Source organism: Falco cherrug, chromosome 5, assembly GCF_023634085.1.
Source record: "Falco cherrug isolate bFalChe1 chromosome 5, bFalChe1.pri, whole genome shotgun sequence".
Taxonomy (NCBI): Eukaryota; Metazoa; Chordata; class Aves; order Falconiformes; family Falconidae; genus Falco; species Falco cherrug.
In genome coordinates, this window is record NC_073701.1 from 31,653,896 (window position 1) to 31,798,074 (window position 144,179).

General features: G+C 43.2%; 2 protein-coding genes across 2 annotated transcripts in view; both read right to left on the reverse strand.

Annotated features, from left to right (window-relative positions):
* Nucleotides 1–69,776: 69,776 nt before the first annotated feature.
* On the reverse strand, nt 69,777–118,710 carry NUAK1 (NUAK family kinase 1). The gene is made up of 7 exons (XM_027815998.2): nt 118,305–118,710; nt 94,363–94,483; nt 83,220–83,371; nt 81,850–81,915; nt 74,877–74,996; nt 74,445–74,577; nt 69,777–73,341 (listed from the first exon to the last, which is right to left on the reverse strand). The coding sequence occupies exons 1-7, from the start codon at nt 118,599–118,601 to the stop codon at nt 72,188–72,190; spliced, it is 2,043 nt and encodes a 680-aa protein (XP_027671799.2). The 5' UTR covers nt 118,602–118,710; the 3' UTR covers nt 69,777–72,187.
* Nucleotides 118,711–142,969: 24,259 nt separating this feature from the next.
* The window catches only part of CKAP4 (cytoskeleton associated protein 4), an 8,289-nt gene continuing 7,079 nt past the window's right edge, over nt 142,970–144,179 (reverse strand). The window contains exon 2 of the mRNA XM_055712154.1: nt 142,970–144,179. This exon is cut by the window's right edge and continues 1,919 nt beyond it. The gene's annotated coding sequence lies outside the window, so the exon portion shown is untranslated.

Sequence of the window (144,179 nt, forward strand, 5' to 3'; positions counted from 1 at the left end):
GCACAGAATTCTTAAGAAAAACATAATCGGCTTGATTTTCCAGGTGGATTTAAGCATTCAGTACATGAGCCATGAACTCTGAAGAGCACTCCCTTAAGGTCAGCAGCACTGGGTCAGGCTCTGCAGAGCACACTGTGGGATGTGGGATGCACCTCAGGTTAAAGACTTGCAATTGCATGCAGCCTTTCCTAAAGCTGCGCATGTAGTTAATGCGTATCAGAACTCAGCGAGACTATTCAAATTACCTCAATTTCCCAATTATTTATGATGTATGTTTCTGACATCGTTGGTTATTTATCTGTCCTCCTAGTGTTCCTAGCCAAAGCAAAGTGGGGAGAAACAGATGCAGTAATACTACGTTTGAGCAAAGGGTCAGATGTTTTCAGAGACAGTACAAGTTGGATAGAAGGGTACTAAAGGAACCTGAAAGTCAGAAAACTAGCAGAGACATCAGTCCAGTCCAGAGACAAAGAAATTGAAAGAGCCTTTCCTCATTCTTTTTCTACAGTGAATCATTTCCTGACTCTGGAAGATGGATTCTGTTCATTTAAGTAGTTTTCCAGGGGGTATTTTATATTGAGGACTGGAAGTTTTTTACGATATGCCACTTATGACTTTTCATAACCCTAAAAAGTTAGGTTTCTTTAGTAGGAGAAAACCCACTTCAGACACAGAACTTACAATAAATGGGCCAAATTCTGTTCTCAGTTACAGCTATGCAACCCTCATCCTTATTGCATGTAATAACTGAGCTTAGTAGAGGTAGTGGATTAAAGACCTGGGGTTCCAAAATCCACCCTCAGATGCATGTGTGTGGCTAGGACTGAAATCAATGGGAGTTCCATGTGTACATCCAGGGTAGACTATGGCTTGTGATTTTTATTGTTTGCAGTATTGGATAAAATTGATTCCAGTGTTACATTTCTCAGTCAGAGTTATTTCTACATCATCATGCATCAAAATGTTGGCTTCGCTCTCTTCTTCTTGATGGTAGCTTTGAGGAGTATTTGTTTTCTGGTTAGTTTGGGCCCAACATTAATCATTCTCAGACTTCCTCTAACCTTTTTTTTATTATTTTCCTGATGGCAGATTTAACTGTTGGCTCACCTTTATTTCCAAAACACATGAATTTTATTAGTCTCTAATATTAACCAGATCTAACTAGTTGATGGAGTTAAACCAATGTGGGCCAGACACTCAGCTGGTGAACTGCAGACCCATTGATTTGGATACCCTGTCTGGGAGGGTCTGATGGGTGCCCAAGGAGGAGGAGAGCCCCAGCTCACAGGTGTAACCATGGAGAATTGAAGGTCAGCTTCCTGGCCCCCTTCAGGTGCTCTGAATTAGAACAAAAAGCCCTATTAAATCTGCTGCTTTGTAACCAGAAAGGAGGTGATCATTCAGGGGGTATGTTTTTCTTTTAATAGTTGGAGTTCAAGGTTTTGGGAGAAATGTATTTCATAGAATCATTTGGGTTGGAAGGGACCTTTAAAAGTTATCTATTCCACCACCACTCCCTGCAATGACCAGGAATGTCTTTTATGACAAATACATCAGGTTGACCAAAGCCCTGTATTTCCTTATGTTGGTAGTAGAATGATTCTAAATAACACAGTAAATGCTCTGGTGAGGAGCTGGAGGTGGTTCTTGAATCAGTAGCTTGCATCTCATGATGTTTTCTAGCTTTGAAACTTGGGTCAGTCTCTAAAAAGTAGGCATCACATTCAGAAACACAGGCAATCTCATGAAGATGGGGTGTTTCTTCTTTCTTGTTTTATTTTTTCCCCTCTTCTGCTTTTCTTTCTCTTAGGGAGTGAGGCTCACAGCTTGCCCATGGTTCTAGGTTTGCAGGAAGCCCTGGTGCTGTGTAGGCAGTGCAATCTGCAAGGCTTACATAAAGGCTTAGGAATGAAAGGGGAAAGTGGTTAGGAGAGGAATGTTACGCTGCCACCAAGAAGGCGTGTGGACCTTCTGTGGAAGGGGCTGAAAGATCTGAAGGTTTAGGGTCATCTTCCCTAGCAGCTTCAAATGCAGCAAAAGAAATAGTGCTACCTCTTTCATTGCCTCTTTTTTTCAGTAGCTGTTAGTGGTGCAGCCTGCTTCTGAGCATTCACTTGTGCACTTTGAAGCAGGACAGACAGACCTGGATGCTTTTAAAGTAGACATAAGGCTTAAAATAATTAAGCTGGATTTAAGAACTCTCAGTTCTCAAGTAATTCTTAATTACAGAATCACAGAAGGGTTCAAGCTGGAGGGGACTTCAGAAGGTCCCTAAGCAGGAACCTCCTGCTCAAAGTAGGGACAGCTATTTGGATAGTCAGAAAAAATGAAGATACTTGGAAATTTTACCTATTACATTTTAGTTTTAAACATAAGAACGACTTCCCTTCGAGCTATATAGCCTTTAAAAGAAAATCTAGTCTTCAATTTCATGGTTTTATTTGTATTTTCATTGCTAGCAGTTGCTTTTAGAACAATTTTCAGTGTAATTGTATGTCCTTTACCAGGTGGGAATTAGACATCAGGCATTCAGTGCAGTTCAACAGCTGAGAGCTCTTCGTGCAGACAGGACAGGCAACAGTCTCCAAATTGAACAGCAAACTGGCAACTGGCATTGGTTCTCATACCTTTTGTTGCTTGTTACCTCCACACCAGCAGCCCAAAGAAAGGCAGAAGGAGTCATTGGTCCTGGAGTGCAGGTTCTGCAAGCTGTTGAGGCAGTGACAGATTCTGCAGCCATGCACAGCAGTTGTTTTGCTGTCCATAGCTGTTTTTTTCCATTTTCCTTGATGTTTACTGGTAGTGAAAATATTTGTGATTTGGAGATTAATTACTGCAGCATAAATCACAAGCACATCTGCAAGGAATGGTTTCTCTCAGAGAGGCCTTGGCTGCAGTGCACATGACAATTACCATATTTCTTGAGAAAGACAATACACTCTTTTCAATTCCCCAGTTTATTATGGGTTCTTTGCTCCATGCCTTGATCTGTTTGTGTGAATTCTTATGGACCTTTGTCCACAGCTTGGGAACTGACCTATGAGGTCACATCATGGACTTCTGGGGAGAACAAAAGCACTTTACATGGAAGAGCTGTACGTTGGGTTGTTTCTGCCTTCTGAACATGGTAGCAATGCGCTTCACAACTGAGCTTGGTACCGGTGTGCCAAAATGCTGTCACCCACAGAAAGATCTACTATAATATGGTTGGGACTGTTGACATACGTATACAAACTTGGTCACAGAATTACCAAAAAGCATAGCCTTAGCTCACAACTTTATTCTCTCAACATATTTTATGAAGTTCTGTTTCAAATGGTCCTGCTGGCCTGCCACATCACTTACTGTTAGTGAAGGATTGTGGCAGGAACTGGAACTGGTCTGTGACCCATCAGGTGCAGCAGCTACCACCGTATCTACACTGTGCTGGCCAGAGGCTTAGCGTGACACCACATTCCCTTCAGACTGCAAACAAGAGCTTTAGGTCTCCTGTTAGGCGTACTCGTTTAGTTTGGATACCTGCTCACTGCATACAGAATACTTACAGTATTTCTAAGGGTTTTATAATCCAAAGCCCAGAGAGTGTTGGGTTTTTTCTAATTTTATCAGGGAAAGGCTATGAGACTGACCTACTTCTAACCTCAGATGTTTTCTCCAGCCCAGTATTCCAGGCACTGTAGCTGCCACTGTACTTGAGTGGCCAGCTTGGATATTTTAAGGTATCTTGCATTTCTTTGTTCAGAGCAATCGATGGAGAAGTTTTACACATCCTTATACCTTCATTTATCTCAAAAGTTTTTCATCTAAGAACATTTAAAACTGAGCAATATGTTAATGTTCATTTGCTTTAAAATCTACCTAAACATCTTAAAAAAAAAAAAAGAAAGAAAAAAGCAAGCAATAGACATGCAAGAAACATGCATAAAGTTATCCTCTAAAAACATGCATTAGCTGAGCAAAGATGGCACTGTCATTCAACTAAGGCTTAATGTGATGCTAGCATTACTCAAGCAACCAGAGATCATACGGCCCTTGATTGTATCTTAGAGAATTAGGTTGCGTAAAGCCCTCTCCTTGTCCTCCATCAATAGGGAATGAGAGCTCAGGGCTGTATAAATAATGCTGAAGGATGTGCTGCATTGGACAGTGTAACAAAATTCTTTTTAACCTTGGAAATACATTGTTCGTATAAGGATAATCAGGCCTTTTTGAAATCCTGTGGATGAGCATTGCTGTGCTCTCTCTGCATATACTGGACTGTCACTGGTAGGCACGTATAGAGCAGAATGAGTAACCAGTAGCACATACCATGCGTATGAGCAGATTTCCCTGCTGTGGTGTAATTCTGTCACTGTCGGGCTCCTTTCAGTTCTTTCAGAAGAATTCCAGGAAATCAGATGGATTTTAAGCCAGTAGAATGATTACACAGCCGCCAAGTCATAAGGGTAAAGCGCTCCATAACTATCCTCAAGAATCCATTAAAGCCCTGCTGAAACATGATCTGCCACTGATTAAAGGGGATTAAAAGGGGGAGGAAGAGCTTTTTGAGTTGTAATGCACTGAATGAGAGAGATCAATAAATGAAGCTGGGAGTTCTGAGAATCAGCTTGTCCTTGCAAATGTTTTATTTCAGCTTCACTGGGAGAAACTGCACCTGGGCTCTTCCCATCAGCTCCATGGGAATTGGGTCAATTTTATGGGTTTGCAGGGAGGATGGGGAGGTTAGCACCGTTAATGGAAAAATACTAACAACTGTATCAAATGCTGCTGTTAATTCAAAACACTAGCAATGTCTTTCAAAGTAATGTTTCACCTTAATTACCTTAGGGAATAATTTAGCTGTAATTGGAGAGTAGCTTAAAGTTATGTGCATTTCTGAAACTCAAGAAGGAAAAGGAACGTGACAAGGAAGCAATGCCCATCTATTGAGTCTATAGGGAAACCATTAACTTGGCAAAAACGTAGGTGAAAGTTCAGTGACTGAGCAAGCTGGCAGCACAGACTCGGAGAGTAGGGGAGTGGAGAAGAGGGCAGTGAACCAGCCTGATCTTCAGAGACAGGTTTTCCGCTGAAATCAATGTTGTACACAAAGGAGGCTGGTGAAGTACAGCAGAAGCATTTGTTAGGGAAGACAAAAAAAAGAGATGAATGGGAGCAACAAAGAGGCCCCTAGGAAAGTTCAGTGAATTGTGAGCGCTCACAAAAGACATGCAGGGTTGAACGAGGATACTGAAGGAAAGCAATCCTAAGTCATATGTGCTGTCCTTGTAAGGTACAATCAGCCCACCAGGAGATCGGCTTTTGCTGCCCGGGAGCTAGTTCCCTTGCTGAAGTTTTCATTTTGTTTTGTGTCTAAGCTGGGAATCCTGCAGGGAGCCTGTTTCCCAGGGAGCTCGGTGCTTCCTAACAGCGGACAGTATCTGTGAAGTTTCTGACTTGGAGTACCCTAAACCTTCTGAAAAATGGCTGTCTTTCTCATAAGGGCTGAGATGGAAAAAAAGGATCGTTCTAAACAACATTGCACAACTGCTTAAATTCATCACTTGTGCTTGACCTGTTTGATAGCAGTGGTGGTACCAAATTCAAGGAGGGGTAGCTAGTGCAAGGGTGCATTTGTTTATTTAGAAAATGTGAAGGGAGGTGGGAATGTCAGAATTTAATTTCTGATGGTACATTCAGCTATATGGGTGCTTCTTCTACTATTTTTTTTCTTAGCTACTGATGCTGATCACCCTGAATAACTGAGACGTTAATAAACTACAACAGCACTGAAAAAAAAGCACCGGGCTTTGCAAACACACATGCAATCTTTAACCTAAAAATGTTAGTGTTAAAGGAATAAAGTTTACCTTGAAATGCCAGATGTATTTTATTATTTACACAATGTCTTTTAAAAGTGGTGTTTGCCACAAGCTTAGAAAGAGAATCAACAGCAATTGTACATGGAATAGCTAGAGTAATAATTACTTCAAAGTTATTCTAGAGATTATTCCAGATACGAAAGCGGTGAGATGGCATAGGTTTCTTAATCTCCTGGAAAGAGAGATTAGTATACAACACTAATGTGTCCTGCTGGGATTATTCTTCATTCAGCCTTCCACAAGAAATAAAGATTGCTTATGGGAACTTCTCATGAAAGAAATGCCATGTCATTTCTACTCTTCTGGTTTTTTAGGGATAAGTGCAAGTGTTGTGAAAACAACTACTCTTAAATGGACAATACTTTAAATAATTATATTTTTTAACAAATCTAAAATGAGTGAAAACATTGCAGGAGGACTCGACTCTCTATTTTAGACCTTTTAGTTCCAAAAGCCATTGCCACAGAGGATGTGGTGATGCACTTCGTTGGTTACACCACTGAGGGACGACCAGCTGAGATGGAGATGGAGAAGTCAGTACATCTTTCTAATTCAAAGATCAAATTGAGTGAATTAACCATCACATTAACTAAGACATTTTTTCCTCTCCATTCTCAAATAGCAGCTAGAGAATTAGGGTGAACTTGTACTGAAAGCACTTGAATTTAAATAAGATTAAAAATACACACACACAAAAAGATGAAATGATGGGTGGGACTCCCACTCTCTGTTACCCTGCTAGCTTCCACACACTATCTCCTTTTTTCTTCCAGCTCAAATCCCACAATAAGTTAAGTAAGACTGAATTAAACAAGCTTGTTTTGAAGATACAGCACAAGCTGGGAAAGAATGCAGTAAAATAAGCTTAATTTCAAGTTTAGATTTAAATTTCTAAATCTCATGACAACATTGCACAGTCTGAAGTAATTACCCAGCTGGAAAAAGATGTCCTTAGTCAGATCCTAGCCAGGAACCCTGCAGATCTGGCAGCTGCACAAGGGCCAGTAGAGAGTGTGTCAGAAAGTCATCCGAGGTATTGAAATTGTTAAATTCTTCGAGCGGTCCCATGGACTGGTTTGACTGAAGTGCTGACTTGTTTCACATATAGTGGTTGTCAAGGAGGTGAGAACTTGGTAGTTTTGTCCCATCATGTGCTACTTTTTTGCCTCCTTTGGCAGTCTAGGAGAAACTCCATAGCAATGAGAGATTAAGATGGCATCTTTAGTCTAAATAGCTTCGAAATTCTTATTAATAGGGCCAACCCAAGAACTGCTCACCAATTTGATTGCAAAAATGAAGCACAGAGATTTTTTTCCTTTCTCAACCTTTTCAACAGATCTCTAACTTATTAAAAAAGGATAAAACTTCAACTTTGGACTACTACTTATTATGAACTATTCCCGAGCCACTCAGGAATGGGAAGTGATTTATGATCACCATGCCAGGATTCCCTGTTTATGTGCTCTTCCAGTGGCACAGGCCTTGTGTAATCTGAATGTCTTCCAAGGAGCAGGAACAGGTGAACTGATCACCCAGAGCTGTGGACTGTAATTGGTTTTGGTTTCATCTTCAAGGTTTTTTTTAAAGAAAAAAAATATCCTGACTTGGATTGGGAGCTCCTGACAGTGCTCAGAGCTGCTATCATAATTTTACATTTTCAGTGCACAGACTGATATGCTCCATGACAGCACATTTGTTAATCTGAAATACTGGTAGATGACACAAATCCAAATCACATCAGGATGCATTTTTGGTCAGCAGCACAAGAAAAACTCAGACATGGTACATACCATTATATTACAACCAGTAAATAATTGCACAAAAATGTAAACAAGCCTTAGACAGATGAGTACCACGATGACAAAAGTTGAAAGTAGAGCAGCTAAGAGCCTATGGGGCTCGAGGGTACTTTACAGAGCAAGCACCGTCCCATGGTGTGGCATCCTCCATGGCACAAAGAGGTTCACCCAACCCCATTTACTGCAAAGGAGTTATGCTGCCTTGCACCAGCTGAGGACTGACCGGGCAATGCAGACTGTAGAGGAATGCAGTGGGTTGATTAGCATTGATACTATGCAGCTGTGGCCTTGCCTGGAAGGCAGTGGGTTGATTGACATGGATGATGTGCAGCTGTAGCTATTTCCAGCTAAGTAGTTAAATAGCCCTGAGGATGGTGGGAGAGGTGGCTGGATGGAGGAGGAGCAGTGTGGTCTGGCCTCTGGAGGAAGGAGAAACAGCATGGGCAGTTGAATCTGACTGAGGGTAAAGGCCTTGTTGCAGTAACAGGTTGCCCAGCAGTTGCTAGAAGCAAAAAGAGATTTGGCTTCATTTCCAGAAGCTGACATGAAAAATCTCTTGTTGAAAACACAAAGACACGTGTGACTTAATTCAGACAAGAACAGTGTCCTTTTCTGAGAGAGAATTGCTAATAATGATGATTTCTGACTAGGAGGAATCACCTAGAAGAGAGCTTCCCAAACCCTCACTGACTGGGAAACCAGCAGTGGCAGCTATAGCAAGTTTCAGGACTCTGGTCCTTGCTGTTTGCAAGCACTAGAGGACACATCCGTCTTTTTGCTGGCCATTTACATCCTACTTAGAGGTAGCTTGCAAACCTTTAGGTACAGTGCTAGTGACTTCCCAGAGATTACTGCAAGGTGAGCTATTCAAATACAGGTCCCATGGAGAAAAAATTGTAGCTGCACAGAGGAGACCATATTTATTTAGTGGCTTTTAGTTGCAGAGGGGTGCTTGTGGGGTTTCTTATTTTCACTGTCAGTCAGTTTGATACCAAAATGGATCACTTTTTTTGAGTAAAACCAATAGATCTCTTCCACAGAGGAGAGAAACAGACTGAGGAACCATGTCAGAGGAAGGTATGCAAGTAGAACCTCCAACTGGGTAACTGCTCTCCTCCCTGTGTTGATTTGAAGTTGTAATGAATAATTATGATTGAAATGTATGCTGAATAATGTTATGAAACAGCATCTGTAGGATTCTCAGGACAATTTGGCATTGTGTGGACACTGTTTCAATGAACTGAGAGGCCGATGAACCAGTGTCAGAGGGCACTATATATATCATATGGGAAGTGCAAAATCTGCATGTTGAAATGGGTAAGCATGATTGAGAAATAGCAGTCTGCAGTCAGCACAGATTAGAAAGGAAATTGTGACTGCTTGGTATTCCAGCCATTTAAATAAATGATAATAACATTTCTAAGCAATAGCGAGATAGAAGAATGAGAAGCATGAGGAAATGGCATGCTGTGATTTAAAAATAGCCCAGCGCAAGCCAAGGCAGCCATGCTGAGCGTGCAGGGAGCTGTGCAGCTGTATGATCACTACTGCCTTACATGACCTGGAGCATGTGCTGAAGCTCTTGATTTCTTCCTCTGTCCCAAGTCTGTGCCTGGCTAAGGATTCCTGGGAACTTTAATGTAGCATTGCAGATGAGGATTGAGGGCCAAGCTGTGCAGTTACAGAAGAGTCAAGACACATGTAACTTCAGGCTCTCTGGGCTGGAAGGGGAAGAGGGTGCAATTTCAAAGGAATCACTAGTGTGGAAAGAATATGTGGAAATTCCTAGTTCACAACTGGAGCTATGTAAAACTTGGCCCTTGTGCTTTTCAGAGATTTGCTGTTTTCTCTTTTATGTCAGTTCATGCAGGCTTGCACCCTCTGGCTTTTCTTTTGTGTTCCGGGAATTGAATAAACCCTGGAAGTAGTGAGAATCATCTGGTCTCACAACCTAACCATGCAAAATCCCCTGGCTGGCGTGGTTTTGATGTGAAATCATAAATCAGTCCAGGTTCACACAAAGGGTTTCTGGGCTGCAGCAAACTTTAGACAAATGTGAACTTGGCTTTCAATTATTTTTATTTAAATTTTCCTCTTAATTTTATCCTTTCTATGTTTTTTTCATTAACAAACATCTGGAAATTCCATAAGCCGTATTAATATGGATGATTATCTTCTCTCTCCCCCTCCCTTGGTGTATCATTAACTTCCCTTTTTGCTCCCTCCTTTGCTGTTCCACACACACATGTGCTTGAAAAAAGCCTCCACAAAAAGTGTGTTAGAAGGACTACAGTAGCTTTAGACTCAGAAAAGGATGTATTCATAAGTCACACCAAGTAAGGAGCTTGACTACCCCTCTCTGTGAGGTCTAATTTTGGTATGTTTGAACTATAGACTGATCTTATCATGAAAAAATAAATGCTTATATTACAGTTTAGTATGAAGGTCATAAGGAATAAATATATTCCTTTAGGTAGACCATTGTCCGGTCATTAATTTTACTTGTGTTTTTCTTAATGCCATAATTCCATCTAACTCAAAGCTCAAATGCTTATATTGCACAGCCAGAGAGCCAACAGGAATAAAGTGGTAGATTTAATCTAGCCATACTTTTAAAAAGCTTTTAACACAGACTTTCACAGAACACTAGAGATGCTGAGAGAGTTTGAGGTCTGTGAGCAAACACAGCATCAGCAATCCCATTCTAATGGATTTAGAAGTGACATGGTAATGAAGTGTGTGGGGAGACAGTGCAGGGGGGTGAAAATGGGTGGGCGAAAAGGCATCCACTGAGTTGCCAGCAGTTCAGTGCTGGACTCAATTTTTCAGTTGACTTTCCAAATGCTGAGTCATACAGGCAAAGTGTTTTTGTTGATGCTTGTGTATTTTTAAGCACCTGTTATGTATTTTATAAACATAAGTAACATACAAAAAATGTACAGCTGTAAAAACGTGTTTTTAATGCAAAATTTCAGTAAACCAAGACCTTTTCAGACAATTCACTGTTTTATAACCTTTAAGAAAATGCATTTTCTATTAGTCTGATATATAAGGCTGGTGCTGAGGTCTAAAGGGGAAGAAGAGTATAACAACCCAAATCCAGAAGCCAGAAGGGTAGTGAGGAGACATAGAGCCAGCAGGAAGACCTAAAAATATTTTGTCTCCATTGCACCTTGTACAATACATGAGGTGTTTATATATCAGAGAGATACCCACATGAACACACTGAAGACGAAGGAACTGAAGAAGATATAGTAGGGATATGAAAAGTCTCAGTCAACCCACAGGTATCCAACAAACCCAAGGCTCCCTAAAACAGCAAGGCAGCTTTCATTCTGCCTTCAGGCCTTGAAGATCTGGCCATTGTGAGAAGGAGAGGGGGCTGTCTGGGGAGTGTCTTCACATGGGGAAGGTATCTTCCTGTGCCCCCATGCAGCTGTCATCTACTGAGCAGCTTGAACGCAGTGAAGAAGAGGTAAGTGGGGTAGAGGGCAGAGAGGGCTGCTAGCGAGAGCAGTAGTTGAAAGGGCAGCTCAGCTTTTCCAAGGCAACCAGCAGCTCCAGCTTCTGCCTGGCTGCTTATGCTGGGATCAGTGAAATGGCCTCAGCACTTGACCTCTCCATGGCCCAAAAGTATGGGAGCTGAGGGGCTTGAGGGAATGGCAGTGGGGAGCTGCCTTTCCCAGGAAAGATAGGCTCCAGTTCTCACCCCTGTGCTTGCAGCCAAGGGAGTGTTGGTAGTGTTGGCCTCCAAACTAGTTGTTTTATTCTTTCCTGTCTTAACACAATAAAGCAATGTTTAATTAGTTGTTGGTGGGATTTTTTTGGGGTTTTTTTTCCCCGTTTCTTGAAAGCAGAATGCAGGTTCCCAGATAGGACATTTAAAGTAGGGCTTATGTGGGCACTCTCAGCTGTTGAACTCAGCCCTTTGGCTGACATTCAAGTCCTGGCAGAAGGGTATTCACACCTGATATCCAGCAGGAAGACAAGCTGTTACAGGAGAGAAAGACAAATGAACAGTTTTGTCAGAAGCAGCAAGGATCGGCCAGTGATGCTTTTGTGACCACCTGAGGGACTTCCAAGCAGCTCAGTGCACAATCATCATGCCTCAGCTAACTTCCCTGTTGATCTTTGCTGGGATTACTCACCTTGTCATCACTAACTGGCAGTTCAGCTTTGTTGTCACCCAGTGTAAGCATGAAGTTCTGACCGCAGGCCCTGTGCCGGTTTGCACTGTGTGCAAGTGTTATAAGGATTTGGTTTGCAAGTATTACTGGCCCCCTCCTGCAAGGCAATTAAGCACCTAGAATTAGTGGCCTGGTGGCATACCTAAGCCAGCTCACACCTCCAGACCAGTCAAGATTTAACCTATCACCAGAGTAGATACAGAGGTTCCAGGAAGCCAACTGCAAAGGTTGAAACCTTTTCTATGAATGTTGCTGTCTGTGTATGTAGGTAGCAAGCCGATGGGCTCAAGGGGCAATGGCAATCAAGGGGCAGTGGCAAACTGCCCTCTTCGCTCCTCTAGGGCAGAGTGGGGAACAACGGTCCCTCGTTCACACACCCCCATGTATTTTTCTTTTTTTAATTTTTGCTATGAAATGATTCTACTTTGTGTGCTAGAAGATGACATCTTTCAGAGGTGATAATTTTCAGGCCACTGACAGTTGTGAGTCATTTGGAAGAAGCACTACAAACTTCCCCTCTGAGTATCCCTTTCCACGTTTTTATCTGTAATTGGTATATATTCTGTAATTTTGTAATGAGTTTATTTCATCATGTTTGAGCAGTTTTCTCCCTCTCTTTTTCTATTTGGATGGACAGTAGTAGGAATGTGTCTGGCAGAGAAGGATGATACTTTTAATAGAAGAACCAAATGATACTTTGAAGCTTTGTGGCTTAGCACAGATTTTTCAGTTTATAAGAAGATGCTATTTTTATATTACTGGTCAGGCTTATATTCCTGGTTGTTGGGCAGAGCAGTTCAAATTCCCTTTGATTCTGTATTTCTTGATCTTTAACTACTGGTTTTGAAAGATTATTGGTTCCTGTCATTTTTCTCTGTCTTTTTTGCATTCACTATTACTTCTTAGCCATCTTGCATTAAACTATGAGGCACAGTCTTCCTCAGTGTGTCCTCCTCCATATTTCAACAAAGCAAGGATAATATGCTGGTAACGTCTTTCTCCTTGCAGTAGACTATGTCAAATCCCAGGTGTTTCTCTAACCTTTTCAAGTCTGGCTTGGCGAAAGAGCGAAGAAGGGAACTGTCTGGGATCAGACAAACCATGCAATGAACCTAAGCTCTGCATGCAACAATGGGACCAAATCAGGAAGACATGGCTTGGAAATGCCAGTACAGAGAAGCCATTCCCTGCATAATTCATCCTGCTTCCCCAGCAGCTTTCAGCTCACAGGTGTTATGGTTTGTCCAAACTCCTCCATGCTTTCTTCTTGCCTGCTTAAAAGGTAATCCGCTGCTGGCCAGAACTCTGCTACACTGAGAAGTATAACTACAGCAGAAGCATTTGGGATCCTGTTGCCTGCTGTTGTTTTGGGTATTTTTAGGGTGTGGGAGGAAAGATTGCTCAAGGTCTGGGAGTTAAACTGGGCTCTTTGTGTTTCTAGAGTATTTTGAACCCTTTGGTTTTCTTATTTGCTGGAGAAAGACCCAAGACTACACCTACAACAAAGGCATTTATAATACATGTCAGGCTGCCCAGGGAGAGTCCTTCATTTTCCTCTTTGTAATTCAAAACAGCATTTGCATCCTTGCTGGAAGTGGAGCTCTCCTTAAGCTTCCCTCACTCTAGGGAAAGGAAGTGCTGAAGGATGGAGCAGTTAAGCATACATAAACCCAAGCATCTCCTGCCATTGGGAATTTCACAGGAGAAAGACATCTGTTGTGCTGAAATAGCTGCCCTCCAGAGCTGGTATTTAAAGCTGCAGGCTGTCACCTGTTTGCAGCAGAGATCTTGGTTTTGCTCTGGAGGAGCTAACACCATCCTATATTCCAGACAAATAGGAAAGATCTGTGTGGGGTTTACCATATATTAAATGCCATGCAAAACTGTTCATAAAATTCTTCAAATGCACGTTAATCGTATTACATGAACAAAATCCTTTTACAGCAGACTAGATTTGTTCCTGTTGTTTGCTTGTGTGTTGGTCCTCCCTAATGCCTTAATACATCATAGGAAAAATAAATTTATCTTTACTTTTATTTATTTTGGACTCAAACCTGGATGAGGCCTCAAGAATAGTAACATTGCTTCACTAGCTGAAATCTAGCTGGGTCAGGGGCACATGACATCAAGGGAAAACATCACCTGCAATTTGGTATGAAAGTGATGGGCTTTCTGAACGTGTCCTACCTGGGCTTACATGTTAACAGCCCAGTCCACCACCAACAGTGTGTTGTCCAAGAATTTCCCACTGACCAAGCCAATACAAGGTAGTGACTCTCACTTACTCAAGAGCCATCAAATCACCTACATTTCCCCTACCACTACTGATGAAATTTAGGGTAAGATTAGTGCAGCTTATCATAAACTATGAAAATATATTCCCTCCGCCCAACCAAACTGGCAGAGAGGGTATGAAGGGTTGCCACACCTTCCCAGTGCTGAGAATTATCAATTTATATCCTATATTCTGCATCATCAAATTTGACTGTGCCTAGTCATCATCTCAGCAGAAAAAGTTATTACAGTTATTACAGAAATTATGCCTTTCTTCTCTAAATTCAGATGCAACATTTGATTCAATGACTGGTTCAATTTGCCACTCAATTTCTCAGAATGGCTTAATAAACTGCGTGAAGAAGCAATCCATTTTTGTTCAGGCTCATTTGTACTGATCTAATTATGTCAAATGTTCCTCTTTCCAGTCTCAGGAGAAACTCATGCAAAGGAATTCATGGTTCTCATTTTCAACCTTTTATAATTTAGAATGTGCTGATCAACCTTTCTTTTTCTTTCTGGAGCAAATCACTTACATTTTGCAACCTACTATGATGGCTTGAACCTTGCACTTTCGTCTTCAAGGCCATTTCACAGTCATGTCTAGCTTCTTTTATGTTGTGGGGGTTTTTTTGTTGGGGTGATTTTTTTCAGTTTATATAACCAAGATCCAATTCACCTATCTTTTGAAACTGCAAATTATGCAAACAAAAAATAACATTGTCAGTGAAAACAATAAGGTCCCATGGAAAGGCAGTTGGATGAGAATCAAGAAATCTAGACTTCATTTATCATCTTCTGTTGATTGCTCAGGTAGCTTTGAGCAAGCCACCATATCATGCTTGTTTCTTAATCCACTCTGCAGAGAAACTGAAGCACAGTTGTAATTTCTTTCATTTTTTCTACACTGTTAAGTGCCAGGGAACCCCAATCTTACTTGTGGCTTTGTAATGCAAGTGGGAAAAATTTCATGCCCCAGTGTCAAAGTAGTCACTTTGCTCTATTGGGGAAAACACTGGAGAACTGATTATGTTGTACATACCCCTGTACATATGTGATTAACAGGACCAGTGCAAGCATTCCTGGAAAAACATTTTCCACATCAGTAATTCACAAGCCTTTCAAATTTTAGATCAGACAGACAGTCACAAACTTCCTTGGAATAAATTACATCTGGTCTTGCTTGGCCTGAGTTTCACTGTGAATCTCAGAAAAGCGATAGCATGAGCAATGAGCCTGATAAACAGCCAGAAGGTTCAGGCGAGCCCAGAGGAGCTTGGACCCCAGGGATGCTGGTCTGGCAGCTTGCAGAATAAGGGTGCTCCTCATCATCAGCACTGCAGGGAAGCGCCCCCGGGGGCAGCGCTACCAGTCACTGATAAGTGTGGGGGGTTGGGTCACTTCCCCATCCTTCCTTCCCGGACTGAACATCACCTTTCTGCTGCACCTCAGTTCATTGCACTGAACTGAAGGGAGCTTTTTTACTGTAGTATAACCAGCTAATGGCAGCCACAAAAAGTCCTTGAAAACCACTGTTCGTCACCTGTCATGGCAGGCCCTTCTCACCGGGGCACAATGGTTTGGAGGGAGTTACGTGGGACCTCCTGAGCTTCACACAGGCTTGTGCCCTGCAGCTGTCTCCTCAAAATGCAATACTCTGCCAAAGCCAGGGTGAAGCTGAGGGCCTCCCATCCCCACAACCACTTCTGCGCCCGCTGGTGGGGGCCTGACCTGTAGGTCACTGCTCCTTCAAGTTTCAGGAGGCCTCATTACACTGAGCAACCCCCTTTTGCCCAAATCCCAACTGGTGACCTGTGAGGGAGAGGTGCTACAGGAGGGAGGTGGGGGGCCATCTGCTGTCATTGTGGAAAGGGGATCTTCTCCAACCAGATTAATTTCCACAATCTGGGAAAACATGGTTTCAGTTTTCTCTTTTGTAACAGCAATCCATGTTGTCAGTTTAGATTATAGAGCCAAACGGTGAGATTATGCTGTCAAATGTTTATTTCTGTGAGACCGTGTTGAATGAGTCAGGTGGTGTGCTTCCTCTTGTTCTTTCCATAGCTCTCCTGATTGATTTTTTGCATCCTACTAAGAGTGAAGATGTCTTGAGCCAGACTTGAGCAGAGCAGAGGAGGACTAACATGTCTCCTGGAGTGAAGGATCGCTGCTGAGTGGAGCTGAGGTTTTCACAGCAAAAGCAAAGTTACACAGATATGTCTCTGAACCACATGCTGGGCTTGAGACCAAGCAACAGAAATAGCACTGCTGAGCTTTTTCTCCATTTGGCCATTGAATTTAGGTACCTTGAATTTCAGGGAAATTTGCATTTGGATTTTAAGCGCCTTGGGATCTGAAACACCCTGGACTATCGAGAGACATTGTGGTGAGATGCATGCAGTCACAACAGGATGCAGAACCTGGACCTGCAATTTCCAATGGGCCCACCTCCAACCTTTTATATTAAAGTCTAATGAATTCAGCTGCAGACAACACCTGCTCTGTCCTGTGCAATTTCATAGAGCATTGCACTGCTCCGAGGCTCATTTGAGCCCACGGTAAATTAATATTTTACCTGTTGGAATGTTTTTTTGCTCCAGCTAGTTTAAAGGCAAGTTGTGGCAATGAGTGGGTGGGGTGTATTTTATTTAGCTGTGGTGAAAATATTGCCATTCTTGATCTGAGCAGCTGAAGCAATAGAAACCATGAAGAGAGAAAACCACCAAAGGGGAGGGGGGAAGGAGATGAGGGAGAAGAAGGAGTGCTTTCTTGATGGAGATGTAAGGAATCTACAATTCTGAGAGTAAAGCACTTGTGAAAAGACAATACACAGATGAAAGGGCATGAACCCCTAAGCAGGATGACCCTATATAGCTGCCACATGGCTTGGCAAATAATTGTGCCAGACTGCTAGTTACCAGAAAGGTTACCTAGAGGACTGGGCAATAGTTGGTGCCCAGTGTTTCCTTTCCTGGGTCCCAGAGCTGCTTATAACGAGGCTTGATGAGTCAAAAAGTTCTGGGACCCTCTGGTCAAAAGTGGGCTCTGCCAGGGAACACAACCAGAAGTTTTCAGATCCCCAGGTGGCCCATTTTTACATTTTCCAAAAAAAGTTGCCAGGCTGCCATGCTCAAAGGTTTTTTTATAGGCTGTGGTGTTTAGCAGGGAGTATGTCAGATTCACTGTGAATAAGCTGTTTCAGAGGTCTACTGTCCACTATGTAATTTTAAACCTTTTACCTTTCATCTCACAGCTGGAAAATGTTTCCAGTGAATGCCAAGAGCCAAGGACTTAGTGGAAGGAGGGCACAGCTGGTTCCACTGCAAAACATGTGAAGCAGAGTGATGCACTGGAAAAGGAAAAAGCAAAGCCGGGGGTTTAAACATTAACCAGTTCCTGCTTGTAAAATAGTTTTCGTTTCTAAGGATGCTCTAATGCTTTGGTGATGAATATCAGTATGAAATGCCTTGATAGAAAGAGACGGGAAGGAGACATGTTGGCATCTGAGACAGCTCTCTCATCAAATGCTAATCATGACAAGTCCCACTTCCAGCTAGCAGTGTGTAATCAGCCACTTGTAAGTGCCGTGGCCTCATGCAACAGTAAGGATGGGGTATGCAGGCAAGACACGCAGTTGCACATCTGCTTTACAAGGAGGTTTGTGTGCCTTGGACTTTGGAAGCTTGGCACTGCTGCATCGCTTGTGTAACAGATGCTCCACTCTGAGCAAGCAGTGATTCCTCCCACTCCCCCATATGTTTGGTTGCTAATTGCGAACATGAAGGACTGACATTTTGATGCCTGCTCTTTCAACTTCCTCAAGTTCTTACTTTCAAGCAATTTGTTTCCAAGCTGAACTGCCTTCTTTTCATGGATATTTTGATGCGAGTCATTTAGACTATCCCACTAGTGGCTTTGCTAACCGTAGATGCTATGGACATCCACGGTGTGCTTTTTTTGTCATTTTATTAGAGTAATTGATGTCTGCACTCATTTTGGAGGAAGCAAGAAGCAAAGAATCTACAATGTGTTAGACACTTGGCTGCCTTTGCCTGGGAGCATGCTGTTAGACCTCGTATCTACTGAAGGCTAAGAGCACACGTATTTGCAATGGATGAATTAAAGTGCTATAAAGTCACACAGCAGATTTTTTTCAAGGTAACTTGGTCATGTGCCATGCCCTACTCATCCAGCAAACAGCATTGTTACTCAGCCCAAGGAGGACATTAGTTCTGTTTGCTGCTCTCTGTATGAGACCTCTTTAGCTTTCAAAGAACGCAGTTGTTTGTCCACCTTTTTTTCCCCTCCCAATTATTACCAATAAACACAGAATAAGCCAGCTATGGCAAAATGTTGCCTCTGCAGTCAACAGCCTAGCAAGAAAAATGTGTTTCTTTTTGTGACAGCTGGAGGAGAGAGTCCCAGACAAGTTTTTATTCCAGATTCTTCCAGCCCCCCTGCCTTGCTAAAGCCAGGTCACATGTAGTCTCTGACCTGTTTGTAACTCCCTCCATCCCACCAAGCTGTTGTGAACATCTCCTGTCCTAGTCAGTTAGGGTTCTCTAATCAGTGACACAATAGTTGGGCAATTAATGAACCAAACCTGCATCATAATGAAGGATAAACATTGTTAGTGAGTCACTCTGAAGCAGGGATCCAGCACTGCTGGAGTGATTTTTCTTCAGCAAGCTGCAGCTGGTTGTAACAAGGGTGTATCTTTTATATGTTCTGCCTCGGGGGCAAATTACTTCAAACAGGACTTTGCTGTGTGGCTGGAGAAAACAACTGTTTGTTTGCAGTTTTCCTTTCAAAGGGATGAGTCTAAATCATGCTTTCTTGATTGAAGCTAACTAGTACCTTCAAGGCCAATCCTTTTCTTGTGGTGGCTATTTTTGAAGGAAAATCTCTGCTAGGTTTGTCTGTGCAGGGCACTCACTGAAGGGGCTGTGTCCATACCCCTGCCTGCAGACAGCGATGTGCCCACAGACCAAGCAGGGAGCAATGACAGCAGCTCCTGTGTCACCCACCACATTCTATTTTGCCATTACTAGCGGAAGGGACAGTGTGTATTAATACCTCTCTGATTGATGGATTAAGCTTTTCTAGGGTGAAGCTCAAACGAGTAACACTGTACTCAATTGACTTGGGTTAGTGGTTTACCTCAAAAAATGGAGGAAATCACTTAGCTCTTTAAGCAGAAGACTACCACAGCCATAGTGGTTTTGCAGCAGCATGGGTTGGTGGATATTACTTAGAAGCAGAGAAAAGGGAAAGTGCTGTGGCAAAGCTCGGGGATTTTCCAGCATGGCCTTGAGCAGGCAATTGTTGCTGGATCCCAACATCCCAGGGCGTCCCAGCAACTCCAGGAGAGGCCAGCATCTTACCCACCTACATGCTTTTTCAGCAGATGTATTTATAGCCTGAAGCAGTCTGACATCCAGACTGGAAACCACCTCCTTCTTACTGTCCGAGATGCACTTTAAATTAAATCAGTCAGATTAGATGCTCTTTGATTGTAGTAGAAACCCCAGCAGAGGGTGGAGGGGCTGCATCTCATCAAGACCTAGCAGGTAGAAAGTGAAACACTGAACTGTTTCCCACTGAGGGAGCATCACTTCAGCAATAAGCAGATGTCTACCACTCCTGGCAGACCGATGCCAAGCTGTGGATTTTGAGGGTGTGAGAGGCTGCAGGTCAGGGGAAAATGGGATTCACAACAGATATCTTCTTCTTAGTGAATCTAATCACCCTAGCCTTCTCCTCTAATCAGCAGAGAAACAGCTTTCTCTATGGAAAGATGCAAAGCACCTAAGTTAGGTGCTTACCCTGAACCATCCTGTAAAGGATACCTTACTTCTTCATTGAACCTGAGGAAATGAATCTCACAGGGGTTTCTGGCTTCCATTTACATCCCCAGTATCACCTGAGTTGCAGGTTGTACATGCTTAATGTATTCTCTTGCATGTCTTCCAGGAGCAGGCTGGAAAATCTTGGGATTTGAAAGGTTGTCCCGTGGTTTCACTTAGTTGTAGAAGTTGCATGTGGCCTAATTCAAAGAGCCTGCAGACATGAAGGAAACAAGCTCCCAGATAAAGCTGTGAGGATACATGGAGTGTGCCCCACATTAACACAGAAATCCACCATTTACAGAGTCTGCAAGTATGGAAATGGACTGTTGCGCTTTTTATGCCTGATTATAGCACACTGGAGAGGCTGTGACAGAATAGCCTGTCCCTTTAGGAGTCCACACAGTTGTCATATCCATGGCTGGCCCCGTAAATGGGATCTCTACACAGAGGGTGGATGGAAGAGCCTCATGCAAGTGGGAAAACAGAGTAACAGACACTAATCAGGCTATAGACTCTTCAGGTGCCCCTCCATCTTCACGCCATACATTTAAGCCTGGTTACACACTGCAAGAAATAGCTGAATCATCCCTAGAGACATGCAAGAGCAAACGTCTAAGGAGGAAGCAACGTATTGCAGTAGTACTGACACAGGCAAGAGAAAGGAAGGTATCTCCAGAGGTTTCATCTTTGGCTGGATGTAGAAGCAAGGTCTACTTTGTATGTTAGAAAATAGCACTGCTGAAAGAGACTCTTGGGGCTGGCAGAGCAAGGAAAGGCGACAGATGCCATACGGGAAGAAGAGCAACAGCTCACTGGGGCTTCAGAGGTTCTCAGTGATTGAGGCAGGAGGAAACTGTAAGCCCACCTAGTATGACCTTCTGCAACTACTGGCTGCAGATTCCCTGGTATCTCTGCAGTAAGCCACCAAACTGGTGTCTGACTGCAGCTTATCTTCAAGAACAGTTCCTGTTTGGTTTTAAGGAGTGAAAGAGATGGAACATTTTCCTGTTTAGGCCACATCCACGGGTTTCTGCCAAAGCCCATGCTCTGCTTGACACCATAGTGGCTGGGATACACTGTGCTGAAGCCACAGCAGCTCTCACAGGGAATGCCAGAAGTGGGACCTTTTGCCTCATGACCTGTGCCACAGCTCCCGTCTGCAGATCTCTGCAGCATGCTCAACCTCTGATGGGAAATGTTTACAGTCCAGTTCAGCTGAGATGATCCCATGACTGTACATGGCTTAAAGATTGCTGAGATTTTTCCTCTAGCTGTTACTGAAAATCTTCACAGAAGGAAGAACTGAGACATTCAGTCAAAAAAAAATTGGGCAGCATTTCCAGCTGTCTGAAAGGTAACCGGGACACATAAGGTACATTCCTCACAGCCCCAGTTCCTGTCAGAGTCTGGTTTTCATTCAAACTAAAAGTGCTCTAGTATTTTACAGAAGGAAAAAAAGGAATTTCCAGGGAAGTGAGAAGATCCTTTAAGAGTCCCTCTGGAACAAGCACTAGCTGGCCCAGCCACATGCAGTGAAAAGGATCCCACCTTGTCCACCTCCACTATATCATCTACCCTGCACTAAAAATAGCCTCCCACTGCTGAAAGCACTTCACTTCTGTTCTCCGTCCATGTGTTTTTCCTGTCTTGACTTTGTGCAGCGCTGTTGCCTGTTATAGATGTGCAGACAGAGTGAAATGGCCATCTGTGCTGACCGGCAGAGGGAATAAACTCTTAAACAAAAAATGCTGCCTTGCAGTGGGCAAGACATCTTGCACTTCTCAGATTTCCATTTTAGTCTTCAGCTAAGCCGGGTAACTTTTCTGCTTATCCAACTTAATTGGAGCTTTGCAGGTACAAAAATATTTGCTCTGTCAGGGCGGAGAGCAGCCATTGTTTGCCATGGCCTCAATTCCTTGCAAATGTTTTCTTCTGTCTTCTTATTCTCATCTCCTTTGGCTAAACCACAGCACAATAATCCTTTGTAACGCAAACACCTTGGTATGACATGTTAGGATCTGTTCCACTGAGCCGATTTAGAAGGAAAGCATACTTGTAACTGTGTAATTGAACTGCGCTGATATGCATGTGCCAGGGAACATTAACTTCTCCTAAACTCTCAATAGTTTCACATTCATGGTATTTTTCCAGATGGATTGTAGCTGAAACTGTATCTTTAATGTCCTTAAGATACAGCACAGCAACCCATAAACTTCTTGAGCTCCACAGAGCATTGGGTGGAAAAGCATTTGCTGTGCCAGATTTCTCCACTAAGTATTTCTCCTGACAGTGGCACTTTGAAAAACCATGTAACTGTGAGATCTGATGGTTACAGTGCTTTCAGAAAGGAAAAATAGTGTTGCAAGCAAAGGTTAACCTACAGTGATTGATTTACTTAAGCTTTAAGCATTCATGCTGAATCTTTGGATAAATGTTTATTTAACATTGAAAATGTGTTGTTCATTTTTTCTGACACAACAAACAGTGTCTGTGCTTGCTGGGACGTGGCAAGGTTAGCTAAGTTTTCTGCCTTCAGAAAAAAGAGCCCTAATATTAGGAAAGAAGATGAAAAAAAAACCTTTGCCAATGAATGGGATAATATTTCAGGTTAGTCTCCCATTTATGGCTTTGTTTGAGAGGCTGAGAAAGGGATTGTCCCAAACAAGATGAGAGATACTAAAAAGTATTCATCAGTAAATCCCAGTACTCTGTAAAGACCTGGCTTAATATGCATTACTCCGTATCTTTGTTGAATGTCAATGTGATTAATCGAAGTGTTGATTCTGGAAGCGGGAGGTTTGAGCCTTATCCATCTCCCTCCAGCCGCCTTCTGGTCAGGCGGGTACTACCTACCTCCAGGGTGGGTAACTGAGGTGTCCCCCTCCATGCCATCAATAGGGGAGGGTGCATAGCATCTTCGTACACCAAGACTGCAGCAGTACCAGATGGTCAGCAGGATCAGAGGGCGTCCTGCACTTTGAGGGCACCAGGGAACATTCAGCAGCACCTCAACGTTGACTTGCTGTGGAATGGGAAGGTCTGTGGGACTGAACAGGGGTAGTGAACGTAATACTGTATGAAAGACATGCAGTTGCCATTGAGTGCTTCTGATATGTCAGTGGCTTTTTAGTGTTTTCCATAAGACAAATAAAAGTCATGTTAAGGTAGAATGACATACTGCTGTCAGCGGACAGACAGAGATCAGTGGTGATGGTACCTGTCAGGATGAACATTATAGTATCTACCAGCCCAGAGGGATTTTAGGAAGCTGACATAGGGAACTAAAAGGTCATTTTCCAGGATCAGCGGGGCCAGAGTCCCTCATGAAGACAAGCCCTCTAGACATGATCTAGTGTGGACACATGCCATGGTTCAGAGTAAAAAGTACTCTTTTGGCTTTACACTTTCACCACCTCCTTCAGGATGGCTGGAAATTGTCTCTGAAAAAAGCCGTCATGCCTGGGGAGATTAGAAATCTTACCCTCCACTGGCTGCTGGCAAATGGTAAGATTATTCATAGCACTGAGGGGGAAAGCAGGACAGATCCCTTTCCCAGCAGCGTGGGGTTCTCCATCTGCTGTCCACGTTGTTCAGTTTGAGAGCAATTAGGCAAGAAGGACAGGTGTCAGGGCTGGATCCTGATTCCTATCCAGCAGGACAGTTCCTACATCATTTTTGAGCAAGAAGGTTGCACGGCAGGTGTTAAAGGTCCCAGAGCTGGCCAGTCATTGCACTGGATCCAAATGTTGCCCCCTCAGTTGTTTATTTCTTTGCTTATGGGGACCAACCCAAGTAGCAGCAGTTGTTGCCTCTTTGGAAAAAGCCAGCCTCTTAGATTAGATTTTAAATCAAGGATCTGTGGGTGGGCTACTTTCAAAAGGTGTGTGAAAAATAACAAAGGAAACTTTCAACTGGCAGGCTGCCTAAACTCCTCAGAAGGAGGTCTGCACTTCCCTTGGAAGTTTTCTAGGGATCTCCTCACCAAAAAAGGTTGACAACCACAGTCCTTGAGAGATTTTCTCTCATTTTCATTTTCACATCCAGATTACAGATACTCTTATTCCTGTTCTTCTATAGTGAGCACTCTTCTGAAGAAAAAAACGCCAAAACAAAACATGTAAAATTATACTTAAGGTGTCTGCAATAAATCCAGTAAATCCTTTTCCACTTTATGTAAGACCCATCTTTCTATTTACACCATTTTACGTTCATTAGAAGCTGCATGGGATTTGCTTAAGGAGTAAGTAGAGAAGAGCACAGCTAATCCCTCAGGGCCTTATTCTGAAGTTCTTATTCAGGCAAAACTCCAGTGACGTCAATGACTCATTTCACCATGTAAGGATTTCAGTAGTGAGCTCTATCAGATTAAATACAAGTCTGCCCAAGATTTTACTCTATGAAATTATAGTAATCTCCGGCCCTGGATCTTTTGATTACAACTAGCATGCAGAACACTGCCAGTTTAATAGCATAATCATACTAAGTCTCATTGGACCTGCATGCTACATGCTTGTCTTATTGTGGTACCAAACTGGCTGCCAAAATGCTTGTGCTTTTGACCACATGTCATCTTTAGTAAGAATATGACAATTATGGTAAGATTTGGACTAGCTCTCCATTAATTATGGATAACTCGTACACCACTTATATAACAACTGCTATGGGTCTTTTCTTTTTCTAATTTAGTCATTTCTCAACTCTATAGGTAATCTGGAGGGTTCTGGACTAATTTTTTCTTCCTAAATGTGCAACTCATAGGCTTGTTTTTTTGAGAGGAAAGGGCGAAGATAAATTACTCTAATGTGACCTTTTTTATTTCAGAAAACTGCATGCTTCAAACTGCAACATGATTTTACAGAAAGCCTGCCCAAACTGGGGCAGGGACATTGAATCCTGGGAGAAGGGAGAGGAACTGGGTAGAGATGAGCCTGCTTTTTATAAGTTTGCAATCTGCTTAGTGGAGGGAACATCGTCAGCAATTCATAAACTATTCATCAGGTCAAAAGCAATAAGGAAGAAGAATGATACGGTTCAGTGGTCAGTCAGGCAGATCATCAGTCTTTCCATAATCCAATCTGTGCAGAGGAATCTGGCAGAAAGGCCAGATCTAGAGAGTCTCTATTTTTGTCTGCATTCTGATTTTTAATAGATATTCATTTGCACACACTTATTTAATCTTGCTACCACATCCCCACCCTTGTTCTAAAGTTCCATGGGGAAAAAATAAAGCTTTTTTCAATGTGCAAAAACTCAAATTAAGATGGAAGAGAAAAAAAACCTGCAAAGCCCAGAAGCCTTAAAAGTGAATATTTAAAGCAAGCTTCGCTGGGCATAAACCTTGGTGATTGGGCAGATGCTGCAGAAACTATATTTTTCAGCAGTCTGGTCTCATTGGCATATAGCTCCAAAATTGTGTCATCTGAGATACTTTCTAGATGAAAAATTGAATGTGTTTGATTTTTTTTCTATAGGGTTTAAACTATTTAATGAAATCCTATCACCTCAAATTCTGGAAATTTGTAGTGAGGCAGGGAAACACAGACCTTGCAAATCAAATAAGAAAAGTCATTCCTCCCAAATCCCAGCTAAGCTTCAGTGTTTACTGGGCTAAAGTACTGGAAACATTCCTTTAGAGAAGATAAATCTCTGGGGTTTGGAGCTTGTCCTGATCTATGTTGTAACATGATGAGAGCATTGTAAGGTAATAAGAACAGGTATGCTGATACAGTAGTTAAATAACACCTAAAATTCCCAAGAAGACTTGCGCAGCAGTCTTTCTTCCATTGAAAGTACAGGTTGGGCTGATGGACAGGAGTATTGCTGTGTCTCCCATAGCCCTATTCATTACCAAGTCATAGAGAAACAGAGAATATTTCATGCCTGAGCAGCCTTCAGAAGGTCGCCTGATCCAGCCCCCTCGGTCAGAGAGGCTAGTCTTGAGGTAAGATGGCAGTTAGGTCATCACCATCAAAGATGTGAGTTTCAAAGTAGGTGAGGGAAGCCTTGATCCGAAACCAGATCCGGCTAGCAAAAAGGTCTACTGAAAAGCATTTTAATCAGTGCAGAGGCTCACATTGACTTCCGTGGGAGCTAGGTCAGACATCGGTTCAATGAGACTGGCTGCCACAGTCAAGTCATGGGATAATACAACCGGGCTTTTGTTGGCAGCATTCAAGGCGCCAGATTGTGTTCTCTCCTGTATTGGTGTCTATCCAAAATCACTCTATTCACGTCACTAGAGCAATTCTCTACTTGTTCCTGTGTAATTAAGAGAAGAATCTTTCCCACTGGGTTGGTGAAATCACTCAGCATTCGGGCTATGGATAATCTGTACCTATTCATCACTGTCAGCATGAAATATTTAGGATGATCTGCGGGACCGAACATTTTTCTGTGGGCTTCCAGGTTCTGGTCATAAAATCATAAAGGTTGCTAATAAGGACTTTTCAAAAATGAACCTCACCTGGGTGTCAGGAGTCATGGCTAGCTCTGTGTTTCTGCCCCGGTTTGGGGATTCCAAAGTTTTCACAGTCCATCTACAAAATTATGAGACATACTGACTATACGGATCCTGACACTCTCCCAGGAGCTGCACTGTAACAAAGACATGAGCCTGTGTCTGTCTCTGACTGATGCAGTAACTACTGGAGACAGAGCAGAAGAGGTCTGTGCTTCCTATGTCTCCCATTAAGGGTTTTATTCAGGTGACGTCATGTAGTAGATGTTGTGAGGCATGAGGAAAATTTCAAAAACCTTTAAAATCAGAAACTTCTGAGCAAATACAGAATTGCAAGCAGAGCTAACAGCATCCTAGCTAATGAAATCACTCAAGAGGTACTGTCGCCTGAGGAAAAATCTCATATGAATAAGGAAGAGAAGAGAGCTGAAAATCTCAGAGGAGAATTTGGAGAAGGATCAAAAAGGCAAAAATCCTTTAGAACTTCATATCAGATTTCTTAAATATTACTACACATGCTATGAGCACAGTCTAGCATCAGTGTTGCTATGAATGACAAAGATGCTGAGCATGTTCAGCAGCACAGAATTTGAATGTAATGCTTCATAAAAAAGAAATCCGTCACTCAAGAGAAATTGCATGGATATAAGTCTTCATTTGCAATACCCTGGAGAACACAAGAGAAACTTCTGCTCTAATCTAGAGACTAGATATTTTTTCCAGCTAATTTGTGTCAGAAAGGAAAGGTTAGAATAAGCAAGGGTGAACGGTCTGATCCAAAAGGGAAGCACAACTGTGGTTGCAGCAGTGGGAGAGATGCTCAAGAACGGGGCACCCACATGTCCTCCCTGACAGTGACCCACCTCAGGGTCTCATCTGAGCAGTTGCAGGTAAGCAGAATGAGAGTCTCTGGGATGTGAGATGAACGATGTTAACCTATGAGACCGAATGCCACAAAACAGGAAGCAGAGGCCCATTCAGATGATAAATCCTTTGGACAGCTCTCAGAAGCATCACCTTACATCCTGAAAGAGGTACCCTTGGCTGTTAGCAAAGAGTTAAGCTGCATTGCCCAAGGAGGTGGTGAAATCACCATGCCTGGAAGTGTTAAAAAAACACATAGATGTGGTGCTTAGGGACATGGTTTAGTGATGGACTTGGCAGTCCTGGGTTAGTGGTTGGGCTAGATAATCTTAAAGTCCTTTTCCAACTTAAATGTTTCTATGATTCTATGATCTTTTACCTGCAATGGAAAACTTAAACAGTGCAGACTTTGATTGCAAGGTTAGTTGCACAGCAGCATGGAGTTTAGTCCTGCATTACCCAGGAACCATACTCGGTGCTTGCTCCTCGTCACCTCTATCACCTACTTGTAAAGACCATGCACTTATTTATAGATTTGCTTCCAGGATACTAGCCTCCCTGCTGTGTTCATGCTGCTGGAAAATACTTCTGTACCTAAGAGAACAAGTGGCTACATCCACAGTGATTCCTGTTTCTCCATCTGGTGTAAAAGGCTTAACAAGGTTGCTCCTGTATCTGATGTTTAACTTCATGAACACCCCTTTCTTCCTAATTAATATGAACATCCCAGTATAGACAGGCTCCTAAACTTCAACATGCAGAGGATCCTGTGAACAAGCTGCACAGGAAAGTCATGTTCCTTAATACTTCATGAGCAGTGGGTGAGAATCAGATATAAACAAATGCTAGAAGCAGACCCTTTGTAAAACTCATTTCAGGACATATGTACCAGGTGATTACATTTCAACTGAAGCACAAGACAGTAAATACCCTAGTTAACAAAAGTCACTGTCAATGTCTCAAGTTTTGAGATGATGTTTTATCTTGGTATTTGTTTTGCATTAGGGCCAAGTTCTGGTCTAAATCTCATTGCACTTAAAATGTTCCTAGGACATCATCATATGTTGGTATAATCCTATAATTGTTTGGAGTACTACATCAAAATGGCTAATGCTCCACAATTTAAACTAAAATTCTTTATGTGTGAGAAAAAAGAATGGGCACCAGCAGAAGAATAAACCTGTCATTCATTGTGTGAATTACTTTCCATCCCAAGGTTTAAAGCATATCGTTGGTTAAACCTTGAAGTTGGTCTATGATGTGCAATAAGCACCTTCTAATTTTGCAGGATGAAGCTACTTTTGTCCTGATGTTTAAATCAGCTGAAACATCTTGCATTTTCAGCTGGAGTTTCAGGGACTTGCAAAAAGTCAGGCTTAGGGTTTTCACAGTCAGGTGCAAAATAATGATCACTTATTCAAACGCTGGTATACTTGATATACAGTGGCAGAACTTGGAGCTGAACCCAGATGAGCAGATTTCACAGTTTATGTGCCACCTTATGATGCAGTATCTCTCTATCCTACTACATCTTCTTTCTTAGTGAGGGTTTAGGGTTGCATTGTAGCCTTGCTGACCAATTGGTCAGCAATACTTTTGTTTAAAAACATGTGCTGTCATTGTCCACTCTTTAGTCAGTGAATCAGACTGATGAAACTTCATCTTCCCTCTTCCAACTACTATAATCAAGTAAAGAATCAGTCACAGAGTTTCCACTTCTCCTTGACTACTTCTGTGTACTCTGCCTTGAACACAGAGCTCTTCTGGAAGATCACCAGGCTTCAGGCAAATGTCTGAAGTTGTCCTCACTTTGTTGGTTTTGGTGTTATCATGACACTTTAACCTGACATTTATTTCCCATTTCAGTAGTAGAAGGATGGTTTGAAAAATCATGGAGGCGAGATACTCTTTATTTAACTCTCTACAGATGTCATATTAGTCATAATAGGTAAAGAATGTATCTCCTGGCTTTACCCTCAGCTGTAGCAAATGGTTTTGACCCACATCCTCATAAAGTAGGATGTAAGCAGAAACTTACCCAACTAAGCCTTACAAAGGTAATCAAAATCAGACCCCTTCCATGTAACAACTTTATCCTATGTGATATTTTTTGTGCTTTTCAATTATAACCATGGACATAATGATCAAATTACACTGAAATTTTCAGTGTGGGTTGGGTTTATGCAGTTATTCATAAACAAGAGAATTTGCTTTTTACACTTTGGTACAACTTTACTCATGTCTGAATTGCGTGCTCTGCTAACACAACAGAAATGGACAAACAATTTCCCTTAGAAATTGTCATGTGCTACCACATGACTGTTTTATTCCATGACTGAGGGCTTGACTCCACACCCTCTTTAACCTGAAGTTAAAAAACAAGTTATTATCATATTACCAGCTCAGAAAATGTTCATAGTTCACGTCTTGGAGGCTTCTTGGTTTCCTACATCAAAGAACAGGTATAAAGGACATGATTCTCTAGCAACAGGTCTTCTTTCTAGTTTCTGGGTTTCCCCTAAGTGGCTAGAGCACCTTCAGATGTCTTAGTCACAAAGCTGGTGATGAGAGCAGATCGTCTGCCTATAGATGGTGAACAAGTTAATTAAGCATAGGAGATTGTGCCTACCTGGTTAAAGCAGGGAAGAAGTACTAGCTCAACTGCCGAAGAAGCATGAGCAGCATGGATTTTGGAACTAGGCCATTTTGATTTTGCCTCCCTGACAATGCTCATTAATATATATATGCATGAGGTCATTTGTCTAATAAATGTACAGTGCAGTGTGGCTGCACTCATAGGGATTTTCCTAGCACTGGGGAAATATTCCATAATTTCTACTGACCCTAGTTTTGCCCCCTGGACTAGTGAGCAGAAAGCTGTGGGAGCTCCTCAGCCTTGCCAGGTACTGGGTGTGTGGCCTCATGCCCAACAGGCATGTTACACTGCTTGCTCTGCAGCATGGTATCTACCCGCCTCAGAGCACTGCCAAATTCGGTAACGACACACAAAACCCATCTGGCTTTAACTCAGTTTCTAATCAAAAGACATAGCTAAGGCTCTTCAAAAACAAAGTTTGGCCAACAGAACCAGATTTTAAGACAACAGATTTTTTTGAGTTGAAGGAGGAACCCACTTGTCACTTCTACTTCACAGCAATCTGGGCTTTATGGTAGGCAGAATTTCAATTAAAACGTTAGGTTTTCCCCACCCCAGACACAAAGGACCTGTGGTGTGAACGCCACAAGGGGGCTAGTTTACAAGACCACAGAGCACAGCTTGGCATCCCCCCATTCTTGAAGGGCTTTGACATGGTAGCACTTTTTCATTTCCTACTTATTTGTGGGGAGAGAAGACTGACTGTACAACAGTGCTTTGACTAGATGGTAAACATCTTGCAAGCCTGGCTTACAAATACTGCTCTGAAACCCTACATGTGCATAAATTAACTCACAGTCTTTACAAGGACCTGTACATTGCCTAAGGAGTAAGCAGCGTTGGAATAAGTATGATCCAGAACCATCTGCGTTGCAGTGAGGACAAAGATAAAGCTTAAGCAGCAGAGCTTTCTCTCGCATTTCTTTAGTGCCATAACACAACTTGCCAGGCATCTGCTCTCTGCTCATTTCCTACCTGCCCCAATATATCGGAAACAACCTGCAGGTTTCCCTGTGGCTAGGCAATATGTGATCCTTGGTTCCACACAGGCTGCTCCGTTTCAGTAGCAGTCACTTCAGCCCAGCCAAGCTTATCAGTCTGCATGTCTGCAAGGAAGAAAGTGGTTCCAAGAGAGTGGCAGGGCTTGACTCCCAGCTTCTATATACCCCATGTTTTGTGTTCTGAGGTTTTAGCAGAGGGGGATCAGCTCTGCTTTCAGTAAGCCTTTCCCTACCTACTCAGCAGAGTACGGTGGTAAGCCAGACATCGTAGTGCAAGAACTTAGGAAGGACAGGCAAGCTGTTCTTCCCAATGTTTCCTTATTAACTAAACAGTACTTAAAAACTATCATTTTGCTCTATTTGCTGTACAGCTCTGAGTATTTCCTAACAGGGTGTGACTAAATCCAGTCAATACCTAATCTGTAAAGTGACAGGACTTGTGTGCTGTGCTGTCAAAGGATCAGTTTACCAAATCAATTCTCATGTCAGTTTGGGAGAGAATTGCTAATGTTTTTAAAGATTAGTTTCCCTTCCTGATTGATGCCCAATTACACTTGGAGCATAAAGTTTCCTCAGCAGCAATTTCACTACCTACATATATTCCAGTACTGCACTTACTACTTAATTGACATGTCTGCACCTATTTCACTGCACGAGTTTGGTTCTGGTTTAAGTGGAAGACACCAAATGTTAACTCAGATGAAAGCCCATTGAAGCCAGGGAGCAGACATCAGGCTTGAATTTGGCTTACAGTCTGTGGCATTAAGGAAAGAGGCCACAAGACAAATTGTTGATATATGTGCTTGCTAAACGGCATTTCCACCTCAAAGCATACTTAAATCTTAGCAGAATGCAACTATTTCAGTTTTCTTGGATGATACACCAGTGGTACAGCCTGAGGCTAATATGGATCATATCCTTCTTTTAGTTATTCCAGCACAATTTTATTGACTCAATGTGTTCAATGTCTCTCCTATCAGCTTCATTAAGAAGTACCACAGATTCTAGATGACCATTTTCTGAACCAAATCCTTAGCAGAGGGAAACTGCCTGAATATCCAAACTCTGTCTATGAGTTGTAGATCTTGCTGTGTAGCTACAATGTCTATCTGTTTAGAGTTACATCACTGTAGCCTGAGAACAGTCAATGTAAGAAAATTGACATTGCTGTTTGCTCAGCTATGTGCTACAAAACTTACTCTATCATGTGTTAGGTGATCAAAAATAGAAAAGTCTAGGCAGACATTTGCTGTCTACAGTAAAAAGAGGAAAAAATAAAATCATATTGCTTAATAGCTACAGGTGTATGTATGCATACATTATGCATAATATATACACTATATAATCACACACATGCAAAGTGATAAATCAATTGCAGATGGTGTACAGTAAGCTTAGTCTCCTGAGAGTTAGATGGTAATATACAGCAACAACACAACCTCCAAGCCATGAATCCACCACCCACATCCAACACAATTCAGGGTTTCTTAAATCACTATGCCAAATTGTAATGCAAACAGTGTACAGAATGAGGAACAAAGGAAATAATTGACGTGTCTACCCTAAGGCTGTTCCAAAGATTAGAGAGAGAAGCCCCAGGACTGGTATGTTATTTTCTTTGTTCTCTATCCTTTTGCTGGTTGTTTGCATTAATTTTGGCACTGGATGATTTAGAGCACCCTTAGTTTTGATGATGCAGGTGGCAGCATGTGCATGGTTCCCTGGTAAATAATGTTACCAATGCGGATTGCTTTAAGTGGCTCTGCTATCAAAGAACTCTGTCTTAATTTGAAAATGCATTTAGGTGATTAAATAATGTCTTAGAGCTAGATTCATTTGTCTTCTCTGATTTTAGTGGCATTTTAATTAAAGCTCCAAATATGTAATTATATAAAGCAGAACAGTGATCGACTTACTTTCCCTCATTGTAAATTAATGCGTGTGGAGAGGCAGGGAGGAAATAACTCCACACACAGGAGCACAGGGGGGAGACTGTGGATTTGCAGATAGCAATTGAATAGCACAGGATTTGAAACCACCATCTGTGCAGTTTGGGAATATCTGCACCAAAGGGTTCAGGTCACAGTGGAGGGATGTCACCATCACTATCATAATACCTGTTATCTATGCAAAAAGGACAGAGATGAGGTAGGTTTCTAAGGAGTTTAAAAAGAAATGTGTATATCTATTATCAGAAGGGTATTCATTGACTGTGGAGGAAAAGAGTTACCCATCACCAGAGATGTGAGGGGCTTCAGAGGAAAGTTTGAAGGCACTGGAAGAGTGATGGTATGAGAGGACACGTACATAAATATTTGCAAGGGATTAACACCCAGTGGAGAGTGGAATTACTTATCTAGGAACAACAAGATGAGCATGATAAAGTAGCTGTGTAAATGCAATACAGAGCAGGCTGCAAGGTGGTATGTAGAGCTATGGTGTTCAGTGAAAACAGGCACCCGAAACAAGAGCTACCCTTGGAAGATGGTGCTTGGCTCAATTAGGAAGAATTTTTCCACGCTCTAGTGAGAAAGAGGGGTTGCAAGAGTGTGTAACAGTTGCAGCTTCCAAATTCCCCATTCTATCTATCACCTCTCATCGTAAAGACCACCCAGGAAGACCACTGCACAGGAAACCTCAGAGAGTCTCTTCATTCTCTCTGCCAGGGTTTTTTTCCCACATAAAGTGGGGGATCTTGTCCTGTACACAGATATTCACCTGAAATGCACTGATCTCTGAGATGAATTGCAGCAGTGCAGTAGTAAAGGGCTAAATTTATGCTGGTGTTCAAGGGCAAGGGGAACGGTAATGTGAAGTAGCATAGGAAATGCCTTCAAGTCCTATTTCTTACAAAGCACGTAGGGTTTTAAGGTCTTTCCAGCTGGAGGTGGCAGAGGAGATTGAGAAGACAGCAGGAGCAAGGGAGAGAGACCCAGACATCCCAAAATGCATGAAACAACAGGAGTTTTGTCTTAATGGATGAAGGATTAAGATGATCTTCCCTTATTCTGCATATATCTTTCCACAAAAATATGGGCACGTCAAACTGTGGTGTCATACAGTTAATTTACTCTCTTCAGAGAGAACAATTTTAAAAAATCAGTTCTATAAAATAGGGATCATACAAATTAAATGCAGAAGATTTGTACTCTCTCAGCCTATTAATTCAAAGCATGTAAATCTATGGGTGTTGATGGAGATAGTTCTTACTCACACCCTACATAAATCACAGGAGAACTAGAACCAAAAATGTTGGCAGAAAAGCCAATATTCCTTGTTATCCCCAGCTGAAAAAGAGTGGAAACAAGAAGTATGGGACAATGGGGTGCAGTGCCTTCCAGGGACTGCTTTGTACTTTCCACAAGCATCAACAGCAGTGTCTTAAGGCATTGTGCAAAACCAGCCATTGTGATGACACACACAGTCTTTAATGTGATCCAAAGGCAGGAGATTGACATGAACATTGTTGCTTACTCAATATGGTGATGAAAGCTCCCGCCTACAATAGCGATCCACTGATTTCTTAAGGAATTTTGTAAGGATAAGAAAAATGCAAGACATTTATAAATTATTCAAAAAGACAGTTCTTCATGGGAAACTGCTGAATACCCCATCCTCCTTCTCATTCAGGTCCTTAAAATGAGTCTTTCCTTCCTTGCTTGCTCCGGAGCCATTCAGAAATGCTGCTGTTTCTGCCTACTCTGTGTTGTCTTATCCATGGTGATCCTTTGTATATGAGTCTTTCAACCATCAAAAATCGGCCTCCTTCTTCCCTCTCTTCCTCCCTCTCTTCATTCTAAGACCACCAGTTTGTGTCTGTCTTTGTTTTGGCTACAACATTTGAAAGGACAGGATTTAACTTGGGGACAACCTGGGCTGAGCTGGCAGCCTGGCTCTGCTGAGCTCTGTTTTATGCTGCCACTCAAGTTTTATCCTGGTAATGAGTGCATCATTCCTTTTTGATTCCAAAAAGAGTATTACCATCTTCAGTCCTTGTCCCCTGGTTGTGCAGGCTTTCATGGTCAAGGTTGGGACATCTTGGTGGTGGTGGTGGGATTTAGTTATGGCCAGGTGCACCAGAAGCAACAATACTAAGAGAAAGCCTGGCAATAAGAAATGTCAGCCTGGCATCACTGCTCTGCCACCAACATGGATCTGTTGCTGCCGGGACCAGGGCCCCAGAATCTAGCCCTACTCCCACCCATTTCTTTCCAGCTTCTGCTTCTCACTCCATCCACTTAAATCCCAATGCAGTCAGCATGTCAACCCACTCTTGTTCACGAAGACCAAGGCCAGATCTTGGCAAATATCAACCCTTTTCAATTGGCTGTGTTTTACTGAGTGAGGAGAGGGATGAGGGTTGTGGGATGCCTCCCACTGCCATAAATACCATTCAGTGCAGCTCAGTGCAGTTTGGACTTTATTTCAGTCTTTTTCATAAGGCACAAAAGTATGAGATCACAGCTATTTTGTTTGAAAGGTTGGCCTGAGCGGTGGACTTTGCTATTAGCAATATCAGCACTCAGCTTCCTCCTACTTTTATCCCACTCACCAGTGAGTAGTAGGTTGAGCCTGTAAGAAAAATAAATTCAGGCTTAATTCCTTTGCTGGTATAAACTGATATAATTCATAGCAGTTAACATGAATAAAGGTCAATTTTTTTGCTAAAACTTTATTGCTTGCCCTCATTTTCTTTTTTTTTCTTTTTCTTTCTTTTTTTTCCTTTTCTTTTCTGAAGGCCACCCTTCCAAATGCAGTTGCTAAGATCATATTCTTTGTCCATCAACTGCCCAGTGTCAGCTCCTCCTACCCTCTTTGAATCACTCTTCAGACTCCCTTGGCTTCAGGACATTAAGGTCAGGCTTTTTGTATCCACTTTGAATGCCCTCCACAGCCTGATCCTTCTGCCTACCTGCCTTTATAAAGCCTGCACTGTCAGATGGTGCCTAAGTTCCCACCCTTTATGAATAGGAGCAAGCAGGAGAGCTGATTGCCCTCTCCACTCATTGGCAACCTCCAAACGAACAATGAACCAAATCAAACTGACCAACCAAACCAAACTGCAAGCCCAACAGATCACCACACAAACTCTGCATGGTTTCCAGAAGAGTTTGTTATTTTCTGTGAGCCTGAAACCATTTCTAGTATGAAATACTCTCAAAGACCAAACCTGTGGCAAAATTGGCCTAGGAGAGTTTGATGCAATGGAGAGCAAGCTTGGTAATGTGTGGTGGAAATGGCAGTGAGCTATCCATTTTCAGCAGATTTCCCCTTTTTCTCCCTGAAAGTCAAAATAAAACTCAGAAGATATGAGCTCATGCAAACCAAAACCAGGAGACAAGTTTTACTGTGGCCACAGAAACCACACAGAAAGAGCTTCAGATTCCTCAGCACAAACTCCCTGTGCTTCCCTGTACACCAGAAAGGACACCAGGCTGTGATCAGAGGGCAGAGCTGGGCAGTCCCCCTGGAGAACCGGAGAGCAGAGGGCCAGGATATCCATGGCATGCCATGGAAGCTCACCTTTGCAAAGCTTCATCTACCCCTGCTCTCTGGGCTTAAACCTGAGGCCCTGGTGCTGCCAGCTGTGCGTACAATGGCTCCTGGCTGGGCCATAGGCCTGACTTTTCTTTACCCGGAAATTAGGAGATAGGGATGGAGTATGGGAAGGAGGGAGGAACCTGGTCCTGGCCAACTCTTAGCCTCATGTGGGTCTTAGCCTAATATGCACACCACTGGACTTTCCTTCCTTCTAGATGAAGGACATTCATAGATTTAGAGCAATGGAGGGTTTGTTAAAAGCTGTTCTGAATGAGTCAGATTAGATCTGTTCTCTTTTCCGTTCTGTCTGCTTCTTACAAAGGCTCTGGCCATGTTAATTGTCAGTGCTTTTTTTCCCCCCTTCTGTTCCTACATCATTTAACAGGCATGAAGAAAAATGTCATTTGGTTGCCCTTTAGACACTATCCAGAAGTGACAATAAATTTAATACAGAGTTTTGGGATAAAGCAAAAACTATTTCTGAAGAATGACAGTATGTGCAAAGCATAAAGCTTGAAGCTTAGCAGCTAATATCTGAACCCATGCAATATTATGCTGCCCTATGTCATTAACAAGCTGCCAAAATGACAGCAAACTGGATTATCTCCTTCATAATGTAGTCTGTTCAGCACAAAATAAATGACTGCTGACTTTTAACAATGTGCAGCACCATTACAGTGAAACTGTGTTGTGACCAGAGGCAATCCTACATGGAATTACCTTGGGAAAGGAAGCTCAAATTAATCTCTTCTAGCTACACATGTTAACCCAGGTTCTTCTTATCAAAATCATCTAATTAAACACTGCATTATTCCCAGTTTCATAGCAGCTTAACTCTCTTGAAGTTGTTGGAGTAATACCTCTATTGACTTGGAGCAACACAGGAGGGGAGCAAGGCATATTCCCCAGCACAACCACATCACCGTGGTTTCTCTTACTCAGAGGATGTTGCCAATACACTTTCTGGCCACCACCTTCCAGGAGAAATTCAAAGTTTAATTCTGATGCCCTCAGACTACAACACCAGAAGCTTGTGCTCTCAATCAAACCAACAGAAGTATTTGTGCCAGAGGGGAATGATGACAGATCTTTAAACAGCCACTGTCTGTTGTTTTACAAAGCCTCTGTTTTACACTGAGTCATAAAGAAACTGTGTAGAGATCTGGTCTTCTAGCTGATCATGAAACTGAGCACGAAAATCCAGCTGAGGTTTTTCCTGCAGAGCAGGACTCCTTCACACGCCTTCAAGCTGAAAGATTTAAGATTGTTTGTTCAAGTCTAAGCATAGCATTCTGCATTTTACTGAACTTCATCCTACTTTCTCCAGTCTGTTTTTCTAAGCTGATGAGATCATTTTAAATGCACTGCAGGTCTCCCAGCTTTGTGTCTTCAACAGATCAACCAAACACCATGTCTACCTACCCTCGACATCAGTACTGAAGACACTGAGCTGTGCTGGAGCCAGAGCAGCCTCAGCTGTCTGCCTTCAAGACATTTCTCCAGCTGGGCAATGAGCTGCAGATGACTTCCCTTTCAAGGCTACATTTCCCTAGGTAGTGTAAGGTGGCACCAGAAATGGCGCAGACCTTCAGCAGCCCTGAAGGAGGATCTCAACTATGGGTATTGGCTGAACCTTGGAGACTGTCTCAGTGGGCCCCTGCCAGGCTCTCCTGGTCTGCAAAGAAGTGTGGGGCAGAAGGATGGGCAGCAATGTACATCAGACAGTAGCTCTGCCTTGTGTTGGGCCCATTTCTGTTCTCTGGGCAGCCCTAAAAAGATAAAGAGACCCACTCTTCTCCCCATGGGCACAGTAAACAGCTTCTCCAAAGACAACAACCAGCTGCGGTTGTTTTACCTTTCCAGGAGAACAAAGGCAGTGTTCTTGTACATGCATCGGGTGCATGATGCCAGACAGGCCCAGGCAAGTGGGCCACATTGCATGTTCATCTGCCTTTTTGGCCCTTCCACAGAGGACAAGCACACACACACACAAGGGCTGCCTGTCACAGTGTCAGCCAGGCCACAGCTGCCTCCAGGTTCAGGAGGCACAGGCAGCTGCCCACCAAGCATGTGCCTCCAGCAGCCCAGCCCCTTTGGCAAGGCGGGTGTTTTGTTAATTTTATGCATGCACCTACACATCTCCCCGCGAGCACTCAGCTTGTTTGGCTGCATCCAAACTGCCAGTGCCTTAGAGGAGTCCTGAGGGAGCGGCTACCCACCTCAGTGCTGGCTGCCTCATCGGTGCTGACTATGTATGATCCCCAACTAAGAATTCATCATGCAGCAGAGCTGATGTGATCTGAGAAAGGATACAGATGCCCAGGGTCAGCCAGAGGTGTTCTTCCTACCCCAGCCCCTGTTTTAGAAGAAACACCTGACTGCAGAAAAGACTCCAGACTGCAAAAGACTCGAGGTCCCATCCCTTTATCTATTTGATTGGAATCTGGACTAAAAACCCCAAAGAAACTCTTGGATGATCCAGATTAAGGTCTCTGATATGCTTATTTAAAATATAAATCCCTGAGGATTAGAAGTAGTGTGTGAATGGGGCCTGGGTCTGTGATGAGGGCACTAATAAAACAGAAGCCCAGATATTCAAAAGCAGTTAGGTGTTTTATTAGAAGTTAATAGTATATTCCCATGAGTAGCAGGATCTGTGGCACTTTTCTGGGTGGCAATGAAAACAGGGTTTTTTTCAAAAGGATTCTGTGCTTTGCCCCTATTAAAGGTATTTCTGCTCCTCTAAAACTTTACCAAGATATCACCGGGAAGTGCCACAAAACAATGCACTGAATTTAGAGGTGAACGTTCAGTGTTCATCATACATTACTAATGTCTTGCTGCACCTCCTTGTGCTTGGGATAGGTCCTTCATGTTGCTGTACTCAGTGGGAAACTGCAGCTAAAATGGGGGTGGTCTGGCTGAAAAATGTGCTGTGGCTCCCCTGGTTTTCCATAGAGACAGTACTGTTCATATGCACATGTCTGAATTTTCAGCAGAGGAATGGTCCTGTTATAGACTGAGCTGCTGAGCCAGCACCTGAATTCATGGAAATTCCTTTCACCCTTTTCGGTTCTTTAGCAAAGCCTCATTCACACTAACAACTAAGAAGATATTTTTACTTTTGAGCATCTGTCCTTGATCTATTGAGTATTTTTCTTCCAACAAGCAGTCACCAAAAGGGCATGTGTCTGTATGTGTGCGTGCAGGACAGTTTTGTCTAAATAGTTGCCATGCTGCCTTGATGTCATTAGCAGAAAAAAGATTTATTGCTGCAGCTCAGAAGTCTGAAGGGCTTGACAGATGTAAAACCCAGCAAGACTGCAGTCTGGGATCCTGATTCAGTTCTGGGCTGATAAAAATGTTCTTCATGCATATTTCACATCCAAGCAATTGTCCATCTCTTTTCCCCTGCTTACCTCCCAGCAGTCACCAGAGAAATGTATGCTATCCACTGAAGTAGAACCTACATCTTTTTAATGTCTGGTGCTGGTTTGATGACAGACAGTTGGGATAATTCCTGGAGACTGCAGTATACCTGAAAAGCTGAAAGATTGATCTGCTGGAGTCTGGGCTATGGATTTGAGGTGTTCTAGCTAAAATGCCAAGCAACCCATATCTTCTGTAAACCACATAGCAAGGAGAGATCTGGATCACATACACACACACACACACAGGTTGATGATAGTAGCAGAGCATTACCTGGTCAGCACAGGGCCAGGAATAGCTGCACCACTTTAAAATGACCATGACTGAAGGAGCTGTGCTGGGAGAAGTATTCCCTGGAAGCTTGTTGTTGAGGGATTAAATGGATATTAATTTCCTCATGGTACTAGGAGGCTGGAGAATTGCATAATGGGGCATACTGAAGCATTTCTGAAGAGGAAGTGAGTCAAAATTTGTTATTTTCAGTGCAGCTAGGATTGTGTTTTCTGCCACTTGTTGGGGAAGTGGTGTTTGATTTACCTAGCATAGTCTTGCTACAGAAATCATAGCCAGGATCTGGAGCAAACGTCTCAATTGCGACATCCTGGCAAGAAGCTTGTTCTAACAAGTAACTATTTTGAGAAGAGGAATAAAAAAGAACAAAAGTTGGCAAGAAGAGCTGCAAGAGCTGCACTTCATGTGGATGCTCCCTTCTTCTCCCTGGGCCTTCCAGATCTGGCTGTGCTGTCCAGGCTCCTGCTCCCTTTGCACTGCCAAAACAACCTCAACTGTCCATCTCTAAGGCATTCCGGAACACCCACAGTCTTTCTTAACTCTGCGCCTTTGCCTCCACCCTCCTTGAACCTTGGTTCCCTTCCAGCTACTGGCACTGTCCTGCACAGTGTGGTTGCATACAGTTCTCCCTCCCCAGCTACAGTTTTCCCTGTACCATTCATCTCCTAATGCGTCAGCGCCCAGGTGTGCTGAGAGGTATTGCACCATGTACCCCAGGCAACACCACCTACCTGTCACTACCCCCAAGAACTGAAATATTCATGTAGGGCTTAACTTGTTAGTGTCCAATGTCGTGTTTGGTCATTTACATCTGGGCAAAGGAAACGCGAGGTGGCTGTGATATGCAACCAAATGTGAGCAGCTGTAAATTGACAAGGGCCATTTGTCACCGTCATTAATCCCCTGAGTCACACCGCCTCCAGATATTTCCTGTGTCACTGCTATTTTTATTTCTTCACAAATAAAGGCTGTAGACTTTGGTTTGCTCTTGTTCACATCAGGCTTGACTCAAGCCTCTGACAAGGAGAATTACACCAGACTTGCCCCGGCATGGGTTGGAAACGGTATCCTAGATTTTGCACCATATTGCAATTATTATGAAATGTTAGTGCTGAAGTACTAAACAGTATCGGGAACAAATCTAATCTAAACAGTTTCTTGAAGACTGACTGTGAAAACAGGCTATCTATTATCTTGAATATTTCAGAAAGATTGGATTATAGGTTCAGGGCTGGCTTTTCTTTCTTTCTCCTTTTTTCTACCCGCCCCCCCCCCCCCCCCCCCTTACTTAATGCTATCTACCATCAAAGCAAATACTTGCTAGCATTATCCTGAACAAAATCTCTGCAGCTGAGGCACAGTAGACATCAGGCAGTGCAAAGTGCAGTAGCCTGTAAGTGTGAGAGCCACCCAGACCTTTGACATTAACCTGAGGTTTGTTAAATCACCTACTTAGATGCATGGCAAAATGCTTCATGCTGAAATAGCTCTCAGTTGCTTTCCACTGTCAACTGATGGTAAAATAATTAATGTTTGTGATCTTTATATGGAAGACTCTTAACATATAAACAGTCAGGATTTGCTTAACACTGGTGGGAATGTACTAGTAAAATGTAAACTTTCTTCCAAAATCTCACAGTATGGTTTTAAATTTAAATAGAGATCTTTACTAATTAGCATTTGCTTTGAGATCCCTAGACTGCAGAGTACAAATGTGAAGACAGAGAAAATCGAGATAATTGTTCCCTTGTATAATGGGCTTCAGTTTAAGCAAGCAGGACACACATTGAATTGCAGTGACCCGGAGCCCTTATCTAAATCTAGCAATGCTGCACAGCTCTGACTAAGAAAGGTTTCTAAAAATCAGGCATCGAATATGTGGTGAGACAATGTTAAAGAGGGTGCCAGGATGTGCCTCAGATATACTAGCGTCACTGAATCACAGGAAGGGATAGCAGAGTATTAGTGAATTGGTTTTGTAGTCCTGTGGTTACATTTGTCTGCTCAAGTGATATTCTTCCTTTCCTCAGACACAAGTGACCACTTGCCAGCATTGACCAGAGGGAGAAAAACATGTCAAAGTGGGAACCCAAAAGGAAGAGAGAATATTTTCGCTCCGTGCTGCATATCTTTTGAGAAAAGAGGCTTTGGGAATTCGGCTGAAAAAAGAACACAACATACACTCCTAGGACTCAAAGGTATCAAATAGAAATCAACTAGTTCTGCCTTTCACAGCTAAAAGGATTCTTCCTCACCAAAAGGATTTAATAGACTTTTAGAGGTCTGCAGTCAATAGAAAATTACTTTATAGAACTGGCAGTTTTCTGGCAAAATATTTGATTCAGGTTAACCATTATGTGCATTCTCTGGAAATTCAGTGTGATACAGGTATCATGTCTGGCTACAGCTCTGTCTTTCTGCCCTGTGTTGTGTTAACACTGACACTGGCCATCACATCCACAGCACCAGGTAACATCCCACAGGGATTTATTCAGCTATTCAGCCCAGAAATTGCCCTACTCTCTTTTTCCTCCAGAAGCTCAGCAGCTGGAAGACCCTGGTGGTCTTTCTAGGGAATGGGGAGTTTTTCTGCCCAGGTGGAGGGCTTGAGAAATTAAGCCTTGAGCAGATACATCATTATATTCATCTGCTTAATATGCAGTGAGGTGAGAAATGCCCTTATGCATCATATTTCAGTGTGATGCCTTTCCCAAGAAGTTTCCTCATGTTGTCTTCTACCCTTACCTTTTTTCCAAATACTTCAAGCTGTGCTCCTTGGGCAGGAGTCATTCTTTTTCTCCTCAGAGTTTTTCAGGTTGCTTCTGCCAAATGCCCATCCCAGCACACCCTGAACACTGACCCAAAGGGCTGTCACATGTTTGGCTCTGCTCCCATCTGCACCCACTGCATCCCATGTAGCACCATTGATGGCAGCAGGGTCACTCTCCAAACAGCGCAGCCTTTGGGGATGGGTTTGTCATTGTCTCATGTGTGCTCAACCTCAGATTTTTCTGATTCCTGATTTCTCCCATCAAGTCAGGGTTTCAAGGCATTTCAAAGTAGCACCAGAATAACCATCTGTATGTTGAAAGCCATAGACTGATGCCCTGTTTCGCCTGAGCCCTATAATTCTTGTTTGTCTTCCTTCCAAAAAGACATCCCCTGAGCCCTATAATTCTTGTTTGTCTTCCTTCCAAAAAGACATCCAGAGTTTGATTAGGGTACATTCACAGATGAAGACTTCATAGTTTCCTGAGCAGTTTGCTTCAGTGGTTAATTACTTTGACTGTTAAAACTGCTACCCTTAATTTTTTAGTTGATCTTGTCTGACATTCATTTCCAGGCACCCATTTCATAGTACCTTTAGCTGACTTTGTAACTAATGTTTTCTCCAGTCACCCCTTCAAACTTCCTGTTGATACCTTAAGTGTCTGACTGCCTGGCATGTTTTCCAGCCACAGTGTCACTCTTTTTCCTGCACCCATTTTGAAATTTTCTAGCTCCTTTTGAAGGCAGACACAGTGCTGTCCAGTGCAGTAACATAATGGCAAAAGGAAGACAGAGGCAGATGAAACATCTTTGTCTCTGTGATAAAGCTAAAGCAACTAAGCCAGCCTGTATTCCTTTGCAACATTTGGTTTGGGTCTTGGCCTCACCCAAAGCTTTTCAAGGAAACCAGAACAGGGTAAGATGTTGACTTGGCTATTTATGTGAAAGCCCCCAAAGTCCTGGTCAATAAGGATCCTATATTTAGGCTTACACTTGGCCCTTCAGACAGGACAGTTGTAGCATCCAAGAGAAGAATTTGGACCTGAGGGAGTAATTGTATACTCCTAGTACAAGGAGTATATGTACTAATTATGTATTCCCGAAGTGTATGATGCTTGGTAATTATACACAGCAGACCCAAAAATATCATTTAACACATGTGCTGGTTTTTAAGGCAAAAATAATGGTGAATTTACTTTGTGATTATATGGTACTTACCACATACACTTTCTGCCAGTATTTGATACTTACTATGTCATTACATGGTCAGCAATTGCTTTGGAAGCAAAGACTGCTTGGAAAACTGTTCCTTGCAAAATGGAGCATTATTTAAAAATCGTTAACATTTTTCACCACAGCATTTTTCCTAAGGGAAAATATACAAGTCTTGCAATTTGACTTCAGTCTACATTGTTCTGGAGATATGTTGTATTCCTGTTGTTCTGAGAAAGCATAATGATGCTGCTCTCAAACTCCTTCTCTTGGCTTTAATCAGTGCTTCTCTCCATCCATTTTCCTCTCTAAGCCCTTCCCTCCCAAGCCAGAATGAAAAATTGAAAGCTGATTGTAATTTTAAGCCAACAATATCCCTGCCTTTCATGAAACCCATGGATGTGGCAAAGTTCCCATTGACTTCAATAATACAACTTCTGTTTTAAGGATCCTCGCCATGCAGATAGAGTAACTCCACCAAAGTCCACAGGGCTGCATGGAAAATGCTTGGGTACAATAGCAGCAGAATCTGCCCTAGTGGTAGGAGTATCTTTTCCAGTTTCTGACCCAGGCATATCTACACATGCATGTGCACACACCAGAGTGGAGATTGTAGTCCACAAGCTCTCTTTAGTTTTGCCAGCATGGTATGCTGTTTTTTTTTTCTTGCTGTGCTGCAGCACAGAAACATGAATCAGCCCTACCTGGCATGACTGCAAATTAGAGAAAAGGTAGCCTGAAAGAAACAAGAAGGCAACTTTATTCAGCATATTCTCTATCAAGACTTACAGGGCTCTAACTAGAGTAATTTAATGGCTCCTAGTGCATGTATTAAATTCCTGTTTAGCTCTTCTGCTTTTGCTTGAGTTTTCTATTTATTCCAATGAGCACTGAAAATATTTTGGTGGTGATTCATAATAATGTGACACCAGTTAAGCCATAAGACTGGAATTCACTCATCTTCAGAAGACCATCAGAATGGCTGTACATTACTGTGTTGTCAAAATAAGGCTTGTAGGAGACTGTGGTAAAGCACACACCCCCTGTTGGTTGCCTACACACGGCAATCTTCAGAACAAACTGTATCCAAAAGCAACGTGTGTGTGGAAGACACGACTCTCATTAGCTCCTGCGAGCATGGTATCCAGCCCTAAGTCTGCAAAGAGAACCTGTCAGTTTCTAATGGCTCCTAGCACATCTTGTTTTCAGGCCTGCTGAAAGCAATGAGCAGGTTCTGAAAGCTAAGACCAGACAGCAACGGCAGCTGGATGGAAAGGAAGATATGGACACAGTACCTTTGCCACAGAATTACTTGCTGACTGGTAGCTGCAAACAAGTTATTTTAATAGCTACAGCATTGTACCACATGGGACAGTTCAAATACTAAATGTCAGACTAAAAATGTTTTGTGGACTGGATTCTTTAATTATAAGAAAGTATTCCTTCTCTGAAAGCCACATGCTTTCTTTAGCCATTTTCCTTTTGAAGAAAACCGCCCTTTTTCAGATGTTTCTCAGCTGATGGATTGCTACATCGCCTGTCTTAGCAAATGGATGCATCCTGCCTGTGCATGCCTATGTCAGAGAGTTTTTAAATAGCTGTGTCTATTAAAAATACCTCCTGATTATCCAGCAATGCAAAGATACTTAAGGGGTTCAAAGTAACTATTCACCTCAGGCATCTTTGTCCGGGTCCGTCTAATACCATAAACTTTTTTCCCTAGACCCTGTTTTTTAATTGCTCAGGACAAGCAATTTTTTGGGGAACCTGGTACAGCCACTGAATGACTGTTCTCAAATGCTTGTTACCAGCTGAGACTAAACCTAGGCTTTTGGGCACCTGTATTTTATAATATTACTAAAAATACTATGTGAGCCTTTGGGTTTCAGCCTTTCTCGGCTCATAACATCCTGATTCTCTCTGCTCTCCCACAGAGAACAAAGTCTACCCTTGTTTAACTAGCAAGAAGCTCCAAAATGCATCGCTGCAACCTCCACCAGCAGCAAAGCCAGCAGATTTGCTCTGAAAATAGAAGCAGCAAAAGAGAGATGGGTGATGACTCATGGCTTAGCTCTGCTCTTGTTTATAGTGGCACAAAACAATAACTCCCTTGAAATTGGTGAAGTTAGCACCCTTTCAAGTAACTATGTTTCTCCAGCAATTTTAGATCAACCTACACTGTTTTGGCATGATTCAGCTTTGATATTGGATTGAATCAATTGGTTTACAACTCCATGTGGCTCCAATGCATCCTGATCAATCAAGAGCTGCAGTGTATTGGTGCAAACAGTGCCATTGTTTGGGTGACACAGACTGCAGCATGCAGTCTAGGACTCCTCCAGAGAGGATGGATATCGGTTTAAATCAGGTGGAAAATAGTGGGAAGATAGCTTGACTGAGGCATGATTGAGAGTGTTTTGCTGTGTTTCTTACATTTTCATGGCATTAAACAACATCATTTTTGCAGCCTGGCTAGATCCCTAGCTGAGGCAACCTGCTGAGCACAAGGGTGGGTTGAGGATTTTGCTTGCTTGTTTGTTTTCCACTGAAAAGCAGGAGGTTTCTTATTAAGAGTTTATGGGAAATTCAGTTAGAATAAAGATGTTTCCATTTTACTGAAAATATTCACTAGGGGAAAAATGTTTCTCAGCCATCTGTACTGTGTGCTTTCAGTTCTTGAAGAAGAGAAAAGAAAGGTACCTGATGTCCTGTGGGAAGTCCCAGAAGAGGACTGTATCACATATGCAAAACAACCCAAAAAAGTTTGGCAACAGACCTAGGGCAACCAGAAGTACATAAAAAGCTCTAAACAATGCCCAAATTACTGAGCTATCTACTGTCATTAAGTGCATGTAAAGGCTGATGGAGGTAATTCTGCTGATTCAGTAGTGTGGGATTCTCTGGCCAGACCCCCCACTTAGATTTCTGGGCCACCTCATAGCAAGCGGGAGAAGTTATCAGATGTTGTTGATTGTTCACCAAGGAGTGGAAATGAAAACAGCTAAACATCTGCTATTCTTCACAGCAACATTACAGCTCAACTATGCAATTCACCTACCTAACGTCTATGCAAACAAAACGGTGTGCCAGCATTTCCAATATTATAAATCAAGGTTACAACCTGAGATGCTGTTAGAGATGCTATAAATAAAGATACATGGAGCAGGGGGCAAGCTAATAAAAAAGATCCCACATCTGTGGGGATTTGTGCTGTTGCTCAAACAAAGGGATGGGATTCAAGAGGCACAGCTGTTCCTTGCCTGTTTTTGCCTCCACCCATACGTTTTAAACAATATCCATATTTAATTGAGCAGTCTCGTTGATATTTTCCCAAGTGCTTTTGGAAGGTCTGTTTGTTTCATTTTTCCTTGGCATTACTATCTTCCAGTTGCTAATTTCATTATTACTGAGGACTCTATCACTCACGGGAGGTCTAGATCTTGACTGGTCCTGCTTTCGGTAGATTTTAAAGCTGATGTAGCAGGATATTGTCCATTGATGTATGGTGGTATTTTTCTAAATTAATTATAGTCAGATTGTACCTTTAAAGACATATGTAGGAAAAGGCAATGCCCAGGTTTCATCCCCTTTGGAGCAGCAATGAGCAGCATTCAAGTGCTGTGCTGTACCTGCCTCCATGCCCCTGTTTGGGCCCATTTGCACAGTAATTTGCTGCCAGCAGAAAGTGGCAACATATGGCCTTCCCTGCATTTGGTTACTGCACTGTGGAGCTGAGGCATGGAGAAAAAGGACTCATGGGCCATCTATACAACTGTGTGTAGAGTAAGGCAAGAATACTGGGGCTGGGGCAGAGCAGCTACTTGTAATCCCTAGGGAGAGCCCTTGGCATGGCTTGCCTTGCCACTATGCTGGGTGAAGGGGCGACCCTCACCCGGAGTCTGGGCTACTTCACATGGGCATGCTCTGACATCTTGGTGGAGCCACAGCAGGGGAATGGAGGCCCACAGGGAATCAAGCCCCCATATATCTTCATAAATTCTGGACTCTGAGCCCTACTGCTAACCCCCTTTAAAGTCAGATATATAGGGCATATGAAAGCCAAAGGAGGCCAATGACATCTTGGAAATGAAACTGCTTTCATGCTTTAGAGTTGCTTTCATTTTTGCTAGAGCACTGTCCAGCCAGCTCTGCCCTGTGATCCCAACTCTAGGCATCAGGACACGTTTGTGGGCACTGCTCCGCAGCCAGGTCTCATCTTTGTGCTCATGGGAGGGAGGAGGACGATGGGAGACTGCTGAGATATCCCAGAAAAGGGGAAAGTTGCTACCTGAGGAGCGTGGTGCGGAGACACCCCAATGTCTCTTCAAGGAGTCAGCATGGGTCACCCAACCTCAGCTCCTGGCAGGTCACCATCATTTGGGGCTATCTGAGCCCAGATAATGAGGCCTGGCAGCCATTCCTGCCCCAAGGGCCCTGGCCCACGAGTGGGGAGGTTGCAGAACACTAGCAAACAGGATGCATCAAGCATAAGACTAGTACAGAGAAGAGAAAGGGGTAGTCTAGTTCTCTTCAGAAGTGCAATGCCTTTGTCAAAAACAAGGAAATTTTTCTCAGCAGACTGTACAGTTTGAGGAACTATGCTGGGATCACTGAATAAATTCAAATTTTAAACTCAAACAGTTGAAAGGAATCACATAGCAGATACAAAGTTGGCGAGAGGGTAACAGATGCTTTTTATGTCCTTAGTCTTCTTTATGGCTCATTCCATCAATTTCAAAGCAGTTATCACTTCCTTGAAATTCAGCAGTGCTGGAGGGCACAACTGGGCTGGAGGCAAGTAATAGGATAGAACTTTAAGTGGAATGAAGATGTGATGCACTGGGAAGAAGCTATTCAATCTGCTTTGCTTTATGCATTTCTGCAGGGAATGGATGTGGCTAACACTGATCAGAGGTAAGGGAAACATTTTGAATATGTAAAATGTATATTAAAATAAATGTGCTAATGTGCCATAAGGTATATAACAAAGAATTGTTTGCTGAAATGTATGCTTAGCACAGCTTAGACGTAATGATTACGGTCAGTGTTATGATGTACTTGCAATACCGTTACAGCCCATTTAGTTCCTGAAGGGAAACTTGGGAAGGAATTTAACGCTATATGGATGAACACAGAAGGATTTGCCCTCACGAATGTGACATTTTTTATTAGTCTGGACTAAACAGCATGTCCTGATATTTAATTTTGAAACGCCACTTATGAGGAAAGCACAAGAGTAGGAAAAACTACCTCTGTATGTCTGCAGAGGAAGGTTCCTTCTCTTTTTAATGAGCTAAAAATACCCCAAACCCATTCATCATCCCAAAATAGGATTGCATGTTTAATCTAATTATGCATTAGACTCTGGAAAATCCTGAGAGTTTCTTGTTACACTGTTTGGCTTTATCCCTCATCTAGGCTGAAGCCTCTGAGCTCATCTTGGGGCTCTGTGACACTATGGATCTGAATCAGCAAAACACTGAAGTATTCATTCAACCCAAGCACTTTGAGGACTTGTACCCTTGTTTGACAATACTTTTAAGCACTTACAGAATTTTAAGCATGTACTTAAGTCCCTTCAACTTCACTGAAGCATAAGATATACTTAAGTATTTTGTTTAATGAAAGTACAAGTGACTAGAATACCATAAATGCAAACCGATTTTTCTCCACTTTGCATTGGTAGCTTCTTTTCTAAGTAGCCCAGCTTGTCAGATCTATTTGTTTATACTCATTTTAAATGCAGAGCTGCATGTGGGAACTTGACAATTCAATTCTCCAATCTGTTTTGATATTCCCTGCAGATTTAGGGGTTCCCAGCTTTTTTGGGAAGTGCTATGCTGCAAAGGATTTACCTCAATGCTGAAGCCAGAGCAATGCTACAAGTCAGATTCACTGCATGAGACAGAAACAGATGAGTAAAGGTTTCAGCTGGGATGAAGTTAATTTTCTTCTTAGTAGCTAGTACAGTGCTGTGTTTTGGCTTTGATGTGAGAACAATGTTGACAGGACACTGATGTTTTTAGTTGTTGCCGGGTGATGTTTATACTGAATCAAGGACTTTTGAGTTCCTTGGGCCCTGCCAGCTAGAGGGCTGGAGGGGCACAGGAAACTGGGAGGGGACACAGCCAGGACAGGTGACCCAAACCAATCAAAGATGTATTCCATACCATATGATGTCAGGCTGAGTATATAAACTGGAGGAAGAAGAAGGAAGTGGGGGACATCTGGCATTATGGTGTCTGTCTTCCTGAGTAACTGTTATGCGTGGTGGAGCCCGGCTTTCCTGGGGATGGCTGAACACCTGCCTGCCCATGGGAAGTAGTGAATGAATTCCTTGTTTTGCTTTGCTTGTGTGAGCATTTTTTGCTTTACCCTTTTCCCCCACCCTTTCCATTTTGTTATTATTATTATTGTTAGTATTATTGTTATTATTGTTGTTCTTACCTCTCTATTCTGTTTAAATTATTAAATTATTATTATATTATCTCAACCCTTGACTTTTACATTCCTTTTCTGATTCTCCTGAGTGAGGGGGAGTGAGCAACTGGCTGCATGGTGCTTTGTTGCTGGCCGGGGTTAAACCACGACAGTAAACTAAGTTCCATTTCAACCTTCTTAGGCAAAATTTGTGCATCTACTTATTGATCTTTGTCTCTCATCTTGCAAGCCACATATAAGCAAATAATTTTCATCCACTCAAATATATACTTGAAGTTGGTGGAAGCAGCCAGTGCACAGAAAGTTTGCAAGGACTGATCCTTATATAAGCAGAGAGAAGAAAAAACAGTGCAAACAATCCAAAAGAGGTCATTTCCATCTGCCACTGAAGTCAGTGGCAATTTACCACCAGCTTCAGCAAAAGCCAAAGGAAGGGCTGGACCCTTTGCTGTCTGCCATCCATATAAGTAAGCAGAAAGATTGTTTTTCCCAGACTGTTGTGGCGTGAAATAAATGAGCTCAGGCAAGGCCATCTACAAATCCTCTTCTTTTCAGTCTCTTTTACAAGGCTGGGTAATTATATAGGAATTACTTCTCAGCCTGTTTTTTCTCATTTGAGACAAAGACAACAGGCAAGATACAGTACAATAAAGCTGACTTTGAATGAACAGTTATTAAGAGTTTCGGCACTCAGTGTGCAATGTCTTTACAGGCTGGCTCCATGGGGAAAAGGTTACATGGAGACAGCAGAGGATGCTGGAACCGTGGTGGCTTGCTCTGAATCTCAGCGTATATCATGTTCTCGCAGTGCTGGCCGGTGGCTATACGGACTGACTCAGGGCTTTGTTCTCACTGCCAACCCTACCCCAGCACTTTCTTCTGGAAAAAAAGAAGTCATAAAATTTCAATTGGCCTGAGTAAAGCAGATAATAAAAGAAATGGAAACAGAGAAAGGTTGTTATTGCCAAGTTTTGAAGGAATTAATACAATGGCACCTGAAAAACACAGGGAAGATATTTGGCTCTCTCAAAAAACAAGTTTTGTACTGCAGAACTGTTGTGTTACATCTGTGAGAAGAGCCCAGGCTGTACAACCTATGTGTGAAAGTATCTCCCACTAGTCATTCCCTTTTAGCAGAGGAGTCCATCCTAATTTTTCTTTGACAAAAAGACACAGCTTGATTCCTAAAGCTGTGGGATGACATGCCAGCTTCTGGGAAATCTGACAGCTGCAATGAAGAGGGAGGTATTTTGGTGCTGGATCCTGCCCCACAGGAGAGCAATTCCACCCCGCAGCTTGACCAGAGAGAGTTTGATAGAGGGATCCTTTCTCAGGACATACTTAAGAGAAAAGCCATCCTACAGGAGGTAAAGGCAAGTGGTAAAACTGTACCAGGTTCAATAAACTATGTTGACAGAGACATTGATCTCAGCACCAAAATGAAAAGAAGATTAATCTAGCTTTGGTGATGCTAATGCACTGGGGAATCAATTAGTACAAAGGGACTGCAGAAAGCCCTAAAAGCTCTCACTTTACAGAATTCTTGTCAGAAGGTTCTTTTGGAAAAGACCAAAGCACCCAGGAAACCAACAGCTTTTAAACAGAAGAGGTATACAGACAGAGGTCAGCCAGAAGAAGAGAAATACTACCTTTTCATTTAGCTTTGATGGGGTTTACCCTTGAACAGAGCTGGTCAGCAATACCAAACCATATCTGTAAGAGGAAGGGTAACTAAGCACAGGACAGGCATCAAGGACACCCCAATTGTATACCCATCATCTTAGCTAGAATATCTTAAACCTGATTTAATCTCAGGCATCTTGAGTAATTTATCTGAAACATCTACTTGAAGTGTTTTGTTGCTCTATGCTTCTTCCATAGTCAAAGGAGAGAGGATTATTTAGTTCATCTGTTCTTGTGCAGCATCAGGTGATGGGTGAGAGACTCCTGTCAGGGAAGGGACTTAAGCCCTGCAAGTTGGGTGAGGGCTGCTTCCTTGGCTTACGTTCTTCACAAGTAATAATAATGCCTCTTGGTCCCGCTCTTCCTTTGATTTTTCTATTTGATTATAGAGTCTTTGGAATAGGTAGAGATCTCTGGCTATAACACTAATATATAGCATAAGTTAGCCAAGTTCTTATGTTCACTAGCAGATGTCCCTGCAATGTTGTGGCCACAGTTCCAAGGGTCTTAACAAAGTCATATTTGCTCAGAGGCATCTTGGCAATATGGAACTGAAATATGTTTAGCTTCATTCCCTTGTTCATATTCCCTATTAGGTATGTGTATGGGGTTTTTATATTTTTATTTACACTAGAGTCTGGCTTCATTTGTGTGAATATCCTCTGTATATTTGTCACATAGTGGTAAAAAGAGGGCCTAAAATTTTAAATTACGAAAGAAAACAAATACATAGTTTTCTGCATGCAGAAGGCATAGAAAACACCAGCTGCTATTTTCATTGAAATGGTGGGAGGAAGTGAAGAAAATTTCTAGAAAACCATATTTTGTATAGATTTGGGTTATATTTCTGGGTTTTTTCCCCTCAGAAAATTTTACTTTCCTAGCAGTCAGCTTTTTAAAACAAACAAACAAAAAAAACTCCACCAAAGCTCAAAAAGCTCTTCTTAGACTCAAAGCAGAGCATTCACATCGGGTGTTCAAACTCATAGAATCTAAATCTTCCCCTTGGCCACTTCCATTGGTAGCCTCATCTGCCACCGGTAGTTTTAGTTCCTGCTGGTAACCTGAGTGGCAGCTCCAGCCCTGCACCATTTGGCCTGTAAACCCAGAGCAGAAATGCAGCCTAAAATCAACTGTCCAAGTAGAGAACTGACAGCAGCCTGGGCTATGATTGCTGTATTTCCAGGCGGTAAATTCAGATGTGTTAGATGTATTTTTCCTCTCTGAGACTAGAGAATCAGCACTATTCAATACTCGCGTTTCAGCCATTGGTGGGGCAAAAGTCCTTGGGCAGTGTTTCCACAGTGGGGACAAGCTGTCCTTTCCCCGCACCCTTCAGGGACAGCGGGAGAGCCACAGCCAGCTTCGCCTCCATTGTGTCTATCCCAGCTCTGCCACTGAACCTCTGGGGCCACGAGACACTTAAAGGACCTAATTTTCAGAAATGCTAGACACTTGCAAGCCTGTGGTGGGACCTGCTGGCGCTCCTCATGCCAGCAGATCAAACGCATGAGGTCTGCAGCAGTAGCCTGCTGCTGGTCACATGTGGCCAAGGCTTTGTTGTGGGTCTGGGGGTCATGTGCTAAGCAAAGCCCCAAGTACTCTTTCTGCTATCCATAAAGGGAGGGTTTTTGTGAGACAGGGGTTCCAAGGTAAAACCCAAAAAAGCCTGCAGAGCGGCAGCTGGGCCCTGCGTGGTGGCTGGACGCCCTGACGATGGCTCAGGGCAGGCCAAGCCAGCGCGGGCGCAGAGGCCTCAGCACGTGCCCATCAGAGCCGCTGCCAAACTCCCCGGCCTCGCCTCACCCTTCCCTTGTCCTGCTGCCGTGAAAGGCCAGTGGGGCTGTGCTTGTGCACCCTAGGCACTTCCGCTGCCATGGGTGGCCATGAGATCCATGGGGTGAGCTGAGTCACCCAGGGCTATCCCCAGCCCTCCCTGTGGTCGCGGGTGCCCCTCGATGTGCCAGCTCTGGGGTTTTGCATGGCACAGTGCAGCTCCCAGCAGCCGGCAGCCATCAGCGCTACGACAGAGAACCTTATTTAACCTTGGTGAGGGAAACACCAGCATTTTCCCCTCTCGGCATTTGTTTTCAGTTGCTAATCCAGGAAACACACGTCCTCTCTATTTACTTAGAAAAGAATGAATAATAAACACGTTTCTCCTCGGCTCCTTCCCTCTCCCTGGTCCTCTTCTCACTCACCCCTCCTACCTCGCTATTAAAATGGAAAACCCTGTGTTACAGACACCGACGGGCTGCTAGAGCACTTAAGCAGCGCCCTGTGAGCTGCAGCCATTTACTATGTGCGATTGTTTCTGCGAGACCTAATAATTCTACCATTGTTATTATAACACTGTGCACTAATACAAATGAGCTTGTAAATAGGGGTCCAACTAAAATAAAACCATTATAATCACAGCCCAGGCTCTAAATCACAGACTAGTGTATTCTGCTGTGGTTTGACCCAGAGCCAGGCAATAGTCAAATAATCAAACTGCAGATGTTGGGACTGCAAATCTGCTTGAATTTAAACAGTGGCAAAGGTCCAAACAAGGCGGGGGGGGGGGGGGGGGGGGGGAAGCAGAAAAGAGTTCTTTAGTTCTTTGCACAATGTAGAATTCCCCCCACCCCTTCTTGTTAGCTGGGTCTATAAAGTAACCAGACATATTACCCAATAACAGCGGTGTTCCTCGGCAGCTTGCGCACACCAGCGCCGGCTCGCAGGCGCAGGAGCCACGCAAAGCATCTGTAGAGTGGCTGATAATTAGTGTGTCCCCCTGCCATCTCCACAGCCACTGGTGATGGTGAGATCAAGCCCCACAAGCCTTTCTGGGAAAGAAGCCCAAGGGTACCCAATTATGTCCTGTACCATGAATGTATCAGTTACCCCAGAAGTCAATGATACAGGCTCACAACTGGACCCTAATTTCTTGAGCTTCTTGCTATGGCTAACCTCATTCCCTCCTCCATTTCACTCTCGGACAACCCTGTTTCCCCTGGTGCAGCCCAGGACACAGCTGCAATTTGGATTCAGGGGAGTTTGTGGTAGGTACTTACCACCCCATGCCAGGACAAGGGCTCACATCCCTGCCCTGGAAGCATCCTTGTCAGGGCACATGGAAAGACCTGCCTACAAGTAGCCACTGAGGGTCGTTTCATTGAGCAAACAGCATGCATAGGGTAGTGGGCAGACCATGCTGCAAACACAGGGCAGCTGAGAAGCGGAGCCACACAAGGCTGTCACATTCTGCCAGCTGTTTCCACAGCTGTGGGAGACGCAGTGTGGTTGCGTCTCCTCCTAGCCAGAAGCCAGGATCTGTGTCAGCAGTGCTCAAACATAGGTGGTGTGTTTTCATTTGGAGAATACATGAGCCTTGGCTGTTGCCCCATGACGTTCAAAATGATGTTAAAAGCTTCTTTAGGAAAAGTATACGGTCATTTGTTTCTCTGACAGCCCAAGGCAAGCAAGTTGGATGGGTCCTGTTGCTCACCACATTGTCACATGTGGTCACAGGAGGACTGTTAAATGTGAGAACCTCCTTGATGTAACTTCAACTTACCATGAAGGAATTTTTTACACTATTTTTTTAAACGTAATATTTAAGCAGCTGCCAGGCAACAAGTCATAAGAACAATCAATCACACAAACAGATGCCATGTAAATACATCTTTTAAGCAAGTAGCTCAAGAAATCATTGAGGGGATAAAGCAGTGATACCTCCAGGGGAAAATCAGAAAAATGAGCTCGCCAGCCTTGGATGAAGGCCGGACAGGATGCAAACCAGTCGTCCTCCTGAAGCTGCTTCTTTTCTGTGGTACTGACACAGCAGCTGTGAATATTGATGTTATTTCCCTAAAATCTTGTGACTAAGTTCCACTAGCAGGACAATTTGCCCTTCCTGCTCAGGAAATAATTTGCTGTTAAAATGACTCAAAGGCAACATGAACCAAGCATGTTCCAGCTTCAAACTGCAGGGACCCCAGAAGGGGATTTTGGTTATGAAAAGCTCATTCACTGAATAAAAACCTTTTCCTTAGAATCTGGGTAACCAACTTGGAAGAATATCTTCTTTCCTCATTTTTTTTCTGTTCTTGGTTCTTTTTAAAGGACAGTGTATCTCCTGGAGGTGGAGAACTTTTTTGGCCTGAGTCTACATTCTGGCAGGAATACAACATTAGAAGCAGAAAAATGTGCCCCTCTGAGTATGTATTGCAAAATTAACATCTTGGTGTGCACTTCTTGTATATCCATTCTGCCAGATCCAAATTTCCACAGGTTTTCCTGCTTTTTTTTGTCAAGGGCACCATTTTTAAAGAGTGCTATTCTTTTAGTCTCAGACTTACAGTAAGCCTATTGCTCAGAGGAAGCCTGCAGAGAAAGCCCGGTTTCCTTTGATGCATTCCTAAGTGTCTTGGTGAGAGGAATCATTCTGGTTGTGCATCATCTCTGCTTCCTCTGCTTGTCAGAAAACCAGCACAACTTTGTATCGCTGATATATGCCACACTGCACGGAATGTGGCTGAACTCTGCTGCTGCTGCTCCTCTGAGATCTGTTTCACAATGTGTGCAGTAACCAGATTAAAATCAATGCTGGAGGTTGTTGTGAACATTAAGCAGTAAATAAACTCCAACATTGTACCGTAATTCCTCATGAATGATTAGATCATCCTGCTGGGAGCACTACCATTATACATAAGGCAAATGTCACTGGGTGCCTCATAAATTTAGCATACGAGTACTAAACATATTAGGTCTGATTCACTGCTGCCTAGCTTCATTTTATCCTAGTATGAGGCAGAGGAGTTACATCGGCATAGATGTGCGGTGAAACACTAGTTCCCTTCTCATTTTTTTAAGGGATCAGCTGTTTCCACTGACTTTCGTAAGACCAACGCTAAGTAGATTCACAGTTGCTTTACTCCAGCTATGTTAAGTGTCAGTTGTGGTAGATCATGTCCCAGGAAAAAATATAGGCTGGTATTTCTGGCATAGAAATTGCATCCCCTAATAGTGAAGGTAGGTCTAGACTGCAAAAAAAATAACGTGCTTTGGAGCTGGGTTGACAATATCAAATCAGCTGATTTAGGTTAAAAACCCCACAGACGCAAGGCAGTTTGGCTTTTGACACAGGATAGCTGCCCAAGCGCGAGTCTGCCATGGAGCTCATGTTGAACAGGAGCTACATACATGATCCAAACCCCAGATTGTCTCCAGTTCCCTGGCACTTCAACCAAAGCACTCCTGTCACCCACAGTGAAACTTCCCTGAGGAAACAGAAAGTCAGCACGGCACCATTTTGGTGTGTTGCACAGCTCCAGTTCCAAATACAGTGACTTTCCCTTGATGTTCCAGTTTTTCCATGAAAAGAGTAATTTCCCTCAAAAAGAGCTTCCTTATACTTACTGTTTGTCAGGGTGGAAATAAATATCTGTCTTTAAAACGTTGTTGGGAAAAAACCTTTAAAATCATATCTTATTGACAACATCGCTGATACTTGAACAGAATGTGGCCTCTGAAGCTCCCTGGTCCTTGGCTTTTTCACTGAAGGATTATTCCCTGCAATCCCCTTCAGTCCACGGTATTTTTAATGAGGTGTCGGCTAATTCCCTCGGGAAACTTTTCTGCAGTCTGACAGGTCTCATTGTTAGCATTCTACCCAGCCTAAATTTTGCTTTACCAGACTTCATCTCAAACTGTTTCCGTCTTTCCTTGGTGTATTTTGCATCTTTCAAATATTTGTAGGCAGTTATCATATCCCTTTTTTAGCTGTCTGTCAGCCAAGTTAAACATAATTAGCTTTTTTAATCTTCCTCCATAAATCCAGCTTGCTTTCTTGAAATCCAGTCCCATTCTCCTACTTACGTGTCTTTCTGGTATGATGAAGCTACATATTTTGTGGTCGTTTTTCACACGCCATCACTGATAACAGTAGGAAGAGGCATCAGAAAATCAGACAGTAGATTTGGGATGGTTTCTATTCCAGGTTAATTTTTTGCTCTTTGTAATACAAACTTAGCTTCACTGTCAAATATTTTAGGGTCTCCTTTGAATATTTATACAAATTAATATTTACAGAATTCAAACCCTCTGCAGTATTTTCAAAGTTAATTGCTATAAGAGATTAACTAGGAATTTTATGCACATTTTATGGATAGACTGGCAACAGTAGAACACTACTGGAAGATTAATTTACCTGTCATGGAAATTTGTTAACTGATGGGGAAAAATTACTTTTTTTTCCAAAACAATTCAGAAAATATTATCCAAGACTGGTTTTTTTTTGCTTTGCATAAGTGAAGCAAGCACTCCAATGTCCCAGCCCTCACTCTCTGAGCATCGGCTACAGAATACCAAAATTCCATTTTTCAGATCTCTGTTAATGAAAGGGAAGCATTTTCCAGCATATGCCTCCCACAGGAGTAGATGGAAGCTTAACCAGATAAATGTTTTGCACACCTATTGATTCTGGCCACAGGCAATATCTATTTACTCATTCAGTCATTATTTAGTATATAGCCAAATCTTTGGGGAGAAAGGGGCAGGGGGTTAAATGCACACGGTGGACATGCATTGAGTATTCATATTCTCCAACCATTTTTAAATTTCTCCTTGAGATCAAAAGACTTCAGGGACTTAATAACACTTTCCGTTTCAGACATGTTCCAGAGGGACGCTATTGAAATGCTAAAGAAATTTGTCCATATGGAGATTTTAAAGATGAACTGCCTTCAGGACTTGGGCTGCTCAGTTCTCAAGGTGACTCTGAAAATCTCAGTTTCATGTATTAGTAATAAACGACTGAAACAATTTCCTAAGGAATGCAATTGGTTCTTCATCCACTGGAATGCTTGTACCAAAGTTGGTTATTTTCTAAATGATAAGCTGTAATTTAAACAGATGCAAGTCATGTCTGGTAAATCTCTGTACCTTCTGTTAAGCAAAAGGGGCAGATTAGAAGCTAATCCTTTGTTTGCCCTTAAGTATATACTAACAACTCCTTCCTTCGTTGTATGTGTACAGATTCATAGATTTTCACGTTGTCTCCCTCAAATACCATAGCTATGACAAAATGTGTAAAGAGGAATCCGACTAGTCAAAATGCCTTCAGGGAAGGTAGCAAATGAAGCAGGAAAATCCCTGCTGCAAGAAAATCCCCTGAAGCAGGGGTAGAAGTATGCTCAAGTATAGGCCTCCTTCAATATTAATATCCTTCCTGAGGGCAGAAGTCTTTGTTCTTTAGGCCTCTTATTTGCAACTTCCCAAGTCTCCCCAAATACAGCTGCAGAATGAGTGATCAGTGTGGCTGCTTGAAGTTTTTGGAATTTTGGAATTTAAACAAAATGCTTTAATTGCAATTTGAAGGGAAGCTGAAAAAAATGTCTCGTTTTTTCCAGCGACTTATACTGTTTTCACAACTTTTCCTTTGAGAATGTGGCTGTACCCAAAACCACTTAGACAGTAACCGCACTATGCAGATCTTCAGTTTCTTTGGTTTTAGCTCACAATAAGTTCATAATGAATACAAGTGTGGAAAACTTGAGAGAAAGATCCAAGTCCAGGCAAATGAAAATTAAAAGAGAGGGAGCTGCGTTTGTTATTACAATAACTCAAAATGTCCTGAACAGCAGATTTCACTCACTGACAGAAGCAAAATTATAGATGACTTTCATTTCTTTTCCTGGCAATGGTACTTCTGGAAGATCTGCCCAGTGCCACTCCCCGTAGCCATCATGAAAGCGGAACAAAAGCCTGAAGCCTCCATGACACTGTCATGAGTAATCATGACATCAGTCAAGAGCTGTGCTCAGCTAAGGACTGTTGTATAAATGTGCATAAAAATTGCATAGTTATGTACATGTTATTGTATCCCCCCAAGGAGTTCACAACCTGCAATGTGGCCCACAGAGACAGCAATGATCAAAAAATATGGGAGGGTGCACAGAAGGTGCAGCCTACAGTTTTATTTCTTAGTTCATCTTTTTAAAATACAAAAAATATTATAACATTAATCATTTTTAGGAGTAGGAAGAAAGCTGGATAAGCAGTCAGGAGCAGACACTCAACTGAAAGAAATGCATCTGGATGCAGGCAAGCTGGCCTTCTCATCTGCTTTATCTGGCAGAGCCGAGGCCGCTAGCTCGGCAAGTTATTGCAGGTCTGAGGCAACCCAGTGTGACTTTCCATTCTTGCTTTGCAGCTCAGCAAAGAAGATAACCTTCATTCAGCCTAATGAGGATTCCCAGCACAGAAACCAACTGCTTCATCACCCACCAGCCCCTTCCTGTACTTGGCTATCTACTTTTAAAGTAAATTGCCTGCCCCAGCAGGAGTTATAAATTAGCCCTGTCTTAGGGGAGCCAGTGAGAATGAACCATGCAATGTGTTGTCCAGCTAGGAAGTGGTCTCTGCTGTTGCCTGCGCAAACCCACCAATCAAATTAACTTGGAAAAAATGGAGGAAAACAGGTGGTCTTGGCACCCTGGCCCTCGATTAGCAATCAGCAGAAACAGACCAAGCTCCAAGAAAAAAACTCAAACCAATGGTGGAAGTGGGGCACAAAAAAAGACCCCAAGGGAATCCCTGGAGTCATTCAGCTCAAGGTGTGTGTGGAACAGAGGATGTTCAGGAGGGACAATGTAGCAGAGATTCAGGAGGTTTCCTGGCTGTGATGGCACCTTTGGAGCAAGAAGATCTGGGCTTGCGATGGAGGCTGCTGATGACGTGCCCGGTATGTGCCTGTGCTGGGATGTGCTACATGGCCCATGAGGTGACAAGAAAAGTCAGGATAGAAAGAGCTGTGGAGAGACTCCCTGCGATACCCATTTGCTTTGAGCTCTGGCTTTGCTTCTTTTCTTTCCTTCAAAGAGAGTTTACTTTACTTTGGCACTTAAAAAGAAATCAAACAGGTTAAAGGTCATCTTTATTATTTTTGTTGGGTTTTTAGGGAAGTTTAAACCATAGCCTAAGGAGGTTACCTATGCTATTGGGGAAAGAATCTGCATATAAACCCAGTCATTTTAGATGTAGGTGAGGATGACCTGTCCACTACAGCAGGGGAGATTTTATGGGCTACAAAATTAAAAAATTACAGGCATGCTGGATGTACTGGAACAACCTCTTCAGCTTTTCTCTCCATCACTAAGCTTGTTGATTGAATTCCTTCTGAATTCATAATTATATTTTAAAAAGATCAGGGCAACCATTATAATCTTGCCAAAGTGTTCACGCCTCATGCAGTAACTCCTATAATGATTCTACCAGAAATGGGAAGATTTTCTTCTGGGGCAAAGGCATAGAATAGGCTTTTGAGGGGCTATCTGCAGAAAAAGAAAAAAAATCACTGGGGGTTTTGCTAGTAATTTGAACAAAAGCAGAGCTAGGCTTATGCTGAATGTTTTTTAAAAATCTCAGCTTTGATTTGTTAATGACCATTTGTGTGATGGACTACCACAAGCCATTTATCCTCAGAAATAAATACTCAAAATAGAAGAAAACAGGACATAGCCAGGCAACCTGTGGTTTGTACCAAAGCTTCAGATTTGCTGAAAGACAGATATATAATATTCCTTAGGTTTTTTATAGAAAACCACTACTGAAGAGCTTTTTCCAGCCTCTTTGAGTTCATGTAAAAAAATAATACTTGAAAACTGACCTTTGGGGATTTTCCTGGATAGCATTTCACTGTCAGATAGAAAGCCATACCCCTGAGTCAGCAAGGAACAGGCAGGCCTACCTTTAAACATATGAAAGTTATTTATAGGAGTAATTTACTGAATCAGGCCTCATATGAGAGAGATAAGGGGGAAGGTTTCATAAAAAGTCTAAACTACAGGAAATCCTGGCAGAGTTATATTTGAAATGTCACATGTACCCCTTCCCTGCACTCTGTTTAGAATGAATTTATTAGTTGTAGCCAAAACTCTTCTTTATAAAAGTGGTGGTGTTTTGCTGGAAGATGGACTTAATGTGGCTGCTGCCAACCTGGTGGTGGACTTACATTAAGGTGGAGTATGAAATCCAAGCAAAGCCTCCAAATATCAATACAGAACCGATTACTGGAAGTCTTTCCTATTCTAATAGCAAGGTGAACTCATAATTTCCTGAATGCTGACAAGTACCAGTCAAATAAGCAACTATCAAGATCTGCAGTGCAGACTGGGTGACTGCATTTGCTGTTTCCTCACAGCAACCACTCATTCTCTAAAAAACAAACCTTGCTAGGGTGTCTCAAGTTGGACACTCAGGAACGGTGGTACCTAAAACTTCTATAAAACCCTAGCCTGAACCTACAATGAATTAGTCCAATACAAAAATAGATCTAACAAAAACTTGCCTGTTCTGCTGAAAGGCAATATCTGTAATCACTGGTAAGAAGACCACATTTGGTTATTTTTTGTAATTCTTCCCCACCCCTCGAAGCAAGATGAAATGACCTTCCAACAATAGTTTATTTCTTCTTGGCTTGATCTGAACAAAGGCTTTCTATTCACATGCATGTGAAAGAGAGTGTGGATATTTTTGTGGTGAAAGATCAAATCTCTTTTGAACTCTGCAGTAGATAGGCAAATTGTACCATCTCTGAGGCTTTCACTGTCCTTTCAGAGCGCAGCCAACTAAATGTTTGTTTGGAGTGTTTACCAGGAGTGAGGAGTATATATACTAGGGCAGAGGACTAAATTAATCTGGAGCCTTCTGATACTTCCAACACATTTCCTACCAGTGAGCAGTTAGTCGGTATGGCCTCACAGTATTTCTGGGAATTTGCCACTAGATAGACAATGTTCGATGCAGGTTGTGTGGACAAGTGGTGACTGGTAATAAGTCATGTAATTTTTGGTTCATTTCTCAGACTGACTTGAGCATCATTTCTATGACTGGAGGACCCTGCTTCAGCTTTTGACCAGGGCTTCTTCAAAAGAAACAGTTTAAGAGGGGGAAGACATATAAACTAGATGGGCAAATTCCTGTCTCAGTAGTACCAGCTTTCCCAAAAGAAAAGCCAGATAACTTTACAGTGTAATGGGTACAATTTTAATTAAGATTTAGTGTGTTGACAAAAATGGCTTTTCTGCTGTTTGAAGCAGTCAGGTTCTCTCACAACACGTGGGGATTTTTTGCAGTATTTTTAGAAGTGGCCTCTGTGGCAAGGGTGATTTTGCAGGTGTTGGGAGGGCATGCTAATGTCAGAGGAGAAAATATGCAAATCTTCCCTTTTTTGCATGGCAGAACTTTAACAAAAGCTGTCCTTGACAGCCCCATTCAAGCACATTATGGGCTGTGTTCCCTCTCTCATGCTACAGTTGTGTTTGTACCAGGGCTCCCTGGAGGGGCTCTAAGAGCTCTCCTTCTGCCTGTTACCAAGCAGAATCCTCTCCTCAGCACAGTATTGCAGTTCTGCTGCAAATGGTGACAAGGTGCAAACCTGCAGTTTCCTCACAAGGTTGATTGTGAGCAAACCTAACTGCTTGCATTTGCTATGGGAAAAGTAGTGAAGGAGGCTCCAGTAAGACTGCTCCAATTTTAGAATTAAACACCAGAAGGAAATGGATTTATTCACTTCTCTCCAGTGCAAGAAAAGTCTGCCGCTCTGCTCTTTCACTAAGACAAAACGTAGCCCGTACTCTGCCTCATTTTCTATAATCATCAATAGTTTTGTTTCTTCCAGAGTTACCTAGCTAAGCCATTGCCACGTTAGAGCCTTAATTTGGCACTTCGCAGAAGATAGCATTTTGGCTCCAGTGAAAAGGAACTCTGATGGCCACTGCAGTTATATCTTCAAAGACCAGGTGACTTTTTTCATGTACTACTTATCATCTGAGCTGTTCCTGCCTTCTCTATTAATGTCAAAGGAGGGCAATTTCTATGCCCATCCAGACATGGATTGGTCTACATGCTGTTGGCCCTGATCTGGTGGGATATGCTGGGTTAAGACCACATTACAAACCTGACCAACAGCACCAATTCACTTCCCTTAGGAAATGACAGATTTATTGAACTATAGCACAAGATCTGGGCTGTTGGGAGCTTTGCAAGTGTCTTGTTTGCAAGTGGCTGAGGCTCCCTCTCATCTAAACAGTACTCCAAGTCATCCAATCCTGAAAAAATAAAACCATTTTGATTTCCTAGAAAAACATCACTAACACTCCCATTTCTGCTGAAGAACCGTGCAGTTTCCCAAAAATCTTGGAAGCGGGGACTTATACAATGCCCTGGTGTGTCAGTGATTTGAAAGACCCTTGTCAGCTAAGGCAAGGCTAAAGAGTTCAGAGTTGCTGGTTTGGAGTATCTCCATTTTGAAATGTCCAGCCTGAGGACACGTAAGCCTTATCCTTGCAAGCAGGAAGTGATCATGGCTGAGGCTGAAGTCATGAGGATCAGAAGGTGGCCATCAGTTTCAAAAATTCAGGTGCAGGCAGCTCAAACTGACTTCTCAGAAAGAGCTATTTCGGAAACCACTTTTGAAAATCCAGAACCCTTCATATGGGGAAACCAAATGGTGAGCATGTGGGACCTGAAGCCATACCCACTGCAGAATAATATGGATTTATATTTTAAGGCTGGATGCTTGTCTGGGCTGGGTCAACATCAGTTTGCACTATCTGGGGATGTAGTACTCAGACATCACCCATTGCTGCTTTCCACTCTGGCACAATTTTTTCCTGTGAGCACAAGGAGATTAACTACCCTGGGGTTTCTAAGGGACAGAGCTGACTGAACATTCCTTATGGCACTGAGTTGTATGGGAATTTAACAAACTTCTCTTCTCAGGCAGCAGATCCCTCGTCTCAAGAAATCTTTCAAATTAACTGTCAAGCTCTGGGACGTGCAGCTAAAGAGAACAACAGAGTTTGAAGGAACATTTAAAGAAATATTTTTGATAATTCCCAGTGCAGCCAGGATGATGACACATACTCTGGTCCTAACAAACTTGCCTGGCAGGCAGCTAGGGCTTTATATGTAAATATAAACATATATTTACATATTTCCTAACATCTGTTATGAATTTGTTTTCCCTTTGGTTCTATTTAAAGTATGTCTTGTCCTATTATCTCCGAGGCTGAAATTTGGAAGGGTCTGCTAATAAACTCTATATACTGCAGAGCCACAAGACAAACTCTCCATCCTCCTTGGCTTTTAAGCCAGTTCTTCTACAGCTGTTCCTTGCCTCTATTTCTAAGTGCAATAGTATCTCCCCAGCCTATGAAAGAGGCACAGTTTTCTAAGTGAATTCCTGCCGGGTAGAATATAATCTCACCACCAATTCCAGGGATTTCTATTCGGTTGGTCTAATCCATTTGTCCTGGCAGCCCAGCTTCGTAATTGTTCCTCAGCATGGTGTCCCTTTCAGAGAGTGCCCTGCTATTAGCTCAAGGTCCCATCCAGAGTTTCTGCATCCAGGAAGAAAAGTTATCTGCTGCAGAGCACCAGAGCTGGAGCTGCCGCTGCAGAACAAGTCTGTGCCTTCAGCTGGCAACCCAAACAGCCTCCGAATCAGAGGCAATACCATGGGCAGGGTTAGCACTGCAAAAGCACCTTGTAAGCAAAGTCCAACCCACCATCCTGGCAAGATATTACACAGTCTACAGAGCAAAACTAAACAGGATAGCAAACAAGATTTAGGCTACAGAAGAGAGTGAGGGACATTATTTGTGTTAAATAAACAGGATAAAGTGAAAGGGGAAAGGGCAAAAAGAAAACGTCAAGGCAGGTTGATGCCAACATTTTCACATGGTCTCTGGGAGCAAAGGTTTCAGCGCTGGGTGCACATTGAGAGAAAACTTAAGCCTGAGTTTTCAGAGGTGCCCAGTGTCAAAAAAACGTGAGTTCACACTGGCAGTAGAGCTGCTTTGATAAATGAGGTAGGGTGATGTCCTGACCTGCAATTGCACCTGTGGCCAACACCCACAGCTGATTTCCTTATTTTGATGACAGTCACCTATCCATTCCCTTCATGGCCCTGGACCTCGTGCACTTCTTCTCAGTGTGAGCTCTAGGCTCAGCACATGATTTGGGATGAGGAGCCTTCTGGTGATGCATAAAATTGTCTTGTAAAATGCTTTTACAAGGAACAATGAAGCATCAGTGCAAACACATATAATGTCCTTAAAAGCACAGGGCTCTGTATTGCCAGATGATACACAAAGCAAAGGTTTTTCTGCACTGATGAAATTCCAGGAAATATGGGGCGGGAGGCAAGGACTAGAGAGAGATAGCCAGTAACAAAATACTCAGATCGTCTATCCAAAAATGTTGCTTCTTTAGCCAAATTACTCAGTCTTTTATGAGAAAGGTGTCTTGGTTTGGCAAGGAGGAAAAGACAGCTCCACCAGACAATACTAATCCAGGGGAAACACAATTTGTTCTTTTCTGTGGTAAAACTTTCAGCTGAAACCCTGAAACCAGTAACCCTGGGACAGATACCAGAGAGCCTGGGTGGATGCTAGCAAACACCAGAGTTTCTAATGGCTCAACAAAAGCATTCCTGCAGATTTGTCTCCAGAAGCATCTCATTAAAATGAGATGTGAATCACTGAGATAAATGTTTAAGTAAACTGATAACCTTCTCATATACACAAAATTTACATGAGTAAATTACCTCTCCCTTCATTGGACTAGTTATGACTTACCCTGTAGCTATAACTGAGGCTCTGGTGTTGCAAAGTTTATTATTACACATGCTTATAGAGTCACTAGCAAATTTATCTGTGAATACACCTCTCTGCAATAACTAAAAATACCATCTCTTCACCTCAATTTAGTACCTTGCTTCCACAGTCCCTGAAGTCTTTAAATGGAGACCAGTCTCTTCTGTGAGAAGAGACATGACAACAAATGAAATGCAAACTTCTATGGCTTCTACGTGCTGTATCAATCACTCTGAATTTTGCTTCTCTTGCCAGCACTACAGGCTGGCTGTGGGCACCACCGCAGAGGCTGTGACAGCACTGGAAGAGAGCTGCCTCCAGCTGTGTCAGCACAAGTCCTCTCCCTCTGCACCAGTACCTTGGGGCCACTGAGCCTTGAGGAGCAGTGTCGGGCTCTCCTGCAGATCTTTGTGCTGGCCTCCAAGTGCTCTGCTGATAACATGGAAGTGTCACTTGGCATCAGGCTGCGCTGTTCACATGAGCTGGACCATGGACTTCAGCCAGCCTACCACTGAAGCGAGAGGGATCCCTGACATTATCATGTTATGCACATGCACAGTCTTCGCAGGATCAACAATTGAGATTATTGACTTTCAGAGGTAAAGTGTTATAATGGACAAGACTATTTGTGGCTGTATAAAAAAAACACTGTTGTTTTTGTCACTCATCTGCATAGCTCCCAAGGCTCCTGTCTTGCTGCCTTGCTCCTGTCTTGCCCAATCCATAAAAATTCAACAATTCCTGAAAAACACTAGAATCCCTGTGGAGCAAGCATGAAAGAAGACCAGGTCTGGCTATAGACTTACTATGTAACTTCAGCTAAGGCCTATCACTGCACACGTATCTCCTTTAATAAATAGGAAAATTAGACGCCCACCTCCCCGCCCCACCCCAGAAGTGTGCACTCTCAGAGCTGTACGAACATGTATGTAATTACTTCTGAGTGCTTGCCACATACGCACACCATACCCAGCCATCCAGAACTTTCCTTCTAAAAGTAATTTTTAAAACAGAACAAAGGGTTCAGCCTCAACTTCACTTTTTTTCCCCAGTGTGTTAAAAAAAAAAAAAAAAAAAAAAAGTTGTTACATAATTGCTGTTACAGAAGAGACTAGCATTACATTTTCTACCACTCAGCACCCACACAGTTAGACCTTATTCACCTCAGGTACAAGAACACACGTGCTGACTTTGAATACATACCTCACAATTTCTGGTTCAATTATCATACAGCAGCTAATCATTCCCTTTGTTATGTATTAACAGCTGTTTGCCTTTCTGCATCATCGTTTTTTTCCCTTTATTCCTACTGTTTTTTAAGTGGTCATAATGAATAAACTTAGCACCTACAGCCATGGCTTCTTGCTTTAAAAGGCTCAAGAGAAAGAAAATTAATTAGAAAAAAAAAGTCTTTTTTGCATGATATCCAAAATTTGGGTCCTAATCCAAACCGCCTGTAATTTAAAAAGCAGAATATACACCACAGGTATCTTGGCTGGCTGCATCAAGGGTGAAGTTTAACGGTGTCCTGCTCAGAGCCAATGTTACGACATTGCCAACCATTTCCTTCATTTTAACAAGTCCCCAGCACACACAGCATACCTAACACCCAATCTCCCTTATGATGCCCACCTGTTTTCCAAGAAAAACAATCTAAAGCCTTCTGGTTATCAAGGGTACTCCAAAAAAAAGAAACTGACTCCCTTTTTCCCTCTCACCAGCTGATTATGCTGGCTGCTCAAAGACATCTGACTGAAATCATCCCACATTTGACAGCACTGGATGACCACCGGTCTTTTTGCCCAAATAACCCCTAAATTATACCAACAGGAACATTAACATTGCCAATAAAGTGTCCCTCTCCCTGCCAGGGAGGGAAAAGGACCATGACCATCTGTCTCTGGCCTACAAATGAGTTGTGTCGTGTCTGGTCAGCCAGCCTGCTCTGTCTCACCTGAAGCACACCTGGCCCACAAACCCCTTTCATCTCTGGCAGAGAAAGCCCAGTCAGTTGTTCTTCTCCACCAAATATTTCTATAGCTGAAAGCTCTGGGTGTTCTGCAGTGCCAAATACTTCGTAGCACGGGAGTCTCTGCAGCCTTTTCATATATTCAAATGCACAAACGAGCCAAGAAGCTTTGCATAAACAACTTGGTACAATGTGCTGAGATGCTGCTGTATTTCTGCATGACAAGTTCATTACCGTTTGGCTTCAGCTTATGCTGATGTACAGTGAAAAAGAAAAAGGAGTGAGTGAGAGAGACCCTTCACAGTTACATTAATTTCATTTTATTTAATAAAAAACAGTATCAGATTAAAAATACAAACACTTCGGGTGATTATCCAGCGTTTTCCCCTGTGTGCCTCATAGACCTCAGACCAACCAAGGATTGGGAGAAAAAACAAAAAACCAAAAAATAACACCAAACAATTTTGGCTGGAGCTGTAAAATAACGTTGCACCAATTAAATTACACCAAATATATTATTATACCTTTGAAATGGCTTTCAGACCAATAAATAAAAAAAAAAGACAAATTCAAATAAAAAAGTCAACTTTGTATTACAAAAAAATTAAATAAAAATCACAACACTAATAATAACAATGTGCAGTCAAGTTTTTTTTTTTTTTCTTCTCTTCTAGGAATGATAACATGCCAGTAAACATGTAACATGCCAGTAACATGCCAGTAAATCCCTACATAACATTTCCAGTTTGGCAGCAAGCAGTCACTCACTCATTCACATTTGTACACAAGGAAGCAGGCCTGGGCAAGAGCCTCGGGAGATACGAGCCTTTGGGGTTGCTCCTCGAGCCTTTGGGGTGCTCCTCGCTTCCCTGCCACAACCGGCTGGGCTCCCTTCCCTTCATCCTGAAACCTCTATTAACCCATTCAAGGTTTAGCACCAGACCTGCAGGGAAGGTGTCAATCAGTGTAACCCCACCGACGTGATGCTCCAGCATGTCAGTGGGACACCACTGATCTACACCAGCTGAGGATCTGGCTCCTACGCTCCGGGGCACGAGTAACAAGCCGTGGCTGCAAAGCACATCCATCCTTGTTTCAGAAAGGCCATGGAGACTATACTGAGTTGTTTTTAAATGCACCACAGCAAACCTGTTAACTCAATACACTGCAAAACGGGGTGTTGATTTGGGATGGGCTAAAAGAGCACATGCAGGGCCTGTGAGAAGACGGGACATCTGAGTATCATACAGAGAGGTACACATCTACAGAGAAATGACCTGCAGTTGCCCTTCCTGAGCAAATGGACAGTGAGCCAAATTTCACTTGACCACCTGAGAGCACTCCTCTCACAGATTTCATGGTATTGATGCTGTTTACTCCAGGGCCAAATTTGGTCCAGTGTTTCACAATAAGTAAAGGTTCTCCGTAGAAGAAGATTAACTGATTTAGGAAATCCAAGCTCATTCATCTTTATGCTAGGCACCCCAGCTGATTTTTAGGAGGACTAAACAGACTTAAGTACCAAGATACACCAAATAAGGAATCTGCAAGTGAAATAGCTCCCTGCCTCTGACACCAACGATTTGTGGGCTTATCTCAGATTCCCAGGGAATCCTGAGGAACCCCATTCCATTTCCACACAGTCTCTAGGACTTGGGATACAGTGGGCCAAATTCTTCTTTCAGTTCCAGTTACAGGGTAGGAGTCAGAACAGAGCCTGCCCCGTGCTCCTCTGCTCTGGGTATGTCTCTAGATAACTTTGCAGCTATGGAACCTTTGACATCATAGGCTGAAACCTGCCACCTACTCGCACCAGTGCATCTCCAAGACAGCCAGGGGCTATGTGCTCAAGGAAATGAGATTGAAATGGGCCTTAAGATTCCAGTTTGCCCGGGCCTGTCAAACACACAGTGCCTTTCTGACATAGGCGTACATTCAGGTAATCCAGTAGACCCATGTGGTACCTTTATGGGAGTTGAAGCCTTCAATCTGGATAGTTAGATATGTCTGAGAACACAAACACATATCCCTCTCATTTTTTTTCAAACTGGTATCATTGCACACAAAGTACCAGCTACACTATATAGAGCGTGGCCTGCAATTTTATGTTAACCATGTTATCAAATCTACCATTATCATTTCATTGCTCAATTCTTTCTGCTCCATTACAACCTACCTAGAAACATTTTCATTTGGAGAAAGGCATCTTTCCACTAACTTTCTGACCTCTATCCATTTCCTACATGCTACAATCTTCTCCTTGCCTAACATTCTGGTCACAAATTACCTGTCACCCTCAAATACTACAAGCTAACAGCAAAGTGGCACCATTTGCTGACTTCGACTGAACTCTAGATTGGAGGGTCAGTTAACCCTTGAGACCCTTTGTTAGTTCCATCTTCGGGCATTCATCTGGCTGGCCATTTTGGAAGAGTCACACATTGAACACACAGGTTGAAATGCCTTAAAAGGTCATTTATCTGCTGATAACATCCATTCCTTCCAGTTCCCATCATCATTTCTGTGACTCTGTTTTTGCTAGTAGGAGCAGAGGTTGGAAACAATATTAGGGCCTCCTGCTCACTGAACAGCAACAGCTGTGGAGGGGCCAAGATCTGAATGCCTGCTCCACCTCTTTTCCACAGACACCTCGTGAGGTTGTTCTGGGGTGAGCCTCTCAAATTATCCGTCCCAGAATGTGCTTAGAACCTCTCAGGCCACCATGGTGGAAGGGACCATGGTGATCACCTAGCCTGGCTTCCTGCATAACGCAAGCCAAAGATTTCCAATGTGCAATGACTGTATCCAGATGAATAACTTCAGGGGGAAATAAAGGCTGTCTTTCTAAAAGACATCCAAATTTGACTTGAAGAATTCAGTTCACTTCTTGATAAAGCTAATCCAATATTAATTACAAACCTCTCAAAACATGTGCCCCTCACTTCCAGTTTTAATTCTGTCTAGCTCTGACTTCAAGGCATCAAATCTTGATGCTTTTGTCTGCTAGATACTGATGTGATTTCATCACATATACAAAGACCAAAGGTTTTTCTCTGGTTAGGTAGGTAATATTTTGAGGACACAAAATCAGAGAAGTGTGAGATGGCTTCGGGTCTACTTCACTAGGAGTTCAGCTCAGTAGGCATAGTCAGCTCCTTTGAAGCAAAACCTACCATTGTCAGCAAATCAGTGACCTGGCCTACTCCATCATAAAGGTACACAGAAAAACTCCCTTCCCTCCCTTTCCATCTTCCCTCTGCTAGTTGAGCTTGTTGCAGATCTCTAGGGCTTTCTTGTAGACCTGAGTCACATCATCCATGTCTGTGAGAAGAGAAAAACTGCTGTCCCCCAGACGGTTGCGATAACGCTTTAGATATTGTGGCCGTGGGCGGTTCTGAAGTCCTTCGAAGTCTTGGATCTGGAGGAAATTTTCAGCAGAGACACAGCTCCGTATCCTCTGTCTGTTTGGCCTGTTCTCTTGCAAATCCAGCAAATCAAAGGAGTCACTGGACAAAATACTGTCGTCACTAATCACACTGGAAGGGCGACTGTAACTTCGAGGTAATGCATCCCCAGGCAAGACCACTTCTTCCATGGCCTCCAGTGTTGGTGTGTCAGGGCTAATCAAAGCAGATTCAGTGCTGCTGGTAGAATACTTGCTGTTATGTTTCAAGATACCCTTACGCCTGCAGGAATGACTGTAAGACCCATTTCTGGATGGCTCTGTGACCCCTGGAGAAGTGTCACTGTTTACTGTCTCATCATTATTGTCCAAGAGTTCAGAAGATTCACTTCGTTCTGGAGAGGAGTAATAGCCGGACTCCCTCTGCTGAGTCTTCTTTAAGATTCCTTTTTTTGGCATTAGTGAAGACTGCTTAGTGCCATATTTGCCCGCTACCTCTCCCTCCACAACACTTTTAATGGCTACGCCAGTCCTACACAACTCTTGCTCCAGCTTAAAAGCAGAGGGTAACACTGGGCTGACCACTCCTTCAATGAAACCTGCACTGTGAGATCGATGTTCACTGTTGCTCCTTTTCTTCAGGATGCCTTTGGGTCTCTTGGAGGTGGGTTTGGATGCATTTTCAGCTCCTCCTTCCTGGATGGACTGTGCAATGTCATTTTCCTTTTTTGATTTTTTCAGAGACCTTTGTCTCTCTAGTGTAACTTCAGGACCTTTGGGCTTAGAAAGGCACTTCATTTTGGTATCAGTCTCTGGTTGGAGGCCAGTAGAACGGTGATGCCAATCAATGAATCTTGCCAGCAATGGGGACTCAGAGTCCCTCATGGCATCACAGTCACAAACACTGCTCTTGTAGCCCCAGTTAACCCACCAGTGGTTGGCAATGTCTTCAATGGTTGCTCGGCGTTCAGGGTTCACCATCAGCATCCATCTGATAAGACCACGAGCATCTGTGGACAAAGAATGGAATATAAAATATTTAGAATACGGGCATTCTTAGTTTTGTCCATTTGGGCATTATGGGCATATGGGCATTAAATGTCTTAGTCCATTTAAATTGGAAGGGTGAAGTCAACCAAATGAGCAAAAATAATGCTTCTTACAACACGAGAAGTGAAAGGGGGCAAGGCTTTGGCCATCAGTCAATGTTGGAAAATGCATTTGTGTACTACTTCTTATCAGAAGAACATGATTTACCCTCACAAATGTACACTTGGTTATCAAAGACATTAATATTTGTACCATATTAATCAGTGAATAGTTCCATATTATTGAAGGAAGTCACCAACCTATTGACTCTAATCATTACAAAACTTAGAGGAAAACAAAGGGGAATTGGGGTGTTTTAAATGGTCGACACATTATTGCTTTTGCATTTATTTTTTCCATAAAAAGTGTAGTCTTCTGTATATTTTAAAACTATATTTTCATAAAGAGAGCAAGAAGGCAGAAATTGAAAGGGACAGTAAACAAATGATACAAGATAAATATTAATTTAAATATAATATGTTTAAGGCTGGAAGGAGTCATTATAACCAATGACCTGGACTTAGGTGATGCTTTTCCATCAGGTGACTGCTTAACGTGTTATCCTCTAAGTGGAAGTAAAAGCGAACGCAGTGGCATTAATTCAGATTCTGGCCTGCCTTCTTGGATAAGACTGCATCACTGAGCATTCGTCTTCTCTCTGCTTGTGATATACCACAGTGTAGAGGACTGATCTGTACCAGTATGTTATATCAGTTTACAGCTTGTCTGAACAATTCCACTTGCAATAGCTAACAGACCTTCCACTGTCATAGATCTAGTTAAAAGAGCCCATTACAGCTTCCCCAAGGCAATAAAATCTATCTGCTATAAAACTTTAATTTCAAAAGGGCTTTTGGTAAATGCTGTACCCAGATGGGAATTGATAGCAGATGAAGTCAGTAGGCAAATATTTTTTTTCTTCATCGTTCTAATATGACACCAAAACATGTTGGAAGCGGCTGGGAAAACCCTCCATTCTGAACTCCTATCAGCTCAATACATTGCCCTCACTCTTTTTTTATACCTGAGGTCTGTGTTGGCTCACGGTATTCTCCACTGCTGATCTGCCTGATGAGGTTCTTGTGATCAAAGCCATCAAAGGGCATCGTTCCATAAACCAGAGTGTAAAGCAATACACCAAGGGCCCAGCTGTCAACCTGAAATACAGACAATGCATGTGAAGCCCAGGAAAAAGCTGATCACCACCCTTCTCACTGCCATTAGCACCACAAGGGCAGCATCACATCCCACTGCGCCTACTGATGGGCAAACCAGTATCTAACATCTGACTAAACACAGGCAAATAAAAGCAAACGAAGACAACTTGAGAACTTGCAGTATGGGAGAGACCCAAGTGAACCCGCATGCGCAGTAACACAGGCATTAAGACTAACCCTCAAGAACACTATCGTCAAAGACATCCTCATAACATCACAGAAAAGCCGACCCTTCTTACCTCTGGGCCTCTGTAAGGTCGTCCATTAACTATTTCAGGGGAAGCATACAGTGGGCTTCCACAGAAGGTCTGTAGAAACTTGTCTTTGTGATAAAGGTTGGAGAGTCCAAAATCAGCGATCTGCAAGTAGAATTGCACAAGGTATCTGTAGTATTAACAATATCTTAATGCAACAGAAAATCCTCTATCAAGAAAGACTTAGCTATATTTGACCCTGCTGTAGGGCAGAGGTCTCACTGTGGATAATCTCTCAAGTTTCCTGGCCAACCCATCATTCTATGATTTTTTGACTTTTCTCTCTAAAGAGCCTCCAGAGGAGAAGAGTCCCCAGGTTAAATCCTCCATGTTAGGGATAAGGATGCTTTGGTCCCATTCACAGTCGGTCACTGACTGACTGCACAACCAACTGTCAGTCACTAATTTTATCCTGGATGAATTGCATATGCTTGCAAAGATGATCTCCTATTGTGAGGCACTGGGCCTGCTGTCCACTTCGTGCTTTTCATCTTGTATCATCATTAATACCAAAGGAAAGCAAGCAGAAAGTACTACCGTTCTTATCGCACACATGCAAGCCAAAAGCCAAGACCTTTAAATCCAACAGGAGAAGTCAGGCAGGAGTGTCACAGGAAACTAAGCATTACAGAAGAAAGTGATTTTTAAAATCATCTGGAACTTAGTTACACTTTAAGGAGGGGGAAAGTGAGGCACTCACTAACTCTTCCAGATTCAGGGACTCCAGCTGAGGAATCTGAGCTGTTAAGCACACAAGATGTCTATCATGAGATAATAAACACAAGTCTGGTTCCTAATGGGAAACAATGGGCCCAAATCCGGCTTTCCCAACACAAACAAAACTTCACTTGAGACTGTTGGGAATTTTGCCCATGTAGGAATTGCAGGATCAGGTCCAAATATTTTGTTTACTTCAATTCTCTGTTCTTGTTCTTACAAAACAAAGGCTGAGGATAGCAACACCAAAATACTCCCACAACCTTTGCAGTTCCTTTGTTTCTCTAGCACAAGGCAACACATCTCATTTTTTATCTTGTTTAAAACCCAAACGCTTCTGTTTCCCAGAGGTACTTTTATTACTGCCCACTATTGACATAAGGCATATAAAAAAGACATAAAGCACAGGCATAAAAAAGGTATTACAGCTATAAGACACAGGAGTTTTCTCCAGGTTTCCTTCACATACTTCAGGCCTTTTCTACTGGAACAAAATTAAATCCCAGGAATTTTCACAAGAGAAAATTCAAGAAAATATAAAGTGAATGGAAAAGAGAAGGATTTACATCATTCACTCCTGACTTTCTAAAATGTGTGTCATCAGTGCCTTTAGTACCTGTTTAAATGCAATGTCTAGCGAACTCTTGGGAGACATAAAGTCTTTGTGGCTACTATCTAAACTCCTACAGTTATACCTAAAAATGTCACAGCTGAGACCAAAATGAACAGGGTTGGTGAAGTATGGGCAGAAGTTCCCAATTTTATTTCTTTACCCCAAAATAGAAATATATATACATACACACACACTTTATAAATAGATATAAATGCATAGATATAGAGACTTTCATGTAAGAAATATAAACTTTTTTATAAGATGTAATTTTCCCAAGATTTTTAAAGTCACAGGGCAAATATGAGATTTCATGCTTCACCTTATCCTATTGTTCTGCTTGTTCAGGTGTTCCACTGACAATTTTGTCGCATAATATCCTGCTCAAAAAGCAGGTGATTCCTATTCATTAATGTTAATTCATCTCACCACATCCATTCATAGTTCGAAGTCACTCGGTCCCTCAAACAGCGTATTATCAAGCCACAGCAGAAAATTCAACCCTTATATAAATGTGGTTTGTAAAATCTTCATTGTATGGCTGGAATGTCATTGAAAACAGCTGGTGTACAACTGCAGTCTGCAAACATATTCTCATGGCTCAGATTGCACTTAATTGCTCTAAATTCCATTTTCTTATCAAGTCACCCTGCCTGGCTTGCAGGAAGTTGGTTTTAAGCCTTATGAAGTGTGCCCTGTCAATCAGGGGAAGAATGGGATCATTTCAGTGTTAAAAATTCATGCTGGTCATTGAGTTTTATTTTAGTTCAGGATGCAGCTAAGACAAGGACAAACACTGCACAGTGTGATTCCTTAAGAAAATACATTCCCTTAACACCATGGAATGTATAAAATGTATGTGGATGTGCATGAATATATATATATATATAGGGATACACATACCATTGTTCACACTAAGAAAGTCTCAGACTTGGGCATTCATGTTTTCATTTTGACCATTCAGGAAAAGAGTATTTATGTTACAGTCCACTCCCATACTCACAGACTGATGTTTATCAGCTTTTCCCATTAAAACTGTCATGCCCCCCCAAAACAAGATTAATTGAAGCCAACATTACTTCATGTTCTTGGCACTTAAATGGAACTAAGGCATCAAGTCAAAAAAACTTCCTAAATTGGGAGGAGCAGGGAAATGGACTTTTATCCCCCTCCCTTCAGGAGGTGTATGTTTCATATTTACTGTTAGCTATGATAAACCAGATGTAATTTATTGGTTCAGTGTGGACTATAAATTCCATGAAGTTCACACTCATGGAAATTGTCAGTTTTATCCCATTTAGGAATCTGTCTCTTTGTACTGTAGATAGAGAAATAATTAGGTCTCTTAAAGCAAATGAAACGTATGTGCAGTCAGTGAGACTTCCAGCAAGGTAAATCCCAATTACATGTACTTACACTGTATATATGAAACCCTCATGGGTTTTTAGTGGTTAGTCTGATTGGTGTCCCCTTACCAGCCCAAGAGAAAGTGCAGTTAGAAGGATTATGTTACTATTATACTTGCATTTTTCTCTCCTTCTATCACTTTGGGGTTGATCATACAGTTTATGTCAACCTCTTCTAGACATCTCTTTTAGGTACAATTCCCAGCCCAGGAGCTGCCACAGCCCTACTGTGAACAAGGAGGCCCCCTCCATTGTGCCAGGTGGCGTGACAGAGGTGTCCCTGGGGGCAGGTTGTGGCAAGGGGCAGGGACACAGGGTCTGGATAAGCCATCAAGAGGCACCAATTCCCTGGCTGCCGCACTGGGCAACAGTTTCTCTCATCCCCTCCTTTTAGGGGTGTAGATACTGGGGAGAGCGGCAGTGCTTGGCGACATGTGACGTGATTCTCATCAGGCCAAACTGCAGGAGCTATGGGTGAATGGAGGCAGCTACATCCTTGCCCCGCTGCTATTTCTTCTAGTAAATTCATACATACAATAAACCAAAAACCAGCATCCTCAGTCCCTTTGAAAACTCATGAAGAGAAGGCTCCCCAAAAGGCTTTTTTGAAGACCACCAAAGGCAGACGCCTAAAGCTATCACAAGTTTCTTCCCACAAAGGGCTTTCTAACTCACCAACTCAGGGCAGTTCTTTCAGTGCTTGGGGACTGCCTGAGCCGTGCTGCCTGTCTGATACTATGAACAATGATATTCTCTTAATGGGATAAAAATGCCAGTGAGAGGCTGCTCTGCCACTGCGTGGTGGGGGCAGCAGCTGTACCCACACCCAGAAACCCAGGGCAAGCAGACAGGGCAGCTCTGAGTCACCTGGAGCCGGAAGGTGGAAGTCACCAAGTGCAGGCAGCTGAAAGGAGAACGGAGTAAATTTCAAGGTGAACTGTGCTGTTAGCAGCTGGCACATGGATGAGGAAAGAGGGGTTTGTACACACTGCAGAAACCTCAATTTCATTGCCACGTTATTTCTTTAAAGAACATGGCACCATGAACAAAGTAAGAAAGCAAATGAGGCTGCAGCGTCTTGGTGAGGTTTAGCTCCAGGATTGTACCCCACTATTGACCTCCGCAGCCAGGCTAGATCCCAGGAGAAACATACACACTCAGGGTTTCTGCAAGATAGTTGGGTGCGTATCTGGGGGGGCAAGGTACTGTTTGATTAGTTGGCTGGATTAACTCCTTGTACCCCACAGATCTGCATGCATGTTCAGTCTCACAAGTATTTAAAACTCATTTTATTCACTTGTATTTGCTGCATTTAGGGGGTTTAAGTAATAGTTTGCAGGAAATATCAGCACATACACGAAGTCCCTGGGAAACATAATAATATACTACAGATCAGATCACTTTCTTCCCCTCATCACCCTCTACCTAATTTTTTGTCAGCTTTCAGACACTGGTGTTTCATAGTTGCTGTAGTCCAACACATGACTGTTGCCAGAGACTTTTGCTCTTTCAAAAAAGCTGTTTATGTCTCCATGCACTGTTTCATGCCCTTCATTTAATTAGCTAAAATTTAAAAATGGTTTCCAAGTTAGTGTAGTATCATGTAAAATGGCTTGGGGCCCTTTTAGGTCAGATAATAATTTCTAATGGATTACTTGTCCTCTTTATTTCCTGTTCTAAAAGTATTTCTTAAGTTGCTATACATGGATCTATTTTTACCACAACTTATTTTTTCTTCACATTACTATGACATGCTTGTGTATATGATAATGTAGAGATCACTGGCTTCTTCAGAAAGATGTATGTAGTTGCACACTGCACCCAAGAACAAAGGGATTACTTTCATTTTCTCGTTCTTGAAACCAAACTGACAATTTTGGAGGTGCTTTGTAACCCACTGAATGAAATATAAATACTGAGAAAGTACAGATAAGACTATCACTCCATTTCTAGAAAATGCCTTCCACTGAGTATTTGAAGCCATCAGTCAATACCAAACCCCAAACTGCATATTTCCTTTTTTTGTCTGAATAAACCATATTTAAATACTCTCAGAATGAGAATCTGATAAATTTGCTACTAATAAATAATTTACAGCTCCATATGTGTTTCCTTGGCAACAGTTACTGTTTAGTGAAACAAAGAAATAGGGTAAAGTAAGATTTTGTGCAAGTAACATAGAAACCACAGTAACATATTCAAAGCTTCAGCATCAGGGAAATAGTGGCAGTGTGCTTAATATCAAGTACTCAAAGCTGATCTTAGTCACAAGGTGTAAAAAACCAGAAAGCAGGAAGAAAAAGGAAAACAATTCAAAAAGACCTGTCTTGAAGTAATCCAAATTCAAACACTACTGACAGTAAGATGTATGAAATACCAACCGCCTCCAAAGTTCGGTCTATTTGTTAAGCTTTGTGAGACCCTTTGCAGAAACAGTTACCAGGGGACAGCAAGGGAGCTTGCGGCCACCTACCCACACCAAGGCAGCCTCACGCTCAGAGGTGTGCCTTACAGTTTGCAGAGAAGTAACTGAGGAAAGGCTGGAAATATGCAAAATACCTACCCGGTAGCTGAAACACACCACCCCGGTTCAGTAAATGGAAGCCTTCAAGAAAAAGATGACCAAATGATTGGAAGGGATGTGGGGGGTTACGGCTACCCGAGTTTCTCCCACAGCAGTGCCACTCACTATGGCAGCTGAAATGCATTTGTGGTTCTGAAGGCCCTGGGTCAGCTCCATAGTCTGGACACAAACACATAGCTACCTGTCCCTGCCCCATCCTCCTGCTCTCCCATAAAGAAGAGAGGGGAGGGAGCGGAGCTTTCTGACAAAGCACAGCTCCCCGGGGGCTTGGAGGCGTGATCGGTTTTGCATATGAGGACCACAGTGCAGATCCAGGCCACCGCAGCTAGCAAATTCCCCAAATTCCTCTTCTCTCTCAAGAATTCTCTGATTAGCTGGGAAGATAGTTTGGCGTGTAATGCGGAAAGAAAGGTCATCCTGCCTGCGGAAGCCTGTTTCGTATACAATGTCCTAGAAAGGCTACTTTTTGTTTCAGTGCTGCTGAGAACAGCTGGGGCTGCTGCAGCCACCATCCCTGTAGGAACAGGAGTGGCGAGGTTCGCCTTAACGCTGGATGTTAACAGCAAAACATCCAAGTATTGCATTGGATGGGCTTTCTGTAAAAACTGTTTTTAGAAACCACATATTTATGTGCCTTTAATCCACTAGTTGATCCAAGTTAGCTTCTGTCATCAGCCTTACAGACATGGCAGCTACCATATGTTACTTTCCATTTCCATTGCACATCAGCTTAAAATGAAGACAATCTCTCCAGCGTGAAGCGCAGAAGGCAGCGCGTGCAGCCCCATGGCTTTCAGTGGAGACGAAATGAAGATCTGGGCTATTTAGATATCTGGCTATGCAGGGAGCTCCTCACTTACTTTGTTAATTAAGCAAGGATGCCCAAGTATCAGCAGAAACTCTTTGGTGTCCCTCCCTCTATTTGTTTGCCCATAGATGAGTGCACCCAGCCACCCTCGAGTCCAGCTACCCAGGGAGGAACAAAGCTGAAAGTGAAACAGGTTCAGCCACCTGGAACCTACATTTATCTCTACATTATTTATCTTTGTAGTACAGCTATTAGGAAAAAAAGAAGATGGGAAAAAAAGGTCATTCCCATGCTTTCACTGGGGAGAAATGACATGGAAATAACATCACTGACATCACTATCCAAAGTATACATTTATGTCTGCAGTTCCAAAGCCATTTCCTAATGAAGCACATGTGCTTTGCTAGGTTTATTTTGAAACTCTATTTGCTTATTTTCCAGCCATGATCAAAAGGACATTCAGAGTGTTCTGTAGGAGGCACTTGAATCCTGTAGACCTGGACAGTTTTTTCCTACCCCAGCAGCAGCCAGCAATAATATCATTCATACAATAAACCTGACAGCATGAAATGCTCTGCTGTTTCCTACCAGTAAATAGATACTGCTTTGGGAATTGTGGACCTTGCGTAGCAGGGCAGGGCCTTCTCCCCCAAATTATGCAAACCTTCATTTAGCATGTATGACTGGTCACCCCAACCTCCAAACCCTCGAGCCTCTTGCCAGATGCTGTTGCTTAGTAGCTGTTGCCATAACACTGGCTCTTCTAATACCTTGGATAAAGATGTTACAAAACATGTAAATCCATTCTGAGAAGCTGAGAAAAATAATCCTACCTTAATATTAAAATTGTCATCAAGAAGGATGTTTTCCAATTTTAGGTCCCTGTGGACAACACCGTTCTGAAACAAGGAAGAAAAAAACCGGGGGAGTACGTGAGAAAATAGTGGGAAAATTAAAGGTGAGCTGGCAGGGTGGTCTTTGCATTGACATTTCAGGGCTGATTTCACTGTCATAACCGGCACGGCCCAGTGACTAGTGACAGGCGATGCATTAGTCATTTGGTGTGTGGTTAAGGGAAGAATGAATGGAATCTGTCCTCCCACAAAGCCTCTAAAACAGCAGGGGGGTTGGGGGATGGAGGGCTGGAGGGTGTCTTTTCGGAACTTAATTCCAGCCTGGATCCTGCCCCCACTGTGTGAAAGCAATATATTCTCCTCAGGCACCAGAAAACAGTATCTGTCAATGACGCTAGTCCTTACAAAAGCCCTTATTCCGCCAATGTGCAGCCATGTGGATTGGGGGAGTTACAATCCTAAAGCACTGTAAATGTTAGGGATGGAAGCGAACAAGCTGGGTTTAGGTCAGAGCCTTCTGTAAAGAAATTTGGGGGAAATTAACTGCACAGGGAAAGGTGTGCAGCTTTTCAGCGCTGCACAGTGAGGATTTTGAAAACCTCCTTTGTTTATCAAAATGCAAGTGGAGATTAAAGTGTTTAAGAATCCAAATAAAAAATCATCTGCTCATTGCCTTTAGTTTCATGCAAGTTTTGGCTCTATGCAGTTGGTTCATAAGCAGTGATAAAAGGACCATGACAACAGCCAGTCAGCTACCTTGCATTTAACTGCTTAAATTGTCATTCTAGTGGGTACCATGATGGATAAAGTCATTAGCAAAAGGCATCTTTCTAGTGCTACCGCTACATCTGGAAAAGTTACTTTTGCCTATTCAGAATGAATGCATACTAAAGCTCATCCGTGAAAACTCCTACCCTTCTCTTGGCTTTTTTCTTTCATATATCTTATCTCCTATTCTAAAGTTGCTCACTTGTATATTCAAATTGCAAACTATCATTCATTTGAATGTATTAATATTAATGTTGTAGAAATTCTATGGGATGCCTTTTCTAGTTAATGTTGTTAATTTTTTTTTCTTTAATGTCAGAAGAATTATTTCAAAGGCAAAAATGCAATGTAGGGCTAATGTAAGGGAGTGGCTGGTATCTGCCGTAACACAGGAAAACATCTTTAGTCCTTAAAAACAGGCAGTGAACTACTGTAGCACTTTTAATGATGATCTGTTGCACTAATATAATCATATGCTGTGATACTTAATAATGAATGCTGTTGCCTCAGACATGCTTTAACATATATAAGTAACTAATCAGTCTTCAAATAGCATTTTTAATATCAAATATATTGCTCACCTTGTGGCAGTAATGTACAGCAGAGACTATCTGTCGAAAGAAGTGTCTTGTCTCTCTTTCACTTAATCTCCGCCTCTCACTGATGTAATCATACAGCTCTCCTTTACTTGCATATTCCATGATGATCACAATCTTATCTTTATTTTCAAACACTGCACAAGATAAAAGAAAAAAACACCACTGTTGATTCAACACGTTTGAAAACTGACACTTTAAAGAGTGAAGAAGACTCAGAATGACTGAATCCATCCTATATCACCACTGCAGCCTGGAGAGAGGTATTACCAATCCCACTGCAAAAACCAAGTTCCAAAGCTAAATTTTTCTCAGAGGAAGTTTACAATATTTCAGATCAAGAGAGGAAAGTGGAGGCTATCTTCACTTTCATATGGCTACATGAAAGAGGCTCTTTGCCTCTATTAATACAGGGTCACAGGGCAGCAACATCAACTTGATCCTAATGAGGTGAGGTGGATACCTGTGCCAGCAACACCTGAATACTAACACCTGTCCCAACAGGGACTGCCTCTTACCAATAGTCCTCTTGAGGCCAAAGGACCAAAGAAAACAAGAGCTTTCATATAATTTGGAAAGGGTTAATAGAAAGCATAATAAACTGTCTCCAACGACTGGCTGATACAGGATTGCCATTTGGCTTGTAACGACTGTTGGTTGGCTCTTACCTACCATCAAAATCCAGTAAGTCAATTGATGTATGTGTCCTTTTCCAGCCCAGCTCTGTGCAACAGCACGGTGGGCACAGCAACTTGAGCTAGAAGCGGCTCCAATGTCTCTGGAGCTGTACAGCTCTTGTCAGTATGGCTCTGCACCCTGTCTCATGCACGCAACTCATGCTCAAGCTTACTTATCTCCTGCCTCCACTGCGTGTCCCATCATCTGCTGTACATACATCCTTTGCCACTTGCGCAGAGCTGGCAGCAATGTGTAACTCCCATACAAGCAGTGCAAGGAACATTCATCCAATACACGTCACAACTTGACTGTTCTTTAGGACTGAAGGCACTCTGTGCCACATGCTGTCAAGAACTTCACTGAGAGCTGCAGATAACTAAATATTTAATCTAGTAAAGCAGACTGTGAGTAGTTTCAAATTGCCATAGTGCCCTGGCTGCTACATAGTTTTTCCATTCTGACACCAAAAATCCACTGGAAACTTCCTGCACCTGCCGTAAATAACCACTGCTCATATTAAAACATGGTGATTTTCCTTTTCTTTCTATCTGTGGCAGCAGCCTGCTGAGGCTAGGTCACAACGGCAGCAAAGCATCTGCAAATCAACGAGGTTACAGGGGTTATTACAAATGGATGCTGGTTTTGACCAGCTCTACTGGAATGATGCCTTCCTATCTTTAGCAAAGCTCTGCCAGTAGTCATTAGCGTTTAAAAAAACAAAAATAAAAAAAAAAACAACTTCAGCTTTTGCAGTGGAATGTGAAGCTGCCTTTCTCAACACAGATATTTACTGCTTTTAGGCTTTGTCTCGTGTCCTCTCACACCTTGTCACTCAACTCCACAAGCCAAAGCCTCTGCAGTTCCCTCTAACACCCCTGAAGCCCAGCCAAACAGCTCTGATAAAAGGGAGAGCAAACAGCCAGATAAAACCAGCCGCTTACTTGTCTGCTGGCCTCACGGTATCCCAAAGAGGAGGCTCCTGCCAGTGATTGCATCCTATGTGCATCCTCATTAGCAATAAACTTCAGAAACTGGAAGAGCCGTCTCTGGATGGATTACACTTACAGTATCCTCTCCAAGAATGACAGAATGATATTGTCTGGGAAAACTAAGCATGCCCTGTGCCATATAGGGAAGTGCAGTGATGTGCTACCAATAAAGCAGTGATGCACACACTCGTTTCTCTAAGCCTGGAAAGGCTTGTTAGATACAGGGTTGTTTAGGAAGGTAAAGAGTTTCAGTAGGCTGAGACAAATCACTAAAAATGCTCTTATTTAAGAGTTTTTATTTAAAACAAACAAACAACAACAACCCCAAAACAATCCCCCACCTCCTCAAAAAAACCCAACAACAACCCCAAAACAATCCCCCACCTCCTCAAAAAAACCCACCCTGATTTAATGAGTTAGGGGTTTTTACATCATGAACATAGAGGCAAAGCTGCCACGTGGCATCACTGATCTCAGTGGACTCTCATGGGAGTGCACACTCCAACAATACCAGCCAAGGACCACCCTGAGCGCAGGGGGACATTTGCCTCACCAGCGGGGCACAGATGGGGTCAAAGGGGCCCTCAACTCTTCCCACCCCACTGTCCCAACCGCTGATGCCCCACCAAGTGTTCAGTGCTGCTGAGGACAGTAACAGCAGTAACAGCCCTGCTACCATGGCGCATTCTTCCAGACTGTGTTTTTGTTAAAGTTTTGCCTTCATCACTCAGTCATGAGAGCTTTCTCACATCATCCTTGATGTTCTCCAATTACAAATTCCAGAATCTAATTTTTCTGGACTAAAATTTGCCATATTAATACAAGCCTTGATCCAGACATATTCTCCTGCATTTCTAAAGAAACGAAGCAGAAAGCACTCCGTTTGGTGGAATGCATGTTTAAAGGTACTTTCCATCTTAAACCTTCTCTTATGCCCTCTAGGAAACTGAGATAATACCTTAAAGTTGAGTTTAGGAAAGCATAAGTGACTGTTCCAAATTTTTAATTTTTGTCGTAAAACTGCACTAGAATCAATGAGAATAGAAGCAACCCAGTAACTTGTATTTGGGTTTCAGTTTATCAGTGTACTCAGGACAAACTGGCACATTCTTTTTCTTCACAAGGGAGCATTGTGAGAAGGACACTGCCCTTGGACTTAGATGACATTACAGAGACCTCCTCAGCATCATCATAGCTGAACATTACAGAGTTAAACAGCAATCCATCTCTTCACCAAGGAGCAGAGGTGAATGGAGAATCTTTTTTTTTCTCCAGGGATGGGGGAGGTATTTTCTTACAACTGCATCATTTCGGTTCAGAGCACCTCCATTGTATCAGCTGAATCTCACGAGAGGGCATGCAGCTACCTTCCCGCAGAGAGGGAACTGAACAGCAGACAAAAACATCTTAAATGAGAGCTGCCACTGAAGAAGGGAGCGGAAAGGCACTAGGTTTTACATCTAGACACACACACAATCTTAAAGAGGAATTCAGTGGTCAAAACTATCAGGCACGTGACAAGGTGGTATTCTGGCAAGTCTCAGACTATCAGCCACGCACACAATGAATTTTCAAAGTAGTAGTTAGGATGCCAGGCAGGTTTCATACAGACACCTCTGAATTTCCCTTCTGAGCACAGTATGTAGCTTTATAACCATATGCTCCAAGAAAGCATTGTGGCCAGTGGCTGGGGGGAGAGGAGGGCATTAATTAAAGGCTGGATTGACTTACTGCAAATAATAATGAGGTAATAAATATACTGCCCTGTTAACACCTGGGCTGTAACCTGCAGGCTGATGATGGACGGATTGCCTCCATATAGCTTCTGGGGCTGTTTGGTTCACTCTTTGTTTTTGTTGCAGATGATTTATTACCTGCCATCCTACTGCATATTCATTCTGAAACTCACCCCACCTAGAAGTGTGCCTAAACCCTGGCTGCACCTACTGCCAACTGCGAAGCATGGCTTCAGCAGAATGCTGCACCTCAGGAACATCCCACAGCCTGCTACTGATGGGACGGCCATGCCGTACATGCCTGCTCCTCAACCCTGACCAAGGTCAAGGGCAGGAGAAAGGTTATGTGTAAGGAAGATGGGGCTGTTCTTACTTCTTTCCAACCATTGATACTCTGCAAACAATTGGCCAAATAAGGTCAGTGGAGAACTGTCACCATCAACACCCAGATGCGGTAGCAGGAGAGATGGCCTGTCAATCACGAATCAAGAGATGTGGGTTGCTTCGATACAAGGCACAAGCTCCATGTATTAAAGGAGACAGCAGCAGGAGAAATGCTTGCTACAAGTGTCATTTATTTCTGAGCCACTCTATTTCCAGCACTCTGCAAGCTGAGTTACACGGAGAGCTGCAGCAAGACCTCACCGTGGTGGGAGGGCTGCTGCACTACCTTAGCCACGATGGTCAAGTGCTGCAGGGTAGTGGTTGCAAAACAATAGCACTCCTTTGCTGACAGAGACTGCAGGATTAAGGATTGACTTCTGAGATGGCTACGTACACTTCTACCTGGCCACAGGGGAGGAGGCAGGGACAGCACTGTGAGAGCCCATCAGGAACAGGATGGGAGCAGGAACGGGATGTATCACAAGGTGCAAGGAACAATGTGATTGTACCTCCAGGAGGTGAGCAAAAGCACTACATTAATGTACATGGGCCACGACAATGTGGAGAAACTGCATTTTCCAGTGGGCTACAAGCTTGCTTGGACTTGGTCTGCTCACCCCAAGAGCCTTAGCAGAGGCCAAGAGCAACACTCTACCCAAGCAGCAAGTGCTTAAGATGCAATGGTCAAAGAAAGATTTCTTACAGCTTTTCTTTAAATTCCCCCTTAACTCTAATGCGTGTGTTTATTATTTTTTTTTAAATGACAAAGTTCTATACTTCTAGGCTGATAATTGAAACCAAATCTGCTGGCTTCAGAGCTCATTGAAGACTATGAATGTGAAACTGGGAAAGAACTTCACTTCCCACTACCAAAGACATATCTGAGACAAAGTACATTTTGTAACGTCAACAATCTGTCTCTTTCACAGGCTGTTCTACTACAGCAATAATTCTTGCATATAATCTCTCCACTTATTTATATTTAGAGGCTGTGAAATTATGAACTCAGCTTCTATCTACAGCTTTCCATATTCCAAATGGTATGGGTTGCATAGGGACCTCTTGGTGATCAGCTCTCTTCTTTTCTTTTCAACCCTATGGCTAAATTCTTCCCTTTAGCTACACCGAAGTCACCACCGCTGAAACTCCACAGGACGAGTCTGACACTGGATGAACATACTCACTGTCTCTCTTAAATGCTAAGATAGACTTCACCCTAAAAGTGTTGAAAGCCCACATGAGCATGGTTTTGCAAACATCAGTCAAAGATTTAACAGTACATTGTACACCTCTCTATTAGGACAGTTTGCTTTGGACTTACTAGCAAATTCAAAAAGCAAAACAAAGTAGAAGGCTTTTGCCCTTCCTCCAAGCTTACAGGATGCTAAAGTCAAACGAGCGGGCTGGATTTTTTTTTTTCCCCCTTTAATGCACTACCTCCTTGTGGGCTGATTCCATTTGGTTTACATGTAACCCTGGGGTAAGGATTTTAGTTTGTTAGTTTAAGAGGGGTGGCCATTCTCAGCCAATCTCTTCGCACTGGAACCATTTGAATTCTCCTCATGCCTTTGCTCTCTATCAGAGCAATCTCCTAAATTAGTTCCAGTATGTTGACATTCCTTCCATCTGGTGTCTTTCCATTCAGCGGTATTTTTATTACTCTCCTAACAGCCGCAGACAGAAGTACCTTTCCACTGCTACAAAATGCTCTTTTATTAAAGGTCAGCCAAATCAAAAGAACAAGCGAGTTTGTTTTTAATTTTGGAGATGCAGACTAGAATAACCTTTTCATTCAGAAAAGTCATGTATGACCCAATTACCTCACTTGTGTAATAAGGCTCAAATTATGAGACATGCAAGTACTGAAAACTGTTTTTTACTTTAGAAATTCAGCCTGATGCATCTTCTGTGTTCTTGACTACTTTGAAAGTTTTACAGCCCCTTGGCGCATTTTTTATTTGGAATTATTATTATAATCATTATCATTATTATCATTATTATCATATTACTCTTAAAATAATGCATACAGTAGACATGAAAATATTCAAGGTCCAATGTAGAAAACCACTTTCTGTATATGCATAAATTTATGCATATGCTTAATCATAATGGAAGAGTGTGAGATATGTATGTGTTTTAAAGCTAAGCTTATGTTAAATTGTTTTTCTGAATTATGGTCTTATTCAGCCAAATTGCATCTCTTCTTAAATTAAAGGAGTGTAGTTAAGATCCTGCAATAATCATTTTACATCAGACAGCGTGCTAGAATTTACTCCCCAGTGAGGAGATTAAATCAGAATGAGAACCATTATCCTTGCTGAGGTTCTTTCTCAGAGAATGAGACTGAGGATATGCAGATTTTGACAGTCTACTCTTTAAAAAGGAAAGGAAAATGAGAGTTGCTAATTTGGCCACAATAACATGTTACACTAATTGTCTTTTGTTTCAGCAAAGAATACAAGAGCTAATTCCCCGGTTTTTAAAATTATGATTACAAACTGCTGAGGAACTTCAGACAAGCAAACATTTACATTGCAGTGGGAGGACTGTGTAAATAGAAAGATGGAAATAAATGTCGTCATTGCTTGCAATCATTCTGACATCTGAATTGGGGCAGCCAGTGATCTCACACGTCTGAGTTCATGTCATGTCTGACAAAGTGTTTAGCCGATTACCCTGAATGACAGGAAATTCATAAAGGTAGGGCATGGTAACTAAAGAGTTAAGTTTGTTTATATTTCTTTCATTATGATCGCCAGACTCTTGAAATATTACTTTATGTTCTTGGATGTTATCAACTGGAAACAATGGGAATAAAGCACTTGAAGGTCAAAAGCCTACATAATTAGAGGAAAACAATTAGAAATGTGGTTAAATAGTGTCACTGCTGAAGTACTTTCTCTTGGCTACATAAAAAAAAAAAAAACATTCCAGCTTTCCAACTTTCCTCATTCTTGTTTAAAGCCCAGTCATCCACGTGATGTTTTTAAGAGACTTTTGACTCTTTCAGGTGTTTTGCACACAGAAGGGGTGAAGTCATCAAGCACCAAAGTTTGTTTTGATTACATCTGAAAACCAGGAGATAGCAGAGGCTGGGACAGAGGCTGGGGTTGTGTCAGCCTGAGACACATAACTCTGTTCTGCCCATGCACAAACCCACTGATGGTGTGAGCTGCAGCCGAGCCCCGAGCACCATCCCAGGGTGCACATGGCCGCAGGCAGTGGGGGACACTTGCCTGAGCTGGTGCTGCTGGGGACACACACAGTTTGCCTGCAATGACTCACATCCATTCACCTTGCCGGCTGCCACCCACGCAGACTTTTGGCAATGCAGTTGCTTTTGCTGACAACATGGTGACTTGACTGACACAACTCAAGGAGCCCTGCACTGGAGACAAGCCTCTCTGTGTCTGAAACACCATGAAACATGCATTTGCTTTTTGCTACATGAAATCCGGCACAAAGCATGAAACTGAACATGTATTTGGGCAAGTAAGATGAGTATCCTGGAGTACTATGCCACCATCATTACACGCTGTCAAATCTTCTTCTGTTGCCTTTGGGATGTGAAAGTACAGCAAAGCTGAACCAGTTTCCTGATTACAAAACATGCAGCCTAGCTCAAGTCATTGTGGACTGGTAGATACATGCCAGAGAATCTCTGTGCTTTTTCTTAGAAGTACCAAAAACGCAACCTAAAAAAAAAAAAAAAAAGTAAGAAGCCCCTCTTACATGGGAAATCCATTTTTTGTGCCTTGTTGCTGTGAAAGCTCCAGCACTGTTCTAAGCATCCTGGCCCCATTCCAGCAAAGCACTTCAGCACATGCTTTCCTTCAGCTACTCGTTCACGTTAATGCCATCAAGTTCCACGGGCACCAAACTGTGATCATACTATTTATTACTTCTTCAGGGAATATATTTGTTAAACTATTTCTACAAACATATTAACTAATAATCTGATCGTTTTTAAGCGTGTTTTGCAAATGGGTGAACTTTTCTGTATGGTTGTGGTGACCAAGGACAAGTCTTCCAGCACAGAAACACGACTGGCTCTGTATTTCACACCACAAAGACTCAAATGCTCACTCCTGAACGTACCAAAGGTAACTTCACTCTCATGATTGGTCCAACACATGTTTAAATGTTTGCAGAATCAGGCCTGATGCTCTTTCCCTGGTTTAACTTTTATAAAGTATTGCCAGATGAGATAGATTTTGCACTCAGGCTGCCCCTGGAAAAATATGTTTGTTCTCAAAGGCTTTATTATCAAATCCTGGAGTTTTCAAGGCAAAAAAGAAACGGGGAAGGGCAGGGGGGAGACAGACAGATGAATGGACAGAGGCATTATTCCATAAATTAAAATTTATGTGCTGAAATCAGAACACTACTAGCAAAGCCAGCTTCATTTATCCAGTCCCTTTCAAGGAGTTTAAAGTCACTTGAAAGAGCACTTCCCTTGCAGCCCTGCTCAACAGATTGCCAATTAGAGCCCTGCTGAGAGGATGGAATTTCTTTGGAGTCACAACTGTACATCTGCCCTCACAGTAATGGCCGAGGTTCGTGCCTTTTGATTAGGTTACCAAAACCAAAAAAAAAAAATCTCTAAACTGGAAAGCTTTGTTTTCGGACTTCCAAATTTCCTTGGTATCAAAAAAAAAAAAACAACCCAACCAACCAACCAACCAACCAAACAAAAAAAAACAACCGAAGAAGAAGATAAGCTTGTGTTGACAAATTCAGAGGTTAATTGTTTTTAAGCAGGCAGGTCAAAAGGGTACCTAAACAAGGATCCTGCTTAAGGAAAACACATGTTTGTAAATGCAACACAAAGAGCTTTCAAAGATATTACGGGGAGATACAGCATTGTCCATGCTAGGCAGATCTGTGCAACCTAGCCCCTACAAAAGTGCTGTCAGATGTGCACAGCAGTCTGAAAACCTACAGTAAAAATTAGTGAGAGAGAATAAAAATATCTGTGGGGTGGCTTCAGTTTAAAAGTTAAGCATCTGATCCAAGTTAGTCAGCTAGACTCCACCTATAGCAAGCAGGAGCCTCCAGTATGTCATTTATCCCACCTATCTGAAAAAATATCTCCCAGGAGGGAGCAAACCACCCTGTGTTGATGCTGATCTCTCTTGACTAGAGAGGGACACTAGACTTCTAGTGTAAACCAACTGCCTAAATATTGGATGACTCACATTTGGTGACATTAAGCCCATCCCCGAGGACTGAATAACTTCAACATTTTATGTCAGAGGATAGCAACACTATCACATTTTTTGTGCATCACTCAGGAGCAATAGCAATGCATTTAAAATCCAACTTCAAGAGGATACAAATACTTCAGTCCTAGATGTAGTCCCTTCACTACAAACATTCTTCAGCTTAAAATGAACCACACTCTTAAGGACCCCTGAGCTCACATCCTTATCTCTGGGCAGTACGTAACTTCTCCTCTGGACTCAGCTGTACAACTACATGTCTTCCCAGTGCCACCATATCTAAGTTATAGTATTGCCTGTGAAGGCCGAATACCAACTCTAACTGCTTGGAAAGGCTGAATGAGCTGTATAACCGCTCTTGCTCTATGTAATTCCTTCTAATGGACTACAGTCCAACCAAGAAGGTAACTTCTACTGCCCATCCCTTCAGGCCAGGAATTAAACACATAAGAAGCCATGAAAGGCTGCTCTGCTTTCTAGAAAAAGAAAAGGAAACAAACCAGCAACAGAATGGAAAACTCAGAAATGAGAGAAAAAAATGCTTCCAGGTTTATCGCCACAAAGCACTGCTGCTGGCTGATGGACCACAAGAGGACCACAACATCACCTGCCATAGACGCTCACCCTCCTGCAGACAGGATGAACCCTCCATCGTGGAGCTTTACTGGCTCTGCTACAGAAGCACTGTTCCTCCCTCCACAGGGCCAGGGGGAAAGTTTTGCTCCCACGGGACCTTATTGTCTGCTTTTTAAAAATGCTGTAATCTTTTTAACTTTTACAAATGTTTTAACTCAGTAAAAACTATTTAAAGTAAGGAAGAGAAGGGCAATTGGTCAAAGGACCACAGTATGCTTAATCTTTTTTCTTTCTGAGTTCCTGTGCACATTTGAAATAACTTTTGCTCCATTTGCAACCCACATGCTGACACAGCATCCCTCCCCTTTTCTGTTCCCAGATCCTGTTATGAGTTTATTCAATAAAAAGACAGATATTCATCTCTTTTCAAGTATAAGAACATGGTTTTGAATAACTCAATATGCGATACTGTAACCGTACGCCAAGCCAGCCCTTGTTTTAATCAGTTGTATTAACTCTCAGAGCAGAGCTGCCATATACATATCATCACCTTGCGCATTTACCTCACGGATATGTAAATATGTAGGGCTAAATTCAGGCTGCCTGCTCTGCACATAAGGGAAGAGGCAATTCCCAGGGACAGGGCTGCCTGACCCAGGTCCCCCTGAACCTCCAGAATCCACACCCCAGGTCCACCGTGCGGCCACCCTTCTTGCAGCAACAGACCTCTTGGCCGGTGTCTTTTAGCACGCACCCAGTCTGAACACCCCAGCTAGAGCTGGGATGTTACTTGAGGAAGCAAGGAAGGAAGGAAGGAGGGAGAAGCAGATTTTACTACAGAGTGACACTATAAATATATAAACAAACAAACAGGCAAATCAGGGAGGAATGCCCCTGGCTTCCTGCTCCATCCTGTGTGACCAGGGAGCAGCTCCCAGAGGCAGGAATTAGCAGGCTTCCCAGCGCTGTCCCAGTAAGAAAGGAGAGAGGGAAGACAGGATAAGGAAACGGGAATGATACGCCAGCAATCAGACTAACAGGAAAGTGTGCAGAGGTGGATAGGAAGCGGATGCTGGGATTCAGGGGGGAAAGGAGCAACAACAGAACCAGCAAGGCTAACTGGCAGGTAAGGGAGAACCAAAGGCCTAGAGCAGACAAGACTTGTCTTGCACAGTCCAGGGAAAATAAAACCTAAAAGGACTGGTTCAGGGGCTGGGGACATGAACGGACATCAGGCTGCTATGCGACTGAGGGTGAAATTAAACTGAACTGTCCAACAGGAGCAAGCAGTTGCCGTGATACAATTTCCCACCTGCCACAGACACAGCACTCAATTCACACATGAAGAAGCTCCTCCAGGCAAAGGGTTATGCATCTGTGAACCACTGGTGGTTCAGAGGGAATGTAGTGCTCAGAACAGTCTCTTTGGTAAGGGATGGGTTACACTAGGAGTAGCAGTTTGGTGCATGATCTCAAGAAACACGAACATCATGTCTGCAAGAATATAACAGAGCAGTCAGGGAGGAGAATTGCATTCACTAACCTTCATATATGGTGATGATATGAGGGTGGCTGAGGGATGACATGATCTCAATCTCCCGTCTGATGTGAACCATATCTTGTTCATCCTTAATTTTGTCCTTACGAATGGATTTTATTGCAACCTATAAATTCAGGAAATCAAGCATTATTCTTGGAACTGAACAGATGCATCTAATCCATTAAGAAGAGTTCAAAAAATAAATACAGATGTTAGACGCCGGCAGAAAATGGATTGACCAAAACAAAGCTTTAAAATACAAACTTCCATGCCCCAGCTCCTTCATTGCATAGCAATAAATACACTCTCATTACAGTAATGGGTGACATGAAGTTTTAAGGTCTTCAGGTCTTAGGGCTTCACTGAGGGGGGGAACACAGCATCTTTTGGAAGGATCTCTGTGTTAGCCTAAGTACTCTCTACGTGAGGCAAATGGCAAAACTCCCAAACGGTTTTGATGGGAAGCGCATTTGCTTAGACATGATTGCATCTGACAGTTGCAAATAGAAGCTTTGGAGACAATTTCTCTGAAATAAAGTTGAGATCTCTGGTGGAACAGAGGCAGGGAATTCAGGATACCAATTAAAAATTTCTATTTGTCCATGTTAATACATTAAGGATCACATTAATATGGGTTGCTCCACGGTTCTCTAAAGCAAGCAAACTGCTCAGGAGTTATGACTTCTTTAAAAATCAGATACTCTTCTTTGAAATTCATATCTAAACTCGTCCTCATATAAACCCAAGGCTTTCAGGTCCTACCTACACTGCACTTATGCAATCACTGCAAAACCATATCCTTCCTGCATCCTTCCTCAATCAGCAACCTTTTCTCAAGCACATCGTGTGACTGGGTATCTTTCCAAAAGGCAGGGTGGGAACAGAGGAAGTGATAGCTAAACTTGCAATATAAATTCAAATTATAACAGCCCTTGTGAGTGTGTGTATGTGTATTGCCTGTGAAAAAAGGGCTTATCTGAACAACGCCATAAATTATCGCGGAGGTCAGTTCATACCCTACAAGAAATGAAGAAGCCAACAACGGAGAGAAGCTGGTGGGAGAGGGAAGGTGAGGGCATTGTGCGCACTGAATGGCAGCACAACCTTTATTATACTCAATATTCACCCTGCTTTATTTTTGTAAGCCAGAGCTCAAGGAATAAATTACCAGCTAGGTTAAAATCAACGATATGTCTTTGAAAAACATCACTGACCTGCTGAGATGACCACCCTTTTATGGGTAAACAAAATTTCTGTCGTTCTGTGCAACCAACCAGTGTGGATCTCTCCTGGGAAAACACTTGTAAATCTGTGATTTACATGATTTCCCAAGTTCCTTCACTGCCTGCTTCAGTAATTGCAAGTGGCATGACCAGTATTGCTTTCATTATATGATGTAGCACTGAGGACATTGAAGAAAAAAGGGAAAAACTTACAATATTATAAAATTGAAATGTACATAAACAGGAACTAGTTTAAAGGACCAGGTTTCCTACAAAGCCTTGGACTCGGGAAAGCAACATTGCTCAAAAAAGCATTAAGCACATGTCCCATCCCCTTTAATTCCCAAAGATTTCAGCACATGCTCAAAATCAAGCTCATGCTCAAGTGCTACCCTAATTTGGGACAGCAGAACAAAAAGCAGAACTCAAGATTTGCATGTTAAAACCAAACGAATTATTTTCTTCCTCTTGACCCAAACATTTGGGATAGAGATTTTAAAAGTAACAATATAACCATGGTCTTACCTACGTGGCACGTATTTCTAGAAAGATACTACAACCAATCTTAATTGAATGAATGATCAAGATAATCTCCAAGTAATTCTAGAGATGGCGAAGGCAACTAATGCTAAAGATGAGGTTGGATTTTTTCCCCCTTCCCATGTTTGCACTGGGACAGGCTACAAATGCAAATACACCCTGTATACAAGAAGGATGTGGGTGGCTCTTGGAGCAGCATGTGCATTCCTGCAAGAAATAAATATAGACATGGGTAAAAACACATTTTTATTAAGAGACAGCCTTGTACTTGGCTCTGAGGAAGAATTTAAGAAGGGTTTCATTGTCAGATATACAACAGGGAGCAAATTCTTCACCATTCATGGCTGGTAAAGTAATAATGGCACCCCAGAGGGCACGCCAATCTCCTACTAACTTGACTGTACTTCACAGACAGGACTTTTGTACGTCTACACATAGTTACTGCAAACGGCCTCCACGGAATAACTGCATACATGAAAACATATATTTTTAGATACAAAAATGCAAATGTGATTGAAAAGCGTGGCAACACTCTGTAAAATATATGCTGAGATTAATCTTCAAATGCAAACAGATGTGTTGCCTGGGAACATATTTTTCAACAGGACCAGAGAGTTTACGGTCTCACACCCCTTGCTGAAAAGTGATTAAGGCACCTAGGAGCCTTAATTTATAAAGGCTATTTGTAAAAGTTTAACCGAATTTTGAAGATGGTTCTTAAGCTCTCCTGAAAACATCACTTCCCAGTTGCAGGGGTAGAATTCAGCAGCCCAGTCAAGGTACTTGGGTTTTGTCAGTGACATCCAGGCTGCAAGATCTCACCCCAACATAAGGAAAGAATGCACGCTGAACACATCTCTCGGGTTTTAACATTCAGGACTTTCTCTTCCCTCCCTCAGCTACTTCAGAACACAGTGACCAGCACTTGGAAACAAGGAAAGACAATCGCCAGGTGTGAACTATCATAACTCCAGTAGTGTCAACAGAGCCAGGGCAGCTGGCTCCTGCTAAGCATCCACCTGCCCATGCACAAACCACCCCATGCAACCCTGACAAACAGCAAGAGCGCTGCAGAGGAGGCAACGGCCCTTTAGCGGGGGCACAGTCTGTTACCAGCACAAGCACTCCATATTGGAGCGAGGCTTCCAACACTCGCGTGTACTAACGAAATAATATCACTGTATTTGCATAGCACGTGAGGATGCTCAAAGCAGAGTGCAGCCATTTATTAATTAAACCTTGGGAGGCTAGCGATGAAACAGCACTATTTGTCCACCTTTCGGATATGAGGAAATCAAAACAGAAAGCTGACATGACTCCTAAAGGAAATTAGGACAGCAGCATCTGAGAAATTGCTGCCTGCTTCTCTCTCCCAAACTCTGCAACATACCACAGGAGCGCCTTGTTCAACAAACCATCTGATTTCTTTCTTAAAGGCTGATTTCCAATACCATTCCCCCTGTTCAATTGCTATTTTTCCTTTCAAAAAGAGCTGCAGGGAAGTGAAAGGTTTGAAGGCATCTCAATAAACGCTTTTTACTCTGCGCCATCTGCCTGGCAGCCTGCGCAATGCCCAAGTGGATAGGACAGGCTCCATGTCTCAAAGGCTATCAAGAGCGCACAGCCTTGCTGGTGACCTGGTCCAAAAGGGCAAACAGTGAGCGATCACTGTCAGTGGATTGTCACTGTCAGAGGCTGCATCCCAAAGCAGGATTAGCGGAGCAGCAGGACAGTTCTTCCCCTCTAAGAAAAGGATTTCACCTGCATCAGCCCCCTCCAACCATGTCAGCAAGGGTACTTCGACTTAAGTTTACTGATGTGAAAAAAAACAACACAAAACAGAAAGCAGTCCAGTTTTCTTTTTTTTTTTTTTTTTTTGGTAGTATTTAATGGAAACATTACAAGTCATGATCACATTTTAGGTATTTATTATACATTTCATTGTTTTCATCTCTCTGAACAAAGTAAGATCCCTAGCTGTATGTTAGGGTATCAGGCTGTAAAACAGCTATTTCCTACAGCTATTCTAAAATACCAATAATAGAATTTCTTTCATGAAACGTATTTTACTCAGAAACATATTCCAGAAAATACAGTTTATGTTCTTAACACCAGACAGAGCTGTCTCCATTTTTCAAAACCCCACTTACAGGACTGCTGCCAGATATGGTACATGATGAACTCGAACAACTTAAGGCTAATAAGAAATAATCTCAATTGAGAAATACCTTATGAAAGAACTTGTTTGTTCATTCTTTAGGTCCTTTTCTTTCTTGCTTGCCTGCTTACTTTCCTTGCTTTCTCTGCAAGCAACAGCTCTACTGTGTGCAACATCAAAATTTATTAAGGGTCACAGCCTATGAATCAAGAGTAGGGTCAAACGCAACATGCTTTTTTACATCAGTTACATTAACTACTCCAAATATTCCAGCTCAAGATCTGCAGAGAAAGTGCTGTTAGTCCCTTCGGTACTCTCAAAACACTGTACTTGTATCTCTACCACATTTTCTCAATATATTTTACTGGTTTTAAGACTTAGATAATTTAATTATAGTATTTTTAGTAACTTTACTAGTGGAGGAATTTGTATTTTTCCTAGCTTTTTGTCTTAATGAGATAACTCCAAGACCTTGTACTCAGACAGTGTAACATATCAGATTTTAATAATGAAATCTAAAGCCTCTCACCCCAACAAAGTTCAAGTTCACCCAGAGCCCCTATAGACACAGTATCCAATCTGGCAAAACGCTTTAGCGCATGCATAACTTCACACATGTGAGCAGGCCGTTGACTTTTGTGGGATAGCTCACACACATAAAGTTAAATATATGCATAAGCACCAAGGTCACAGCGTCACAGCTCAAAACTAGGCCATTTGATAGTCCCTCTGGGGATCAATACCAGCTGTACACACCAGGAACATCCTCAGTATCTCTTCTCCAGCTCTGATGGCAACATGGTTCCACACACGGGGATAGAGGGGGAGAAAGGAGCACCAGAGATGCATTGAAACCACCTCCACCTGCACCTGCACTGCCAGTTCTGGTACCAGCCTCTGTTCAGAAGCAGGTAGAGAGAACACCCTCTCCAAAACACATGGCACAAGGGAGAAAGCAGGGGGTTGTGAACCTCTAATATTGCCAGGCATTTCCAAATGGTTCTGCACGGGCACAGTCCCTGCTCCACTGCTGCTCTGCCTTCCAGAAGCATACAGGAAAGAGGGAGCACAGTTTTTGGCTTCCCATCCCTCTGTGAGTCAGCTTGCAGAGTCTGCTGGGCAGGAAGCGTGGAGAAATAAGCTGCTCTCCAAGGCTGCAATAAATTACCTGTCTCCATTTGCTGGAAAAAGGATTTATACTCCCTCTATGAACTGGTGTAGAGAGATTATTCAGTATTTTCCAACACACTTCATGTTCCTTTGCTTTTGTGTGGTACAAATACCTTGAATTGAACTATAAATAACTTCAAAAATATGACTATTGCAAAGGTTTCTGTACATTCAGTCCTATCTGTAAGAGAAGTATCTCTCCTCCTTTATGAGCTTCTCAGCCACTGGGCAGAGCAAAACCAGTGGAATTTTCTTTTTTACAGAGGCAGATCAAGACCATCACATACTTAGACTTTGAGATATTTTTCTGTATCTGGCAAAGGCCATGGCAGGCAGCAGGTGCCCACTTCCATATCACAACTCTGCGTCTGCTGAGTCACTGCTGGCATCATCATTTATGCGATGAGCAACAAAGCTATATTTTCAACAGAGCGTAAAGTTGTTTCACTTGATTTCAGGAAGTTGGTTCATGTGTTTGTTGTAATCTAATGAACCTATGTTTCCCTCATTTCCAGCCGAGGTGTGTGAATATAAACAAAGGTAGAATTAGCCACAGTGCAGAAAGTCACAGATTTTTAAGCCAGCAGTGCTGTAACTGAGGCCGACCACCTGAACACTCACCCTTCCCCAGCAATTTCTGCATGCAGTACATTCAGTCCCATTGAAAACAATCTTCCACTCTTTATTATCTATCAAGGCTATTTTTAGGACTGTGATGAGATATGAATAAACTGGTTTTTTCCACCGCGGGGGCTGTGACTTTTAAGCTGGTTCCAGCGCTTGTGCATACCGCCCATGCTCGAGCAAATTCCAGTGGGCTCTTGCAATACTATTGTGGAGAGTCAGAAAAATGACATCAGGACAGAGAGCACAGTCCCCCAAGAAAGGGAAACCAGCATGCTGCCACCAAGACATGTGTTAAAAATGCAGCTTAGAGAAAATTATTTAAAACTATTTTCTTTGGGTGAAGAGGGAGGGGAGGGTTAAATACACATAAAACTCTCCTTTCCAAAAGCTGTGAACTGAGGCCATCCCCACCCAGCAATGGGAAGTGGGTGAGCCCAGCTGGTTTCACAGCTCTGCTTCCTTTCTTTGAGACTCCGAGGTGGGAAATGCAATAGTCAAGTGCCAACAGGGGCGGGGAGGTAAAGAATAGGTGGATCAACCAGGGGGGAAGAGAAAGGGAGAGCAGAGGATGTCTGGGGGTGGGGAGAGAAAAGGCACATTGTTCTTTCTCCAGCTCCACAGAGCTGAGCAAGAAAGAATAAAGTCTGGCACCGTATTATGTTTTTTCCAGGGGAGTCTCTGCCTATGGCTTTTGGCCCAGACACCACCAACACAAGAGGAAGAGAAACAAAGCTATGAAACTGGGTGGTCCCTGAGGTTGCTGCAATCAAGTGATAAGGAGGGGGGTGCTGATAATGCAGTTGCATTGAAACAGCACTTCCAGAGGTTATACAAAGGAGAGAAAGGAAAGGCTGGGGATGGGCTGAATAATTGCCTATCTGGCCTCTGGACCTTCCAGGTGGGAAGAACGAGTCATGGGCAGATATCCCTACAGGGAAGCCAAGCATCCAAAGAATTCTGCAAAGGGTATTCTCATGCAGACTTCTTGTAAGACTCATCCTACACGAGTATATCTTTGCTGTGTCCTTTGCTAGAAAAAAAACACACCCTACCTTGAGACTCCAATCCCAGGCCAAATGCAGTAACAAAGAGCATCATGCAGGACATGCAGTTCTAAGAACAAGCTTCTGCAGAATCACAGAAAACACTTCTTGCACTCACTGAAAAGCTGGACAAAAGGCCACTGTGAGTTGAAGTAAAATTAGTGCCTGGTGTTGTGCATTTTGCTAACACATCTCTGAGATCTCTCTCTTTCACAGAAAGCGCAAGGTCTACACAATCCCATTGTTTTGGATTTTGTTACTTTTTAGATCCTAAAAGCCTGATCATCTCCATGGCGATACTGCCTGGGAGACAAGCATGCAACAAAATCCTTATTAATTATTTATCAACGGCCCAACTCTATTGTTTGATATGTTGGCAAACTATGCAGTAATCAGGGGAGTTGCTCAAAGCGGTAACTGGTGCCATCTGCACCCAGTGAGACTGCTGATTTAAATCTCAGGGCTTCTGCCCCATTACTCTGTTCCATTGCATGTTTGTTCATGTCATGGATGTTACCAAGGACAAAACACTGTTGTTGTTGTTGTGAGCCAGCAGCTGCGCACATAAAGGGTGAGGATGCACGTGTCACAGTGCACCTTTCAAGTTCATTTGCTTTTAAGAGGCAAGGGTGGTTTTTACAGCTGCCTCACTCTGTATGGCAAAAGCATATAGCAAACATCTATGCCTCTCTGCTTCATTCCCCTCTTCCCAGTGTGCCACATAAAAAAGGTTGTATTTCTAAAAACCAAAGCTGATTTACTGCCACTCTATCACTACACTACCTGTGGAGAAACTCACTCTCGCGCTAAGGCACAAGAAGTCCCAAGCCAGCGTGATAAATGTTAACATTCTATCTGCATCAGCTGCTGAGGTACAATGTGCCAGTGCCTCTTGGAGAACCACGGTACAGTTACCTCAGGTTTAATTTTCCTTTTCTGGTTATGTTGGACATAGTTGCTGTTATCATAATATAAATGATGATTCATCAAGTGAAGATAAATTAACAAGAATCAACAAACAAGAAAGAAAATCACGAACACTAGGTAAGGGAGTTGTATTTGCTTTCCAGTTCCCCCTTTACTCACAGAGAAAAACACCTGTGGAACCAAGTTTTAATAAGCAGTAGAAGGCACCAGATGAACACATTTATGCCATACATATACAAAGTGGGTGCCAGGAGGAACATGTACAACACCCTTCCTCCACTTCTTTCCTCACCTCCGCATTCAGTGCCTGTTAACAGGATTTGTGAGCACATTTCCTGAGTAACTACTGCCTTACTGGAAAATTTACATCCCTTTGTTGTTTGGTACCCACTATCCTCACCAACATATATGAAGCCTGGCATATTTACACTATGCCTCTCCTCTGACAAATTTATCTGGCAGATACTTCTTCGTTTAACGCTGAGAATTCTTACCACCAGATGGATCTTACAGAGCTCTGTATTAAACATTTCAGGAGTGATTTACCACTAGGAATTAAAAAAAGCATTCATGTGGTTTAGCACAGATCTGATTTCCAATAGCATTTGAAAACACAAGCTAGCAACCTGGTTATTGATTTTTCATAGTGAGGCAGTGAATCTTGAAAACAGGGAGAAGGGAGGGCTGCAGAATTCAGAAATGGACAGTCTACTGATATGTCAGAAATATACCAAAAAAACTTCTCCCTTCCCAAAATAAAAGCTTTGCATACAGCATTACTGAGTTCCCAAGTTGTAGGACTGCTCAGTTCACCTTCCTGGAGAAAAGAGTAGGACTGCTTACATTTTTCCTAATTCACTTCCTTATCCTTCTGAATATACAAAGATGCAATATTTAAAATGTTCATAACCCAGCCTGCAAAAAAAGAGGCTTATGATCTAATTCTAAAGGACTAACGAGAGAAAAAAATGGCCAAGTTAAAGTTTTGGGGCTGTCATGCACAGATCGATGTAAGATCATCTCTTTTCCAAAGCCTAATAACTCACAAATATCCCATCCTTGAAGCTTTCAAGGGAAGTTCATGTTTTGGCACATAAGAAATTATATCTGGAAAGAAACTGGGGTAGGGGATTTCCCCAAGGCAATGGAGGTTCATAACTGTATTTAAAAGAAAAAAACTGCTTTACAACCTCCACTGTGGATCATTCCTCCTTAATGGATGTTAACCAGCACTGAATGCCACATTCACTGAAAAGATGAAAACTGTATTTACAGTTAACTTCTGGTGAAGTTGCCAAGCAGATGTTTATTTTTGGCTTCCACGTTTACTAAAGCCAAATGCTACACTGAACTGGGATTTCACAAAGTCTAACTGCTTTTCTTCCAGGTTACAATTTTGCTGGAATCAAAAAGGAGAAAAAAAAAACCAAAAAAAACACACACACACAAACGGGGGTGGGTGGGGGTGGGGTGTGGAGCAGAAAGAAGAAAGCTGACTTCACTTCTAAGTAGGAAAAACCTGGTAGCATCCATTTCTATCATGTCTGTTTATATCATAGTTTAAATAAGGTTAGAATTGTGCAATCATTATTGATCAGCTTCCAAACAGCACAGCTCCATACAGCACATGTGCAAAAGAGGAAAAGTCACTGGAAGCAAATCCTGTGTCAGTCAGTCTTTTAATTTCTCTGCAAGTCTGTGCACAGACTGTTTAGCACTAATTAAAATACTGGCAAGTCAGGTTGAAGAGGAGTGAACGAATTCACAAGCCCCAAGTTTACAGTTCTCAGTGTTACATGGGTATTACAGATTCCCCCTGCAAAAACTGGAAGATAGATTTCACGTTAATTTTGAAGCTTGATCTCACAGCTACCACAGCTGCTGATGTCATGTAAAACGCTAACCTGGGGCAGCAGAGAGGGACTGTAATTCAATGTTGTTTTTTCATTGTGAATAAGCAGTGAACCACACTGAAGTAATCCTCTGAAGTAGGAGTGCACAGTATTCAAGGCACTGATTTGGGATGAAATGCAAAACCAAGATTCTGGCTACTTTGTTAGAAAAAACCCTTTATGACTTCCTTAAGAAAAGAGGTGTAGAGACCTGATACCTGGATCTAGTTCCAGTTTGAAAATGACACAGTCTCACGTATTTCTTCCCAATAATTTAAATTGGAAATGGGGTTATTCACACCCTCTGAGTAACTGCTGCAAACTATTGCAATGGGCGGCTAAACAATTGCTAAATAATGGTAACCTCAGCAATTACCAGAGTCTCTAAAGTGATTTTGCACATTTAGGTGAAAGGTGCTAAATCAGTGCAAGGCTGTAATTCACATTAAACAAGGAATGGGGTTAGACATTGTTTGAACTCTTTCTTAGAACTAGTTTTTTTCCAAGAAGCCACCTGACAAGGCATTTTTGTTCTTTGGTATGTTCTGCTTGAGGAAGATGTGGGTAAAGAAATGTAATTTGGCTTATTTTCACTCTTTCACTCACGTTTCTGTGAGTTCAGAGAAGCCTCAGAACTGCTGAGAGTTTTGCACATCTTTACAATGCCCCTTCTGCCACACATGTGAAGTCTCCCAGTATTGTGTGGATCTTCCAGTTTTGCTCTCCTGGTTCTGCAGTCCAAAGAACAAAGGAAGTGCTATTTCACCATGAGAATCACAACAGTACAAGGAAAACTTAGGAAGAGTCTTTCTTTTGTTGAAGAAATGTCCATACCTTCAGGCACCACAATGCTCATTAAAACCCAACACTAAACTGCTTGACCACCTCAAATTCAAAATTAACCCACTGGAATTTTGGGTTAACATCCAATTTTCAAAATTAGAATTTTGAAGCGTGGACAGATTTTAAAGTTGAGTTTATAGAGTTGAGGCTTTTGGATTAACATTGATGAGCAGGGAATCATTGCACAAGGATGATGGGCCACAGATTATATCACAGGAGGCACACAGATGTATGTAAACAGCACAGCTGGAAAGGTTAATGACACAGAACTATCAGAAGCACCTATATCTAGTATATTTTTCTAAATTGATTTAAGGTGGATCAAAATATAAACACCACTTTCTGGTGGGAATCTAGTGAACCATAAACCCACATCCTATCTGGAAAAGTGCTCTTGGAAAACAAAAAGATTGGCAATCATGTGTATCAAAGCCTCACCCAGGTTATTTTGCTCCAGGGCTTGCAGATCACTTTGCAATATTAAATTTGCTTTGTAAAAGCACTCTTCAGTATTACATTGTTCTGCCTGGACGTTACCTATTTAATGGTCCCTTTTTGGAAGGGACCGTCCTAGAATTTATGACAGAACATGGTGGAATTGCTACAGAGGGAGGAAAGGAGTTTGCTGACATTTCTTCCCCAGAAGAAATCCGTCTCTGATTTCTGAGAAATGTTTATACCCCTGAAGGTAGAGGAACCTCCTGTTGTTCCCTTCTATTTATTGAAAGTAAATGACCAGGGCCACCCTAACGGCTCAGTGGAGAGAGTAACACAGGAACACTCTTGCTCCCCACAGCCAGTTGGGCTTGGAATAAATGTGAGAGGGCGAGGAACGAATCACGCCTTCCTACAATTAAGTAGCTGGTGATCAAGCAATTTTGCAGCCTTAAACGCATAATTCTAGCTTTCCCTGTTAGAAGAGGAGTTCACAACTGCAGACAGTTGTTCTAAGTAGTTATGGGGAGGGTTAACTTTGGAGGGGAGAAACAGCAAAGCTATTTTTTTTCTAGATGGAAAGCTTTTGGCTAAGAACTCCCCCAGACCCTGTGATCTCCAGGACCGTTGCCCCCTTCTTCAACACGCACAAACACCTTTTTTGGCATGTGTTTTGGCCGCAGTCAGTTGAACAAGGGAGAGTTAGCGCTCGGATTTCTGGGATCCCCTTGCCAAAAGCTAAGCTGTGAGGTAGTGCAACAGCAGCAGTGCAGGCTTCCCACTTCACCCTGCCAGTGACCTTCGCACAGACTTGGACATACCCCTTTCCTCAGAGCAAGGAGCAATTCCCTCTCACGCTGCTCCGTCCAGAAATTCATCTCAGCAAATACCACGAATCATGTCAGACTGAGCAGGACTATTAAAGCAGTGCTGCACAATGTGAATTGCTGTCCACAAGGGACTGGAGCAAGAGACTGCCTAACCCACTTTGTTTAACTTTTTACTTAAACAATCCTGAAAGGGGAAGCTGCATTGCTACTCTGGAAATTACAGCTTTAATCTCATTTGAACCACGCATTCCTCAGTTAAACTGCAGAAATAATTTAAGAACCAACTCCCAAATAAGACATTTTTCAACATTTCCTACATTTCCTGGAAATATATTACCTCTGATGCTGTGAAGTAAGAACAGTCTTATTAATTGAACCAGGATAAAGTTCTTCCAGTAGCCCCAATAAAGTCTAATGTCAGGCTAATTACATGCATTTCACTGGTTTTGCATTTTCACATTCCTCAAAGCAACAACACGCAACACTGCTGGAACATTGATCATTTCCAATTCAACCCCACAAACCATTTGCACATATTGCATTCATCGCTCACTTGCACTGCATTGCCCGTAGCAGGAATCAATAGTGCTTCATTGAAAATAGAGCAAGCTTTGTTTCTCCTTAACAGTAACAGCTTCCTCAAGTTTGCTTTAATGCACATGCCGCAGCTCAGGGGTGCCAACATTTACTGGGTTGTTTAAACATAGTTCAGAGTTTTGTTGGGCAGATAAGAAGAATAACTTGGGTGTACAGTAAAACAAAGATATAGCTGTTTGTGCCAAACATTCAGTTTATGGCAATACTTCATAGGAATTATTCCCCATAACAACTGAACTGTCATATCCTACAACTACATCCCAGGCAACCTCCCAGCTGAGCTCACTACGGCTGCTGTCTGATGTGTTCTACATACAAACACCCAGAACTACCCAGATGTTCTCTATGTAAAACATTTGGTTTGAAACACGCAGCACTTCTTTCCAAAAAGCCATTACATTTGTTTAATGGACTCACACAGTTCAACTAAAATATCCTGGAGCAGACATTTGACTGCAACTCTACTCTATAAGCCCCATCTGTAAAAAGAAAAAAAAGAAAGAAAAAGTAAATTAGAATGCTTTACATGATTTATGCTGTCTTTATGATCAGCCAGTTCATAAAATACAAGCTCTGCTCTACAGACAATAACACAAATCACTTTCAAGTGTATTGTTTAGTCCTTGCCTGTGCTAAACAAATATTTCAATTGAAACAAAGGGCCGAGCTCTACTCTTTGGTTTACAACAGTGTTAATGTAACTGAGAGCAGCATTTTACCCACGGACATCACAGGGGATGCGATTTTTTTGTTTTATGCTCAGAGTGAGTGAGTAATGACATCCAATAATGATAACCAGTAACATTCACGGCTGCAGAGTTTTCCTTTCATCCAAGAAAGGCTGGAAGGAGGTCAAAGTACAGCATGAAATCCTTCTCCCCAATGAATTCCTCCCATGACCCACAACGAGGCATTTCACAGGTCCCATTAGACCGCGTTTTCATCATGAAACGCCAGACAGGATGGGAGAACACATTTGTTTTACCAAAACAGAGAAGCAGGTAGAGAACTCTCAAAGTGTACACAGAAAAAAACCCCTGTTGTTGAAAAAGATGGTTAATCCCTGGCCTGAATGTACATTGCTGCATGGTCTACCCGAAGGCCTTCGTTCCTCCCAGGCTGTGGAGACAGAACAGTGATCCAGTGATGCCAAGTGGTGATCAACAGTGGTACCCCATAGTCATCCGGCTCCAAGTCACAACAGCTGGAAGGCTTTTGAAAAACTGGCACCATCCCTTCAAAGTGTGACTGCAGCCATGAAAGAGGACGTTCGCTTTATGAGCGACCTTCCTGAGATGGTTTCACCCACACAAGGAAGGGCTCAGCTCAGTGCAGCGCTGGAGCCATGGTCGACCTCAGCTCTCCCCAGGGCTCCACCACAGACTTCCCTAATTAACCTCAGGGAAACCACTCATCCCCTGAGTGCCCGAAGCACAGCTGTGACAACCAGCTCCTACAGCACACGGAGCTTAAACCCACAGATCACCGCGTCATTATTTCGCCTCATTTTGGCACCCTGAATTGAATAAACATGACAAGGAGAGGAGCGTGGAGGATGCTATGTATGCCTCATGTATAGGCCCGGTTAAAAATGTGTCTTCCCAAGAAGGCAATGTGGACACCTCAGTTGTACCCCTGCACAGGTGAGCTAAGCCTGCACTGCTTCCAGCAGGTGTTTTACAGGCACCTTCACCTCACACTGGAGCACAGCTCGCATGCTCCAGGCCACATGGCATTAGAGCACACACCAGCCAGGAAGGTCACACTCTTCCCCTCGCCTCCTCCCAAAGGCCAAAGCAACAAGCCACAGCACAGCCCTGCTGACACCGCTGCGCCAGGCACCCCGGCCACCTGAGAGACAGGCTGGCCTTCGCTCCTCCCCGCCGAGCTCAGTTCCACTGGGGACGCGGTAAGGTTTGATTTGTGCAGAATGCAATGGCAAAAATATGCAAATAAATGACAGCTCCAAACACGTGCCTCAGGAACTGTTGGTTGGTTTTTTTAACAAATGCTTTGCCGCCTTCCCCTGTCAAAAAGTGCAAAAGACTTAATCTTTTTGCGTCAAGGACAAAAAACACAACAAAACACCATTTAACAAAAAGGAACATTTGTTTAGTTACCTCACAGCTCAAACAAGTCCAACCTTCATTGCTGCCTTCTGTGATCAAAAAAATATTCACACTCACTTTTAAAATAACACCTGTATCTCAAATAAAGGGAGCTATCATTCACCATCAGGCATTTCATGGAGATTAGAAATTGTAGCAGAAATGAAATGCCTTTTTGCGTAAGGGAAACATGATATAGAGGCTTTAAGATCTCCATCGACAGCAGGACCCAAATCTTTCTAATCTACCCATGAAAGGCTAAAATTAGCCTCCAAACTTGGCATGGTACCTTTTAACAGAAACAACGAGATTTTTTTAAAAAACTTTTTTTTTTTTTTTTAAAGCTTAATATCCCTTAACTAGTGTCTTTATTCCAAGGCGGCAGTGCTGAAGCCCAAATACACTGACTCAGCTCCTCGGCACAGTGAGACATTAAGATAATTGCAAGTCCCTCAAGCTGCCAGACCTCAGAACAAAGACACTCAGCTCCTCCAGCCTCGCTGCTGAAGTTGTCCCACATGCCAGCTGCTGGGCCAGGGTAGGTGAGGAGCTCTGGGGTTACTACAGGCTGACATCCCCCATGAAGGCAAGGCAACAGGGATGGAGCAGCCTGCCAAGCACTGATGCTTCGTCGTGGAGGCAGCCAGCCCCACGCAAGGCACAGGAGACCCTCCCCTTCACCAGGTTGGCTTCCCATGGGACCCAACAGCAAAGGGCCTAAGGCGCCATACTGGAGGGGTGGCTGAGGCGAGGTGGGAAAAGCAGGCAGGGAGAAGGGAAGGCTGGGGAGGCACCCAGAAATTAACAGTTACATTGGTTGCACATTAACCTAAGCAACCTCAGTGGTCTTCTTATAAACCACAAGACTTGCATGTATTTTGTGATTTTGCGTTCACCTACAGCTGGCCAGGACCATTTTGAACATGCCAGCCATGTCAACCCATTTTCCCATAACTGCTGTATGGCTGGTTTTTTTAAATGAAAGGAACCACTCATTTAAGTATTTTGTTATTTTTCTCCATTGGTGAGAACAGCCTGAAAAAGTTCACACCTGAGCAAGACCCAGGATTTGCACCCCATTGTGGGCAAGTGGCAGCTTTAAGGACTGATGTCTTGTAAACCACCAGAGCTAGAATCAAATCGCATCTGTCTTTGGAGAGTCAGGGAACACTAACCATTTAAACTGTGCAATAGTTTAACAGACTGATTTGAGAGTTGGTCCATGGTCTTTAGTTCAAAACATAAAAAATACTGAACTCAAACAAGAGTACTAAAACAGCGCCAGAGCAAAGGACAGCTAGAAGCTTGCCCCCTCACAACATGCAGCAAAGGTTACAGGAGAGCCTCCACATCTACTGAACATCTGGCTTTTTTGGTGGGGGTCCAGGATGTTTGATGGGTATGGCCAGACACCATACGCTCGCGGAGTATCTCACCCAGCCCCCTAGTGTTCAAAGGTCTAGGATCCCCTAATTGATACAACGTACTATGTTGCCTGTGAAGACACGGTGATAAATACATTCTGTTTAAAAGCAGATACTTCTCAAATCATAACTTGCAGATGCTCAAAGTCTTTCATGTGGGTAAGACAAATGAGAGCCATAGAGACTGATTTTGTAGCCAGGGAGTACAGGAAGCAACAGCAGGAGAACACTATTGAAAGCCTGGATACACTTATGGCTTTAATGAATTGGTCATCAAATATAACAACCCACATATGCAGTTTTTACCTTGCTTTGTAGTTTGCCCTGCCTTTTCCCCCTAGCTATTCCCCATATATCTAGCAAAGTGGAAATTATTTTGCCTTCAGTTTATTAAATGGACACACATGGTACTCACATCTGCTGGAAGATATTTGAGGGAAATGGTGACAAATATCATTTGCATATTTAGTCAGAGACCTTTTCATCCGAGACATTTCCTCTGAACTATCCCAAGTACGTTGATCTACCAGGGCTAATGACAAGAGTTTTTTCTATAAGGTGTCCAGTGCACACCTGGGCAATTCAGGGACAAATCCTGACTTACATACGAGGCAAGAAGAGGCAAGAAGAGACAAGACCAACATTCTTTGTAGGTTAGAGAGTCCCACACCAACACGCCCGTCACTGATGGCATGCAAACCATCAAAACCGTACACCAGAACTGGGTACTGGCATCAGCCTCCGTCCCTGCCCAGGTCAGGAGCTGATGAGGCTCTGGCCCCTCTGCACAGAAGAGTAGGCAGCTGCCGCTTCCTACCGTCCATGCTGCAAGCTCCTATCCCACCCCAAGCCTGGAGACAAACCTGCACTTCTGGCTTCAGAGCATCATTCAGCACTGCAGCAGAAAACATATGGTTTGGTTCCACTTTACGCAGGAAGAGCATACAAGACAACAAGGAGAACAACAGCATCCTGCTGAGAGGAGCACGGTTGTACAGTAAGAGAAGACGCTTTGACATCAGCATCCTGGTTTGCAAAGATAGAGGGTATGTAAGCCTTGTACAAGAGGTAGAGACCCGAGCCAGGAAGATGCCCACATCAAAGACAAGGTCAGCAGCCAATTTGCGAATCCCTGGTATGCAGACTTTGAAAACACGTCCCATATGCTCTGCACTTGGATTACCATGACTGTACACATGTCGACCTGCCAGTGTTCAAAGCTGATATACCTGGAATCAGTTTTCAACCCACATTCAGCACTCTTCCTTGACACCGTTGTGGCGGCCACCATGTGCCTCCTCCCAATTCCTCACTCCTGCAAAGACTCTTTAGTTACTTATTTACCAGACAAAACACAGACTAACTACGATTACAGTTCTGTAAAGAATAAACAATTGCTCACAAGAACTGCACATTCCACATAGTTTTATTCAACATGTATGACCCCAAACTACAATATATATAATAATTGTCTCCACATGGCAAATCCACATTGCGGTTCTTAAAAATAATAACAATTTTTAGAACACATGCCACCAAAAAACGCAGGATATTTTAGCCATATCTAATGAAAGACTTTGTACAAGCAATTTCCATTCTGTTGTGTTCTCTAACATACGGTGCTGTGAAATCATTTGTAATAATGCTTAGGCATTTTACAGTGTTTTTAGCTGAAGGATGCATTGTAAACATTGGCTCAAATTCTGTTGTGAATTTCACATTTAGAGAGATCACACAAAGTATGTATCAGGCCAAAACGTGCCTTGTTAATTGGCCTAACCTGCCTATATTAAGTAGTATCCCTTCAGAAAGGGATACACGGAGACACAGAGAAGTTAACTGACCTGCCCAACACTGTTACAATTGCTCAGTCCAATGGTGGGATGGGGGGTGGCAGGGGGCCAGACAGACAAGGAAGCAACAGTCTCTCAGAAACTTGTAATTTCTTCACTTGTAAGAGAGTCCAACATCACTGAAGAAGTGTCACTTGATGTCCATTCAAAGCTCAGAAAGAACATACTGTTCTTTAATTTGGTAAACGATTTGACAAGCTAACGTATTCAGATGACCCTTTACTAGCTAGTCATTAATTCAGACTTTCATACCACTGAACTATACTCCCCTGAACAAATCTGCTTCTCCAACAAGAATTCTCAGTGCAGAAAACAAGTATTTTGTACTAATGCCTTTCCTCTAATGACCTGCATGCTGTAATCAGTTATTTCTGTCTGCAGCTCTTGATGTTCAGGTCTCCTTTGGCATTTCAATTATGCAAGTGTTTATGTGAAGACACTAGTAATTTTTTACAGCCAGGTAGTAACTCCTATTGTAATAAGCCCACAGTATTCACTGTGAATTATATAAGATTAAATGCAGTGGGATTTTCTTTTTCCTTTTTTTTTTTTCTTCTTTTTTTTCTTTTTTTAAACCAGTCTCAGAATGCATCTAATAATTAAGGGTGGAACAAATAACAAAATTAACAGCAAAACTATTTCCAAGCCCATATAGTCTTTCCAACTTCTATTCATTCCAGATCTAGAATTTCCATGCATGCTTTGGTACGATTTTTATAGAGGATGACCTGAGTTTCACTAACAGGCCTTCAGCACCATGAAAACATCGTCCAGATTAAGTCACATTTTAAGTCCTTGAAAGAGTTCAGTTTGCACATCTTAAATAAATAAACAAACAAGGTTTTGGCAATACATTTTGCAAGAATCCCGCTTCCACTAAGGAACCTCTGGCCCCACATAAGTGTGGCATGGCAAGAGAGGTGTACCCAGCACCCACCACAGGCTGCACAGATTCTCTAGCAGCCACCAGCTTGGAAACAGGGAGCAAGGCAGCACTTTCTGTGCAGGTCACAGCACTGGCACACAGAAAAAAAGCAAGAGGCAGCAGTGCAAGTGAAGTACAAAAGAACCAGGAACCCAAGCTGAATGTCACACAGGGACAAAAGGCCAGGAGGCAGGAGAGACCAAGCTCTGCAGGAGGAGGCTGTCACCCATAGCACCCTGATGTTATGTACTCTACATGTCTGGAAAAAAATCAGGTATTAGGTTGTACACTCCAAACTAGCTGATGCTTCAATGATTTTGGCTTTAATCCACAAGTTTTTCTTTCTGATGTATAAAACAGGTCAGTAACACGAGCCATTGTTACTGTTATTCAAGTGTATTATCATAGCTGCGGAAGCCACATTCACGCATCAGGATCCTGCTGTGCAAATTACTGTACAAGCACTTCACATCACAGCAGTGTTGTGTAGATACTTCCACCAGTGTCTGCAACAAAGGAAGATACCTTAATAAGAGCAACAAAGAACCTCAAAAAAAATAAAAATAAACAGCTCTGCATCAGATTTGGACATTATCCTGCAGGAGACGCACGCTGAGAGATCAGGATAAAAATCACTACTAAGTAGTGACCAGGTGCTAACTAAAGCAGACGTTCTCAGGCAAAAAATGGAAATACAACATTCATTAAATATAAGAGAAGAGAATTGCTGTGCATAATAGGGAAGAGAGAGATACCAACATTTTCAACAATGTCAGCAAAGCAGACAACAGAGTTGGGACAAACATCACACCTGGCCTTTCACTGTCCTCAGTGACCCATGAGCACACTTTTATCTTATTATTTGGAACCCTTAAAAACCACACTGCAAACAAATAAATGGTTGTGTGGCCAACAAGGCCTTAATTACTGACATGACAGAGCTGTCATTGTTGGTATTCATGTTTTGTTTTTTTCATGATATGGATAAATACAATCAGCAAAGCAAAGGTCCTCCTGTTGCTGTTTCAGGCTTTCAAAACCCCTGTGCAGTACTTCAAAAGCATCATGAAGCAGAGCTGTTTCAAAGCAAAGATTTTCACTGGAGTTGCAACTAAAAATATTTGTTGCCTTAAAGTGGGGGGGATTGGTTTGGTTGGGGTTTTTTTGGTTGGTTGGTTTGGAGGTTTTTTTGTTTTTTTGGTGGGTTGGTGTTTGTTTTTTACAAGATTTTAATTTGGAAACCAATTTCATTTGGCAACATCCTTCTACCTGCACTTCAATGCAAAAGAGATAAATAACATGCAGTACCACACATAACATGCCTGCACAAATATGCACTGCACGTCTGTTTTTCATGCTGGGCTGCAGCTTGTCATCAATTCCCAAAATAATTAACGCTCTGGAGGAACGGCTGGAGGAGAATAGTGCTTCCTCCACCTGCTGGCGAGGAGGAAGAAAAGATGCCCTGGCTCTCAGAGAGGGAAGTGAAGGCAGGAGGGGAGCTGTTGGAGCTACTCCCCACCGCCTCCCAAGTGCAACCTAAGGAGAGAAAGGGAGAAAAGCTCCCAGCTTTTGCAAACGGCAAAACCTCTCCCAAGGAAAGACGCTAACCGAAAGAAAGGGCAGATAATACAAGGTGCTTCATCAGAGGTTACAAAAAACCACCAGCAACATTAGCAAGCTCCAGGTCCAGCAGTGGCAGGGAGAGCAAATGATTCCCAGCACAGCAGCTCGCAGGAGGGCACCCACAGGGAGCTGTAAACCAGACAGGGTATTGAACCCCTGGTTTAAACTCTGCTGGGAGTGCAGCCTAACAGGGTTTACCTGGTGTCTTCCATACTTTAGAGAGCTACATGCTCCTTTACTAATGCTATTTTAATTAATATTAATGCATTTTTGTATCCAGGCATTGCTTTTTGTATAATGTCAGGAAAAGATGGATAACAAGACTGAAAATGCCTATCCGTAATTTAAAGTTGCATTATAAGGAGTATTTACTCCAGCAGAGGAAGCATTTACACAAAGAACCCAGCAGCATCTACCATCTTTGTGCACCATGCATGGGATTGGCCAGAGGTGGTCAACACAGAGCTTATCTAAGGCTGACATAAGTGTTAACTGTGGATTTCTTGGCTAACAAATAGTGAATAAATAACATGAACAAAAGTTCAGTTCTTTGGTTTAACATGTGCAAGATGACAAGTGGGGAAAACACCCACAGAAACGTCAACATGAGTGTTACTTCACAGACCTGCGATATCATCTCTTCATCCTTACACTTACTAACAGGTGCCTTAATTTAAAGTATCGTAAGTTACACAGTGTATACTGAGCCAGTACTAATGAAGGAAATCTTGCTGGCAAAATTAGGCACCTCATACGTCATGTAGTGGGCAATATTTTAACTGCTTCATGCAGCATGTAATACTGTCTGTAGTCACTGTGGAAACTAATACACAGATTCACAGAAGTTGTTTCCACTAACAAACTAAATGTATCATACAATCTACCCCGGAGCTTATGATCATATTCTACTGAGTTAAGAGGAAAGACAAAGAAACTGTAACAACCTGAATAAACCTACAACTGTTAGTAAGTGCCAAATACCACTTTCATTCAAGCCAACAGAAATCCTGCTAGTGATTTCCAATGGCACAGGACGAAAGCACATCTGTACCTTGGATCGAACCATCTTCTCACCTTGGTTTTACTTTGTTAACTCGTCTGCCAATTTCTGTTTCACTCCTGAGCTCTGTATTTGTACAGATGACAACAAATCCGAAAATTGTGCTTCATATTAAAAGCCTGGCTAATCATGCAAGTATCTTTATGAAATGCTGCACAGCTAAAGAGATTCTTAACAGACAAGAGACACTGAAAGGCCAAATAGGAGAATTGCTTGGACAAGGCTACGACTAGGAACACAATGCTGCTGCCAAGGTCCAGCTTTGCAATCTCTTACCATACAGCTTCAAATACCTGCTTACCGCTGAGTAAAGAAAAAGATGATTAGGTAACGCAGTAGCAGGATAGGAAGCAAACAGACTGGACTAGAGCGACCTTGGAACTCTCGCTACCTAGCTGCCGGTTGTGAGATGATTTGCATTGGACGTGGAGCAAGAGACATGCTGGCCGCATCACTCGCTCTGTGCATCCCCTGCTGGGCACAGCAGCATCCCCTCCAACCTGCTCATCAATGCTGCAAAACCACCCACTAAAAAGAACTGAGGAGAGGAAAGGCAAGAGAAAGCAGTGAGGGGAAAAAAGTGAAGGAAAACTCTGCCCCTCTCCGATCAGTCGTCCTGTCAGTGCTCTCGTGTCACCCACAGAAAGCAATAGGTATTCACTGCCAACAGCCAGACAAGGGAACTGTCAGAAAACAAGAAGCGTTTTCCATTCACTTAGGTCTGGCTGGACTCCTGACAACGAGCTTTTATTCTGTAAGCAGACAAAATGTGGATATTCTACAAACACTCACAGATGTTAAAGTTCAAACAGACACATTACACCAGAACTCGCCAGCAGACTAGTTAATAATTATGAAGTGCCACACGCCGAGGCTTGTATTACACCAGTATAAAACTCACACCCTGGTAAGAATTTGTTTAGCTCCTACATACCAGCTGATAGAGCAAGTGTAACACTTTTATTGCATTTAAGATTGCATGGGTATTCTGATTCTTACCCTCACCACATTTCAAGATGGCATTAGCCATATAAATTCAGTTCAGACCGCATCATCTAACTGTCCTTGGCCGTGTAGCTGAAGTGCTTGACAGTTAGCAAAATATGGAAAGACCTGGTGTGTTGTTAACTTAGAGGAGATACACATCTATACTACATCCTTTCCTCTTTGAGGCCCCTTCCCAAAACCAAATCTCATTTACAACAGTCACCTTTTTTTTAAAATTCATCACATCTTTTAAAAAAAGGTGGTTTCAATGTGTTTGCTTACTTACTACATTTCGTAATGCAACTCAAAAATAATCTACTTCCAAAATCATAGTTAATATATAACACAGCTTTGGAGCTTTTGTTAGCCTGAAATTGTAAAACAGCCAAGACAGCAAACTTTAAAAAACATGGACTTGGAGTGAGCATGTGCAGAGGATGTCCATCTCTGGTTTCTCTTTAGCCAGCCTCCAAATGAGCTAAACTGAAAACGTACATGATATGACTCTACAACTTGGCTGAAACTCATTTTCACTGTCGACACAAAGATATTTAGTTGCAGAGTAAGTGTTCCTTATTAAAGCCATGGCATCTGCAATTTCATTTTCTGTTTTACAGTTGCTTCCACTTCTGGGTACACATGGAGCTTCCAGGCAACCAAAAGGGAAAGATATATGAGACGATACCTGTAACTCACTAGGGAAAAGTCTTGCTTTCAGATGAAGTCTAGTGCAAACTCAATTAGTATACTTTACGTGAAAAGCAGCATTAAGACTTGTTTAGAAAAATATTTCTCTGGGCAATCTTTAATGCAGTGCCTGCCTCTCGTTCCCTTGCCTTCTGCGAATAGTTAGTATTCCAGGGAAGGAAAAATGACAATAACTCTGACAAATATGTACATTTCTTCAATTGCATTTCTGCACCCCGCTGGAGCGCTGTACCAATGAGGAAATGCTGAAGCTGAGTTATTGCTGGACAACCTCCTGGCTGCTTGAAGTCTCAAGCCAGCCGGCACCACTGAGCAGTGAAACGGATCGTAAAAACCAATGGGGCTGGGTTGCAGTCCCTGCCATTTTTTTAGGTGTCAGCAAAGTTCAGGTCACAAAAGTATGACTGCATCACTGCATTTTTTAACCAAAGAAGCACTATTTGCCCTCCTGACGGTACTTTGTGAGCAGCTTTGGTTAGCTGGGGGATGTGACAGGTTTTGCTAAACCGTGAATTTCCAGTGGGGAAAGAATAACTGCTCACAGTGGACCCGCATGTAAAAACAAACAAAAAACAAGAAGCCGCCCTATTTTTCCAATAATAACACATCCTTTTAAACCGCTCTGATGCGTTACCACAGCACCGCCACCACTCCCCTCCAGAAAGAAGTTTCCCTGTAGGATGTGCACTCCGAACAAAGCCTCGGAGCCAAGCGCCCGCCGGCACGGGCGGGATGCGGGCGGGATGCGGGCGGGATGCGGGCGGGATGCGGGCGGGATGCGGAGCCGCCAGGCCTCGCGGTCCTGCCCCGGCACCGCGCACGGCCGGGCCCCAGCGGGCCCCCGGGGTGCGCCCGGCCGCCCGCCTCCTGAAGCAGGCGTTGGAAAGAAAAATGACATACACGTATATGTGTGGGTATATATATGTATATATAATATAAGGCAAAGAGAAGCCCCTCCGCCTGCCTTACCACTCTGCCAGAAAACCTCTCGATGGCCCGCTTGACTTTGCCATAGGTGCCTTTGCCCAAGGTCTCCTGCAGCTCGTAGCGATGCTTCAGGTTGTGCTTGTGGTGATGCCGCTTCACCCCCTGCTGCTTCCTCGCTGCCGTTACCTCCGGGGACGGCGCCTCCCCGAGCGGCTCCTCCATGGCCGCCGCCGCCACTGCCGCCTCCCCGCCGCCGGCAGCCGGCCCGGAGCCGCAGGAGGAGCAGCGGGGCTGCGCGGGGCTGCTGCTGCCGCGGGCGGCCGCCTCGGCGCCCTCCATGCCCGGCGGCGGCGGGCAGCGGTGTGAGCGCCCCGCCGGCCTCGCAGCCTCTGCCTCGGCCCCGCGCCCGCGCCGGCACCATGGGGCGCGGCGGGCGGGGCGGGGCGCAGCGCGGCGGGGCGGGGGGCGGCGGCGCCCCGCACTCCCCTCCCCTTCCCTCCCCTTCCCCGCCGCCCGCCCCGGCGGCCGCACAGGCGTGGGGCGGCCCCTCCGCCCCGCCCCGCCCCGGCCGGGCCGTCCCCAGCGCCGCGGGCCGGGCGGGGGCGGCCTCGCCGGGGCCGGCGCTGGCGGCGGGGAGCGCCTTTGTGCGCTGAGCCGGGGCTCCGCGGCCGCCCTGCCGGCCCGCTGGACGGTGCCTCGGCGGGAGGGCGGCCTGGCGCCGGGGCTGAGCCCCCGGCCGGCGCGGGGCCGGGCTGAGGTGAGGCCGGGCGCGGCGGGCGCACCTGCGCGGGGGCGGGCAGAGCCCCCGGTGACCTGCTCCGAAGTTGGGTCCGGAAGGTTTTCCAGAAAACGCGAAATTTTCCCCTTTCGCCAGGCGGGCGGTCCTGGAGGGTGTCCGCGTAACTAGAACCGGCAGGACACGGCGGGTGTGCCCGGCTGCTGCCGGCCTGCGGCACCGCCAGGCACCGGTTGCCCGCGGCGGGAGGTTGTTGCCCCTCAGAAAGCTCCCGGTGCGGGCCCTGCGTGGCCGTGCCAGCCTGCACCCAGGCCCGGAGCTGCGGCACCCTGCGCCTCTGCCCTCGGGATCTGTGCGATGCGGGTTAATGCATCGTGTCCATGCTTTCCTTCCGTTTAAAGGAAGGTGGTTATTTCTTTTGCAAAGACGTCTTGAAAAACCAATGCGGACGTGTAAATTGTTGCCAGGGTTAAGACGAATCAGATGTTTGCTTTCGAAAAGAAGCCGTACCCGAGCCCATGGCCAGAGCCGGCAGATGGGCTCTTGTAGCAGAAATGGGAAATTTGCGTGGGGTGACAGCATTTTGCCGTGCTCTGGTGTGGCCAGTTTGCTGAACCGATGCAAAACCTTTGTGTGAGAGTCCTGGCTTGGTGTGTCCTCCCCACTGACTGTCTGTCAAGTACAGGTTGGGATTGTCTGCTCTGCAAGGTTAATGCACAGACCTTTTGAAATCCTGGGTTCAGCTTCGTGGTCACAGCGATGTCAAGGCACAGAATTGTGGGAGTCAGTAACTCCATGCCTCCGTCTTGTTCGGGGAGTGTTAACAACACAGAAGTTGCTCTGTGCGCTCGGTGATTTGACTGGCTGGCTCCTGTGCAGGCTCAAGTTTGTCAGAGGTTGCTAACTCAGGAGTGTCAAGGTGTTGGGGTGATGCCCAGGCACCAGCTTTGGTGAGGACTCTCATTTGGTTCCTCTAGCTCACCAGGCCAGCGTATAAAGCTGGACTTCATCAAGGTTTCTTCCTGGGATAGTGAACACACTGAGGTTTCAGCCTCAGCCCCTCTGACTTGAAAATCACAAGTTTCTCTGTACTTACCATCTCTGCACCTTAATTCTAGGATCAGCAGAACTGTCCATCTGACTCAAGACGAGTCTGCCTAGGGCAATACCCTGTTCCTGGCAGGAGCCAGCACTATGCTGCATGGGTTGAAGAAGACAGAAAGAATCCTGCAGCGGTCAGAAGTAACACCTCCCACGTTGTGTTCTTGATCTTTGGGAGCCTGATATTAGCTTAAGCCCTGGAGCATGAAATTAAACATCTCTTTTACAGAGTGCACCACAAACCAGCTATTCCAAAGCAGAAAGGGTAGGGGAAACCTCACTCTGTTACTACACAAAAAAAGAATGCTTTGTCCTCCTGTAGTCCCTTCCTTTAATCGTGGAAAGGACGAAAATTCTGTGGCCTTCTCTTTGTAAGAAGTAAGAGTACGTTGGTAGCTTTCATGGTTTTGTTGTTTTACTTTAGTGCTCTGAAGTGCTAATGCATTCCCACCAGCTGGCACAGAATAAAGCAATGCCTGAATTACTTAAACATGCAGGAGAGGGAGATCTGCTACTCCGTCAGCTACTTTCAGTGCCCCCCGTTTGAAACCCACTCATGTAGCTCTTCTGAAACCGAGGGGATGCCCCAAGAAACATCCACCAGAAGGAACGAAGGGCAGACCTGCTGCAAGTAGGGATTGGCATGGTGATGGGATGGGGATGCAGCACTGAGAGGCAGGAAGGAGCTAGGAGAGGGGCCCTTGACTGCTGCAAAAAGTGAAAAATTGTCCTGGCATGTGTTCACCTCAGTGCAACTTCACTTAAATAGATTAAATCAGAAGCTCGATCTTGCTGAATGCCAAGGGTACAGCAGGCTGTCAAGATGACAGCCTCGTGGTTTTGCATGGCCAGCGCAAGCCCTAGTCCCACCAAAGATGCAGCCTGGGTCCTGCTCTGATCCCTGCCAGCTGACCGTGCACCGGACTGCATGAGCAGCTCCGAAATGGTTCAGTCCCCCCAGAGGCAGAAGGGAAGAGTGTTCAGCTGTGGTTATCTGAAAGCTCCCTTCAGGCTGGAACTCAGTATAGCTTATATCCAGGTCCTTTATACCACTTGAATAACCAAAAAGCATGAATGCCAGTGATGAAAACAGGTTTCATTATGTTATGAGCATTGTTAATATTCCCAAGAGCACTCTCTTCTAGCTGCTTGGAAGCATACATCACCAGTTCCATAGAGAAATATGTCATGAATCATTGCTATATATTGTGATTGGAGAGATATAAGGTACAATAAAATACCAGAAGCTCCAAAATGAAAAATGCCAATTTTGTAATGGAATAAGCACAAGTACTATGTAGCATTAGAAATACCACTTTTCCTTTTAAATTTCCATGCTCTTAAATGTGAAGCCAGAGGGCACTAAGCAAATTAAATACTTAAATTGAAACTGGACACAAGAAGCTTTCTGTGCTCATATGTAATAGCAATGGGAATTGAAAATAATGATAAATATAGAAGTACACATATGATTGAGTTTATCACTGACATATAGAGATACTTCCTTTTAATTTTTAGCATATTGTCAGCTTTGCAATCAGTTTTGTACTTGTCACTACAAGAATAAAAATCACTAGAGCAACTAGTACACCAGGTTCTTCACAACAGGTATAAGAATACCAAGAAGTAAAAATCACAGAGGGCAGGTGAGACAATGTTAGAACAGACATAGAAAATCATAGTTACTGTTGTAGGCAATTTGCATCATTCTCGCTGTTCATGTCAGTGTAAAACATGCAGTGTTTAACTGTTTCTGAAATAAACATTTGGTGAGAATTTCAGCTCTCTGAGTGTATAGACACCACTAGGGAATTCTTCATTTCTGACAGTATTATTTTACATAAATGCTTTTCCTTATTCGCAAAAAGGTATTGTCCTCCCATTGAAACCAGCAGGCTTCTGCTAGCCAGCTTCAAAGGAAATAGGATTAGGCTCCAATTTGCAAAACAGTATTGGAGGATATGTTGTACCGAATCTAAACTATACAGAAAATCACAATAACAATGATAAAGCCACAGTTTCAGAAGGCTTACCTTTCTGAAGTCAGTGCGAGTTGGAAAACAATCTTGAAGGATTGTGACATGTTAGCAATACAAATTTATCATAAAACTCAGTACATTTTTAGGATTAATTCTTGCCATGGACTTTCAAAATGGCACAACTTGCTGTCTGGCACAGAGACACTCAAGATAAAGAAAACGCCGGCTTTAATAGCTCTCGGTCAAATGTTTAGGTCTCCTCTGAAAGTTTACAATACCTGTAATAAGACATAAGATTCATAGAGCTGATGTTAATTCATTCCATGTAGTTAGCTAAATAAAAAAATAAACACTGGGTTTCAAAGATACTTACTACAAATATGTATTTTACAGACTAAGGCCAGGTACTTTCTGTTTAACAATTATACACATTGCATTTTTAACTTGGTGAGATGGTATCATTTGTACACAAGCAAGACTTTTTGCTCATAAGCACTCTACAGGGCTTGTAAAGTGTTCCAACAGTGTTGTTACTACTCTTGCAAAGGTCAGCTTCCAGGGGGTTGATGGAGAGCCGGAATACCTTCTTTGTTCCCTACAGTGTAAGATAGAAGAAAGAGGAGAAATCTTGAGTACTAAAAGGGGATCCTGGATGCAGCAGACCCGTACTCTCAGATGCTAACGTGCTGATCTCTTAAGTTTCAGTCCTCTCTGCTGAGCTTTAGTCTGTATGTGGAGAAACACATAACAATAGTCTTAAAGTCAATTGAGTTATTTAGACTGCTGTGCTTGGTGATCAAGTGAAGTACAGGCAATATGCATTTGCTGGACCAAGCTGAAGTGCTCAGCATTCTCCAGTCTGCAAATCTAAAGATGGTACAACTGCAAATATTTGGAAGATGCTGGCAGGTGAAACCAGAGGACTTTCTCTCAACTGAACTTTCTCCTCTGTGTAAGTACCTGCTGAGAGAAAGCTTTTTGGTCTGATGAAGTGAAAGCATGCTAATGCGTTCCACTCAATGATAGGGATTATCCTTTATAAAGAGGCGAATGGCAGAGACAGCTGGCATCCATCTGTTTCCTGCAGCAGGTATCTGCATATTATCTACCCTGGCAGATCACATCCAATCCTTGAAATTGCATGCTTTATGAAAATTAGAGGAGTCGCACAAGGTCAGGATTAAGCCTATAATGCTGATTTTCTCTGTAGTGAGCTGTATAAAAAACTTTACCTTGACAAGTAGTGGTCTTTTGAGGTGTGCCTTGTTTGCATCTCACTGATGCCAGTTCACTCCTAAAACAATACTTCAACTAAGTAATGAATACCCACACCCTGGATCTGGATTCTAACAGGTTATAACTTCCATCTAAATTCATGTACCTCCTCTTGTTGTTTGGTTGCCTCTAGACCTTCTGAGATGTCCATGAAATAGGAAATACAGAGACTTAGGTGGAGTTAAGCCCTCTTGAATCTGGATCCTGGACCCATCACAGAGCTTTATGGACAATGTAGAAACTGAGGAAATCTTATAAGCCTGTCAGGAGACAACTCTGCCATTTAGGCTGGGGTTCTTTGTAAGAGTATAAGACTTTCAGTAGGAGAGGAGAGTTATGTCCATAAAAACATCTTTTAAAATTCCATTTCCAAGCCTCAAGCCTTTGCTTCAGTGGCTTTCACTGAGAATTTAGGCAATGAATGTATTATCATTTTTGCTGGTAATACTTGTTATTTCTTCTACTGCTTGCTATGTTTTGTTGGAATATCCATACCACAGAGAATACCAATTACCTGCTGAATTTACATCTCCAGATCTGAAAACTCATGTACTTATTTGCATGTGCATGTGTGTGCCTGTATGCTTGTGTCACATGATTTTATCCATGTAAAATCCAAGTTTCTACACCCAACAATTCTGCATGATACATGAACTCCTCACCACTGCTGCTAAACTGGGGCACTCACCACCACTGAGAAGTAAGGAGAAACAACCCAAACCACACAGTAGAAAAAAACGAAATGTGGGGGCTGAGCCTTAGGTTCTCTTCTGTTGCAGGGTTTCCAGAAGGACTGGGCACACACAATTCCTTCTTTTTCTGTTTCTTTCCTATTTCTTGTTCAGCTTAGATATTCTTTCAGTAAAATTCTGTGATGCTATGTTTACTTTGTTGTGTACATATTATTTTTATTAAATAAATGAGCCATACAATCCAAATTACCAGCCCCTCTCCCTTCTCCTGCACATTAATCCTTTTGGGATTACAGTCCACGTACGTCAGCAAGCTGTATCATCATGAGCAGGGAGTTGCAGCGGGCCACAGTCGTTGGATTGCACATCTCACCAGTGCAAACCGCAAAAAAGAAGTGAAAAAAGTAGTAAGTTGTTCAGCAGTGTGCTCCCCTCCTCTCATCACTTCCCTTCTTTGCCTTTGGCTCCCTCCCTTCCACTGCCTGTTTTTTTGCCCTTGTTTTGAAAGACGGACTGGCTGCATCACTTTCAACCATCAGCACTTGAGGCCACATGTAGGCAGCCGGATCCCTGCCCAGCCCATTTTGCCCACTGTTGGCTCCCACACGTGGAACAACCGCTCTTAGCAAATCTTATACACACACAGTTTCTCCAAAGCATCATCAAGAGCAGTCGCCCCCCCGGCCACCATTTCGTGATGCTTCCAGCCCCAACTCCCCCAGCACAACAGCGCACACAAACAGGGTGTTTTAACTTTGTTTTTCGGCACTGCAACCCCAAGACCTTTGCTGGTAAACACGGGCAAACGTCGGCGGTGGCTGTGGGTTGTGGCGGAAAAGGGTGGAGCTGTGCGGCCACCAGTTGGGTTGGGGCCAGGAGGCAGCCAGAGCGGAGAAGAAGGAAGCGAAATGCAACCGAGATGCTGATGGGGGCATCCTGCTGGGGCTGCCAGCCCACGCTGGGGAGCTGCTTCGCGCTGCAGGGGCCTTCACTCAAGAGATGTTTCTATGGGAACATAATGGGGAAGCCTGAACTTTTGCCATTGTGACTCCTTCATCCTGCATGACTCATGGATGAGATGGGGCAGATACATCCTCCAGGACTCTAGGATTTCCTGCCCAGTCTGGTCAAATGGAGATATCACAGCCACTGGGTACATCCTACAAGGAGTGGTGGTTTAGCCTCAGTTGTGGCTTTTGTGTGGCATTCGTTGCGCTGATGCATGCAATGAAGAAAACCAAAACTATGTTTTGCACAAGATGTTTGTTTTGACATTGAGGTCTGTGGATCTGTGTCTAGATTATATCACTCTTTTCACACAGCTATTGGATGCATAACCAGTTTTCTTGGAAATACAAGCGTAAGGTTACTCCAATAATACAGGGAGTAAAAAAGACATATTTTTTTCTTAAATATATATATGTATTTTAGAGTGGGAAAAGGTTAAGCACAAGACCTTATGCTAAAACTCACACTGCATGTGGCATCAATGAGTTACTGGACACTCATGCACTTATCTGAACCAGCCTATCCCTAAGACCATCACTGACTGGCAGATATCTGGGTTGTCAGCAAATCCTGCCTAGTTACTGAAAACGGACCCCACAACACTTAGAACTTACTATCTACCACATTATGGTACATATACAAGGTGCCTCATCAGAAAGAGCAGCACTCATTACATTCAACTGATGACACACATCACTTCCCTGGGTATGACCCTGAGCCTGGCTTGGCAGTGTGGGTATGCCGTTCAAGCCTAGAGGAGAAAAGGGCTCTGTGTGCCACCTGACTCCTGTTAGGAGATAAATCTGTGAGGAACAGATGGCAACGTGGCTCTCTGTTCCCTCTTTCTCACATGTGCTGCAGGCTGGCCAGCAACCTCCTTCCCTCCACAGACAAAGGGATGAATTGTGCCTTCCTGAAAGGCAGCCTTATCCCTTCCTGGAGGTGTTTTGGGGAACAGTGGACAACTCCACCTCTTGCCACAGACTGCACGCTGGGGAGGCAGTCTGGCCCTGAGAAATCTCCTGCTCCCCACCTCCCTCTAAATTCCCATTGAAATACTGGAATTCAGCATAGTGTGTATCATGGCTTCACAGCTGTAAGACTAGCTGTATTTTTCCTTCACTGATCATTAGTTTGTCAAAGTCAAAACACTACTAAATTAGAAAATAGATTCAGGGCAGAGGCTGCTAGCTTCCTTTAGCTTTATTTTGTTTACTTTTCATTTGTCTGCAGCTACTTCCTGGCTTTAGAAAATAGTGTTGTCTATGACTTGTAAATAAAATTAGGTCAAATAATAAAAACTGTTAATGGCAACATAATCATTTTATGGCAAGTGATTAGAAAGATGTAAACAGAATATTATGAGTTTAGGATGTGTACCAATGGTACAGCACAGCTTTCACAGGAAGAGGACATACCCAGAAATCTAGGGCAGCTAACTACAAAGAGCAGTTAAATGGAAAATGAATCTGTTTGCGTATAGATGCCCAAGAACCAAATAGAATTTTCCATCAGATCTTTTTAAAATCCCACCCTTTATGCCTGTTTGCTAGCAGAGAGAACTCTTTAAATCAATAGCAAATTGGCTAAGCGACAAAGCTTGATCAAAACCCCATTATGCATGAAAATTTCATTTCACTGGCTAGGGAATTGAGAGGGGGAAGGTTTCGTGGCTCCCTGCGTTTCCTTTGTGCTTCTCAAGCAGTATAAAGGGAATTGCAGATTTCCAAAATCCCCATAGCAGGCGTAGGGGAGCAAAGGATGCCACCCCCTCGTGCATTAGCATCCAGGAGGACAGTGACAGCCCCTCAGACTCCCAACGCCATCCTCACTGCCAGACCCACAGCAGGGTGGGTGTCAGGGCCAGCATGGGAGATTTTAGGGTTGGGAAAGAGATGTTCTTGCTATGCTGATAGGTCACTTTCTTTGGAGCTGATGCTATCTGGGCCACAGGACAGCCACCCTTAGGCTTCTCCAGCCTATGCTGAAGCCACAGACAGTTACAGTTCAACAGCCCCAACAGATCATAAGAGAAGATGCAGCCACAATCCTACAGGGAAAAGCAACACATTGATGCCTCCAGCATCCCTGTACCAATGCAAAGAGCGCAATGCTTTGGGTGATGCTAACTGTAGGAAAGACCTACCTTCCCCAGCAAGTCCACAGAGGCTTGAAGAGATGCCTCCCTCTCCTCCATGATCTATGGCAAATCAGAAAACCTGGCCTAGGGCCTAAAAACACTTTTAAACTTGTGTCTCCTTATCTCTTCTCCAGAACTAGAATACTCTTTCCTGCCTCCCAAGATTATACAAAAATAAATCTTCTTGGATCTGCAGAATGCTTTGCTGACACTAATTGTGTTATAAGAAAGAAACATTTATTTTTAATGGAACAGGACACTCATTTCTAAAGAACATGTTTGAAGGTCTGTTACCAAAATGAAAACAGTATTCAAATTTAATAAGAGGAGCAACATGACCTCTGCATACTTCCCATTGCTTTAGCAAGGCTATATCCTTCTCACTTTACCTCAGCTTGTGCTGATCTCCATGAGGGCTCCATGCACAGGAGCCTTGCCAGCACCGAAGCCTACAAAGCTGACACTAGTTAGGCTGCCTAGAATCAACCAGATGCTGCTGCAAAACAGCCAGGAATTCCTGATCTTCTCCCTTTGCAGTCATCTCCCCTTGCCACGATACTGTCTGAAGTCTTCTGTCTCGTCCCTCCCTGCTTTTGTTCCCTTCCCTCAGTCCCCAGCCCACTCCCACTTGCTGGGGCAGATGCGACAGGCTTCTCGTGGGCATTTCCCCCTTAGGACTAGACACAAAGCTCAAGAACTTTTCTTCTCAAGGCTTTCACCACCTTTCTGCCCTGGCTTTATAATAAGGAATGTTTTCACCTCTCATCCCTGTGTACCAGCTAGCACCTACAGTGTGCCTGGGACTTCCCAAGGAGCTGAAGGGGTGCTGGTGCGCAGCTCTCGCTGGCTTTGCACGGAGCAGCACACACCTGCCCTGTGTCACTGCAGTGTGAGCTCCTGAGGGTGCAGCCTGAACACTGGCTTTCTGTGAGTGGTAATGCCAAAGAAAAACACAAGTTAGCACTGGATCATCCAGAAAACAATCACGAGGTGGTGTGGGGCACATTAATTTTTAAATTGGTGAATTCTTCCAGATTTCCCCCTCTCCTGCAATTTTCAGCTCCATTGGAAATATGTAGATCAAATATCTGATAGAGGGAAATCAATCAGCCGAGGCTGTAACTCTACATACACATTTGGCGGGGAAATATGATAGCTAGATTTCTAAAATTTCAACCTGACCATTGCAACGGCAATACTCGTATGAGGAAAGAGAAAGGAAGAAAGGAGCTTCTCGCCACAGCTTTATCTAATGTGAACTCCCGTTATCATTGATGAAAGAGAGGAAACCTGCTTTGCTTCGCTTTAAAAAGCAAAGCAGACCCCTTCTGTAGCACCACCAAGTGGTTGAGCATCTGTAGAAAAATCTGTCTGCAAAACAAGCACGCAGCAGTGCTGCACCGCAACATTTTCCAGCTACTTTACAGTCTTTTAAGTAGTAAACACGATTTTCAGCATGCCAAACTGGATGTAAATTAGGATTAACATCACTGAAGCTGGCCAAAGCGTGGGTGAAGACAGTATTAGACATGTTACACTCAAAACTGTCAGAAGACGGGCAAAACCTTCGTGCTTGTCTGTTGTTGTAGGCCAGCAAATGCCTTGAGCGGTGAACCAGGACCTGGCTGCAGTAAGAGTCCTACAGGCATAGAGGGATAGATATATCTTTCTCTGACAAATTTTTCACTGGGAAGTGGTATCAGAAATCAGTGGTAGGCAAGATCTTTTAATGTTTTTTTGAGCAGAATTTACTTCTCCTGAAAAAAAAATAATATCTGTGTGGATTTATAAATCAGATTTGAAGATCTATGAAAGGGGATGTGATCAGAAATAAAGACAGAGCTTGGTTTCTGGTTCCATGAAAGGCTGCTGGTGCAAAATTGTCCTTTGCCAGTGATAAATAATCAGTGAAACCTTTTCATACGACATGTTACAAGCTGTTGCCTTGACTCTTCTTATGAAGGAGAGGGCCTTGTAACGTCTTGGTTGCTCAAGCTCACCCTCATCACAAAGAGACCTGCAGGCAAAGCGATTGCCTACGGTGTCCCATGGAAAACCCAGCTGCCAATATGGTCCTCAGTAGCACACAAGCATCTAGCGTAAGAGCCCAAGCTACTGGTATTGTCCTGGTCACGGCTTATTTGAACCCACAAATCTGATTCTTGGAAAAGGACTGCTCCTGGGACCAGACCATCAGGCTATATCTGCATAAAACTGATTTCAGTGGGTTTCAGTGCAGGAGCAAAGCCCTTGCATCTGCAATAATTAGCCCTTAGAAAGGCACACCATGTAATATGCCTCTCAGCTATCATGTCCTGCTTTAATCACTATGATCATCAATTGTAGGTATCATTAAGTCTCGGCCAATGACCCCTACTTGCTTCCTGGCTGAAAAGGAGGACACTGAGGCTTGTGTTCATCACTGACCTTTTGCAGTGCCACAGTAACATTAGCTCCCTTCTGCCTCCAGGAACAGGGGGAACCAAAGGCACCTCTACCATTCATGGGGGTTGCTCAGGTGAAACGACCACCAGAGGGAATAAAAGGCCACCTTCTCTTGCACTAGCTAACACTTCTGTAATTAATAAAGCAGGTGCTTGGTGGCTGTTCTGTTTGCCTGCCTGCAAACTTGCAACACAGACAGAGATGCCTCAGATGCCCACTCTTTGGAAAAGCAACAGAAGACCCAGCATTCCTAATGGCAGAGATATGCTTACAAAAATATATTTCTTAGCATGACAGGCAGAGCTGAAAGGGGCCTGAGGTGAAGTCTAAGGTGAAGCTTTGCAGAGTCCCATTTCAAGAACAGCAGCTGCCGGTGGTATGGTTGTTGGACTCATCCTCCAGCAAGATACTGCAGATGTAATATAATGTGAATATTTTTATTTGAAAAGAAGAGAAGCACCAACAAACCAGGACCCATCATAAGCAAGCTTGTGAGAGCTGAATGTGTTTTTCAAAGGAGGTGATATGCATGGCTGCTACAGTGTTAGATGGGAGCAGTAGCTCTTCAGCACTCCTGAAGAAAAGGCTAGATTGACCCTGAGGGAAAGCAGATAAATTGAGTCAAAACACACGGCAGTGTCTAATTTCCAAGGGATTATTGTAATCAATAATAACAGTGCATTTGTGCACATGTCTGTGATATAACAAACAGCAGCATATATATATATATATACACAGAATCATTGAATTGTAGAATGGTTTGGGTCAGAAGGGATGAATATATATAAACAATAATACCTATATATATGTATGTACGTATGTACACATGCAAGCTCTTATTGCTTAAACACTTTTATGTTTATCTTGATGCTTGAGGATCTGAAAACCAAAGTTGACAAGGAGTTGAAATACTGTTCACTGATAGCTCTAAAAATACGATTGCAGTGGAGCACATCGCTTCATTTAAGCTGAAGCCAAGCTGCCTGTTTTAATACAACGCTGGGCACCCCGTTGAAGCTCTCGCCATCTGCATGCACACTGTATTTAAAATGGAAAAAGGCCTCCAGGGAAAATGAACCAAATTCCCCATGGGTACAAGCATGGCTCCTTTGAGGTCTCTGGAATGTATTTGCTTGCACCAGTGATGGATTTAATCCAGAGACTGTTCTTTATGAGACCTCATTTTTCTTTGTGTTCGTGTCACTGTAACTCCACTTTACTTTGGTAAGAATAATACTTATTTATACCAGTGTAAGTGGTGGAAATTTTTGTCTTTGCTTTTCAGCACAGATGCTAGATAACAACTTTCAGAGCCTGTTTCTTTTCCTGCTTTACTGTAGTTTTTCCGCAGGTGCTATTCCTCTGATTTTTCTCCATTTACTTCAGATTTCCTTACTTTCAATGAGAAGGCAGACAGACCGTTAGTGCCCACACCCAGTACCAACTCTTTAGAGTGGATGTTTTTCCCTGGTGCATATCCCATTCCTGGTCCTGATGATTGCCCTGTTGCCTTCACTGGCATTTCTGTCCTGCCACCATCACAGCCACCACCATTCCAGACAGGAAGGGCTGTGCCCTCTGGTAGTTCATTAATGCTACTTGTTAATGGTCCAAAGAGTGGAGACAGAGGGTTCCTGCTCTGTGTGCATGAAGCATCCCTTCTCTTCCTTGTGGGTTGGCTGGAGGACCTAATTTTCCCTGGAGAAATAGCCTGTGTTTAATAACATAGGCTATGTCAATAAAACTAGAAAGAAAATAATAATGTGCAAGTAGCAGGCTGCACTGCAAAGCATCAGAGCCGATCAAAAGGGCTTAATATTTAGCAGCTGGGAGAGCAGATCAGAATGAAGATAACCTTAACTCTCCCTATGATGCAGTTAGCAAAAAGCGCACACCTATCTCTGCCTCTTCTGCTGTCAGACTTTGTGTCTCAGGACTTCACCTTGCACTGGGTGCCACCAAAAGCAATTCTCTATTTCCTTGGATTTTGCATTCCTAAAAATCCGTGGCAGAATAGGTGAATGGATTTGGGCTATTGACTTTATACAAGTTACTAAAGAGAGACCAAGGCAGAAAAGGCTACCTAAGCATCACTCCAAGGGTGTGGTAGGAGAGGTTAAAATACAAGCTGGCTTTCTTAAATGCCTGTCCTCTCACCGACTGATGTCATTTCTCCGGATAGCTCCAGCATTACCCCTCTCATCGGTTGAAAAATGAGTCCCCAAGGAGCTTAAATTAAAGACGTCTGTACAAAAGTGCAGGGCCTGACCCCTCGCAGCTGCACCGGTGCTAATACTGACTCATTGTGCTGCTCCGTGTTCCAGTCCAAGGGCAGAACAAGGGGGCAGGGGAGGGATACAGAGGCATTTTGGGCTCCTCTTTAGCTCATTCATAGACACCTGGTGTCCCACCCCCCTCCTCACGCTTCAGTGCATCCCACCCCTATTGTATAGAAAATCCACTTCTTTAGAGATCTCAGCTTCTTGGGCTGGACAAAGACCAAAATTAAATCTGCAGCTGCCCAGGAAGAGGCTTTCTCCGTCAGGGGTTATTATCAAGGATCGCTGATGAGAGAGTGAAGCGGGGAACTCCCCCTCGCCTCTGTCACTTCCAGTTACAGGTCTGGATGGATGCATCTGCACATATTTTTCTTCCTGCACATAAATAACAGGGGCCACTGTAGCAGTGTGGACTCATGCCTCTGCTGACCCAGTTTAGCTCCAGAGCTTTAGGAGAGGTATGTGACCTGCTGCACTCACCACATTTGGCTGGACAACACTCCAACTGCTTGCAGCCTGCAGGAAACATTTAGTGTCATGGGGTGCTGAGGCCAAAACACCCTCATGGCAGGTCCTTCACCCTCAGTGAAGTTGCATCAAGGGTAAATTTGAACCGACAAGGGCCAGCTCCTATTCTCAGTTACCCCAGAGAGAGCCTGGAATTACAACGTTAGTATCCAAGGAGTTATTTTGGATCTACGCAGGCACAAGCACGAGCAGAATCTGGCACAGAGTTTAAAGGACCAAAACAAAGAGAGGTTTCTGTCAAAAAGGAGCAGCAGCAGGTGGCACATATAGACCATATAGTCGCAAGTTTTGAAAGGAAAAGAAACACAAAGTTAATAGAAAACCTTTATGGCTACTAAATATATTTTATTCTTGAATCCCCTGTGGACCGATCAGTCCTTTGGCTTATAAAAATAGATGCAACAGGTGTTAGTTTGAAGACTTCTGTGCCTCATGTTAAGGGCACTAATGAAAAGTTTATGGTCAGTGAAACCTGGAGGAGAAAGCAGGAATACAGTGGAAAAAATTCTGCCCCACTACACTAAAGAACATCTGGAGCCATGCCATTGACCAGGGGAATTTAAATCTGCATCTCAAAAGCTTTGCCTATCTGATCACCATTCCTGCTAGCGCTGTCTAAATAGCCTCATGCTGGTAACGACCTATTTACTTGGTGGCTGCTCCTTCTGTTCTTTACATTTAACTCACTGCTTTCAAGGCAATGCTAAGGATCAGTGTTGTTATCTGATTTTCTCTTGATTTCCTTCTTTACTCTGATGTGTTTCCTGTGTTTTCTTTGGGCACACCAACTAAATTGCAGGTCTTCAAGACAGCCAAAGACAAGTTGCCTCCTAGGGACTGACGCTAGCTGAGCTGTAGCATGGGGGTGTGAACATTATGCAAACAGCAAGATATGGAGCTGGGAGTGGGATTTCACAGCCACCATGGGGAACTGGATGACTGAGTCCCATTAGGGTTGCAGTGAGGTTTGGCAACCTTGCTCTTCCTGGCTGCCTTTGAAGAAGTCTCAGCATAAAGCTGAAGTCTAAATCTTTCATGAAGCAAGACGTGCTGGAAGAATCCCCAGGCACAACTCCCATTATCCTTTACAAGGATATAAGGAAATATAAAGCAAATTTCAGGCAGTGTTAGAAGATATTATCAGAGTGTTGATGATCTGTCCAAATCTGCGCAGGCAAATCAGCTAGAAAGATAACTGCAATATATCTCTGTATTTGTGAAGACTTGTACGTGTTTATAATTATACTATATTTATAAAAAGTGATCAATGTTCTTCTTCAGAGATCACTGAATCATAATAGAATCAGGGAATCATAGAATGGTTGGGGTTGGAAGGGTCCTTAAAGATCATCTAGTTCCAGCCCCCTGCCATGGACTGAGACACCTTCCTCTAGATCCACGTGGACTTGAGCAAACACTGTGTGAGTTACTCATGCGATTTCTTAAGTCATCACAGAAGGCCTGGTCAACAGAAGCTAGCTCCCTATGCATTCCTAGGGCAGCAAATGGGAAATTCTGCACCAGTTTGAGAATACTATGGGATCTGAGACAGCAAGAAGCAGTTAACGTGTTTAGCCAAAGACAGGCACTACCAGACCTGCCCTACACAACATCCTAAGTAATGCAAGTTCTTGACTGATTATGGAATTGTTTTAATTTGGAAGTACATTCACACTGCCAGAGTGGTGAGAAAGAGCTCTCATGTCTCAACAAACCAAGCTGCAGAATTAGGGGCTTCAGCATCACACCTGGTCCCACGGGCGCTGCAGCTTTCCTTTGCCCAGTGCGTGAGGCTGGCCAGGCAGCCGTGCAGCTCTGCACCTTGCTGCACGCGGGTGCTCTAGCAAGGTCTCCCACACAGCTGCTTACTCACATTTAGACATTTAACACCATTAATCATAACAACGTGCTGTTTTCTTTATGTGTGTAAGTATGCAAGAGTTTCTTTGATAAGTAAAAAACCTACTTTGAAATAGTTTCATTTTGACATTGAAAAGAGTAAATTCAGTTGAACTGCCTTGAAATACAGTGTTTGTCTGTCACAAATACTCCCGGTGAAAGGAGCTGGAGAAGGCAGGGGAAGAACAGACAGACCTCACAGTTCCTTACCAAGGGTTGATATAAGGTGGAGCAATACTGTGGCGGAAGCACAGGAAGCTGTAAGATCCTCCACAAGATCGGGGCTCATACTAAAGAAAGCAGTTGTTTTGAGTAAACTTACTCATAGAACCTGCATTAGAGAGCCAATGCCAAAACATGCAATTTTTTCCCTTGGTAACTGTGAAGGAGACTCAAAATAGAGAGCCAGACACAGCTTTCATTGTCAGAAGTGTTCATATGATGTCTAGGATCAAAATGTACAAGAAGAATTTCAGCCACACCTTAACTGTTGATGTTCTTTTTTAAATCAGGTTAATTGGTGGTCTTGAGTCTTTCACTGCACTTAGGGTCTCTCCCCAGAGGGGATTTTCCTTAACTGCAAGGACTCGCTCTACCACACTGTACTGGAAACAATGTGGGCAAAGGATTTCTCCTGCAGTAAAAGTATTTCAGTGAGCACGTTGATGAGGAATGCCTGGTACTTAAATATGGGGAAATCTATAGCTGACAGCCTGGAACAGAGAGCGATGTAACAAGGCAACTTAAAAAAAAGAAAAAGAAAAAAGGAAAAAAAAGCAAACTGCAAACATGTGTAAAGCATAAGGCAAGAAAAAGAGAACAGGGAAAGAATGGCATGGATCCTGTGGCAAAGTGACCAGTGGTGAGCTGTCATGCCCAAAGCCACAGGATGAGGCCCGCAGCATTTATTACTCACTGGAAGTCATTTTTCAAGTCAAGGAGCAATACTTCTCCAACATAAATGAAAAATTCCAGTCAGCAGAGGGTAACCAAAGTCCTTTTAAAACAAAAGTATCATTGAAGAGGGACTAATAAATCACCTGGTGACTGGATTTTTTCATTTGCAGTGCAGAACTCCTCTCTCAAACCCTGTGTCAAGCCCATCCCTGTAGTATTAGCAAAGCACTTCAGGATGTGTTTATCTTTACTTGGTACAAACTTCAGAGGGACCCAAGCACTTTGAATTGGGAGCAAGCACTTGGGCTGGGCGTTTTGACTGTGCTGGTGGGAGAGTTAGCTGCTAGCCTGAGCCCCCAATCCCCCTTTGCCTCTGTAAACCATAGTAAATCACTGCTGCTGCTTTCTGGATGCAGACTGGAAGAGAGGGAAGGAAAGAAGCTTCTTTGGGCTTCTCTGCCCAAATATGTACTAAACCCCACTCCTGAGCACAGGCCTTGGTGCAAACAGTTTAGACGTGAGGGCAATTTGGGCTCACACTCCAGATGCAGTTGTACCCTCTGAAACCCCCTTCCCTTCTGCAGGCGATGGTATTGAGGCCAGCTGGTTTCACTGGAGAACGTGGCGATGTACATTTGTGTGTTGCATTCTTGATTCCTTTTTGTAGGAATCAAGTACAGATTGCTAGCCTCAGCCATCCTGAGACAAACTTATCTCCAAATTTTGTCCAGGAAATGTTGAAATCAGGGCTGTATTAACCACCTGGCTGGTTCTAAATAGTTCAGACAAAAATGCAAACACTGAACTTCACTTCCTACAGTGCATCTTTTTTTAGTTTGCTTCTCTTTTGCCAACACAAGAAAGCACACCTAGTCCTGAATTTGGATTGTGCAGTGAAGATTGCAAGCACTTAGATTTATTTCATTGCTCTTCAGGAGGAGGATAACTTTTTGTTATGGTGACATGACAGAAATTGAAAGGAACAATAAAGAGCACCCCAAAACCTCTTTTTAATAGACATGCTTCTTTTTATAGTTCAAACACTTTCACAAACAGGGTTTTAGCTATGTGCAACCATTTGAAACAGCAGCTCTGTTACTGAATTAATTTTATAGGTGAAGTAGTAAAATATATCGGTTCTAATGAATGCGAAATAGCAAACCTAAGGAAAGTGAAGAGCTTTGTGAAGGCAAGTGAAGACAGATCAGGATCCAAACAACATAGTAGGACTCTTGGATAGATTAAGCCTTTACTCCAGCTGTTTGAGGTTTGGGGAAGACCTTCACATGCACAAGAGCTGCATCACTGAGCTGCGATAAGCAGAGTCAGCATGCATGCTGCAAGGGGCATGACCCTCAGACATTAATATGAGACACATACTTCTCTGCTAAAAGTATTTACAGAGCTTTCACTACAACAGCAAGATTACATGCCAGTAGTGATCCCCCAAACCAGATGAACAAATGAATGGAAGCTGAATGCAGCCCCTCATCCCACCCTTGGTGATTCTTGTGGACTTTAGTAAAAATACACTAATTCTGGAGAGTTCAAACATGCGACTTCTGTCTTGCATTATGGAGCTGCCAGAACTTCTGGAACTCTTAGCTGCAATGCTTAAAGTCCTTGATCTTCCGTGACCTGAACCAAAAACTATTTTTGAGGGTTGTATTTAACAAAAAATACCACTGCCTATTGCCAACTGCATTGTAAGTATTTCCTATCCATACTGAAAGCATGGACAGAAGAAATAAAAGATTCCTTGCCTTTGAAAAAGTTATAAACTAATAAAGCTCCCCAAACCCTGGAAAATATGAAATGGGGCTGGAGGCTGGAAAGCAGCAGGTACCTATTCTATTTGGTCCTTGCAAATTTTGCTTTGTAACTGAATGCTTCGCTTTCCCTTATCCCATCCCACACAAAACTCATCCAATGACTATGGATATCAACAGAGAAGGATCTATCCGTCTCCATGGGCCTCAGATCATACTGCATGAAAGATGTGATCCTACAGAAGACAGGGAGGGGAAAGCACAAAACCACCTAAAAGTTAATATTCTAAAGTTACAGGTGCGGTGGTTACCACCAGCCACCTGGACCAGTTGACCTCTCTGCTGTGTGCCACGTTGCTTTAGTACACCTCGTCTTTGTCCTTCTGCTGTCTTTGGTTGATCGGCTCCTTTGGGCACGTAGTCTCTTATGTGACTGTACAGTGGAGGGAGGGAACAGTGACACAAAGAACCAAGGTAGCTTGCACCCTCACTTGCTACAGCTCTACAGCTTAATTCTTCCCAATGTCGTTACAGGATAACCCAGAAGTGCATGTGTGTGACAATACACGATGTCCTGGCCTGACTTCATCCAGGAAGGTTCCCCTGAACCCAAGGGAGGCCATGAGGGGTCATCCTGCTGTCTGTGCAGTTGCTGTGGCTTTAAAACCCCAGTGACTCGGGGAAGAGGTACAGGGCTTTTTCCAGTTGTGCCACCAACCTGCAGTCACTGGAAGGCTGTGACATTTTTCTGGGATGCTGTAATGCAGTTTGATCACTGAACGCATTCAAGTACAGAGGTATTTTTCATGGGTCTAAGAGGTTATTATCACCTCAGTTAATTATCTGCAAGGATTCAGGCTCCAGCAAATGTTAATTATCCTTCCATCAATCTCATGTTCATGAAAGCTTAGTAGGGCTATTTTTAGCAATACAAATATCTCCTTCCTGAATGGAAAAGCTGTTCTTTTTCTTGCATATCTTATTTTTAAATGTTAAGCACATTAGACAGAACTGGGTTTCTTTCCCTCTCTTAGAAACTGTGCTGAGAATGTGTAATACTTAATGAAAGTGCTAAGAACAATACCGTCTTCAGAGCCGAATGTATGATGGTAGAAGTCTGGTATGGGGAAAAGGCAAAAATTATCAGAATGGAGTGTTTGAAGTCCACATTTAGTCCTACAAAATATGCCATTGGGAGAGCAGTTTGGTGCCCAGAGCATTCCAGCAGACAGGTGCCTAAATAAGTCTTCTCATCCAGCACCCGTTAGGATAGGGTTTGAACATCTGGGCAATGGCGTTACATACATGACATAGGAATAACAACAGCTTCATTCACACAGGGCGCTACATGCAGATCTGTCGATGTCCCTTTTCTTTCTGGCTGAGGGTTGTGATGGAATGTCTGAAGGCATAAACTAAACATGTACTAGTGTAGCTGTTCTGCCTGAAATTCCAGGCAGCTGGAAACAATAGCATCGAGAAATCTGTCCCTCAGTTAGGTGTTTACTCTGGAGCTTAATGATGAGTGTTGGGCTGTCTATACCATTAATGTTTGCAATCTTTTGAACAGAAATAGCTAGTAAATATGTCCCGAGGCCTAGCTTGCTTCCCCAACACCATAAACCATATTTGTTTAAACCATAAAACTTACAAGCCAGTACTACCTCCTTTGATAATATTCTTACGTTGCTGTGTCCGGACCCCAAGAAGGACTACAAAAATGAAAGGCTCGCTCAGTATGGGAAGACCTGTCAGCTATTAGGTATTCCCGTAAACAGCCATGATGCACTCGAAGGAAAAGAGAGGATTTTTGGAGCTTTAGGTATTAGAAATCATTGGTGAGTATATTACACATTTTCCATGTGGCTTTGGGCGGAGTGCTTTGGCCCTGATTCTGTACCATCAAAGGAAAGGAGAGTGTAGCTACTGACTTCAGTGGGATCTGGATCAGGACCCTTGTCGTTCTGTAATTTCTGTTTCCCACCTGGTTGGAAATTTTTGTTTAAGACCTCGCTGTTTTCAATGTACAGACCGAGCGGTCCACAGACATTGCCCAAGTGAGGCTTCCCAGGCTGTGCAGCTCGGAGGCAGCCTGCTGCCTGCCCTTCCTGGGTCTCTGGCTCCCAGGCAGGCCACCTCGCAGGCTGGATCCCACCTCCTCGCACAGAGCGTTTTGGGTTTCCAGGCCAGGGAGGTACTTGGCAGGAAGGGTTTTTGGCCTGAGCGACACTGAAGTGTGAACTATCCAAACACACTCTGGGAACTGCAATATTTTGTTTTTCCTGCCACTAACAATGATGTCAACTCACTTGTTTAGGTAGTGTCTTTTGCAGTGCTCTCTCCACACAGGTGGCTCTGCAGTGGCTTTCGTCTCAAGCCCTGTTTTTACTTGTGGCTTCAAATTATCACTGTAAAGCAAATAATACTGAAGCGTCATATTCTGCACCCCCCTGACATGTATACATTGATGGGAAGTTTGGTAAAAAGGAAGAAAGGAGGAGAAAATAAAACATTTTCAGATCTTTGTTTGAAAGTCAAAGCACCAAGAAATAATTTAAAGTTTCAAGGTAACCCTGATTCTTTCTCCATTTGTTATGTTTTCCATCCTTACTCATAATTCCAGGACTCTATCCCAACCTCAGCCTAAGCAGTATTGACAAGAAAGGATTATCCACAGGAATTTGACATATTTACATCTAGAGAGTGCCAAAGGAAAATTTTTCTGAGTGGAACAAAGCCGGCCTTATATGAACTAGCTTCTTCCTTTAGAATTGTGGATGAACACCAAGGTGGAGCGCAGGAGTTAACTGTGTAATAAGTATTTCATCCGAACTGTTTTTTTCCGAACAGGATAAAATGAGAAATTGCTTCTTTGGCTGTTATTCCTCTCATGGTAAAATTGGAATCACTTGAGAAAAGATTTGTCCTCCGATGCTAAGCTCACCATCTAGATAGTATCCACTTGGAAAAGATTTTGACACGTGTTATTTGTATATCCAAAGCAGCCAAAGGAACACCTGCTCAATAAGCTCCAACATAAAAAAAGCAGAGTTCAGGGATCTCTTTGAGGTCAAGCAGGCTACAACTGTGATGCTGCATTAACTGTGAATAGCTCTGGGTTTTAGTATTTGCATTATAATTGCAGGAACCAACTAGCTCCGCTCTTATAAAGAGAGTTCAGAGTTCCCTTTCTCAGTCCATGAGCAAGCACTGACTCCTGAGAAGATATATACTGTGAGCTTGCAATATGTTGTATGCTGGATATTCTGGAGAGGTTTTGCAGTGTGAGCAAGCAGACAATACTTTTTGCTTTGGTGTCCAAGGCAGAATTGCTGTTTGAGCATCCTAGGTCAGTGTCAGATCAAATGGGTTCTTGGGAAAAGAAAATGGCTTTGCGTGCTGTTGGACCATCTCATGCCAGGATTTACAAATAAGTGTTGATAAAGTCCTGCGTGTAAGTGTTCTGACTCAGCACCTCTGACACGGGTGGCTATCTGTTCACGGCTGGCAGAAGATGACAATGACCAGGACACACAGCAGGGGCAGGGTAGTAGCACCGTGAGAGCACTGTGAGGACCAGTGAGGATTAGCATCTCACAGTGCTAAATATACAGCTGATACTAAGACCAAGACAAAACCAGCCACAGCTTCCCCCTCCCTAAACACCTACAAACTGAGCAGGCGACACAACAGGCCGGGGACCAGTTACTAGCAAAAGGGCTAAACCGGGCAGAGTGAGCAGGAGTCGCTTCTAAAATCAGCCCGGCACCGGCTGGCGGTTTTTCCAGGGGGACGGTGTCATGCAAGGCGGGTACGAAGGAGGGTGCACGAGCCGATGCCGCCGCCGGGCCCGGCGGAGGGAGGTGGGGGCGCAGGCGGGAGGCGCCAGGCGGGACCCCGGCCCGGGCAGCCCGCCGCGAGCCGCCTGCCGCGCCGCCCCGCCGCCACCGGGGGGCGCCCGCCGCCGCCCCCGCCCCGCCCCGCCAGCGGCACGGCGGCAGGTCACCCGGCCGGTGGCGGCGGTACCGGTATCCGTCGCACCTGCGCGGCCGCGCCGCTGCGTGCCCCTGCGGCACCGCCGCCGGTAACGCCTCACCCTCCCCTAGCTGCCGGACGGGCTCGTCCCTGTCGCAGAACAGCCCTCCGGGAAGTCGAGGGTCCTTCATTTCTTTCACGCCTCTTTTCCCTTCCGCCCCCTCTCCACTTTTCTCAAGCCTAAGCAGGCGCGATTGTTCAGTCTCTTCTTTTCCTAGACATTTTACCTCTGATCATCATCATTTTGCTCTTCGAGAGTCTCCCCAGCTCCACCACAGCTCTCCTGGTGCCCCAAACCGAGCAGAGCCCGTCCCTGGCCCCGCTGCGCAGAGCCGAGCGCCCACACCAGGACCTTAGGCTGTGGTGGTGCGTGTCCATCTCAGAAAGCCTTTTCTGCTGTAGTCCTTTAACTTCTCTGCAGCTTTGTTTACACTACGAGCTGAGTTGCACCAAATAAGATGGCAAAAAGACTAAATCACTCATCCATGTGTTAATAAAATTTCTAACGTACGCGTTTAGGCCACCAGAAAATTCTTCTTGCTCTTACGCATTGTTCCACTCGAGGCAGCGGTAGAAGCCCTGCTGGGAGAAGTCCCTGCAGCAGCAGCTGCCGCCCAGGATTTATCTCCACCACGTCCCCCAGCGCAGCTCTTTGGGCAAGGCCTTTGCAGTGTGATCAAGTACTCAGGGCCTCAGGGTTAACGGCTTCTCCATTTACAAGATGAGAGCTGCAAACGAATACAAATGTTAATGCACCAGCTCAATCAATACCTCAGCAATCAGGTAGACAGTTTCGGTTTAAGTTTGTTACTATAACAGCGTGTTATTGATAAACGACTAATAACGTGAAAGAAGATTGGCAACAGAGACTATGTCTTGCTTGAGACCTTCTCCGCTGCTTTACTGTGAAGTGTTAAGAACAGCGGTAAAGAGCAGCACTAGGACTGGATGTGCTCTGTGAGCATTTATGAGGGAATTAGGAAGTGTTTGTGTTTGATGAAATTGTCAAGCCAAATATAAAAGCTGAACCTCCAGTCCGCCAAAGGATCCTTGTCATTATGCCTGCCTCCAACCATATCACTATTACAGAAAACTATTATTCTTATTAAGTGAAATAAGTAATTTCAACAGCTTGCTATAAAAATTTAAGATACTGGAAGCGTAACTAGTAATTCTTCATTTAATCTTTGAGTTCAAATGTGGCCCAGCTGCACTGCTGTAGCCTCTTTAAGTTTTCTCATCATGCAGCTACTACCCTTTAAAGCCAGCATGCTCACAGCCAGCTTGTTGTCAACAGGTTATATTGAATCTCTTTTTCATGGAAAGGCTTGTGTGCTCACCTGTTTTGTTACATAAGTAATCTAGTAACAGGGATTACCTACTTCTATGAATTTGGCCTCAGGAATTGCTAGCACATCATGATGCCCATACTCTAGAACACCCTTTCCCAAACTTTCAAAAGCCAGGCATCCATCATGAAGATAGTATCAGTTTATGGGCCTTGAAATCCAGCATTCAAAGCTATGCAAAAGCAGCAGCCACTTTGGAAAGATTATGTAGGTTCATACTGTACATTATTTCTGTTCTACGTGCTTTAGGCATTGAGAAAGTCTTACCAAGGCATTGCTGGCAGTGTCTGACATAGCATTCATTCATTACATAAATGAAGTATTTCACACCTCACAACTATCGTCTTGGACTCCTGAGCCTGGTGTCAGCACAGCTGCATTGACCCGACTCAAATCCTATTTTCAAGAGTTGGTCCGTAACTGCCACAGGAAGGAGTGCCTCCATGTTCCCCTGCGAAGGCTGAGCCCAAGTGCAGGGCTGGGTTACAGCTGGTCCTTCCCCCAAGGCCCTTCCTCTACCCCACTGGCAGCACCCCAGGAAATGCAACGTCAAGTAAGCAGCAATCAGAAAAAGGTGCAAAGAATATTCCAAATGTTTATTATGTATTAAAAATACCGCAAATAAGCCATACAGTTCATTTCACAGTAACCTAAACAACATTGTTCAAAATTTGAGAAGTCAACAAAGAACAGTGCAGTTCCAACAGTGACAACAGTGACCTTAATGCCGTGGGTCCCTCTTTCTTTGCCAGCAATTCTTCCCTGTTTACAGTGGGTACAACACTAGACATGGTTTGGGATCTTATTTACCTAGGAGAACTCCTTTTCATCTGTGCTGTTCCCACAAGCACACCACTTCTGGGAGGTGCTGTTTTTAGGAATTCTTCTTCTAACATAGCCAAGGATCTGGCTAGTGCAGGCTGAGGTGGGCATGATGTCCATAACCTATTTGCAAGCTACCTGTGTGCAGACTCCTTTACCAGATCTTTGGATAAAGTTCAAAAGTAAGCTTGAAAAGGAGGGATATTAGAAATCCTTTCCAAAAAGACAGAAAACCAAGAAAGTTCCATGAGAAAGTGGTTTTAAAATGAAAATCTAGAGAATTATGGTACTTTTTCCTCACTCTCAGCCAGTTCCTAGAAGGATCCTTTGCTACCAATGCCCCAGGCAGACACCCAGTGACAACAATGGTGAGAAGAATCAGGCACCAAGTCCCGAATATGTAACAAGACTTCAGGTCACTGTCACCTGTGTGAAAACTTGGAAATGTATACATCTTAGAAGCAATTCTGCTGATTTCATGGTGGTTTTCCCCCTTGTGTGTTTTGGAGTGTACTATTACCATCAGCATGCTTGCTACACATGGAACACAAGAGGTACGGTTTTAGTCCTTCTCCTTCCTCATTCAAATTCGTTGTCGTTTTTACAGAAAATCCTGTATCACAGACAAATTAGGCCTTTCCAGGAAAGACACAACTTCATCATGTAAACAGTCCAAAAATACAACACAAATATTACTGTACCCTCTTGAAATCAATCCCATCCTTCAGGTGTCCCTTCTAAGCACTGATCTTCTGCACCAGCAGCTCGGGATACTGGCAAAGGCAGCTGTGACCAGAAAGAATGAATCTCTCCAGCCATGTAGCAGAACACCTCTCTCAGGTCTTAGCCCCAAGCAATGCCACTTACCTCAAACCTTCCTTTCAGGGGGTGCAGCTAGCCCCTTGTTAGCTCTGTGGTACAGATTAAGGACTCACGAAATACACTACACCTCAGCTGATGCCT

Excerpts from the sequence above, each read along its gene's own strand:
- NUAK1 (XM_027815998.2), bottom strand. The coding sequence starts at position 118,601 with ATGGAGGGCGCCGAGGCGGCCGCCCGCGGCAGCAGCAGCCCCGCGCAG. Across the intron at positions 94,484-118,304 it reads AGAGGTTTTCTGGCAGAGTG|GTTGCAATAAAATCCATTCG; the intron begins GTAAGGCAGGCG and ends CTGAATTTATAG. Across the intron at positions 83,372-94,362 it reads TATCATCACCATATATGAAG|TGTTTGAAAATAAAGATAAG; the intron begins GTTAGTGAATGC and ends TATCTTGTGCAG.